Source organism: Dermacentor albipictus, chromosome 6 (genome assembly GCF_038994185.2).
Source record: "Dermacentor albipictus isolate Rhodes 1998 colony chromosome 6, USDA_Dalb.pri_finalv2, whole genome shotgun sequence".
NCBI lineage: Eukaryota > Metazoa > Arthropoda > Arachnida > Ixodida > Ixodidae > Dermacentor > Dermacentor albipictus.
The window spans coordinates 82,749,664-82,893,842 of record NC_091826.1 but is presented as its reverse complement, the minus strand read 5'-3'; the positions used below and the strand labels follow the sequence as shown (position 1 = coordinate 82,893,842).

At 46.9% G+C, this 144,179-nt stretch overlaps 1 protein-coding gene across 4 annotated transcripts; it reads left to right on the top strand.

Moving 5' to 3' along the window:
* The first annotated feature begins 56,802 nt into the window (after positions 1-56,802).
* Positions 56,803-120,823, top strand: LOC139061253 (uncharacterized). 4 transcript variants are annotated; one of them, XR_011515276.1, is made up of 7 exons: positions 86,918-87,092; positions 91,696-91,913; positions 93,059-93,161; positions 96,551-96,671; positions 98,601-98,811; positions 110,294-110,357; positions 116,924-120,823. XR_011515276.1 is itself a non-coding variant. In XM_070540962.1 (2 exons), exons 1-2 carry the CDS (start codon positions 57,232-57,234, stop codon positions 63,888-63,890), a joined length of 2,556 nt encoding a protein of 851 aa, XP_070397063.1. In that variant the 5' UTR covers positions 56,803-57,231; the 3' UTR covers positions 63,891-65,426. The 4 variants fall into 4 exon arrangements, 1 of the variants encoding a protein (XP_070397063.1); XR_011515277.1 differs by lacking the exons at positions 86,918-87,092; positions 93,059-93,161 and adding an exon at positions 57,573-57,708 and having other exon boundaries at positions 116,924-119,967; XR_011515275.1 differs by lacking the exon at positions 93,059-93,161 and having other exon boundaries at positions 116,924-119,965.
* Positions 120,824-144,179: the final 23,356 nt, after the last annotated feature.

Genomic DNA, 144,179 nt, shown 5'->3' with positions numbered 1-144,179 from the left:
GAAGAAGTCACCTTAGCCTCATCTTCTGGATATTAATGGAGCTTTGCCTCGACAAACGTACTAAATACTGTGCAGTACTCGAAATAGTTTAACAGAATTTACGAGGATGAGATATACTAATTTACGGGGCTGCAGTAGCCTCTTTAGGGCACGTTAGTTATTGTTCAATCAAAACGCATGTCCATTTGGCTCTTGCCACACTTAGTGACTGAAAAAAAACTTTTATTCATGCTTCTAAGAATAAGTGTTTGGTTCGCATCCGCTTATAGGTTCAGGCCAGCACCCTGTCGCAGTGCCAATGTACCACGGAAGTACGGAAGCGCGAAGTTTCCACATATTTGGTCTAGTATGCAACGATTTGTATCGCTAGTTGTGATCCCAATAATCATGAACTCAGTCATGTGGGAGCTAGTGTATTATCATTATTATGACAAAGTAATGACTGCTGCACCCTTTCACTACTTAGTGGGAGTATGTGCTCGTCCTTATAGCATTTCACAAGCGAGGCGTCTTAGCGAATAGAGAATTTCGGAAGAAACCTTGAGAATAAACCTCGCCGTAGCGCGTACCAAATACACGCTGAAAGAAAAGAGAACTTAGTAACACAATTCACGTTCTTTTCTATGACTGCATAGGGTTACGCACTCTTTCTGTCGCTCTCCTATCGGCTAACGCCACCGTCACACTCGTTACGTTCCTCCCACAAATCTGTGAAGAACATCCGCGATAAATTCAGCCTTATACGTGTCTCACGAAGGATATGGTTAGACGGCCCGTGGCACGCCTTTCCACACAGGCACTATGAGCAACAACCTGTATTCGCCTCTAAACTGCAGGCAACTACGTAAAACTCGCGAGAGATGTTAGCGGCCCCGCCCTCTATATAACGCAAACAGCAAACAACGGCCACCTTCAGCAGTACTGTTCACCACTCGACTGTATCAACATAGAGGCTGAAGCCACCGTAAAACTGCACGTATGATCCGGAACAAAACATTGCGCAGCACCAAGAACTGCGCAGCTTTTCAGAGAACTCGCTGAAGCGATTGTCATTCTCCACAACGCTGAAGTCCTGCTGTTCCGGATGGAGATTTCCGCCTGCATAAATGCAGAAGAACCGAGAGCTGGGAGGGTCGGTACTCGTTCAAGGTAAAAGTGTGGCATGCAGAAAGAACGAAGCACATACTTGTTTGCAGACTACCTATGTCCTCCGTTTTTTATGCTAGTTACATTGCCATGGTTTATCCATTCAGAAGTTCCCAGCGAACGTCAAGTTCACGGTGTTCAAGATCATGCCCATCATATAGCACGAAATCGCTCGAATAAGCAGGACGATCGCGCTGCCCAGAGAAGCTTTCAAAAGGTCTCGACTCCTTTTCCGAAGCGAGCTTCCAATTTGCAGCAACATTCTTGCAGTGTATTGTGGAGAAGCGGCTGGAAATCCTTAACACGCGAAGTTTGAGAGCGGGCATCTCGAATGGGCAAGCTTTAAATATGATGTTTTTTTTGTTTTTATTTCCGATACTGTGAGCCCTGTCGGGCTGTTACAGGGTGGGAATACAGAGCACAAAGTTCACTAAAGAACGCAGTCAAGTTTTCTTCAAAAGAGTCAACCCTGTTATTGCTCGGAAACACACAAGAATTCAAGTTATTCCACTCAACAATTGTCTTGACAATGAAAGAGTGCTTAAAGCCATCAACTCTTGGCACATAAGGCATTATAGCGTAATTGTGGTTAGTTCGTGGTGAAACCCTTCCAGGAGGCTTCAAAAACAAACTGGAATTCAGGTTCAGCTTATTGTGATAAAGTTTATGTAAAAACTTAAGGCTCGCGATTTTCCTGCGCACAGCCAGCGTAGTGAGACCAGCCCTGGCGAGCATGGAGGTTACCGAGTGCGTTTTGTTGTAATCAGAAAAAATAAACCTAACCGCCATTCGCTGAATGCGCTCTAACTTAGCTGTTATGTATTGTTGATGAGGGTCCCAAATTATACAAGCATACTCTAAATTTGGTCTAACAATGGTAGTGTATGCCTTAAGTTTAATATCTGGTGCAGCATCTCTCAATTTACGCCGTAACAAACCAAGCTTGCGCTGTGCTGATCCACATATGTTTTCGATGTGTTCATTCCAGTTGAGGTTACTAGTGATTGTTACGCCAAGATATTTCAGCTTTGTGGAACGCTTAATTACATTATTATTTACAGCGTACGAAAACATCAACAGAGTTATCTTAGTCGTAACTGTCATAAAAACAGATTTATCAAAATTGATTTGCATGTGCCATTTTTCACACCAGTTATAAATTCGACATAAAGCATCGTTTAGTCATTCTTGATCAGAAACAGTTTTAACGCGGCAAAACAAGAGGCAGTCATCAGCAATTACTCATCGGCATCGGCATTAGCTGATACAAAAAAATGTTGACAGCCACTTAAGTATACTTACGTGATTTGAATGCGAAAGCATTACGATTTCTCTAAGTTATCACCTTAAATTGAAACTCTACCTTAATCCCCTTTAATTGAAAGTTGCTCTAATCTTCACCAACCTTAATCCACCTTATAGTCACCGTTTATCAACCTTAATCAACCCTGATCCTCCTTAATTCCCTTTTTGCAATGGACCAAGTTAATTATGGGAGTGGGCGGGGTTGGTTCTGAATGTGGGTCAACTCAATTTCCCAATTGGGTGAAATCAACTTTGTGAATGGGACACCCAAATTTTTGGGGTGGGCCAAGTCAGTTTTGGGAGTGGACCACGGCTTCCAATCGGACGCCGTGGCTGCTCACTGCGGTATTTCTCAAGGCGAGCCGCAGCAGGCCCAGCGCCGGGAACGTGGCGTCATTACTTGGTGACGTAGGTTTTGGTACCATCGGATGTTAACGTCGAACGGACGCCGGAATTCACGCTTCATGGGCCATATATGGTTTTCGCCTTGAAATACGAAGCAACGTTATCTTGACAAGAGCGCCTCAATTTATCGATGTTCTTAGGTTTTGTTGTCTTGGCGAAGGCTAGCTGTCATTACAAAAATACTATAGGCTTTCATGAAATAGGTACTGGACTAATGTTAATAGCACATTTCAATTTTATTTCCCGAAGCAACCAGAAATATGCTATTAAATATAATTTCAATGGCATCTGTAAAAGCTAGAAATTAAAACAATATTTTATCGCACAGTAATGACGTGTTATGTCAGATATTAGAGAAAGAAGATTAACGTTATTTGTCAAAGCATCACTACTTTAATTTCTGTATGTTGATAGACGCATGCCGCGAAACATTTATTGGGACGAGAAATGCCATGGAGTGATAGAAAATTGAATATTCATGCACAAGGAAAGGGCCTTCTGTTTTATTAATTGCTGTACGGCTCATTTCCAGCATCTTGTGGGACATGCAAGAGACGACGTTAAGAAATTTTATTGTTAAGACTGTGTACGACATTTTTCCAAATTCCTCTAGTGTTCAGAGCCGAATCGCTGACATTATGCTGGCGTTGCATATATGCATGTACTTTCATTTCCATAGCAGTAATACAAACTGTGACGGAGCCATTGCCACGGCATCACGTGTTCAGTGGGAACTTTCCCGTGTAAGGTCCCCATTGTGAGACGCCACAATTTTCCTTTATTTATTTGCTGTTAGTTCTGACCAACCATTAATACTCTTTTGAAAGCGTTCGCTGAGTTCAGTGCACTATCCATGGCTCTAAGCACTGGCGGTTCCACATTTCTCAGTGGGGCTTGAGTAATACGAGTTTATGTAAAACATCTTCAAAACAGCGCAACCTGTTATGGGCACGTTACAACAGCCGTTTCGGTTTCTCTCTGCTGTCTGTCACAGCTATTGCCGCGAATGAGAAAACCAAGCCCAGTTTCCGCCGGGATCGAGCCCGGGCACACTGCGCGGGAGTCAGCTATTCTAGTGCTGAGCCACGACAGCACATGCTAGCATGCAGTGAGAAAATGCCCTATTGACGCCTCCTATTGGCCTTGAGCTCCACCACTGGAAAAGCTGGAGCCACCGTCGGCGTGACGCGCTATTAGGGATCACGTGGCCGTAGCGGCCACGTCGGCTGCTTCGCGAGCGTCAAAGCGAGCTGAAAACGAGAATTTGAATTCCTTCGTACGCTGTGGTCCTCATTTAGTGGCGAGATTTTCCCGCTTCGAGTGTCGCCTTTACAACGCTTGAAAGCACTACAACAGGTAGTGGCTGCCTTTGAAGGTGCGCAACATGGTAGGCTACTGCTCGGTGCCGCAGTGCCGGACGCACGCAACGGAGCCCGGTGTCAGCCTTATTCATACGTAGCCGCAGGACAAGGAGCTGCGTGAAAAGATTTCTGCTACGGCGCAGGGTCTGTGATGTTCGGAAAACGCGCACTGAGATGCTCGCCCGAGTCCGCTGCCCGACTAATGTCATGACGGTTTGGTCTATGAACTTGTCGATGCTGTAGATACTGGCAAGTTCACTGGAGTGGAAGGCGAGCGGTAAGAAGCACATTTAAAAAAAAGCATGTCATATGGTCATGTTTGTGTTATGAATTAATGCACTGGATTACACTTGAGATTAATTAATTAATTATAGTACTGGATTACACCCCTGAGAACACCGATAAACATACAGTGCGACGCAACTCGAGAAATAATATTGAAACGTCCAAGAATTTAGAAGAAGAAAAAAAGATTGAATCGTCGTGACGGCACATCACAGTTGCCGTAGGCGTCGAAGTCTCTAAAATGAAATTGTTTTTGAACAGCTCTGATAGCGCCCACGCAACAATGGTTGCTTGTATACTGTCAAATGCTCATATTCTGTTGCCTAAAGCTCATGGCAGGGTGCGAAAACGCGCACGCGGCGAAAGCGAAACAGTGCGTGGACAAGCATGCAGACGCGCAGTCGGTCGCTGCGAATCTGTGCGATCGCTGCATTGAGGCTTCATTCTATTACGCTCCATTTAGTTATACAAACACTATAAGAACTTATTTCACATAGTTTGCTCTCAGCGTTCACCTACCTTTCATGCAAGCCGGTTCGCATCGCCGCGACCGCGCACAGTGGCGTTCACTGTACGTATACTCGGTAAAGAGATAGCGTCTGTAAATGATTATATGGTTTCAGTTTGCCCAAGATTATTATTTAGACAGCGAAAAACTTCTCTCGTTTTGAAAGTTTTTACAGAAATATGCGGGAGAGCTCACGCGTGGTGTTTTCAGTGAGCGCTGACAGCAAAACCTATGGTGAGCGCGCCGCGTGATCCCTCATACTACGCCAGCGAGGCGCTTCCGATAGATGGCTACTCCGTAACTCCTCGCCGCCAATAGCGCGCGAGGAGACTCGATGCGAAATGCGCGCCGCGTAGCGCCGACACGTGCATGTCTTGCATTGCCGTTGCACATTATTACACAAGGTGGAGCGCCATGTGGCAGATGCACAGGTACCGGTACAAGGCAGTTCGAGAGGGTTTGAGGAAGAAATAAAGTTTAAGGCGATGTATACAAAAATACTAGAACTAAAGCATGTACAGTATACTTGATTAAATCAAGCTGGCTAGGTGACGATTTGTCACCGCACCATTTGAAAGGAGATGCCAACAAAGCATCATCATCATTAGTATCGTATCGCGCCACTTGTCACGCGTTGTGAAATGCGCGCCGCGTAGCATGGATATGTGCGCACTTTGCATTCCAGTTGCTTGTTATTACACCTGGTGGCCCACCACGCGACGGTTCATTGGTAGCGGTACAAGGTAGACAGAGAAGGTTTCAGAAAGAAAAAGAAAATTAAGGGTATTTATGCAAAACAAAATTGCTATAGTTAGATTCTCAGACCTCGCGGCTATCGTATTACAATACACGCGGCCTTATGGGCACGCCCGTGCAGAGCAGAGAATGTCACAGCATGCCTGCCCACCTGTGATCTTGATATGTGTAAATATCCAGAGTACAGAAGCATTCGCATTGGGCAAAGAAAGAAGGAGGGGATAGCATGCGCTTCCCTATATATTGTTGCATTATACAAATTGTAAGCTTTAGGTGCTTCACACAAGAAGCAGTAGACTCAGGACAGCTGAAACTGACAACATTGTGTTTCGATCACAGTGAGTTTCTTTTTTCTTTCAGCACTTTTGCTACTGATGATATCACCTACTTTAGGATTTTGTCTTTATAAACTTGCTGGAAACAAGTACCTTTTTCTGGTATTTAACATCTTGTGCATCAGTATGTTCTTTTTTTTATTCTTGCGCCTCCTCATCTTCTAACATCCTTAAAACATATTTACGGGCAGAATACCATTTTAAACATGATATTACATATATAATATATTCGAATGAGTCCATATTTGTATGCGTTAAAAGACATTCGGTGGAGTAGCTAAGGAATAAACTAACGGTATTCCTGCACTTAGTACACGTCATTATCTCTCCCTGTTTATAGACTGTCGGCTAAGATCATAAATAACTGTGTATTTTAAGCACTTCGATATTTTGACTTTACTAGTTGGAGTGTTGCAGCACCTCCGCGTTTTGCAAGCTTCAATACTGCTGCTGCGAAGCCCTTTTCTTGAGATTCTTTAGCGCGCATGAAAGCGACACCGAACTGCATTCTCAAATGTTTGTGAATCCAAGAGCCTCTTTCTCAGCTCGCGCACCTCGGCAACTTTGCTCACAGCCCAAAAAAAGTGCGTTGCAATGTCGGCACCTGAAAAGTTCAGGCTGAACCTAGCTAAGGAGGCAGGAAACAGCAACAAAAAAAGTTTACGTTTCACGTGTGGGCGTTTCGAGATAGTGACGAAGTTATTTTGCCCAGTTCATTGGAGCCACGAAGCCACGCCGTATCCGGTAATCCTAGAGCGCAGCTCCTTGCCGCCCGTTCCCGCGTTTCCCGTCGCCGTCGGCCTCGCCGCAACCAAAGTCATCATCCGCGCGCTCCTGCTGCCATCTCTCGCGCGCGGCGCAAATCTTGCTCTCCACTTGCCCTCCAAAGCAGGACCACGTGTTCTCGCCTATTCTCTCGCCCCTTTCCACCGGGCAGCGCCATTGCGGTGACTCTCGCTGCTACCATCCACTCCGCCCTCGCCGTCCCTGCTCCCGCTGTCGCGGCACTGCCGCGGTGCCAGCGGCGAGCGTTTCTTGCCGCCTCGCGCGTGATACACGGCTCTCCGCTGCTCCATATCCGCGTCGCGTGGCTGTACGGATCTCAGCCGCGTCTCTCACTTCCCCGTTTGCGGGGCACGTTCATCAGTGACATTCGTTGCCTCTCGCAGTGCTTGCTCCTGGCTGTCCTTCTCCCGCCTCCACTTTTGCCCTATATGTACCCTTACTTGGCGCAGTGCCGTTGCGGTGACTCGAAAGACAGTTATAGCGCTTCGTGCCCTTGCTTCTACTTCCCATCCCAAACGTTTGTGTAGTGCATTTTGCATTGACGCCTGTCTGTGAGTGAATGAGTGTGTAACCTCTACTCAATACCTCTGTTCTCCATCCATTTCTTCATCCCACCTCAAAAGAGACATTAAATAAAAATTGGCAGTGTCTTAGCTCGGCTATGCCAGGATATACGTAGCGACAGCTAAGGTTAGCATTGGTTAATCTTGATTGCAAGTCCCGGCTAGTCTGGTTGTCTAGCTATGTTGCGGTGTTTAGCCAGTCGTTCGGCGCGCTATTCGTCTGTTTCCTCGGCGATTCATTTCCTCTTCATCTCGTTCCGATGTCGATTCCAGGCCTCCTCCTGCTTACCAGAATTGTCGCTGCCCATACTGCTGCCTCAACTGTTGTTGCGGCGCACGCGAGCTCTCCTTTTCAATCCTCCGTCATGTTATCAGGCATGCCACGCAGCTGGCGAAGCGAGCGGAGGCGAGCGCAATGATGAGGAGCGCAGTGTGACGTCATACCAAACGGTGGCAGCGGTGAGAAAAGGAATTCATGTAGAAACAAATTCATGTAGAAAATGAATTTGTTTTTCTCAGTATCCACTGCACCAAATTTGATGAGGTTTGTTGCACTAAAAAAGAAAAGGTTGAATTCTACTCATTTGTAGTTTCGAAGTTTTCATTTAGGTTTCTATTCTTTATTAAATGTTGGCAAAAATCGCAAATTTCCAGGAAACGAAACTATCACGTTTAATACTCTGTAACTCAACAATTAAAAATATTATTACAAGTCTGTGAATCGCATCTAATAGTACATCTACAGCGGACAAAGCTGATATGTCACACATGAATCTAAAGAAATTTAGTATTATGGAAATACTGCTTTTGCAGAACCCTTGTACACCACGTAACCAAGTTACGTAAGATACAAATTGACATACCAAATTTGCCCGGTTTGACTCTTATAATAGATGCCGTTTACAGAACCGCGATATCTGTTCGTGATGCAGAGTTATTAGATTGTAAACATCGTGCTTCTATTTATTTCGCGCTTTCACATTTTTCAAAATATTTAAAACAAAATTCAGGCCCTAAATCCAAATCCCGCTTCCAACAGATACTATAATTTAACTTTCGCTCTGAAATGCAACAAATTTCATTAAAAGTGATCTAGGGGTTATCTCAAAAAAGCATTTCTGCGTTTTACCTGTATTTGAATAGACCACGTCGGAGTTGGGCCCGAACCAGAGCTTCTTAAACAATTTGTCGAGGGGTCAAAATACATGAATAATAACTGCATTGCCATAGCCAAAGATGCTGCAAACGAATTCTTGAACGGCACGTACTGTCAAAACAAGTAAAATATCTATTTTTTCATTAGAAGATATGCTCGTATGTGCCAAAAATTGTGCCCAAAATAACTATCAATGCTTCCGTGTTTTTGTCTATCTAATAAGTAAAGAAAATATCACACGAACTTTAGAACTATATCAGTTCGCAACCAGCAAAGCAGTTCATGCCACTGATATGAAAAATGTAAAGGCCATGAAGTGAACATGTTGAGGACAAATATGTTAATGAAACTTTGTAATTCAAGAACCTTGTTTACATTTTTGTACAGATGCAACAGCGAATGAAAAACCTCAATGACGCTGTAATTTATTCCAATCTATTATGCAGGAGCAGCTGTCACTGGTCGTGTATCGTGAGTAATTGCCCCAACATTATTGTCCCAACAGAGAGCACGTATACAAGGCTGTTCTACAAAATATACGAAGGCGGGTGAAACTATAGTGAGCCAATGCGCATATATGACAAACGGGGTACTTTAGTTAAAAGTAGTCTCCATGAGCATTTAGACATTTTTCCCATTGACTAACGAGTCACGTGATTCCTCTCTCATAAAACCCCTTGAGTTGCTGCTTCAAAAAGCCTGCAACTGACTCTTTCACGTAATCGTCTGACACGAATCTGTTTCCCTTGAGCTCTTTTTTCATTTGTCCCAAAATGTGGATCTCAAGGCGACAGGTCTCAGCTGTATAGCGGATGTTGCAGCGTTTCCCATTTGAACTTTGTCAGTTTTGTATTAACCACATCAGCGACGTGGGGACGGGCACTGTCGTCGAACAATTAAAAAATAAATTATGGGGTTTTACGTGCCAAAACCACTTTCTGATTATCAGGCATGCCGTAGTGGAGGACTCCGGATATTTCTACCAACTGTGGTTCTTTAACGTGCACCTAAATCTAAGTACACGGTTGTTTCCGCATATTGCCCCCATCGAAATGCGGCCGCCGTGGCCGGGATTCAATCCCACGACCTCGTGCTCAGCAGCCCAACACCATAGCCAGGTCGTGGAACAAGATGACCCAATTCATCAATTTTCCACGTAGTTTTTTCTTGATTGCGACACGCAGCCGATGCAGCGTTTCACAATATCGGAAACGATTGATAGTCTCTCTGGGCACACATCTGAATTCACTCACCATCGCTTGCATTCCCTCGATCCCTATATGCAAGTGCGGCTGTTACCAGGTCTTCCGCGAAATGAGGAAACAGTGCTGTGCCGCTTACGTTTGGGAGTCGCATTCACAAATGCTTATGCATTTCTGATTGGAATGGCTGATAGCGCCGAGTGCAATGCCTGTGGTGTCGAGGAAACCATAGAACACCTACTGCGCTACTGCCCATCTTGTGAAAATGAAAGGCAAGACCTCTGCACAGCTCTCAATCAGCTAGATGGAAAGCCGTTCACCTTGAAGAAGATCTTGGGATCATGGCCTCGCATATCGCAGCTACAAAAGGCCACAAAAGCGCTGCTGCAATATTTGAAAGCGACCGGATTGAGTCAGCGCCTGTGATACGGACTGAGTGACCGACTGATATCTCCAGTGGACTTTCTCTTCTTTTCATCTTTCCGTCCCCCTTTCCCTTTCCCCAGTGCAGGGTAGCCAACGGGGCTCACTCCTGGTTAACCTCCCTACCTTTCATTTATCATTTTCTCTCTCTCTCTCTCTCTCTCTCTGGGTTTAGCAATTCTATCAGTAATGGCCACTGACCATCGAGAAAAAGAAGCCAAAAACACAAACACAAACAAAAGAAGCAAAAACACACCCGCAAAGAAAGCAAAGACCGCCGTTTCCGACGGTCTTTGCTTTCTTTGCGGGTGGTGAACTCGAATGTTTCCATTGTAAGCTTTGCCATCGCGTTTCAGGGTCGTAGTAGTGGCACCATGGTTTTTCCCTGATCACAGTTGCAGACAAGAAGTCGTCGCCTTCATTGATACCGGATGAGATGAGTTAAGGCAGCGCAGAACCGCTCCGTCTTCTGGCGGTGGTTAAAAATCTTATCCATCCATTGCGCACACAAAAGGCGATAACCGAGATGTTCATGAATTATGGCGTGAACCGAACCGTGACTGATATTCATATGCTCGATGCTTATCCTGCGTTCTTGTCTAATCATCATCAACCTTTGCATTTGTGTGGGGATGATTGCACGGTGGCGCACGTTGGCCCGATCTTGGACCGTCTTTGCAACTTTCACGTACTTCTTTGGACAGTTTGCTCCAATGCTTCACAGTGGCCAATAAAATGCAATGTTCAACGTACACGGCAGCCATACGGTGACTAATTTCTTTTTGGGAGACACCTTCAGCTGTCAAAAACCTAACGACACCACGCTGTTCCCTTTGGAGCGTCCAACATGACACGCAACCGTGTTCAGCCCAGTGTATGAGAAAATTAAAGAACATTTACCCTCACACCTGCATGCCACTTTTGTAAATGCGAGATGCCTGTGTGCTACGCGCATGCCTCGCATATAATGAACCGAACCATTATTGCGCGATATGGGTAGGCTCACATTCACTTGACCCGCCCTCGTTCATTAGAAATGCGAAGACACAATGGAATATACAAATGTTTGATAAAGGGCAAAAAAAGTGTCACTGGAAAGAAAGTTCACTGCACGTATACAGAAAACTTCGCAACAAGATATTTAAGTATACATGTAAGTCTCCAATAAATCTGCGTACCTAAGAATAAGTCACTGCATATAATGCGTCAGACAAGGCAAATAAACATGTTGCGCAACCACAGATTCACAGAATCCTAGATCCCGCCCCCTTCCATCGATTCCCCCAGACGTATCGCGCGCGACGGAAGGCAGCGCGCTTGCTCCCTACTTTTCCCTTTGCGCACACAAGACTGAGCCACCATCGTGGGCTCGCCCATTCCCCCCTCCCCTATGCTTTCATTCGCACATACAGCATGCGGCGCGCGGTCACGAAGTTATCGCCCTTGGACTTCATACGAAACGTGAGAGTGACGGCGACAGCGGAACAAACGTGAGTTAATGACATCTTAGTTGAAATCAAGAAAAAGAAATGGGCATGGGCAGGACATGTAATGAGGAGGGAAGATAACCGATGGTCATTAAGGGTTACGGAGTGGATTCCAAGGGAAGGGAAGCGTAGCAGGGGTGGCAGAAAGTTAGGTGGGTGGATGAGATTAAGAAGTTTGCAGGGGCGGCATGGCCACAATTAGTACATGACCGGGGTTGTTGGAGAAATATGGGAGAGGCCTTTGCCCTGCAGTGGGCGTAACCAGGCTCATGATGATGATGATGATGATGATGACGGTGACAGCAGGAATGCACCTGAAGTATCCATATAATTACTATCACAATACTATAATAAGAGTATCCGGCAAATGAAGTGTCCCGAGGCCGATTACTTTCCGCAAAAGAAGTAACAAAATCGAACTTTCACCATGCGACAATTCGCTGCTCCACAACAATGTTTTTTTTTTCCTTTTGTGGGACGGGGGCAACGAAATGAAAAAAAAATGCGAAGGAGGGTAAGCTGGCCAATATCCAATGCCTACTTTGTGCATCTAATGTGGCTACCGACTGAATATAGAAAAAAACGTGAGACGCTTGGTCCACCGAGAACCATACGCGTAGTGCTCGGTATCCTACACCGGCGAGACAAAACTTTCCGGAGAGGTTGCGCTCAAGCAAAGGCGGTGCAATCAATCGAGTCCTCACAGAGATGGCGCTGAGCGACCATTGCTTCTTTTTCTCGTCTGCTAGCCAGAAGGTGTCCAAAACTCTGCCAGGCGAAAATCCACTCAGCCAGAGAAAACCAAACGCGCACCAAAGTGCCCCATGCAGTGGTCGGGACAACACGAGAAAAACGTATGCACTCTGGTGGCTCTGGCAGCCCGCGGGTATAGGGTAGCGAGAATGAAAAAATTGAAGAGGCTTAATGTGTCCTCGCGAATAAAAGTCAAAGTAGAAAAAAATCCACAAGACCATAGTTACCCTGGCTGGCTTCAGTGTCTTGACATGGATGCTTTGGCATAGGCGGAAAAAACATTTTGATATTTTTTATGCAACATGATGGCACAAATGAACCACCACAACGCTTCGTCTCAACGGACCTCGTTGCGTGCTTTGTCAACTTGTCTGAGAGTGTGCTGATTTGGCTTCTCTCGTTGCATGTTCTGTTTAAAGACTTTAGAAAAGTCAATGCGCAGTTGGTGTCAAATGTTTATAACATCCCACCCACACACCTCCGCAATTGAATATCTAAAGCACAACTTTGGAAATGTCAATGCACCTTTCACTTAAAAGTTTACGAGAAATATATGCCCATAATTTTTCGCAATTGACATCCACGCGCTCCGTAGTTTCCGCGGCCTCCGCGCGATTCTGCGGCGAGCCGGTTCGCCATCAAAACGCCCTTGAAACTTTTTGCTCGGATGGGGCTGCTTGCGTTATGTGAATCCCGGTGCATGGGCGTTGCCGCGAAATCAAGCCCGAGTTCACAATGCTCGCGGTGAAATGTCTTTTCGAGCATGAAAAAAAAACATTCTAGACAAAATTCAGAATGATGTCTGGCGCCAGGGGTTGCTTTGGTCGACGGTCCATGGACAGCACGAAAAAATTTCCGAGGGGGCTGAAGCCCCATGAACCCACTCCCCCCTGGCTACGCCCCTGCAGTCACCGTAGAAATAGGCGCAGCGAAACAGCAGCTCACGGGCTTAAAATTAGCGAAATTACGAGTATTTATACAGGAAGTATAATTTTTATTGTTCTGAGAAGCTGGTATTATTGCTTCTTCTTTTTCTTACAGATTATCCACAGTAGTTCCTTACAGCAAAAATTTTATCCTCCCTGCCTGTCCCTCTTCTTCTTCTTTTTTATTTTTCTCTGTCTAGTAGAGACAGCAAGCACGCATAACATATAACTGTATCTACAAAAGACATTTCAGCACTTCACGTATGCTGGAAGGGGCTTCTCGCGTTACTTTTCATTGACTGCGCTATTGAACATGGCCCTTTAGGCGCAAAGCTGCCGAGAAAACTGACCGATCCTGTGTTTGAGTCACGCGTCCTTCTCGAATAACTGCACAAAAAAAAAAGGGATCAAGTTTCTACAGGCTTATGATCAAGCGACAAATGCGTATGCCTCCTTTTAGAACGGAGCCGCGGTTCCCCTTCAGCTATCTACGTACGTGAGACTGACACTCATTCGTAGAGAGTTTGCGTGCGTTCTTTGAAAAATTGCAGCACGACAGGAAAGAGAACGGAAAACATAACAAAACGCGTAAGCGTAAGCTAGAGAATTATCGAGCTGTTCGTTCGGCCCACGCGTTAGCAGGACTTCCACTTCCAAAGCTTTGAAGCGTGGAGGAGTCAGCTTCCAACTTTCTCGCCTCCTTGAAGCGGCCCGACAACTCTTAATTGGCTCCCGCGGCGCCGTCTCTCTAGTCCGTGTGGTTTCCGCTGCGTTTCGTGTATGTCCGTAACATTCAGCGTGAAATCCTTTCTACTTCTTTTCATTTTTGACTACTGCCCATATTTATGTATTTTTTTCTCTTTCTTTTGTCGTCACGTTCTTTTTTTTTCTCGGCGTGAGCATTACGAGCGGCCTACGCTGCAGCATTCACTTCTACAGTTTCTGCAGAGGCAAAAACGAAACCGCGTTTATCGCAGACTTTACAAGATGTTCAGCTCGCGTCGCTCGTTCTAGGTAAAGAAAACACCGCAGGTCTTACCAGCTGGAATCCAAACGCAGCGAAGCTTTCTGTGAGCACGTAAGAGTCGAAACCCGAGTACGCGCGCGCGACCAAATTATACCGAGCACTTTGTTAAACGGAGTTGCTTGTTACTGTCGAGTACGACAGGCGCCTCGAATACATCATGGTTTTTCAGCGAGCATGCGCATACGTAGGTATTATTATTAGTAGTATTATGAGCATTATTGCTAATATTATTATTATTAGAGATTTTAGACATTTAGACATTATTTATTCATCATAAGTTTGTACATTAACATAAGCAAACAAATGTTGGGCCCATAGCCAAGGCTAGTGTGGGCCCATGTGGTATACATGCGTTTGTGCTGCGGCGATCAGGACAGTGATGAACAAATGTGTTGAACAAATGTATGTATGTATGTATGTATGTATGTATGTATGTATGTATGTATGTACGTATGTATGTATGTATGTATGTATGTATGTATGTATGTATGTATGTATGGATTCCAAGGGAAGGAAAGCGTAGCAGAGGGCGGCAGAAAGTTAGGTGGGCGGATGAAATTAAGAAGTTTGCAGGGACAACATGGCCACAATTAGCACATGACCGGGGTAGTTGGAGAAATATGGGAGAGGCCTTTGCCCTGCAGTTGGCATAACCAGGCTGATGATGATGATGATGATGATGATGATGATGATGATGATGATGATGATGATGATGATGATGAACAAATATGTATTGATTATACATAATTGTACAGGATGAGAAACAAGAGGAAAAAAGAAAACATACATCAGTGCAACAATAGAATAGTAGTACTGAAAAAATATCACCACAAAGACAAAGCAACATTCTTAACTAATGTTTGAGAGATATAATCTTTTTATGGAAAATAAAAACTTACTGGCACTCTTCACTTCTATTGGTAAGGCGTTCCATATCTTTGTAGCATGATACTGAATTAGTCTCCACTATATCCAGAATTAGACTCCACTATATCCAAAAGAAGTGCTTACTTTCTCATTGCCGTGCAGCCACGGATGCGAAAAGGCGAGCTTTCGGGTTCTTTTTTTTTCTTTCCCCCGCACGGCCGGTGGATGGATGCTGTGAGCGTCCCTTTTAAAACGGGGTGGTGGGTTGCATCACCAAGGTTGAACGGATGGATGGATGGATGGATGGATGGATGGATGGATGGATGGATGGATGGATGGATGGATGGATGGATGGATGGATGGATGGATGGATGGATGGATGGATGGATGGATGGATGGATGGATGGATGGATGGACGGACGGACGGACGGAAGGACGTACGTACGTCCATCCATCCGTACATACGTACATACATACATAGATACGTACGTACGTATCTATGTATGTATGTACGCATGTATGTATGTATGTATGTATGTATGTATGTATGTATGTATGTATGTATGTATGTATGTATGTATGTGTGTGTGTGTGTATGTGTGTATGTATGTATGTATGTATGTATGTATGTTATGAGTGTCTCCTTTGGAATAGGGCGGTGGGTAGCGCCACCAAGCTCTTGCTATTATACTGCACAATGTCCTGCCTAGGTGGAAACAACAAAAGAAGTAAAAAAGCACGATGAACTCCCACAACCAAATTTTCTGATCCCCTATTGCGAACTGTGCTTTTGTACGTCCGTTTTTTTGTCGTTTTCCTACTTTTCTTCCACCAATCCGCCAATCGCCTCTTACTATTCGTATTCTTACGTATTCGCTTATTACTCATGTGTGCTCACATGTCACACTCACTCATTTGCTACATGTTCTCGCGCATATGTTCTGTTCATGTGGCTCATGTTCATAGGGCCAGACAATGAAATCTTCCTTACCTCAGTAAGGAAGCCTTCATTGCAGTGAGGCTACCTTATGTCACTCTGGAAGCTTCCCTACTGAGGCGCCCTCGGTGAAGGCTTCCTTGGTACTTCCTCAGCATAAGGAGCCAAACAATGAAATCTTCCTTACCTCACTAAGGAAGCCTTCATTGCGGTTAGGCTACCTTACGTCACTCTGAAAGCTTCCTTACTGAGGGGCCCTCGGTGAAGGCTTCCTTGGTGCTTCCTCAGCATAAGGTAGCTTCAAAGCTACCTTCATGCGTCCTTACGCCGCTCCTGGCACTGAACGAGCGCTTCGCCTCACTGCTTAACCACGTGATGTTTGCTTGCGCATGCGCGCTGTCGCCCACCTTCGGAGAAGCGCGAGCACGGTACGCTTCGCCTGGCACGTTCTTTTCAGTCGCGCGTGCGGCGTGGAAGCGTTGCTAGGCGTTGCTAGGCGTTGCACGACGCCGGCGTGCCAGCTTTGATGGAGCACATCAAGTTTCGCACTGTAATGCGCTACTTCTTTAGGTTTAGTAAACAAAACTAGAAAAAAGCGTCCACGCTTCTCTATATTAGCTCATCAACCTAAAGATTGTGCGACGATACAACCTTTTTTATTGAATAGTGGTGTTCTGGTGTTCGCCTCAAGCTTTTAAGAGATAATCTCGAACCCAGGCATGGCGGCAACCGCTCCTTACGTGAGGACGGGTGAAGGGAGCTTTCAGAGTATGCTTGCATCCTCCATCGGTCCTTCGCTGCAAGGAGGCCTCACGTAAGGTTAGGAAGCGCTCGAAGGAAAGGAGCGTTTTATTGTTTGGGCCATAGTCTCTTCCATTCACGCTTACGGGCACCCACAATCCTCGTACTCGTTCTCTTTTAGAATTGACCCAGTCGGCCGTTCTGTAGAAGATTTCTAAAAGATGCGCATCCATTCATTCATTCACAAAACTTTATTAGAGTCCTGAAGCCCGGTCTTTTCAGACCGAGGCGGGCCGCGTCCACGTCGGCACCGTCAGGCCGAGCCTTATGGCGCCATTGCAAGTTTGAAATAAGTGGCCGTTTCCTGACTTGATAACAGTACAAACAGCACAAATTCGTACGCGAATATAACGTTTTCCGCAATAATATTTATGTGCACCAGAGTAACATGAAAGGTGGCCATTAACCCACGAGTTCGTTGTTCTGGTTAAAGTAATATGTATTAAAGACATACCTTCACAATTATGTACGCTCAACATAACGCAACAAATGGCAGCAGTCTATACAAATCATCGTCTCTACTGAGCAGTGTTGATGCTATGACTGATCCTTGTTGATCACTTCTACCTCCGCGCCCCCCGCCACCTTCTTTCTGTAAACGCCTATAAGTTGCTCAGAAGTCAGTTTCTTTTTAACGCAACAATAACAGTGCTTGTGGTGTGGCAATAAAAAAAAACTGCGTAAGAAAGGCGAGACGCGGTGCTAACCATTCCTTCATTTTTGGTGAAGAACGAAAATGAATAAATACGTATACAGATTGCGAAATACACAAAACATAACGGACAGATGACAGTAAGTGAGTAGCTCTTCCTATCTCTGTCATCTTCTCTTCCCCACACTGCTGACCAACGTTCAGGTGTCAGAAACGCACTAGTCAGTTACGGCCTGGTCAGAAGGCTTCCCCCCTCGTCAACCTATTTGTATTTCATCTACTAAAACTCCATTTCTTCGCCGCAAAGCAAAACTTGTCGTGCGCTCACTCATTCATCTCACAACTGCGTTATCTGGTAGGCGTCAGTCATTTCTCTAGTTTACGGATCACTATTTCTTGCCACAAGAGCATTTTGTCAGATTCCGGGCGGCCGCCGCACTGCTTGCAATTTTGAAAATAACAGCGCGACAGCAACGCGCCAATCAGGCCTAGGTTTCCACAAACCAAAAAAACCCTGTAGAAGACACAGACAAGGGAAAGTGAAGCTTGCTGGACTAACAATTGACTATTTCTCGGAAACGAAGAGTCCCAAGAGAGAAAGAAGCATGCGTGGCAGCACTGCAGATAACTTCAAGGAAATCACGCATCCTACTACGCACGACAATCTTTGTCTAGAAAGTAGTGTTCTTTCCTTACTTACTCATATAAAAATTTTCAACTGCAGCAAGCCTGATTACCTTGAATTGATTCGTAGTGGTGCCATGCATGCTTCTTTTTTGTTTTGGGCAGAGTAGTTTCCACAAAATAAAGCCAGTTGTTAACGCAGCACTCTTCTTGCTCCTTTTTCAGTGCCTTCGTCGTGGATTTTCTTCGTTTCCTACCCGTTGGCTCGCACTTCGCTACGTAATACCATGTGCCAACTCGCCCAAAGAAGCCACTCTTAAAGAAAAGACATATGCGTGCATGTGTGACGGGAGAGGGAGAGCTGCGGTGTACGTTTTAAGACCTCGTTTTTACAAATCAAGCCTGCTCAAGAACGAGATACAGTCATCTGATTTGTCTTTCCAGGCGTGTAATTTACATTCTGTTAGATCAGGTTTCCTGTATGATGGCTCTTCTCCTTTCTATTAGATCTTGTGGCTATTCAAAAGAAGTCAGACTCAGAAATTATATCTGCCTCAACAGTTCATTTTACCATCATATAGAAAAGAAGACAATAAGATATTTATGTGTGCTATATAACTTAATTTGCAATACCTGTGCTCCTGTGTATTCCAAGGTCGTCTTGAGATCGAACAACAGTAATTTTAGTAAGTATAGTAAAGCTGAACGGTGCTTTATAATTTTGCCTCTTTCTTCCTCTCCTGCACAAGGTCATGGTAACTACGCGTAGTGCGTAGTGCTGTATAATTTGAATCTTGGGCTATTTTAATGGCGGCAGGCATTCTTCCAACTTTTGCATTTTTCTGAGTAATAGTTCATGTACATAAATATCGTGCGTAGCATTATTTCAAGGTGACTGCTCATTTGCACGCGCACCTGAGCGCATGTAATTATGTTTTATTCGGTGTTTTACTCCCTCCCCTTCCTTTGGACACAACTGCTTGCAAGCGGTGCATTCCGCCCCTCGCTCTATCTTCGTATTCGGTCGACTGTACTGCGTTTTAAAGACGCTCGTCCTTCTCCATGATACTTCCTCGTCTCTGATGGTCACGACTTGGCTGGCCTAGGTCCACAGCTAGAGCTAGGACACTCTTTTGATTTTCATTCCTCGTTTCTCTCTTCTAAGAAAACACAATATATGGATTTTTCAATCGAAACAGTGGACGCTCCACTGTTACAATACCGTCTTTAATTAAATAAGAGTGGTGACACAGGCTTGTTAGCAGGTGATCTCGTAATTACCATATCGCACGCGTAGTAGCTAGGAAACAGACACAATGAGCTTCAAAATTAAGGGATTAACATTACAAAAAACCCTTCAATTTTGGAGCAGTTTGTTGGTGTAGCCGGTGAAACCGGAAACCTGGATACCACGCTGCGCATGTGCTGCTAAAGTATGTATATGATCATCAGGGTCTCGGCGTTAGCTACTTAGTACAATATTAGTAGTACTAGTAGTACTAGTACAAGCTACTAGTACAATACCTTCATGGCGAAACAGCGCTAGAAACACACGGACGACAGATGGATACAAGGAGGAAGAACACAAGGAATACGCTCGTTCTTGTGTTTCGATGATTCCGCGATCAGTAAATTTTTTTTCTCAGACTGTAACAAAATATGTTTGTGTACTTTCGCTGTCCGTGTCACCATCTCCGTGCAGCAGCTAATTTCAATCAACAAAGCGGTGTCGTTTGATCAACATTGTTGTTGTTGTTGTTGTTGTTGTTGTTGTTGTTGTTGTTGTTGTTGTTGTTGTTGTTGTTGTTGTTGTTGTTGTTGTTGTTGTTGTTGTTGTTGTTTACATTTTCACGTTTGTGATGGCTAAGGGAGCCCAACGAGCTTTTCCGCGTACATCTAATTCCATTCTGAAAGAGCGCTGAGCTTGTTACTTTCTGGACGACCAGTGCTTACACGAAGCACAACGACAAACAGGACATACATAGTGCACTGCTATTTTTGTTTTGTCTAAGCGCTAGTCTTTCACTGTCTCAGCTACTATGCGGCACCAATCCGGCCAATGCTTATGCTTTACGGGACTTGTTTTCTTCGCGCCTCCACTCACTATAGAAGTTGGCGCACAACTGACAGTTTCTTCTTGCTGCCGCCAAAGCCTTCCCTCACGTTCACTGACCGGACGAACGGAGAAAAAAAAGAAACATTGCTAAACTATCATTGTGTGCAATCGTGTTTGGACAGCCGTTTATATGGGGGCCAATTGAAGGCGCCTCGGCTACGCGACATGTCTTCACGCTGTACACTACGTACAGCGGACGTTGACGGATCGAATACCGACAGAGACTGAGCAGCTTGTCACAAGGGTGCAATGCCACGGGTGCCGAAACATTCTCGACTGGGCAAACAACAATTACGAAGCTCCTCGTTCCTCCAATTTAACGCCAAGCTTTTGCTGAAGTCCTGACGCTTGAAGTGTCCTTAGTATGCTCAAGGAATAGCTGCGACTTCGTCGCACAATGTAAGCTTTAGTATCTGCTCAGCTCTTCGTAGTACCTACAAGCGACGTCTCCAGAAGACGAGAACATTATGTAAGTTCGTCAACAAGCTTCGCCATCAAATTCGGCATTGGTGGGCGAGCTAAAGCTAGAATGGCAACTTTCACATAGCTGCATCCATTTTTTAACGAGACAGTGATATCTTACTTTACACTATTAACTAAGGACTGTGATTTCCGGGATAATATGCACGGGGGACGACCCTCAATTTCTTATCACTCTTGCAAAACAACTTCAAATTACTTCAGGTGTTATGTTATATTTCTATAGGACTACACATATACAGTTTGCGAAAATGCTAACAGATGATGATGAATCCAAGTCTTCAATTGCATTCGATCTAGTGGCGTGGTCTGGACCACTCCCGCGGCGACAATTTTCTGTGCAGCATGCTAAACCACCAATTACGTCGGATTTGGGGCGTATGCATACTCCTCCATAAGTAAAAAAAATCCTGCGTTAATTTACCTTTCCACCAATCAATTGGATTTATTTCATGCTTCTATTGTTGTTTGTGGTATTTGCTACAATCTTTCGTATTCAAAAACTCGTGCTGGCACAGTGTTGTTGCCAAATGTACCCCGCGAGGGCAACAGTGACAGCTGCGTATGACTGATAACCCTGACACACGGGCACTGCAAAGGCCGTCAGACCAGGAGGCATCTAGGAGGCAGGTGTTCATGCTGCTTGACACACGAAAAAGGGGTGCCTCCTCCTTAGTGAGGTTCCCTTGCGGAAAGGGAGACATCCTATCTTTTTTATCCTATCAACCTCAGCCACCATGTACGCAATACATGTATAAGCAGCAGGTGCTGTGAGACCATAGGTTCTGTTCTTGCGCCTGCCTAGCCCCATCGCTTTTGAGAGTAATAGGTAGGCCTGCGTTTGCAAAAAGAAATAGCATCGCATTTCCAATGAAGAAGTGTCACATCGAACGCCGCGTTCCAGCTTGAAACACAGCACCATCGACCAAGTGCTTCTTTCTACTCGTCGCCGTTTCTTCTCGGCTAACGGTGCATTTTGTTTGCGCTCGAGTATGAGAAACGTCGTTCAGTGCACGGCAAGGCAGCCACTTGTATCCTGCTTGCCTGCCTGCCTGCCTGTCTTTTGCAGTAAAAGAAAAGCACTGTAAAAGAGATTCCCTGACAGAGGACTGCTGTCTTCTGGCGAGCTTCGGAAGGAGCGTGTGCCTCTTCGGGCTCTCGAGGCACACTTCTAACCGCAGGCGCTCCCAATATACTTCCGGTGCATCGCACTCCCAAGAGGCGCTCGCGGAGACGTGCATTTGCGCTAGCGTTGTACTGCACAAGCGATTACAGCTCCGTGATCAAGAAGGCTTCCGCTTCGTGACAGGGGCACCAAAGTGCCTTGCAGCCCGTTTAGTGGGAGCGTACCCAACCCGCCTTCGACGTTGGTGCATCTACGACGAGCGAGACACTTCGTGACCTGCAGTTCTTCATCTTGGTCAATACAGCTATCGGCATGGGAACACTCTGCGCCCCATACGTGACGCGCAAATCAATGGAGTAAGTTACGCAAGCACGGATGCATTCTTGGTATCAGCCGCAGGCCAGCTGTTTATTGAAAAGCGAAGTAGAAATAAGCTGCACGGAAAAATGAGCCAAGCTAAGCTCTCCAGCATACCATTATAGCTTGTATCTCCTACACTGAAAAGCAGAAACAAATATTACAACAGCACAAAGACGCTTTCTTGGTCGTTTTTCATCCTGTATTTGTAGTCACATATCGCTGGTGCATTAAAAAAGAAGGAAGTCAGCTTCAAACGAGGGCGCTGGTATAGTTCTGAAAATTTTCATGAAACGTCCGCATCACATCTTCCAAGGTGTATCACATTTGCAACGATCACAGTGAACGAAGTTTGCAAAAAATTCAATTGATACTTCACAAGTGTAAAAGCGCATTACGTGCGAATGACTGGCAACGAGTCCTGTTACTGTATTATTGTATTAGCCGTGAGCTTATCAGTGCAGATGAGATATGTGATGTTATTAAAGGCTAAAAAACTCTAGAAAACTTGCTATGGTTATCGCTACCTTTGTCTGATATGGAGCCAACAGTATTCTTCCTTGCTTTTTGCTTTTGGCCGTGAGACACGTGAAGAAATGATACGCAAAAAGTAAACGCACACATTAAACACGCATACATAAGTGTGTAGAAGTGCTGGATATCTTCTTTTTTCTTCTCACTGTCTACATAGGCTGATTTTCCCAGTATATTTGCTCTCCAGAACAAATTACATGGTTTGCCGGTTTTATCAGGGATGAGTTGCTTCATCAAATTATTTACTTAAGTTTGATGAAGGAAATCTTGAAAAGAATGTTATTGTCGCCTGCGTAAAATCATTTCAAAAACTTTTCTTATGGGCCCCAGTTTCTTCGCCAGTTTCGCTGCTTAATTCGTCCAGTGCCGTAAGTTCAAAAAGTGTGTCACTAGTCGATAGATTGCCCTAGAAGAGACAGATGGTGCACTACGCAAAAAAAGTTTCAGAAGCTAGTTCCACCGTTGAGCCTGTAGGCACAGTTTTCCTTAATCTCGCAAGGTGCTCTGTCAAAGTGGCAGGACTTGAGAAATGCTCCTCCACTCAGCGAGCGTACCGCGAACAAACGGCGTCGCAGTTGCCTCGATTGAACACATGGTTGCTGCGAAGGAAAAGAATATTTTTTCTTTGTTTCGACATTCGCCGAAGAATTCTATTAGACGTCACGCCCCATGGCAATAAATTTCCGCGCATTTCCAACCGTAGCGAAGTAAGCCATTGACAAACGGAGTTGCTGACACCTTCAGCCTGACAGATTGGATACTGCGCGTTGCAGATTACTTGAGCAGGAAATGCAATCAACAAAATTGATTCCCCTATGTTGTTTACGATACGCCAGACTTAACTACCTTCAAACGCGAACAGCACACGGAAGGCAAATGTAATTGACACATTACCACAAAAGGGGTAACCCTGCAGAAGACTTAGAATCTCAGAATCAGAATTTATTGTTAGTTAGAAGAAAATATAAATTATCCTAAGTTAATAGCCGTACTAAAGAGATCTAAGATGTTAAAAACATTGGAATGTAGAATAATACTCTCAACGAAGAGGAATGGTATACACAAAATCTAAATATTCACTGTCGCGTATTGTGGTCGCCTAATATTCATGCAAAAAAAAGGAATACCAAAACCAAATTCAAGTCCTATCTTTGAAGGGAAGTACGGACGTACGGGCTACAGATTTGTTATTGCTTTTGTTCTTGTAAATAACTCAAAAGGAATCAAGAGGTGATAGTATGAGTATGAGTACACTTAAAAGTATATATTTCATTAACTGCAACGCGTTCGTGTAGATTTGCTTCTTGAAAAAAATAAAGCAGCTTTTACCCGTAAAGTGAATACGTGTTACAATACGTCTCACGATATGGCTGCGCTGTCGTATTTGTAATTTTATGAAACACACATACATTATCAAAACTTTTGGGGGTTTTTTTGCCGACAGTATGTGGACGTATAACAGCACAAGTTCTGGAATCGAATACTTCTCTTGGGAAACTGTCAGGGCAGTCCAGTTAAACAGTTATTACTAGACTTGAAGAGTTATTGTTGCACTCATTCACATCACAAGTTTTTAAGCTTGAGCAGTGCTTTAGCTTCCAGCTACACCATTATTACCGGAATCGACACTAGCCCATATTGTGTTTACCGAGAAATACAGATGGCGAAAACACGAGATGGCAATAAAGAGAGGCGGTTCAATGTTGGCACTCCGTGTTGTAGAGGCGCTAATTCTTGACTGAGAGCATGCACAGATATAATGTATAACCATTAACAAGATATCCGTATTTTGTGTGAGTCACTAACACAAGAAATACAGCCGTATATTCTGCCTATTACCTTATATGAATTGTCGAGCAGACATTTGAGGCTATTATTCGTGCATGTCCCTGCAAACTCAAAACAAACGTTCTTGTTGCTCTTCATTTCTTGTGTATCACGGCATTTGGCTGGTTTTCATCATATCTAAAAGTGAAACGCCTTGTCAGAGCATTTGCATCAGTTTGAGCAGAAAATTTCGACATTTATTTCACTCATACACAGTTCACGTGCCCGAAAATGTGTTTCTCAAACATGAGAAAACAGTCTCTAGTGGTAGCTATACCGTGCACCTTAAGGAGTCGCGTCTGCTGACTTGCAATCCTTGTTGAAGGTACTTCAAGACACATGCACTGTCTTGCGACCCTTTCAAACCGTCTTACCGTGAAGCTGAATTTGTCCCGTGAAGCCTAATCGGGAATGCCCCTTACATATTGTTTCCATATTTCTCGGTCAACATCACTGCTTTGGGTCCTTCATTAGGCAAGCTACTTTGTCACAGACTGTGATTTTGCATTGCGGTTTGTGCAGTTGTGTTCCTCAGCCCGGTTTGGGGGCCGAACGCATTATTGCCCGAAAGCCTTAATACAAGCTCGGATATTCTTCGCAGCATATTCGATAAGAGTTAAAAATGTTCTACTATAACCTCATCGTCTGGAAAATCATTTCGAATACTTTGACGTGAGTCTTGGCATTCGGCCTAGACAGCAGAAACCCGAGGATCAAGGGTTCCTCGGGTTTCGATGCGTGAGCGTGTATAGGCGCTGCGTTGGGAGTATTATTCTGCATTCCAATGTTTTTCACATCTTAGATCTCTTTAGGATGCGTGAGCGTGTGCCCATGCAGATATGCATGGGCACACGCTCATGCATATCTGTTTCGGCCCGGCCGTGTGCGTGTCCTTTTGTGTCTCACAATTTTTACGCCATCTCTCTTTGCATTGCTTTATTAATTAGCCCCTCTTTCAACACTGACAACATTGGTTATTCTATGCCTTAATAAAAAAATATTTTTGGCATTCACAAAAGTAATAATGATGACTCTATCTCATGCTCTAGCTTTTCATGAAACTTCATCAAATCAGGCACCATGTTGAAAAAACAGAAACGAGGCTTGTGCAACCTTGCAGAATCACTCCAATATTTCTACCAGAGTTGTTTGCGTAGAGAGTTTGCAATAAGAATTTCACTAGCTTTTAATTAAATGGCATACCTTGGAACGCTGCCCGTACGTCACTGGCCCTATGAAAAAGTGCTCGCACATAACGCTTGCTAGCAGTTCTTGAAAAGTTTTCGCAATGGCAATACTTCATCTACACAAATTCTACTCCGCCATAATATTGGCCATAGTTCAGACCCCTCCCCTCTCAACACACACACACACGCCCACACACGCACATTTTTGCTAAATGGTATCTTCGTTCCGGTCATGGGTCCCCCACGACCAGAGGACACGTTAAGCATTGTTCCTAAAATCCACTTATAATACTCCGGATCACTTGCAAGCGTGGGCAAGGCAGCAGCAATACAGACCAGATGTTCAAACGCTGTCTCTTCTTCATGCAGCTTTTCACCGGCTTGGCTGCTTTCCCGGAGTGTACTACGAAGGCCTTCCTGGATGCATCACCGCTCGCATGTCATCACGCCCTGATGTTCCCGCATGCGCGCGATGACTGCCCTATCTCCGCCCTGGAAGATAGTCATGGTCTGTTCACCGCTGGATTCGACAAGATACTTACCTCTGCCATCGGATACAGGCCAGATGTTCAAACGCTGTCTCTTCTTTATGCAGGTATGTTACCTTAAGGACGCTTATTGTATTCGATCTGACAACCGCTTCTTATTGCTGATGCCTTGCCCACACGAACGTCTTTCTGCATATATTTCTGTATGTGCTGATCTTGTTTACTGTATGAGCAGCCTCCTACTGAGTGGCGATATTGAAACAAACCCGGGCCCTACAAAACGCTCCGCCACTCAAACAGATGAGTCTGGCTCTATGATATCCGAAATGTTCGCTCAGCTTCTTGCAGGGCAAAATAAGATAACAAAAGATATAGCCGACATGCGAAAATCTATCGACGCTCGATTTGAGGCAATTGAAAAACGCATAGTTGATCTTGAGCAGCAGGCGCCCACGGTTAGCACAGCCCACTACGATAACCTACAGAGCCAAATTCAGAAAATGTCATCCACTATTAACACACTTTCTTCCCAAAACGATGATTTGGAAAATCGCTCGCGTCGCAACAACCTTATTCTTTATGGTCTGACAGAATCTGAGCATGACACTAATGAATCGCTGCAATCGCAAGTTAAGAACTTTTTTACGGACGTACTAAAGCTTTATTTTCCTCAAATTGAGCGATTGCATAGGCTTGGTAGACCTAGAGGTGGGAGACCTCGCCCCATCATTATGAAGCTCCTAGATTTTCGCGAAAAGATTAGTGCTCTAAAGAACGGCTATAAGCTAAAAGGGTCTCAGTGGCGATTATCTGAAGATTTTTCTTCAAACGTACGATCCATCCGTAAAAAACTATGGGACGCTACAGCAGAATTCCGTAAGAATGGTTCAGTGGTACACCTCAGGTACGACCATGCGTTTGTTGATAATCAGCTCTACAATTGGGATGTTGTTTCCAACTCTCTTGTAAAAGCTCCTGACCGCACCACTCACCATCATTTACCACTCTCCCAGGGGAACAATCCTTGACTTAACAATGACAAGTACGATAAACTTTGTATATTAAATCTTAATGCAAGAAGCCTATCTAACAAATATTCAAGCTTTTCCTCTTTGGTGGCATCACATTCCCCACATGTTATCGGTGTTACTGAGGACCTGGTTGCATAGCGACATCCTTGACTGCGAGGTAACTCCCCCAGGATATAACGTCATAAGAGTAGACAGGAATGCGGGCAGAGGCGGAGGTGTTGCCTTGTTTTTGCGCTCTGAACTACAGTTTTCTGTACTACAATCCCGACTTGAAATCGAGACGGTCTGGTGTAAGGTGCACATTGGTAAAACAAATGTAATCATTGGTGTGTTTTATCGACCTCCCAGACATACCTCAAATGAAATAATGATCCTTAACGCGTTCATCCAAGAGCACGGTTTTGGCTCCTCAAATTTAATCTGCATGGGGGACTTCAATGTACCTAACGTTTCGTGGGCTTCATTATCGATAACTGGTGATAACGTCCCTCTTTCTAGAGAGTTGCTTGAATTTACACTATCCCTTGGATTGAAACAAATTGTATCTAACCCTACTGGAGAGTCCTCCATACTAGATTTGATTTTCCTAAGTGCACCGCTCTTTACGAGTGGCTTTGAGTGTGAGATTACGGACGGTATTTCCGATCACAATGCTGTTATTACTACTATTAATCTTTCAGTTTCAAGGCGCCACTATGAATATACCAGTTTTTACGATTATAATCATGCAGATGATACGTCCATACTTGATAAATTAAGCATTTCATTCGACAGATTCTCCCAGTTATGCACTACCAGTGATATCAATGCTATAGTATCCCATTTTGAAAACATTGTCCATACTTGCATAGAGTGCTATGTGCCATTGAAAACAAAAAAGAAAAATCTAGACCTTCCTTGGATGACAAGGGAAATACTGCATTTGAAGCGTCGAGTAGCCAGAGCACGTCGGAAGCGCCACATGAATGCCGAAACAAATGTCCAGTTCCGCTTTATGAAGGAAGAACTCCGTCAAAAAATGGACGCAGCTAAGAACTTTTTTTATCAGTTCACTCTACCTAACTTAGTTAAAAGTAACCCACGAAAATTTTGGAGCTCAATTTCGCCAATAAAGAACACCACCCAGACATTTCTATTAGATGATTCCGAAGTAAGCGATCCTGGACCTATTGCTAAAGCATTCAATGAATATTTTCAGTCTGTATTCACACAGGACAATGGCGTAATTCCTCCCTACTCCACGACAACTAACATGTCCCGTGCAATTAACAATGTTACAATATGTAAGCAAGGAGTCCTGAACCTTATTTTAAATCTTGACACCAAAAAAGGCTGCAGTCCAGACAATGTCAACAATGTGTTCCTTCATCGTTATGCGCTCTGGACGTGTCAATACCTCACATTGATTTTTGAGAAATCTGTATCCACTTGTATAGTTCCTTGTTCATGGAAACGGGCTAGAGTCATTCCATTGTTCAAATCTGGGCAGAAACAATCTCTACTAAATTATAGACCCATTTCTTTAACTTCTCATGCATGCAAACTCCTTGAACACATAATTTATAAACACATTATCACTTTTCTCGAGTCTAATAATATTTTATGCAGCGCTCAGCATGGATTTCGTAGTGGTTTTAGCACAGTGACTCAATTAACTGAATTTACACATGACATCGCTTCTGCTCTTGATTTAGGTCATCAATTAGATGCACTCTTCATTGATTTCTCCAAAGCATTTGATACTGTACCACATCCTAAACTATTACATAAACTAAGCTCTATCCTTAATAACCCTCTTCTCGTTGACTGGATCCGTAGTTTTCTTTATGATCGTTCACAGTATGTTTCTTTTAATTCATTCAACTCTCCTGACGCATCAGTATCTTCCGGTGTGCCCCAAGGTTCTATTTTAGGGCCATTGCTTTTTTTGCTTTACATTAACGACATTTCAAGCTCTGTTTCAGTAAAAATTCGGCTTTACGCTGACGACTGCGTTCTCTACAATGTCATTTCTTCACCTAACGATCATAACACTCTGAATCAATATTTTATAAGTTTTTGTGAATGGTGCGAACTCTGGCAAATGAACGTTAACTTCAAGAAAACAGTCGCCATGTCCTTTCACAAGCATGCTAATTGCTCATATTTCAACTACTCCTATAAATCTACTTTTCTGCAGCGCGCATATGAATATAAGTATTTAGGCCTCCTTTTCACTCCAAGATTATCCTGGTCAGAACATATTCTAACAACTTGCAACAAAGGACTAAAAAAACTTGGTTATCTAACCCGAACTCTACGTGCTGCCCCCAAAGAAACTAAACTCATTACATACAAAACACTTGTAAGACCTATTCTTGAATATGCGTCTACCATATGGAACCCTTACAAAATTTCGGACGTCCACAAAATTGAATCTGTTCAGAAAAAGGCGGTTCGTTTCGTATACCGCCGTTATGATAGAATGTTTTCACCGTCATCTCATCTGAATATGCTTGGTTTAACCCCTCTTTCCCACCGTCGTCACATTAATTCTCTGAAACTTTTACACTCTCTATTTTACTCTCCGCATTATGCTTCCCCTAACACATATCTGGCCCGTGCAAAGCCCCTAATCACGAGAAACAGCAATGACTTAAACTTATCCGTCTTTTTTGCTCACACCAACACTTTTAAATATAGTTTTTTTCCTCGGACAATTGAACTCTGGAATGACCTGCCTGGTTCCATCCGTTCTTTACCACATAGAGAATTTGGGGATGCCATTGAATGCTCCCCTTAGTCATGTTACTCACGTATGCTTCTTTTGTATAGTGATTTTCTTTCTCGCATTTGTATTCACCCACTCCTGCAATAGCCCTTCTGGGCTGCAGTATTTGTAAATAAATAAATAAATAAAAATAAATAAATTACGGCGAAAGCTGCAATTTCTCTCCGCAATTCGAACTTCGTCCCCACATTACTATAAAGTCCCTGTGATTTCGCAGAAATATCAACAAAGGACCTTTTCTTTCGTTTCTGTTTTTTTTTTATTTTACTGAGACTCCGCGCCTTGTATAACGCATAAAAAATGGGTTTAATGATTACTTGCAGCGCATTTAATTACGCCAGCAACACACAAGTTTCGTAGCAGATTTCCCTCTACATTACCCGCATTTCCACCGAACATAAACATGGCGTAACGCTGCGATATCATCTCGGGACACTGGGAAGGCACAAATGATGACAGTTTCCGGCAGTTGTTGAAACAATGTATTGAAAAGCCTGTATTTATTGCGGATGCACATTTTTTTTTACTGGCGCCAGTATGCCCTACGGCATAAATTAAGTAAATATCTACAACTCTGTTTCCTGGACGGAGTCCAGCAGCGGCCGGTGCCGAGGTCCGTGCGTCCATCGCTTCAAGTCGGGTGGTCGACTTGGTTGGTATAGCGAAGGCCGCACAGGTGGCGGGTACGGGTGCCTTGCGAAGGCCCCATTAGGTCCTCAGGAGGTGATCCAGCGTTTCCTTTGTGCCTGGGTCAGTGCACAAGGGGTAGACAAGTGGTGGAGTCTGTGCACCGGACGTCCAAGTGGCCCGGATGGCCGGAGTCAAGGCAGCACCCACGCGGATGCTCCTGAGCGCAACCTCCTCTCTGCGAGTAGAGCCGCAGGGAAGGTCCGATCCACGCAGAGGGATGGGTGCACCCGTAAAGCGCCGGAGCGATTCTTTGTGCAGGAGCAAGTTGTCCTTTGGGGTCAGACGAAGTAGAGGCGGCGGGTTGTGGACACTTACACTGGATGGCAGACGGCATCCGCCTCCAGTTGAGCAGATGCGGACTCACTTGACAGCTTTGCCGCCGTCTTCCCCACGTATTCGCGAAATATGATCGATATCGATGGCATTCGTGCTTTGGCCGGAGTTGCTGACAGCAGCTGAGTTGGCCGGAGCTCAAGAAGCAGTTCGCTGCATACTGCAACACAGTCTCGAGAAGTGCACAGTGTTCTGTGACTCAAAGCCAGCACTGCAACTCATCAGCAATTATATTAATGACAGAACCACATATAGTCCTCTGGTTTATGACATCATGTCACTGCTTGCTGAGGCGTCTCATTCCGGGCATACCATCGTGCTGCAGTGGATTCCTGGCCATTGTAGAATAGCTGGAAACGAACAGGCTGACGCGGAAGCAAGAAAGGCGCACACTGACGGAACCATTATAAAAATTCATTTTTCCCAGTATCACATTAACGCCTTGCTCCATACCTTCATTAAAACTCTTACGGCACGACATTGGGACAACCCCGAACATCGACAAGAGCGCCTCCATAGACTTGACGCTGGATTACAATTCCGGCTTCCACTTCGGTTGCGGAGAAGCCAGGAAACACTCATTCATCGAGTACATTCACAAGATTGGACAAGCACGGCACCCTGAATGTAGCGTCTGTCATACTCTGGAGACAATAGCTCACGTACTTTGCGTGTGCCCTCAATATGCGGCCGAACGAAGAACACTCAAATCTACTGTTGACAGCTTGGACTCCCGCCCCTTTTCAGAAGAAAAGCTTTTGGGCGCGTGGAGGAGTGTCGACAATGCCCAACGTGCCATAAAATCACTTTTGAACTTTCTAAGTGAGACCGGTTTAGACGATCGCCTCTAGAACCTGCTAGAGTTACTGTATATGCTACCACAGGTAGCAGAGTTGCGCGTAGGTCCGCCATCTTGCCTGAGAAGCAACCAATCTATGCGGCGAAGCCGCACTCCGTTTTTGCAGGCGGCATGCCTACCGTATCGTCGATCGACCGTTGATGGTTTTGCATCGCTTTTGGACTGCTTGTCCGCCTAATCGCAAACAAAGCGCATCGAAACAGCTGACTGCATAAGATCGTTAAGAAAAAGGCGCCGAGATCGGTGCCCACCGAAGCTTCGGCCTAGCGTATCCGCCGAGTCCGTCTGCACGCTCTCGGCGCGCCTAGGCTCAGGAATCAAGAAGTCTAACACGGATAAATCACTCTATATTTCAGCTTTCGCATCGGTGTTCGTAAATAAACCATTTCTTCATGTTCTTCAAGTAGCGATGAGCGGCGATGTGACGCGTCATAAACACAGGTATATATGTGCTGTCGCGGAAGGCTCCTGGCACTAGCCTGCGCTTCTCTGACGAAGATATGTGACTAGACAGACGTGTCGACTGAAAGGCATCACTGAACTAAGAAAACGTTGCATATCCTTCGCGTGAAGAACAAGAAACAGCTATCCAAATCAGTAGTAACAGCCCATACAGCGTCCCGGGTAGGCGGTTCATTTAGGACTTTTTTCAATGTTAAAATGCCAGTCACAAGTGAACATCGATGTTGTGGCACTTTCGAGCATGCTACTGAATACGGACAGCAAAATTTTCTTTGTGGTACAGGCGTGAGTTTTATATGCAGGGCGATAGCGCATCTACCATGACTGAGCGAGACTTCTCTTAAACTGCTTCTCGATCCTTCACATGGCATATTATCCACTTATGTGCCCTCTCTGGCGTGGCGCAATGGTAAAGTACCGGGCTTGGGATCTGTCGGTCGGACGATCGAATCCTGGTCGGAGCTTTTTTTTTATTGCACCAAAATCGCTCTCTGTTGCTTTTTGCATTCCAATAAAATATGCACCGCGTATTTAACGCGCTGGATTTTTTTTTCGTACCAGTACCCAGTGCCTCTGAGTACGCCGCGCCTGCCCAGCATCCAGCGCGCGGCACTGGGCCCATAATCTGGCGCTGCACTGAACACTGGATAATGGGTACTCGGTTTTGCATTAGAGATACCTGCTTATGTGCCAAAGCTCTCAACGTGTAGGCAGTCTAAAACATTACTGGTGAATCAATGACCAACCATTAGTATTTCGACACTGGTACCCCATTAGACTTGCTGTAGAAACGTACCCACCTACTAGCAGGCACTGGATATCAGCTACACCTGCAAGTACCACTTCATTATGTGCCTTTTCACTGCAGGGATTCCAAAAGTAACCTTCTGTGGGAGTGTAGTGAAGGTTTTTCTCTCACAGTATTGACATAGCTACATTGACATAGCCCGCACGCGAACAGCGAACGCCAAGGTCGGCCGGATTCGCTTTGAATTTGACTGGCGATAACTTGTGCCAATCCAGTTCGCTGCAGCGGCGGCGTCGGGAAATACAAAAATTGGCCCGAGCATCTGCTTCTCCGCAGTGCACGGTTGCTTGACTACCACGTGATGACGCTCTGCCAACAGAGGCGCTAGCGGTGTGATAAAACAGACGCGCAACTCTGCTACCTGTGGTAGCATATACAGTAACTCTAGAACCTGCGAGACGTGCAGTCAGTGCCAAATGTGTTTGCGCAATCACTTTTTGTGACAAGATTACTTTTTGCGTGTATTGCCTCTACAGTGCGCATCCGCATATTGCACAACGTGTATATAGTATCTCATTGTACCATAGCATAATCACCCGCCATCTACCTTTCCCTGTATTTCCCACTTCCCCTTTCCCCAGTGACGAGTAGCAAGCTAGAGACACGCTCTACAGGCCGACCTCTTCTCCTTTCTCTTCATTAAAATCTACTCCTCCTCCTCCTCCTCGTGTACAAAATAAAAACGTGACGCAGAAACTGCTCTGGTGTTTGTCTAAGTATGCGTAAGTAATTGTGCCACTTCTCATCCCCATGCAACGCGGTGTCATTATCAAGGTTATGAAACTTGATCCGACCCGTATTCAACCCTTGTCAACCCTTATCGGTCGTTATAAACCTTATCGGACTAGTTCCGACCCATATAAACCTTAACCGGTTATCGACCTTATCGAGCTCGATTCTATCCTTATCACCCTTTATCTGTCCTTATCAAACTAGGGAGACTTGATCCCACGCTTATCAATATTTATCGGTCCACATCAACCTTATCGCACTTGATCCGACCCTTATCAACCCCCTTTCGGTGCTTATTAACCTTATTAGAATTGCTCCGACCAGTATAAGCCCTTATCTCCCCGCAGGGGCGTCTGCGTCAGCAGGCGTTTGGTGTGTTGCGCCACCACGTACCCGAGCACACGAGGGTTGGACCCTCCCGCGTGTAGCCGTGCGCGGCTTAGCCGTGTCTGGGGAAAAGGGGATCCTGGGGGTTGAGCCGATGCTGGATGTTTGGACCTTTAAGGCCCCCCGGCGGAGGCAACACACCCCTTTGGCCTCTGCTTCACATAGACGGCACCCCCGGACTGACCCACCCGGGGGAAATCGGCAGTCGCCTTTTCCTGCCCTCCTCTCCAATCTTCGTCTTTCTCTCTCGTCTTTTTCATCTTTCCTGTCTTCTCATCACTTCTCCTCACTTCCTAGTTTCCCGGCGGCAAGGGTTAACCTTGTGTAGCTAGCCAGCCTTGGTTATGCTGTATTTGGTTATAGCAGCGATGTACGGCTGGCGTTGGCAGGGTTTTTCTAGCAGGAACTCCTGTCACGTCCCCCTGTTGGGCTCCATGGTGGGTGGTCGGCATCGCGGCCGAAAACCCTACTGTACTCATGGAAAACGCTTTTCCTAAACTCATTGATCGCCCTCACAAACGAGGGCGCACCGAAGATCTCTTTCAGTTTTTCGGACGACAAGTCCAGAACTTTCCTAGATATCATGTGATCCACTCAGAAAACCCAGACAAACTAGTGCGTAACATCTCACCGTTCCTTGTTTCGAAGTCTTTAACTGAAGTTTTTGGAACAGGATATAAGGCGTCGAGAATGACAAGTGGTGATCTTCTCTTGGAGCTCCACGATAAGAAGCAATACGAGAAACTGCCGAAACTCGTCTCATTTGGCGAAACTCAAATAACAGTAACTCCGCACCGTACCATGGACACCACCCGCGGCGTTGTCTCGGACGATGACATGCTAGAGCTCACTGAAGCTGAACTCTTGGAGGGCTTCAGTGAACAGAATGTAATAAATGTTAAGCGAATTAAGATCAGGCGAGACGGTAAAGAGATCAACACGAAACACCTGATACTCACGTTCGGTTCAAGTGTCCTCCCCGAGTCCATCGAGGCCGGTTATATCAACCTTCGTGTTAGGCCATACGTGCCAAATCCTCTCAGATGCTTTAAGTGCCAAAGGTTCGGCCACAGTTCACAGAACTGTCGAGGCCGCCTGACATGTGCCAAGTGTAGTGACACTGAACATTCCTCCGAAACATGCCAGAGGACTCCACATTGTGTCAACTGTGATGGCGAGCACGCCGCATACTCGCGCGCCTGCCCGTCCTGGAAAAGAGAAAAAGAGATTGTGACAATCAAAGTCAAAGAAAATATATCTTTCAAGGAGGCACGTAGGCGGGTGTCATACCTGTCTAAGAGCAGCTTTGCCGATGTGGCGCGTAAGGGGGCAGCGTCGCAACGGCCTCCGGCGGCTGTCAGACCCACAGGCAGTGAGTCGGCAGTTACGCCATCTGCCCCCGCGACGGTTGCAGCTAGCGCTGCTCCGTCAACCGAGGAGAAGGGACCATCCACCCCAATGGTGGGTGCAGCCGAGGCTGCCCCAACCTCCGAGGCCCCTTCCAGCGCTGGCAACGTCCAGCGCAGCCAAATCCCTCAGGGAACCCCATCGACCTCCGGGCTGGTGGGCGCAGGGGTCTTGCCCTCCAAGGCGGGACTCCCTCTGAAAACCTCTCGCTCGCAAGAGCGCTTGTCCGGCGCCTCACACGAGGCAATGGACACTACACCTGACCCCAAGGCGCACCAAACGCCTAAGGAGCGTCGAGAATCGCTCGAACGCTTCAGAAAGAACAAAACACCTATTACAGGGCCTCGAAAGAGCTCTGTAATATAAGGCATCCACTCCGTCTCCGTAAACACAGCACCAATTCACCTTAAACATGGATACACAAATCATCCAATGGAACATCAGAGGTCTCCTTAGAAACCTTGATGATTTGCAAGAACTCATTCACAAACATAATCCAAAAGTGCTGTGTTTACAGGAAACTCACTTAAAATCTAAACACACAAACTTTCTCCGTACGTATCTTACGTTTCGCAAAGATCGCGAGGATGCCATCGCATCATCGGGTGGTGTTGCGATTCTTACTCATAGAAGTATTGCATGTCAACCTTTACAGCTACAAACGCCCCTTGAAGCAGTGGCGGTTCGAGTTGTCCTACTAAACAAACTCATCACCATTTGCTCCCTTTACATACCCCCGCATTACCAACTGAACAAACATGAATTTCACTCCTTGATCGATCAATTGCCAGAACCTTATGCTGTTCTTGGCGATTTCAATGCGCACAGCTCCCTGTGGGGCGACTCTCGTATAGATGCGCGAGGTCGCCTTGTTGAACAGTTCCTTTTCTCTTCTGGAGCGTGCCTTCTCAATAAAAAAAGAGCCCACATATTACTCTCTTGCAAACCGATCCTTTTCGTCAATAGATCTCAGTATAGTCTACCCGTCTGTACTGCCTGAACTTGAATGGGAAGTTACCGACAACCCTTACGGTAGCGACCACTTCCCTATACTGCTAAGATCATATAAAGAAAACGAATATCCACCATACGCTCCTAGGTGGAAGATTGAGACAGCTGATTGGGAGAAATTTCGATCTCTAACTAGTATCTCATGGTCTGAGCAGTCTTCGTTAGGAATTGACGCTGCAGTCGAGCTTTTTACAGCATTCGTAATAGATGTCGCATATAAATGCATATCAGAAGTAAAAGGCTTTGCCTGCAAACGGCGTGTCCCATGGTGGAACGACGATTGTAGGATCGCTCGTAAAAAACAGAACAGGGCGTGGGGGTTGCTACGCGCTTCTCCCACTGCAGAAAATCTAGTCAACTTTAAAAAAGTAAAATCCGAAGGCAGGCGAACCCGCCGACAGGCCAGACGAGAAAGTTGGCAGAAGTATCTATCAAGTATTAACTCGTTCAGAGATGAGGCGAAAGCCTGGAACAGGGTCAATAGGATAAGAGGGCGACAAGCACATGCACTCCCTTTGGTAAACACAGAAGGCGATACCCTACAAGATCAGGCGGACTCACTTGGGGAGCACTTTGAGAGCGTGTCAAGTGCCAACCATTACTCGCAATCCTTTCTAAAATATAAACAAATAGAAGAATGTAAGCCACTCGTGAGAAAATGTCAACAGAATGAACCATACAATTGTCCTTTTAGCATTGCCGAGTTGAGAGCTGCCTTGAGCGCATGCAAGAGCTCTGCCCCGGGCTCTGACAGAATCATCTATGAAATGATCAAAAACTTACATAAAGACACCCAACTTACACTACTCACACTTTTCAACACCATCTGGGATGCAGGGTACCTTCCAACCGCGTGGAAGGAAGCCATTGTAGTCCCTGTTTTGAAACAAGGCAAAGACCCTTCCTCAGTGACAAGTTACCGCCCGATAGCCCTCACAAGTTGCCTTTGTAAGGTGTTCGAAAAAATGATAAATCGGCGACTCATCTTTTTCCTTGAACAGAGCAAAATTCTTGATCCTTATCAGTGCGGCTTCCGAGAAGGACGCTCCACAACTGACCACCTTGTACGTGTAGAAGCAAATATCCGGGACGCATTTGTACACAAACAATTCTTCTTATCCATATTCCTCGATATGGAGAAGGCGTACGATACGACGTGGCGTTACGGAATCTTAAGAGACTTGTCAGAAATGGGCATCCACGGTAATATGTTTAATATAATAAAAAGCTATCTGTCAAATCGTACCTTCCGGGTAAAAGTCGGCAATGCACTCTCACGTCCTATTACGCAAGAAACGGGTGTACCCCAAGGAGGCGTGCTCAGCTGCACGCTATTTATCGTGAAAATGAATACGCTTCGTGCTTCACTACCACCCGCCATCTTTTACTCTGTCTACGTGGACGACATTCAAATAGCTTTCAAATCTTGTAACCTCGCAGTCTGCGAGAGACAGGTACAGCATGGCCTGAACAAAGTGTCAATGTGGGCAGACAAGAATGGGTTTAAGATCAATCCTAACAAAAGCTCTTGTGTTCTTTTTACAAGAAAGAGAGGACTTATCCCAGATCCTTGCATAGAACTGCGTGGACAACAGATACCTGTAAACAAAGAACACAAATTTCTAGGTGTCATACTTGACTACAGACTCACCTTCGTCCCCCACATTAAACATCTCAAAGAAAATTGTCTAAAAACAATGAACATAATCAAACTTCTATCCCAGACTACGTGGGGTAGTGACAGGAAGTGCTTAATGAATATCTATAAAAGCCTCATTCGATCACGACTAGACTATGGTGCCGTGATCTATCATTCTGCAGCCCCGAGCGCGCTAAAGATGCTAGATCCGGTGCACCATCTAGGAATCCGACTGGCCACAGGCGCTTTCAGAACGAGTCCCATACAAAGTTTATATGTAGAATCAAATGAGTGGTCACTAAATCTGCAGAGAACATACATTAGCCATACATATTTTCTGAAAGTCCACTCAAACCCCCAACATCCCTGTTATAATACCATCAATGACATGACATATGCTACACTCTTTCGCAATCGTCCGTCTGTAAGACAGCCTTTCTCGCTGCGTGTGAGGGAGCTTAGCGAAGAAATGCACGTTCCACTCCTCGAGCTTCGCCTAATGCATCCAGCCAAGCTGCTACCTCCTTGGGAGTGGCAGCTCATACAATGTGATATATCTTTCGTGGAAGTCACAAAGCATGCTCCAGAGATTGAAATCAAGATGCATTTCCGGGAACTCCAACACAAATACTCCTGCACGGAGTTCTACACAGACGCATCGAAGTCACGCGACGGGGTGTCCTATGCAGCTGTCGGTCCATCCTTCTCGGAATCCGACGTACTGCACCCGGAAACTAGTATCTTTACGGCTGAGGCCTACGCACTGCTGTCGGCCGTAAAGCATATAAATAAATCAAAACTCCAGAACCCAGTTATATATACGGACTCCCTCAGTGTTGTGAAGGCCTTGATGTCTTTCTGCAATCACAAAAATCCAGTATTTAATGAACTCTGCTCCGCACTGTGCAAATCATATATGTCTAACCAACATGCGATCATATGCTGGGTGCCTGGACATAGGGGCATCGAGGGAAACGTTCTAGCCGACCAGATGGCCACATCAATCTCATTGCATGCAGCTAATCCTACTTCTTTGGTCCCTGTCACAGACCTGAAGCCTTTTCTAAGAAGGAAACTACGAAGCCACTGGCAACGCATGTGGGACGAAGAAATAAATAATAAACTGCATGTAATAAAGCCACAATTAGGTTTCTGGCCTCCTGTAACAAAATCCCGCCGGACAGATGTCCTATTCTGTCGTCTAAGAATAGGACACACTTTTGGCACACATAACTTTTTACTCACGGGAAACGAGCCTCCAACCTGCGGTAGATGCGGGGAGAGGCTGACCGTCCTCCACGTCCTGCTGGAGTGTCGGGAAGCCGAATATGAAAGAAAGAAACATTTTCCCTTAGCATACCGACAGCACATCCCCCTTCATCCTGTTATGTTACTTGGTCCAGAACCACTCTTTGACACCAATGCCGTCCTAGGCTTTTTGAAAGATGTTGTATTGCATGTTATTAACCCCACACATTCGTAGCGCTTCCTCTCTTCAGAGGATGCCGCTGTGATCATTATTTTGAATAGCACATGCCTCTAGGCCCTTGTGGTTCAAGGGCTCAGGTGAGGCAGCAGTGCTCCAAGTAATTTTACCATCTTATATATTTTAGATTTTGCATCATTATTCTACGATGGATTTTAGTGTTTAGAGTATTCGTCATTAGTCATCGCCATAATTTTATAGCACGTAGATTTTACGCCCTTTACAGCGACAATTTTTTAGGCCACTTTACAGCCAAGTCACATCTCCATAATACATCGTCAACATCACCACTTGTCATGGCGCTCTTTGGCCAAACCTGGCCCTTGCGCCATTAAACACCACATATCATCATCATAAGCCCTTATCTCTCTTTAGCATCTTATCCATCCACGTCGAACCAACGGTGATGAGACCCATATAACACCTCATCGATCCTTATCATCATTATCAATTCACTGGTTCACTGGCTGCTTATCAGAGTGGGCTGCGCGACGTGAAGCCCATGAGCACTCAAAGATCGATGGCATTTCGGTCGGTGAAGGAACGCCCCAACGGAAGGCGCGTGCTACAACACCGACACACATCGGGGACGCGCCGTGTTTGGCATGAAATTTTCGCAAAATCGGAATTTTCCTGATGTGTGGAATGCTCCAAGTCAGCTCTAAGTGGAGTTCTAGAGGTGGCTTTTATTCCACCGTCACCAAATGTTTCAGCACAGCCTTCATAGGAACTGTTCTCCTTTGATATTGGCTTTGAGCCGCCGGTACAACCCAATCCTATGGTTCAGATACATTCATCTTCAGCAAGAGTTAGTGTTTAGCCCTGTGGGTAAGACACTCGGCTTCTGAGCGTTTTGTCACAGGTTGGCAACTCACCACCGCGAACGTTTTCTCTCAAATTTATTTTGTTTTATCACTATAATTTCAAGCGATCCGTCTTACGTGATGTATGGGCTTCTTCGTTGTGTAGGCATAGGATTGCTCACATATTTAAAAGCATTAATGTCTGATTGAACCGTGCTGAATGGCCCGACGAGTTGTTAACTCCTTGAGGGCAAGCGAGAGAAATGAAACGCTTGGCGCGTTTTGATTTGACCTTACCGAGGCGCAATCGCTAAGGAGGCGAGAGCTTACGAGGACAAAAAATGAGAGGAAATAAACATTTCACCAAAGCGACTTAAGCTTCCGCATTTCCTCGCGTAAGCCCTCCTAAATCTCTCAGCTGAATTTTCTCTACGGTTCAAATTGTTGAGAACGTTTCGCGTAATACGGATGTTCATTAGGCTTAAACAATGCTTTTATATAATCTCTTTTATAAAAGCAAAAAAAAGTTACGGGCTTCTTTAGCAATGTAGTCTGACTGTTTCAAAGGAAAACATGTTTTCAGATACTAGGCTGGTATAGTTTTAAAAATGTTATAGGTCAACCTAGGCCTGCAGCGGTTGCTGATGGAAGAGTCGTCCATTTAAATCGGTGAATTACTGGCTCAACCATATGGCTCAACTGTCACGTTGAAACAGATCACTTCCAGATGGTGCGATTGTTGTGCGATTTAATCGTTTAGGGATATATACGGCGAAATCTTCAAAATCCGCAGGATTATTGCATGCCCACTATATATTATAGAAAGAAGCTGGTTTGCACAGGACGTATTTAGCGTCAATGTATCGCGTGGTTGTCGCGTTTTACAGCTTGCCTACAGTGTTGCTATACTGTTATAGTACTTTGCTCGTTGTTCTATTCCCTCATAGCAGTCTGCTCAAATGTGGACAAACCAAACAGCTGTCGCGGGGAGGATAAATAATTGGCAGCTTCACTGACGTCGACACAAAGGTTCAGTGCCTTGTTACCGGCCGGTGTTCTAACTATATGCGGGTCCAACTAACGTGGATGCGCCATATGCAGGTTTGCCGAAATTTCTAGCGCGTTTAACAGCTTTAACAAGGCGTGGAGACACAAGCCCCACTACGTTGTACGTAGAGAGCCGCGCCAGTAAAACTATAGCACTCTCAGATTCAAGCACTGTAATTTCTTTGTAATTTAATCATTTAATAGTTTGAGTAGACTTAAGACAAAAGGCATGTGCTGTGCATGGTACGTTTCGTGACATTTTCTTGCGGGCTGCTATTCTCGAAATTTTGAGGAATAATCTCGCCAACAACCTTAATGCCTCGCATGAGCACTTTGGGGTAAGAATAGTGAGACAAAATTGGCACAGACACCTAATACTGCTTACATATGGGAATGCGGAAGAATTATAGTCCCTTTGGGGAAGTGTTTCTTTCCGCGTCTTCCTTGTCCGCGCAAGTTCTCGCCTGCGTTCTCATTGCGTCTCGGTAAGGTAGGATCAAGACGCGCCAAGCGTGTCGATGCGCTCCCATGCCCGCGAGGAGCTCACAACTCGAAGGACCGCTCAGAGACGTTTAGTTGGAAATTATGGTTTTATTGCGGTAATAGACACTTGGACAGTCCAAGCGCATCTCTGCCGTCGGCATGGCCACGAGGTTACGCATAACGTCTAAGGTCGATAAAATCGTCGCCGCGCGCCGTATGCTGCATGTGCAAGTGAAGGCGTGTGAGGGCGAGCCAGCGATCGCGGCTCAGTCTCACGCACGCAATTATTATTATTATTTGGTTTGCACACATATACACATATACACAGGTAACAGGAAAGGGAAAGCGAGGAGCAGGCTGGCAACTGCCACCGGAAGGGGCACAACGCCTGCCTACTCTTCTGAAGGGAGGCGACAGCAACACAGAAATGGAAGATAGGAAGGAGGGGAGGAAAAAGAAAAAAGGAAAGGAGAGCAACAGGACAAATCGAAAGACTAAAGTAGAACTCTGCAGCCGAAATTAAAGTGACGCCGCGTCGAACAGCCTCCACAATTATCAACCACGTCCATGGCTAGTTCGCTATGCGGCTGATTGTGTTCTCCACGATGAGACGCCAAGTGAAGCTGCACGTAATCACCGTTTCACGTAATCACCTGCACGTGAGGAAAGCGGGGAGGAAGCGCGCCGTCTTCCGTCCCGCGCAAGGCTCCGGGGGGAGGCGAAGGAGGGGGTGCGCGTTCTATTCCGGGCGACCTGGGCGGCCGCGCGGTGCGACGGGGACAGAGCCCGCCGTGCGCTCTCTTTCACGGCTTAGTTGGTGCTGATGCGAGACGCAGCGCGAAGGTCAAAATAGCTTGCTGCTGCTTCCGCGCTTCCTCACTCCAGCATTCTGATACGAGTTTGCGCGGTCATTAAGTGATATGTGTTCATGTTTCCTTATGTCCGCGTGACACTGTGCATGCTTGTCAATTTAGTTAGCATGCCTACGTTTACAACTTTATACAGCCGATAAAACTACTATTCTTAGTTCGCATGGCAGTCCACTAATTTGCTATCGCAACCGGTGCGTCCCCTTTCGGGAGAAACTGCTCATTTTTTTTATTTTACACACTAAATTTATGCGTTTATCACGTGGCGCCATCGTCACGTGCACACTGACGCAGGGACTAGGCCACACCTTTAACCAGTGGCATGCGACATGACGTGTGCATTGACGCACGCAATAGGCACACCATTAGTCAACCAGAACCGTGGAGCCGCCGTGGCGTTGGGCAAGTGTATCCGATTCGCAACCTGGAGGCCCCGGCTTGACTCCCACTGAGACCAAAACTTACGAAATTTTTCAAAGCCTATAATTTCCTTTGTTTACGGGAACCTCCCTGAGATATTTGACGTCAATCCTAGAATTTTATCGTGTTTTTAATCTTTGCGCAGTCGGCCATTTTTGTTAGCACTAGTTGCGGTCAACGCCGGCTTTTCTGTCTCATGGGACAATGATGCTTTGGCAATAATATAACCGCAAACGCGGCAAAGATAACGCCTATAGCATACATATGCCTAAATAATATGCAGAGCCCCACGGTGGCATTGATGACGGCGGCGAAAATTTGCTTGGAGTGTCCATAACATTGTTATCGCAGTAAAGTATCTTTAAAAATATTTAGAACACAGGTTCCGCCTACGCAAAGCCAATAATCTATCCTACCCTGAGGAGCACTCAGTGCTTCCGGACCTAGCGGTGGTGCATCGGCATACCGGGGACGTTCTCCAGCCAGCGAACCAGCCCTCCTTGTGTTGCACTTTGTGCAGAACAATAGACTTACCCGTGAGATGGTCTCGCGCAAATCTCACCATCAACACCGCAGACCGATGAAGGACCGCGGCCCATCTATGAAGGCATCAGCGCAATAAAACTCACCTGCAAGGCTGCAGCCCTGTTTAAGGTCCACTTGCAGACACACCACTTAATAGAGCCACTGCAAATGTTGAAGATACTCGGGAAGGAGACTACAGAAATGAACTTGCAGATATCCTGGAAATATATTTGTTTTCGTTGGTCGGCCGTTCGTTCTCCTCCATGAGCCCCTCATACCCACTATAGGCGATTGGCCAAGAATGGTGTAAGTTGGGTAAATAATTCGTCGAGCCTAAAAAAAGACATGCCAATGAGAAATTTTTAATAGATCAAAAGAGGGGAAAATTATGCAGATTCCACGCACTGTGGGAATCGATCTAAGTGAAGCTGTCTGTGCTGTTTGCTTTGGCTGACCTTAATTAGCGGTGATGGTGTCGACGAATGTTTCTTCAACGTTTTGTCCAACACGAGAGTGCTGAGTTGATGTTGAACGCTATCTTGCGTTCGCCACTGCTGTTTGTCTGCGTAGTACGCAAAGCACAAAGGACACAAAGGGAAAGGTGTTTGCTTGAGGTGCTGTTGTGCGCCATATTTCATAACCTCTGAGAGGGTTGAGCACTGTCCTTTCCTCACATGGCACATAGCATCGTGGCAGAAGCATTAAACTTTAATTGGATTATGGGGCTGTACATGCCAAAACCACGATCGGATTATGAAGCAGGCACCGCGGCGTTCTTTAACATGTCTCAATGAAAGTGCGTGGGCATTTTTTTATTACGCCCCCGTAGAAATGCGGCTGTCTTGGCGAAATCCGCGACCTCGAGCAATGCCGTAGCCGCAGAGCTATCGCGGCGGGCACAGAAGTGTTGTTTTGACGTGCGACCGCTTCCGTCGTGTCACCTAGACCCTGCGGCGCGCTTTAATTAATGCGGCTCTGCTTCTGCACGCCCTGCGTAAGCCGCCCGCTTGACATATTTCCATGGTTTTATTTTTCAGAAATAACAGAAACGCACCGTACTGTAGCTTTAACGTAAGTTTATACATCGTTTTCCTTGCCTTCTCACGTCACATTTTTTCTACCCCCCTCCCTGGTATTTGTATGGGAACTGCGAGCGAAGAGTGGCAAGGCTGTTATTCACTTAGTAAAGCGATGAACGGGCCTAGTTGGTGATTATATTGGTATTGTATTGGTATTGGTATTGGTATATTGGTATTGCTGATATTGGTTGGTGATTATATTGCGCTTAGTAACATAAGGGACAAGACGCGCACGCACGTAGCGCAAACTACCAACTGTTGAATACTGTTAAAGAACACGCTTATATACAAGGAGACGTGGCGCGAAATGGGGGGGGGGGGGATATGAAAAGCTATGACAAGGCGACGAGATGTGATGATGCTTTGGCCCGCAAATATATCATTCATTTACACCCGTTCACCCTGGCAACTTCGACCTCAGCTTCGATAAGCACGATGGACGGAGTGCTTACGCACATCTCTTTTTCTTTTGCTATCGCAAGTGCGTCCCATATTTCTCGCTCCGTTTTTGTTTGTTATGCGCCAATGACTGTGGTCCTTTCTAGTAGCGGAGAGCATTTGCATTGTTTGCTGTGCATAGCCAAGTTGCTAGTCTTTTCGGTGCAACAAACGTCATCAGATTTGGTGCAGTGATTGCCGCGCAACACGATTCCTCCTTTCCCATGCATTTAGATGGGAGCCCCGGAGCTTCCCTTTAACAACGTTGATTTTCGAACAACACACGGAAGGCAAATGCAATGGGCCCATTGCTACAAAGAAACAGCCATTCAGAAGCCATTCAAAAATCATTGTTCCAAGATAATCTGAATAGTGGAGAGATCTAAGAGTGTAAAAAACCATTAGAATGCAAGAATAATAAGGTCGACGAGAAGAAACGGTATTTAGAAAATCCAACTATTCACCGTCACGTGTGGTGGGTGCTCCATACTGATGTAAAAAAAAAGAAATATCAAAAACAAAAATCAAGTCACATCTCTCAAGAAAAATATAGGCTACAAATTTGTTACTGTCCTTCTTTATTGTATTTGAGTATAAAAGAATAGAAGTTTCAGCAAGATTGCGAATACAGATGAAAATTGATATTTTCACAATTTTAACGAGCTTCTAAACATTGGTTTCCCAAAAAAGATCACGCACTTTTGTTCTCCTTAAATGAACACCTGTGACAATACGTCTCACGATATCTATACACTGTCGCCTTGTTAACTTTGCGGAAGGTGCACACTTTACCATAGCTTTTATTTTCGTTTTCCAGAAAACAGTAGTTCAAGAAACACGCGCTGTCGTGCGGCGTTTTCCTTCAAAGCCTTTCACCAGGAAGTTGAATTTGTCCCGCGAAGCGAAATAAGCAGTCCCCCTCATCTATAGCTTCCACAGTTCTAACTAAACATGATTGCTTTCGGTCCTTTATTAGGCAAGATGATTAATGGAAGACTGTGTTTTTTACATTGCCGTTTGTGCACTTGTGTTCCTAAGCGCGGTTCTTAGGCGGAACGTACAACTGCTCGAAAGCCTAAATACAAGCTCGAGTATTATTCGCAACACATTCTATAACAGTTTAGAACGTTCTACTGCAGCCTGATCGTTTTGAAAAGTCAAACGAGTACTTCGGCATGAGTCTTGCCAGTCCTGCGCAGCCGAAACACAAGGCACAAGGAAAATGCACATGCGTCTCCTTTTGTGTCTCACAGCTTTTACGCCACGTCTCTTTGGATTGCTTTATTAATTAGCCCCTCTTTCAACGCTAAGAACATTCGTTATTCTGTGCCCTAATTTAAGAATTTACTTTTTTTTGCATCCACAAAAGTAATAATGATAACGTTGTCTCATACTCGAGGTTTTGATAAAACCTCATCAAATCAGGTACCGTGCTGAAAAAGGGAAACCAGGCTTGTGCGACCTTGCAGAATAACTGCAATATTTCTATCGCAGCTGTTTGTTTCGAGAACTTGTAATGAGAAATTCTCTTGCATGTATTTGAATGACATAATTTAACACGCTGCTCGTACATCACTGGCCCGCTTGAAACGTTGCTCGCGTGTAACATTGTCTAGCATATTCCTAGGGGTGGGGAATATGCGAATATAATATAGGCTCCAAAGCGCAGTATTACCGGTGGAGAAATTTTCCTGAGGAAGCGGGCTGTAGTGCGCGCCCGAAAAATCCGAGGTCATCCGGATACACGCGACAGGCTACAAATACAGTGTCTGTAATTTCACAGGAATGTAAGCGTAGCGCTTCTTACAGCGAAGCTGTATACCTCTACCATCCAGGAAAATTTTCGTGTCGTTGGCGTGGTAAGCAAAAAAAAAAAACTTTTACGTGGGCCGATCACGGAGATAGTGCAATGCCGGGCCGACCAGCGGTGGAGGTGCAGTTCGTCATTAAGGGGCACACATACACAGCTTCGCTGCTCATCCTTCCTCACGGAGTGGAAGGGCACCGAGCTTTTCTTTTTCTTATTTCACTGAGACCCGCAACATTGTATAACGCATAGAAAAATTGGTTTAGTGGTTACTCGCAGCGCTTTTAGTCAGGCCAGGAACGCTCAACTTTCGTCAGACATTTCACTTCACATTACCCGCATTTCCACCGAACATAAACCCGATGTAACGTTCAGTCATCATCTCTGAACACTAGGAAGGCACAGCTGATGACGGCCATATGACCCTTCCAAGCACTTGTTGAAACAATGTATTCAAAAGTCTGTTTTAATTGCGGACGCACTAAACAGATTTGTCTTAGCCTTCCCCCATTTTCGCGAAAGATGATATCGATGGCATTCGTACTTTCGTCGGGGAAACGGCCATACTCTGTGACCTCGTAAAGCACTCCTAACGAGTCCAGAACGCTTGCATACCTAGTTGTTTGCAAAGGCCCCAATTACCCAACCAAACTTCACCTTTGCCCATATATCACCCATCACGTGGTTACTGCTCTCGCGAAACATATGCCAGGTGCCTCGTTTCGTCCACCGTGGACACCGGATGAACCTCGCATAGCAAATGAAAGTACAACGAAAAAAAATACGAGACACAATAATTCTTTGCAGCGCACCTAAGTAAAACAGACACGTTAAAATTTTGCCGCACATAGCATTTGAGATGCCACCTCGCCCCATTTCTCTTGAATATAGTATGGCTTTATTAATGTGCAGTTCTACCGGGATGGTAGAAAACATAGCTGATCGTGCCAGCGTGGAAATTTGAAACACTTGCTTCAACGATGTTCTGAAAAGCTGTGCTTATCCGACACGCGTTGAACTTCGCAGACAAATTTATGATAGCACTCGCCCCATGTTGGTTACACTTCATTTTGGTGGCCCTAACATTTATGCGAGGGGACCGGGCTAACTTTTGTGCCGATTGTAAAACAGACCAACAAGAATCTGTTGTTAATAAGCAAAGCATTGTGAATTTCGACCACCCATAAACAATAACGTGTCCACTATTTTCCCCAAATATATGCTTTATGTCGCGTAGAGTTCCTTTAAAACACTGGAAAAAATAGCGTGAAATGTCCATATTACATTCTCAAGTACTTTATAAAATATAATGTCTGCAAAGATTTGATTTTATGCAGATGCATTTACCTTCGCGCACAAGTTTGCATTAGCGTTCCCCCATCATCATCATCATCATCATCATCATCATCATCATCATCATCATCAGCCTGGTTACGCCCAATGCAGGGCAAAGGCCTCTCCCATATTTCTCCAACAACCCCGGTCATGTACTAATCGTGGCCATGCCGTCCCTGCAAATTTCTTAATCTCATCCGCCCACCTAAATTTCTGCCGTCCCCTGCTACGCTTCCCTTCCCTTCCCTTCCCCCGTTTTTCACTAAATTTGATCTAAGTGACACTAACAGTTTTGCTAAGCCAGCCAGCTAAATTTTCACGGCTTGCAAAACGCACTTTTAACACTACACAGCACTTGCCTACGTAAACTGCTGGAAAGGCAGCAATTAACCTTCACAGTTTGAGCTTTACATTACCCGTCATTATACAATACATAAACAGTATTCCCTAATAATATGTCACTGCAAACTATAATCACATTATTAATGAATCATCCTTTCTATAATTAATCCAGTTTTTCTAGAGCAATGCAATTCATATGAATCAAATACATTACATCATCTTATAATACTGGTAACGCACCTTTCGCAAGAGTTCTTTTGTGCGCGGATTTGGATGTCGAGTGTTGTCACTGTACACAAAGCTGCAGCGCAACACCCCCTTCACGCCGCTATTCAAAGCGCGGTTACGTGCCCTCGTCGTATGCTCCGTTTTAGCAAAACGTTTCGTCAACAACTGTCAAAACACGCAGTCAAGTAGAGCTGTAACATAGCATTTCGCCCAGACTCCACGGCTGTTAAACATGCCACTTACAACCTACAAGCAGTAGAACAATAAATTGGTATTTCACATAAAGAAGCTGCAGTTTCGCCCGAAAGTTCACGCATCGTTGGCGATAGCAAAGTGCTTGACCAATACACGAAACAAAGTTCCTACTTTTATCGGGCGTATAGATTGCAGCAATTATTAGCGTGCTAGTTAACAAGCATGGTGTCAAGCGTTGCACGGCCAAGCATGACCGCATCTCTCTCGTTGACGGTGGACACTCGCAGCCACTACGCCGGTGTGACAAAGAGCAGCATGAGTGGCGGCTGAATAGCCCTTCGTACTGCGTCTGGCTTTGACGCTAACTAGATCCGCGAAAACACAGCACACACGAAGTCATCATGCCTCCGCGCAACAAGCCCAAGGTGGATCTATGCAGGCGCGAAACTTGGAACGACAAAGCCTGCCAGAAACCTATTGCTAAAGACATAATCTAGAGCAGCACGACTGAAGAACGACCAGGTGCAATACTGACACAAAAAAAATTGGAGGACGCTTAAGCTTCGCCTTCAAGAGTGGAACGCGACAGCGTTCCCGTCGACCCGCCAAGGGGTGTAAGACGATGGGCTACGGCGCAGCGACTACGCGCCCCGCATCCGACGCGGTGAGCGTCGAGCAACGCCGCGTTCGGCGCAGCAGCGAAATGTGTGCCTGAGCAAGCGACGCACGCCTGAGCCTTAGAAACAGCTCGTTTGTAAGGCAACACTGCATTCACTAAAGGCGCTTTTGTACCGCTTTGAAGCGTCGAAAGATTTTAGTACCATGTTCACCAAAGTGTGGCTCACACGTTTTATCCTTTGTAAACCATGCTTTAGAACGTCGAAGTCGGCAATAAAGAAAAAAAAATCGTGGCTGAGTGGTAGAGTCTCCGTCTCACACTCCGGAGACCCTGGTTCGATTCCCACGCAGCCCATCTTGCAAGTTGTTTTTTATTCATGAAGTGCCTGCTGGGATTTATCAATCACGGCCAACGCCGCCGACGCCGACACCGACGCAGACGACACCGGCTTTTCTGCGACACGAGCTCCTTAACGCTGTCGCGTTAATACATGTATACGAAAATAAAAATCAGGCAGAGGCACTCAAGGCTGCTTACGTGTGGGAATTCGAAAGGATTATAGTCCCTTTTGTGAAATGCATTTCTCCGCACGTTCTTTGACCGCGCAAGCTCTCGCCTGCGTTCTAACTGTGCCTCGGTAACGCCAAGTCAAAACGCACCGAGCGTCGCTACACGCAGGCTTGCCGGCATGAGATGTGGCTTGTGCAATGGCGCAAGTACTAGCCACTATACTCCGTTTCATACATCAGGTGCAACGCTGTGGAAGCTAGAGATACTTTCTGCAGTGGCAGCGTTCGCACTTAGAAATGGCTCAGTGTCTCTTGACCCGATTTTTGTGAAAGCTTTCTTTATATAAGCTGTTCTGAATGAAAGAACGAAAGAATTTACCCTTAGAAACAAACAAGCAATGTATTCATACGGCTGATAACACGTTGTTTTAAATCAATTTGTGTTTCGTTGTTTCTTTTCGTTAGCCGTCGCGGCAGCCTCACGTGCATGCTCGCGCGAGCAAACGCCTCCTGGCGCACAGCGAAGCATAGACGGGAACGCGCGTAGTGATAAATTTTGGGGACCGAACTTCTTGCGTAGCTTCGACAGCGTTGGACCTGGTGTATGAAACTGGGGTTTTTTTTCTTTTTTTTTATAGTCGACTTGAACCATGGAGCCTGCTGGGCGTCGGGGAAGCACACTCGTCTCATGCCCCGGAGGACCGGGTTCGATTTCTACCCATATCAAAATTACCAAATTTTGTTTTCAAGACAATTAGTTTACTTTATTCACAGGAACCTTCGAGGAAAGTCTCACGTGAATTCGAGCCTTTCTTGGCGTGTTCTCACTCTTTGCGACGTCGGCCATCTTTCGTAGCAGCTGTCCAGCTCACAGGAAGAGGTCCAAAGGGCCATCATCCGACAAGCAAGACGGCGCGCTGAAGCCAGTGGGGCCCTTGTCTAGGGGCTCCACCCATTGAGCGTTTTATTCTACAATAAAGTTGTTCTTCTTCTTCTTCGGTCACGCCGACGGATTTTCGCGTAATGGGGCATATAATGCTTTCGCATAAATATGTTCGCGAATATTAAAGCAAAATACGTTCAAATAAAGTACTCATTCACTTTCAGGCAACCTGGGCGTCCAAAAAAAGCAACTGTAGATTGTTTCCATTTCAAAATATAAAAGCTGGTCTTTTTATGACCGCTACAGACAACTGCTTCCGGCACAAAATTTACCCGCTCTGTACAAGTCTCTAAACAGCGTTTGTGTCCTGCGTAAAGGTGCTGGTAAATTGAGCGTGCCGGTTTGGTCCGAGTTTCTTTGTTTTGTTTTGTTTTGTTTTGTTTTGTTTGTTTTTTTTTTTATTTCTTAGCTTGTTTGTGCGAGCCGTGGTGTGCCTTTTACGTCAAATTTAGCCGGAACTAGAACACGCCATTTATTCGCGTAGCAAGATGTGACTGCAGACTATGCGTTATCGTGCGTGTCGACGCTGCTTCATCCGACGCGCAGTGTACCACCGTGACGATGACAGCGGAGCGCTACGGGAGGAAACACAGGGAAGTTTTTTTTTATCACTCTTCGTAACACAAGTCCTTAGCGCACTACAGGCAACAATATTGATAGGTTGAAATGCTTCTTCAATGCTTTTTAAATGATAACGTGGTGCAACGCTTTCTGGCCTGGTAACTCTTTTGCATGAATACATCTTTTGCAAAGGTTATTGCGAGCTTCGAAGTTTCTCTTGATACGTTTCGCGTATATGCAATACTTTGGCTGTGCGTTGGCCATGCTAATTTCATCAATTTAATCATATTTTCTCATTCGCTCATGTGTATTGGCTCTATAATTCTATGGTAATAAATGTGAAGTGGCTTTTAAAACCTCTTTCGCACTGTCATCCATTCCCATCGTACTCCCTCACAGTTCTTGCCAGCCTAATTGCGTTCACCTTGAGACGTATGCCACTCTTATAAAGACACCCTGGCGCAAAACTGAGGCGAGCTGCAAGCTGAGAAAAAAATGCTGTTAGAGTAGCGTCGGAATGCTGAGCCTTAAAAGAATTTAACCATTCGTGCTAAGAAACATAAATTACGTCATTTGCACTTCCTGGTGTGACGTCATTGCTTTTTTTTCTTAAAGAAGTTGTCTCTCATACTATTCGCAAGTGACACGAACCACCGAGAAACGGCACACATACGGAAACTGAGAACTTCAGTCTGATACTCAAATGTTGTGTGATACTAGCCCAATTCGGAGTCACGAGGTTCATTGAAGAACGTCCCGTGCTCAGTGGCACATTCCCAGTGCAACATAACCAGGGACGAAAGGCACACCAACGCCTTGGGCACACACAACCGCTGCCGCATACCCATTGGTCCCATTGGCACATACCCACACTCCGGAGTAGAGCATGCCCAGTGTCAGGGGCCCATATCCGGCGGCCTCAGGAGCACATATCGTGTGGCACATAAAAAAATTATGGGGTTTTACGTGCCAAAACCACTTTCTGATTATGAGGCACGCCGTAGTGGGGGACTCCGGAAGTTTCGACCACCTGGGGTTCTTTAACGTGCACCTAAATCTAAGTACACGGGTGTTTTCGCATTTTGCCCCCATCGAAATGCGGCCGCCGTGGCCGGGATTCGATCCCGCGACCTCGTGCTCAGCAGCCTAACACCATAGCCACTGAGCAACCACGGCGGGTATCGTGCGGCACATAACCATTGGTCCCAGTGGCACATACCATAGCTGGCGTGAGGCTTATTGAAAAGTGGTACATACCCAATGGCGTATTCTCAGTAAGTCAAGGACGGCTCAGCGGCATTAAATTGGTCGATCCTCTGTTAAACTCTTGGCATAGAAATGCACTAGTCCGTCCAAAACTAGATTATGCAAGTGCAATACATGACCCTTTCCAAGTAAAGCTTATTAAAACACTGGAAGCAGTCCAGAATCAAGCTGTTAGACTCACCTTGAGTGAGTATTCTTACAACTCTAGCATCACAGCCCTGAAACCACAAGTCGATCTAACCGACCTGGCGCAACGCAGCAGAAATCCTTCACTAAATCTTAATCACAATTTCTTTCACTGTTTGCTGCCTAAAAATAAGCTCATCGTTCCCGTCCATCGCATGTCACGCAACAACCATTCAAACGCCGTCGTCGCTCCATGTGCCCACACCATAATATGTCAGCAATCATTCTTTATTCGTACTGCGCGTCACTGGAATCGCCTTCCTGGCCACACCTTTGCGATCAGCGACGCTGCAGAATTCAAATCTGACGTAGAAGAAATCACGCACGTCGACGTTAAACCATAGGGTTATCGTGTATATCTATACGCATCGTTATTATTTTATCACACCTTATATTCAGTGACTGACTTGTATTCATTTGACTTGTATTAACCAACTTTTACTGCAATTATGCTACATCCCCTGTACCCACCCCTCATGTAGTGTCCCCAGAGGAATACTTAATTAATTAATGCTTTCGCTTTCACACATGATAAGAAGTACTTAGGTGTCCTCAGGTTTTCTTCTTGATTGCATTACGCTTGTAACATTACGCCGCTTTATCTTTAGACACCTTTCAAAACTTTTTTTCTCAAGCAGAGTCTACTTTTCGTAAAAGTCAACGCAGTTTGCGCAAGATCGCAGAACAGGCCCGAATTCGTGAACATTACAAAAAATTCACGAGAGTTGGCAGCTATGATAATATGCAATCAAACACAGCGTGATACAACAATAGAGACCTGTACCGCATCCTTCGCGAATTACTTTTCTTCTAAAGCATTTTTGTGCACGTTAATCTTGTTTCTCTGCTGAACGATTTGGAATGTCGAATGATGTCATTGCACAGAAGGTATCAAACCAACATCACCTGTACGTCACTATTTAAGCCCAGCTTAGAAGTCTTGATCACTTTTCCGTCTTACCGAAACATTTGGTCAAGAGCTCGTAAAACACCTCATTAAATTAGAGCTGTAAAGAAGATTTCGTCCAGAGCATGGTGCTGTTAAACTCGCACCTACGACTCGCAAGAGATAAGCCAACAATTTATTATTTTAACACAAATCTTTCCGCATTCATTCGTGTAAAGAGGGCTCATGATTATGATGACGGAAATCTGATTAAAGGGGCTCTAACCACATTTAGAACATAGTAAAGTAACGTTGCCAATCGAGGCTCCTCTGAGCGTATGAGCCAGTTATTTTTGCACTGCATTTAGCAGGGAATTTACAATATCGTCTCAAAAGCAGTCCCCAGTCACGTGCTCTTGCATTCAAAATGTCGGCATCGAAGGCAGCTGGCCTACCAACGTTACAGGCTGATTTCTCGATCACGAAAGCATTCTCAGTGGTACACTGCTAATTTTGAGTTAAACAAATGCATACGTCTGCGATCTCAAAAACGCAGGAGTGTCATTCCATATTTCCACTGCGGGGGGCCTCCGAGATAGCAGCGACGTGCTGCGTTGCTGCCATCTCGGAGCAGCAACGCACTTAGGAGCATCCCGGAGCAGTGACGTTGTAATCCTTCGCGGTGCCGGTGGAACGCTGCAATCTTTGGGTTTCAACTCCGCGCTCGCGTGCCGCGCCGCGCAACGCGGTCAAGCCGAGGCCGCTTTCAAGACGAGAGCCGATGGCACGTGTGTTACTTATGAAGGATTTATTTGCGTATTAACGCGACAGCGTTGAGGAGCTCGTGTCGCAGAGAAGCCGGTGTCGTCGGCGCGGGTGTCGGTGTCGGCGGCGTTGGCCGTGAGCGGTAAATCCCAGCAGGCACTTCATGAATAAAAAATGGCTGTGGTTTAGCTAAGGTTAAGCCCAGGATGCGAAGCATACTAGCCTTTATTTTAGTTGTTGAGCCATTGGTTCGGCTAGACGAAGAAACAACTCATGCGTTACTCTGCTTCGCCTTCAAGAGTGGAACGCGACAGCGTTCCCATCGACCCGCCAAGGTGTGTAAGGCAATGGGCTACGGCGCAGCGAAATCCGGTGCTGTCGTCGGCGGGGTGACCGAAAAATGGTACCAAAAGTGGCAGACGGCGCGTAGAGTAAACACACGTCAATAATGCTCGGATTGACGTCACATTCGTCGGGCAGGTTTCTGTATACGAGGTCAAATAATGTAATTGAAAGGAACATTGAGTCCATTTCGGGCTGGGTGGTGAATCGAGCCAGGGCCTGCGGAGTTCGAATCTAGTGCGCTTCCGCGACGCCGCGGTGGCTCCACGGCTGTGATTCACTAAAGCTGTGCCTATAGTGCGCGCGCCATTGCACGCGTCACGTAACTGCTTCCGTCACTGCCTTCCACGTGTCACTGGCTGCTGGAATTTCATCGGTGTTGTGTCTACTGTCTAATGCGATGCACTCTCGACGCCAAATCATTAGTGTATAAAACGAGGTGTGCCTAGTGCATGCGTCATTGCATACGTCACGTCGCTGCCTTCTGATTGAATCGGTACTGTGTCTACTGGGATGCTCTCCGAAGCGTCTAACTCAGCGGAGGCTGTGAAACGTGGTCGCCCACGGAAGCGCGCCTCAGAAAACGAAGCAAGGGAACACACACACACACACACACACACACACAACAAAAAAAAATCCATCGTTCTGCAGCAAACTGAACGGTTCGAATGTTTGCGGTTTGTGGATAACGTTATACGTAGACACACACGCACCAGTTCACCAGAAAGAACTTTTATGCATGTAGCAAACATAAATCGAAAGCATTTCACCCCAAGCGATTACAATGTTTCCGCATTCCAACACGTAAGCGGCCATAAGTGTAACAAATACAAATACAATAACAAATACAATAAGGAAACGAAGACAACGACATTGTCCTCGCTTTTGTTGCTCAGTATTCGTTTTCTCGCGCTTTTTGTTTCCCACAAAATAAATTCGCGCCTACTTTACCGTGACAGCGCCAGCGGGACGGTGAGACAGAGAAAATGAACGCAGGACAGATGACACAAGGAAACGCGAGTTGGGGCCCAGCTTTTCCTCCGGCTGTCGTGACGTCACGTCACGTGGTTAAATGGTGGCTGCCCGGCCGCGCCCAAGGGCTGAACTGAGTGATTGCAATATGCAACGCATAAAAGGACAGAGAACGTGTCCTGTGCCCTGTTATGGTCTGTGTCTCCGTCCCGTTTGTGCTGCGGTCGTAATGAACTTCATTCACTTCGCCCGGGTCTAAACCTTACCACTCCTGGTTTCGCAGGTTGAAGTCGTACCACTGTTACATTTCTCACTTTCTTTCGCATTCTGGAACGCATCTGGCAATTCCTGCGATAACCTTCGATTTATTATGTGTCTACCACCCGCTTCAGGGGCAGTCCTATGCAGTGGGCATGTGTCATATCTTGTTTTTAGGGACGCAGCGACGAAGAAGTTGTGACCTCGAGCTCGCAGTACGTTTCACGACAGCGCAGTCCCCTGCAGGAAAACTTCGCTGTTCGCAGGGACGCGTTGGCCAGTCGTCATCGTTCCGAACGCTCGAGACACCGCATTCACATGCGATCACCGGAACAAGAGGTCCACAAAGGGAGCCGCGAAGGACACCGAAAGTCGCCAAGGGGCAGCCACCGAGGCTCACCCGCGTACCGAGGTTCGCCGGCCATTCATGGCAGCTTGTTGCCGGATTCCGCGAAAACACCTCAGGCACTCTCGAAGTCGTCGAAGGATGCTGCCGAGGCGACGCCAAAACGAGAAGAGACGAAGAAGCGCGCGAAATCGCCAGAGAGGAAAAGCTTGGCGAAGCCGGCTGCGTCGCCGGTGTCGGGCAGCCCGCCGTCGACCAAGGTACTGTCGAAGTCGAGAAGAACTTCCGAGAATTCGCCGAACACGTCTCCACCTGCCACTTCGCCGCACGAGCTGCTACGACTTGACAGACCGTCGACGCTGGCAACGCCAGCGACGTCTACTCATGGCCAAACAACGCGACCTACCATTGACTTTGCGTCGGAAAACTACACTAGAAGAAAAAGAACGGTAAATGTTTTTTTTTCTTTAACGGCGTGAGCAAGCGTCTTTAAAAGCGCTATATCTTTCACGGGGCCTTGTAGCTATAGTTTATCAAAGAAGGTCATGGATGTAGAAACATAGTGCAACAACGATAGCGCTTCTTCGACAAGCTACCACACGACACTCTAATAATGCCATGCGCTTTCCTCGCTACATATTCTATGAAACGTATGAGCAATTTATGCATGCACGATTATCGTCACAGCGGCTCAGAAAACGCGCAGTGTAAAGAACCTCGTTTATTACTCTTGAAGATTCCTAACAACGCGCACACATTGCTTGTAAGTGATGGCTATGTGTATACGGATGACGAAGATCGCATTCAAATGTTGATCCCGCACTAATTTCCTTCTCCGTGCACTGAAGGATTGCGAGACGATTGGATTTGAGTGCAGAGCAGTGACGGGATGCATGTAGAGGACCCGCTGCTGTTTTCCACGCATGCGCGTTATATTGAAGTGCCATTCGTGCAAGCCAAATACCCGGAATCCAGGGCACCTCGGTTAGATTTTCATCGACGAAAGCCACCAAAAACATTCCATAGTCGGTAACGAGCCTGCAGCAACGCCACTGCATCTTCATGCGGAAGTTTTACACCGCCGAAACGCTAGCAAGACATTACCGTAGCAGAATTGAAGGTTCGGTGAGCTGGTAGTGTTTAATAGTTTCATGTCAGACCGCCCATTCGAATCAAAGCATCACATACACAGTTTTACGGAATATTTAAAAATAGATTGGTGGTAGATAGCGTAATTCTTGTCGCTGAGCTTGGTTATTCGAGGAGGCGGACATTCCAAGCACGAGAAATAGAAACTCTCATTCAACTATTTAACACAACGTCACTAATTAACTTCGTAATTACTTACTTTGCGGCACATATTGCAACTTAAGAATTGTAGACGGTGAGCTTGCAGGACGCACCCACTTGAAATTAATCTCCAGGATGTCACCAGGTTAGAGATATTTCCCAAGGTGCGGAACGAAATACATGGGCGTTCCGGTTACTTTTGTGTTTAAATGCATAAAAGCGCTCTGTTAAAAATGTGTAACAGAAGTGCCTTTTCACGACAAGTTTGATGCTGCATATCCCCAAACTGGCGTAATTCTGGAAATTCATTCCAGGTGGATATACACACCTCGCAAACTCACCACCTACAATTCGTAAATTGCAATATTACAAAGTCAATAATTCCAAAGATAATTCGTAGATTCTTGTAGATTTGTAGATTAGTCGAATATGTGTTTAGATTTCTCGCATAAATAATGTCCGCCTCTCTGAATAACCGGGCTCAAGGACTAGAAATGTGCCATCTGCAACAGGCTATCTTTAACAATTCCATAGAACGTAAAAATTATGATCCTCTATGTGCGTTAGTCAGCAATCTGTAGAAAAAAGTCGCTTTCCTAAAGGCCAGGCGACCCATCTATACATTCGCTATTTGTTGCCGTGTTTAACTTTGACTCAACGTTTAAGCATCGTTCTGGGCATGCTCATATTAGTCCGCTGGTATGCCCTCTATTCCAAAATATGAACCGAATTGCGAGTTCAGCGCTTGTTTTTTTAACTTTGCCTCGGCCTTTCGTCTGCTGTGGGTGCCGCAGTCGAACATTGAATCAGTAGTGCAAACTGATAGCGTATCAACTGATAGCGTAACGTTTCTACAATGGTTAGAGAACGCAACTAAGAACGGCTTTGTCGATGAACTTTAATCTCAGTGTTAAAGGTAGCAGGTACTGTCGGATCGGAACAGCGCAGTGCCGGATCAGACGTGAATGCGTGCTTGAGAGCTTGAGGAGCTGTTTCGCCATCCTCTAAGCAAACAAAGGGAATCGGGCAGTTGCAAGAAGTATATGGAAAGCAGAGTCTTCAATTGAGCCAGCCGCTCAAACATTACGAGACCAGTTATCGGGGCTGCGAACGGGAGGACACAAGTACGGCACGGCCAATTGAATGAGAGATCTGCGACTACCAGTTGGCGCTCATCTCAATTCGTGTCTCATCCCCGCGGTTAAGTGCGCGGGAACGCACATTTTATGTGGGCACAAGCTCCGCAAAGTTAATAGTGCATGAATGGTCGGACGTAGGAGGCGACACCGTGGAATCTGCGGCTCAGATTTGCTTGACCCGGCAGGCAAGGGGTAGTTGAAGACAGCTAATCTTTTTTTCTTTTACTTTGGATCATGAATTTCATTGAATTCTGGTGTCTTACTTGCGAAAATCACGGTTTTATTATGATGCACGCCTTAGTGGGGGACTCCGGATTAATTTTGACCGCTAGTGAATCTCTAACGTGCCCGCAATACACGTAACGTGGGCGTTATCGCATTTCACCCTCATGGAAATGGGGCCGCCGCAGACGGGATTTGATGGCGCGACCTCGTTCTTAGCAGCGCAAAACGATATATTTTAGCCACCGCAGCGGGTTTTTCTTTGGTTAAATGGAATCGCTTTTCTTTGGCAGGGGGGAAGGGCGATGCGGGGAGAGGGGGGGGGGGCGGTGACTAGGTATCCAAGTTGATGACCTTCCACGTGAAGCAGTATGTTTTCACGTTGAGCTGCAGTTAGGCCTGCCTATCAAGGAAAAGCCGCCATTGTCAAGGTGTTAAATATTCGGTATATACTAAGCGAACGTGGAAGAAGTGTGCCGTAATAATAGCAGGGGCCCATAATCTATTTCCAGGCACGGTGAACATTGTCTTTTATGTTCTGATGAGGAAAACTGGCGCCAAAAAAAAACGCAGACAGAAAGGGAGAACCTGTGGGCGTTGTCCTTTTGTTGTGCTACTTTTACTCATCAGCAATGCAACACCAACTAGCTCAGCAATTATTTCTTCCTTCATGCACTTATAGAAGGTAAGAGTCATCACCTTGACGTCCAACAGCACGTTTTGGATGGCACTAACAGTTTTCCTTGGTTTAGTCGTTAATCGCTGTTTGCCAGAATCCGAATTCCACATAAAGAGAAGTTCGAAATTTTCTGCAATTTGTAAGGAGCTGTAACGCGTGGCGAATGCGTGAGTCGTTATTGAGTGGGATCTCAATTCAATTTCTGTAGTGCCCCTGAAAACATATATATAGCTGATGAAGGCTTCACCAGTCTGCTCGGAGCGGGTTCGCAATTAGCGCGACGAGATGATTGTAAAAGATGACAAGCGGTTGAAAATAGAAGAAAAACAAAAAAACAGAGAGGAAAGGAGAAACTTTTTTTTCTTTTTTTTTCAGATTTGACATGTACTGTTGGTTCGTCACAGTTGCAAGCTCCTTACAGCCATAGTGTGTCTTGGCAGTGGATAAGTGCATATCTGTGGGAGGGGGGCGGGGGGGGGGGCGGGGGGCTATGCCATGTACGTATTTCAACCAAAATGAAAAAAAACTGTGAATTCGAACTTGCGCGCACGTACAGTTGTGCTATAACGGGACTACAAGGTTGCGCGTGCAAACAGTGGAATTATGGGGAAAAAAAGGAAAGCAAACCAGGTAGGCAGTTTGTGAGTAACCCACACGTCAACAGGTGCACATTCAGTCGTGTGCACAAGGGAGGAAGGACGAAAGACGTAGCCACTGGAATTTAGGGAAGAGGGATGGCATGTCAACAAAGAACATACGAGGGGTCGCAGCTGCCAGGAGAGTCATTCTGTTCCTTGTTTGAGGTCGCTGCAGCTCTTGTGCGACGCGTGTGTATATATACAGGGTGCTTCAACGAACACTTTCAAAATTTTTTATTGCTTGCCTGTGGCAGACAGCTTAATTGTAGTTTATGAGCCGGTCTACACGAAGCCGCGGACACTACTTGCACAAGAAATTGAAATGCAAAATTGACTAATTAGCAACTAACGCACTGCGTTTGCAATCCAGAAAACTCACTGGAGGTTCCTAGCCCAAACTCGAACAGGTCGCTTTCATTTCCAAAGGACGTGGCTGCAGATGTCCTGGCGGCAACGTTAACAATGAAAGTTCCATTCTTGCTTCAACATTAGCTGCTGCATTACTTTAGTAAATCTTGACAGCAAACGTGTACGCAGATTACTTTATCGTTGCCGGCCTGTGATATTCTTCTTGGAAAACGCAGAGAAGAAGCTCGTCGTGCTCGCAAGCGCAAGAGACGACGGAGCTGCTCACGCAGAGCCGCCAGCGACTCACATCTATCATCCTGGGCCTGGGTGCAGCCGTGGCTGTTGGTGTGCTGGTCGTTCTGGCCTGGCGATTAGCATCCAGAGCGTGGGCCGCCCGGTCTTCCAAAACTGTCGCATCACCAGGCAGTAACCGCAGCGAAGTCTCCGAGGGCCATCCCAGTGCCTTCGCTAACTGCCTCGACGCAGGAGCCTGCGAAAGCGCCTACGCCTCCCTCCTTCGCGAGTCCATCGACACTGGCGCCAACCCGTGCCACAACTTCTACGACTACGCGTGCGGAGGATGGCGGCGTAACCACGACACGTCTACGGCCACGAGAGCGTGGCACCAGTACGCGAAGGACGTGATGGAGCGGCTTCGTGTGGGACAAGTGTCCAGCCGCATGCGCAATGAGCCCGTTGGACAAGCGGTTCACTTCCTGGAGACTTGCCTCAAGGGCGGTCGTAAGGCGGACATGGGTACAGAAACGGACGTCAAGGTCGTTCTCGCCGAAGCTGGACTGACGTGGCCCGAGCGGAGTGAGCGTTCGGACTTTCTCAACTCTCTCTTCTTCATGGCCAGGCGCGTTGGCTTGCCCGTGTTTTTCGACGTCGACTCCGGCTACACGAAGACCAAATTCCGCGCCATATTCTTTCGGCTTGACGCTACGTTTCAAAAGATCGCGAACCGTTTCATGGAGATGTTGAAGAAAAAAATCCTAACGGGCTGCGTTCGCGTCATGTACCAGGAATTCGCGGACGGCGTCGCGAACGAGACGCGGATTGACGAGATAGTCCGCGGTCTTCAAACCCTGGCAACAGTCGTGGCCATTTACCTGCAGGCCTCGGTTGATGGAAGCTCGGTTCACGACATCGCGAGTTTACGAACCTACGCGCCTTCGGTGAGTCCGGAGATGTGGACGTCTACGTTCAGGAAGTTCTTCGGTTTCGACTTCGCGGAGCTGAACGCCACCGTTATTTACGACGTACGATCTTTCTCCGCCGTATTCCAATACGTTTTGGACTACGGCGAAGTAAAAATGAAGGACGCCTTCGGATTCCTCAGCGTCATAGCCGCAGTGTCACACACAAGCTCCGAAATCCGCGACGCGTTCTTTGGTTCGGCAAGCGACGCTTCTTTCCGCCAGGAACAGTACTGTTTCCTAACTTCCTACGTGTTTTACGGTGACGCCCTGAATAACTTTTTGTTCGAGAAGGCACGCGCTGAGCTGAAAACGTTCGGGGATCTCCAGGAGTTCGTGTGGGAACAGTTCCCGCGCATAGTGGGTCCGAACAGCACGCTTCTTGGCGAGCGGCAGCCGCTCCCGCGAGACAACCACCTACACGTTGTGTCCGAGTTCCTACGCACGTCAGAGCCAAGGTTTTTTCTGCCTCGCTACAAAACGTATCCCAACCTTACCGACAGTGCCTTGCGCAATTGGATGGCTCTGACTGGCCACAAAAGGCAACTCGGCTTCGCTTACACCGACTCGGGCAAGGACTCTGACTGCGCCAGCCAGTGCGACGCGACGATCTACAAATGGCGCCTCACCCCGTACCACCTTGCCTTCCCCTGGTACTCTCCCGGGATTCACCGCGGCATCCTTTTCGCCGGCTTAGGTACGCGACTAGCGGCGGCAACATTTCTCGACTACATCGATCGAAGGCCGTCTCGGCGGGCACGTGTGTACGACGATAACCACCGGTGCCTGCGTGCGGTGAACCCGGAGCTCAAAGAGGGTCCGGACATTGGACTGCAAGCCGGCGTAGCGGCCGTGCTGGCGTCTTCGGCGTTGCTGGGCGGATACGCGCGAGACTTTTCCCTGGTGGATTCGGGCGCCGGTTCCCTCCGGGACGTCGGACATCTGAAAGGAATTCAGGTGTTCTTTGCTTTCGGATGTCACCTGCTTTGCGGTGACGCCAACGCCGAGCGGCTCTGCAATGTACCCCTACGGCACAGCGTTGACTTCGCGCGCGCGTTCAACTGCGAGGCTGACGCGTTGATGAACCCGTCGCGCAAGTGCCGTATGCGTGTCTAGACTCCGTGTTGCCGGGCGCGTCTTTTTATCACTATGCCTTCGCTCGCAGTGTTTTACTTCGTGCTTCTGCGTAACAGAATGTTTGCTGTAGTAAATGTGCGTGCCATTTATGCGCGGTAACTTTGGACAGAATCGCAACGCTTGTTTCTCGCCTGAAGAATGGAAAAATAGCACTGGCGCTGTCACTTCATGCTCGGAGCGCTCACGTTCGGTGTTAGTGCAATTATTTCAGCAGGTGGTCAACACGCTTCTCTCATATTGTGTGCTAATTGTACTTGTTGTATATTCACGTTCCATTTATAATTTGTTGGTGAGAATAATGACAGTACATACGATGCACAACTTGTGTATTTGTGTGCTATTTAATTTCTGTTCGTGATGTTAGCAGCGATATAGGAAGGCAACCGCTACTTACCTGTTTTCGATTAGTCATTCCTCGATGTAACCACGAGCAAAAATTGTGCGCCCTCAGCGGTACACCAGTGCCAATGGCATTTCGCTGCAGAGATCCAGGTCGCGCGCGTTCGACGCTGCATACCGATGCGGGCGGAATGCAGAAAGACTGGTGCACTCGTATACCGTGCTAGGTGCGCAGGGTTAGGAAAGCTCATGCATGCAGTCAAATTTAATGCGGACTCATCCACTACGTCCTCCCTCATAATCTATATACTGTGCCGTTTGGGACGTTAAACCGAAAATTTAACTAAAGAGTACATGCAAACTGTGGCTAGAAGCTTTTACAGCGAAGCGGTTAGCCCCTTCGCTGGTCGGGATTTTTTCGTGCCCGCGTGCGCGGTTTTGCTCACACAAAACAAACGGAAGCTGGAAGGATTTGCGTTTGAGTTTCCCCGTAACAAAATTATGTTTTTCGTAAATTCGTATTGCAATCCTATGCTATCTGTCTGTAGGTTGTGCGTAACTCGTATTTTGCAAGATTTCTGGCGTATTTTACTTTATGGAATTTAATTACTTCAATAATGCACTTGCGCTAGACGGAGGGCCTACAAGAAATAGTATGCTGGGCTAACGGCTTTCCCTTCTATACGTACGTCGCTTGTGGTGGTGATGTGTAACTTCGCCAACAGCTTTGCTGTGCATCGACTTTCACAGGGTTTCATAACGGTGTCTTAACAGGGGAGGTGTTCTAAGTCGAGCCTAACCCCCGTATGCGAAATGCAAGTTAAGTCGAAGCCCATGCTTGACTTGATTTAGATGACGCCTGGCGTTAACGGGCCCAAAGACGCTCACTGTGTTTCCTTCGGCGCGTTCCCGATAGGCATCACTCAGATCAAGTCAAGCATGGGCTTCAACTTAAGTTGCATTACTGAATACGGAAGTTAGTTTCCCAAGCTAGGGGCAGGTTCCGGAGCTCACCGCCAGAGGACACGCCGAAGGTGGAAGCGGTAAGAGGCGATTGGACGATTGGTAGAAGAAAAATAGGGAAACGACAAAAAAACGGAGACAAAAACAAAGTTCACATTAGGGGGTAATAAAATTTGGTTATGGGAATTCATCGTTGTTTTTTTCTTCTTCTTTAACCTAGGTAGGACATTAGGCAGTATAATAGCAAGAGATTGGTGGCGCAACCCACCGCCCCGTTCCAAAGGGGACGCTCATAACATCCATCCATCCATCCGGTAAGCCCCCCGAATAAAACCAAAGGTAGCGACATAGATAGATAGAATAAACTTTAATGGCCAACAGAAAAGGCGATCTACCCACCCCCCGACACGCAGGTCAGGGGGCGAGTGCCGCCGCCTCAGATGCAGGATGGGAGGTCTTGGGTCCCAGCAGCCTTTTCGGCCAGTTGGACGAGCCGGAGCTGGAGCTCAGAGTCCGAGCTGCGCAGCAAGGTCGACTACAAACTTATACATATCCGCACCCGGTTATGGCGAACCACATTTTCCCCGAGGCCAGGAGCGATAAATGTAATCTTTGTGGGGCGAGAGGGACCCTCGACCACATAATATGGGAATGTCCGTACTCTCCCGGGGGAACGCACAAAATAGATAGTAGGGACACCTGGGAGGTAGCGACATACTTTTGTCTTGCCGCCTCCGCTGCTGCGAGGAGCATGCGAGGAGGCAGGAGAGGTGTGCGTCTTCCAATTGGTTGAGCGCCGTCACGTGGTATGTTTCGCGCCCTTTTTTCTATGTTTTCATCTTTTCCGCGTCTCGGTGCGCTTGTCACCATGACAGTTGGCCGTCGAGTTGCCGCAGCGAGGCATTCGCATGGGATTGCGCATATTTTGGCTAAGTTTCGTGGCTAACCGTGTCATTGAAGAACTCAGTTCTTGTTTTATGTTAGGCATAGATTTTAAGAGTACTGGAGGTGCAAACGTGTACGAACGGAGCTTTTTTTCTTTGTTGGCGGAGCACGGAGAGAGAGAGAGAGAAGTTTAATGATACGAAATGCTGAAAGGTCGGCCTGAGGTATATTCCTCTAGCCAGCTACTCGGCATTGGGGGAAGGGGAAGAGGGAAAGAAAGAGGGAAGAAAGAGGTGCATGATGGGTGACGATGACGATAGAAGGAAGATGTAGAAGATATGGCAAGCAATTCGGCATGCTCAGTCTGCAATCCAGGCCAGCAATTTTTTAAATGTTCAGTAATGCCTGGATGGCCTTGAAACTCGATTGAGCATCTGGCCAAGGGCCTAAAATAACATCCTCCAACAACGGGGCGCTGTCAAGACGCTTAAGGTCGTTGTTCAACCTTTCACGCTCGTCCACGTACTTAGGGCAGTCACAAAGCACATGACCTATAGTCTCAGTCACATTGCACACCTCACAGTGTGGAGACTCGGTGCGTCGCACGAGGTGCACATATCCGCGCGTAAACGCCACCCCCAGCCTTAGTCTGTGCAGAAGACTGGCACAGCTTCGTTGAATTTTCGGTGGTAGCCTAAAATTCATGGTAAGGTCCAATCTTTGGAGTCGTCTGTGGCGATTATCCGGATTATCCCAGTGCTTTGCTGTCTATTTTCGGAGCATGGAGCACGGAGCTCAGGCATGGGTAAGCTGATGCACGGGTGCTATACTCGGTGATCGTTCAGAACCTTTCCCTGATTGCGTTATCATCTACAGGTGTACGGGGCTATGGAGTGCGTAGGCTGTGCGCTGTCATATATTATGCTAAAAACGTAACACACGTTATTGTTGTACTACTGAGAGTGTGTAGTCCATGAGTGCTTTTGTTACGCGCTGCAAGTATATTTTCCGAGGACAAGCTGTTCCCTACCAAGTGCAAATGATTCTGACTATTGTGAGTTGGGCTTTCTCACCTTCGCCGTGTCGGCAAAATAAAGTGGTGCACGGGCTTGTTGGCTCATACTGACTTGGGACTGCGCAATTTATGGAAGCCATTTCTATGTGTAACTTCGGTCCTTGCATACGCTTTGTTTTCAAATGAAGTACAGGTTCCACTGTGACGTTCGCGCTTGAGAGCCAGCGGCACGCGTTTGTCATAAAAGCGTAGAACCAGTTTCACTGCATAAAGAGACGCCAGCGTCATGACGAAACGACGAGAATAGCCAAGATGCTTACGCGTTGATCGCGCACGTTTCTGGATGACGCTCGCGTTATTCAGGCGAATATGTCACGCGGCTTGCGTTTGGTTATCGTGGCACTAGGATAGACAGACAGACAGACAAGAAACTTTAATTGGTCCTAAGGGACTACGTTGTCGTAGTCGCGGGCCGCACGTGCGCCGGGGGCGGAAGGCCGTGATCTTCAGCCCTGTCGCAGGCCCTTTGGACAGCCCGAAGCTGCACTTGAAGGTCGTTGCTCTTGACGGCTTCATCCCAGTCTTCTTGCCGGTTTAAAGGCGAGTGGCGCAACGCAGAACATTGCCACAGCATGTCGTTCAAGGTCGACCGTTCCTCGCCGCAGTCTGGGCAGCGGGGATCCACACCTGGAGTGTAGTGGCTCAGCCTCGAGCGAGACGGAAAGGAGCCCGTCTGCAGCATTCTCAGCACCGAGGCCTGGGGTCTGCCCAGCTTCGGGTGAGGAGCCGGATACTGTCTGCGTCCCAGCTGGTAATGAGTAGTGATCTCGTGGAAAGTAAGCAGCGGGTCCGTGGTTCGGTCGATCCCCTGCGAAGCCGGGCCCCTCGGACTGGCGCGGTTGATGAGACCTCGCGCCTGGTCGTGGGCCAGCTCATTAGGGTTGATCGAGCCGGGGGAGACGTTCCGGCCCATGTGAGCCGGGAACCAAGTGATGACATGACGGGCCGTGCCTGTCTTGCGGGTCCTCAGCACCGCCGCAGCCTCGGCCGAGGCAGAGCCGGCGAGAAAGGCCATCGCCGCCGACCTGGAGTCCGTGAAGATAAGCGTGCGCCCGGGTTCGCACAGAGCCAGCGCCACTGCGACTTGCTCTAAGCGGACGCCGTCGAACGTTGTATAGACGCCGCATTCCGGATCTTGCCCTGGGGGTTAACCACCGTGGCCACGTACGAGTTTGATCCGGGATACCGCGCCGCGTCGACAAAGGACGCGAGCTCTGGGGTTTGCAGGGCAGTCTTGATGAGTGCTCGGGCTCTGGCTGCGCGCCGGGCCTCGATGTGTTGTGGATGAACATTCCTCGGGAAGGGAGAGACTCGAAAGGTTTCCCTTTCACCCTGGCAAAGCGGGACGGCGCACGACTCCTCGGCCATGGCTGCCAGACCCGCCATCTCGAGTATTCGGCGGCCGGCCTTGGTGGTAGAGAGGCGAACGATCTGTGCCGTTTTCTGCGCTTCGACGACTTCGCTCAGCGTGTTGTGGACCCCGAGTTGCATCAACTTCTCCGTACTGGTCGTCATGGGGATGCCGAGGACTCGTTTGATACTCTTCCTCATGAATGCGTCAATCTTGTTCTCCTCCGAACGTGACCAGTTTAGCGCAGAAGCCACGTAGTTGATATGGCTCATAAGGAAGGCGTGGTAGATCCTTATGAGGTTGGCTTCGCTGATGCCCCCCCTCCTGCTCGTCACTCACGAAACAAGTCTGAGCATGTTCTCCGTCTTCGCACTCAGGCGCGCGATCGTTTGCGCGTTGTTGCCCTTTGCATTGAGGACCAGTCCGAGCACTCTGAGAGAATCCACCCTCTGGATGCACTGACCCGTCTTCGTTCTGAGTTCGATCGGTACTTGGTCCAGCGTCGTGTCGAACTTGCGGCCTTTTCTGTCGGGTCGATACAGCAAGAGTTCCGACTTAGTCGGCGAGAGGACCAGTCCCGTGCCCTCGAGGAATTCTTCCGTGACTTGCAAGGCATCTTGCAGGGCCCGCTCCACCGCTGCGTCCGACCCACCACCGCACCAGATGGTGATGTCGTCCGCGTAGATAGCGTGATTGAGATTGACGGCCCCGATTCGGTCGAGTCGGACTGACAGGTCGCTCATGGAGATGTTGAAAAGCAGTCGAGATAACACCGCACCCTGCGGCGTACCGCAGGCTCCCATCGCGTATCCGTCCGACTTTACCTGGCCCAATTTGATCGTGGCCTTGCGATCCCTTAGGAAAGAGCTCACGAACGCGTGAAAGCGTTCGCCGAGGTTCAGTCTCGTCACAGAGTCGAGGACGTGCTTGTGCTTGACCGTGTCGAAGGCCTTGGCGATGTACAGCGCCAAGATGCCTCGGACGTCTCTCGTGACCACGTCGACTATCTGCCTCTTGATCAGCAGCATGACCTCTTGAGTGGACAGCGAGGGTCTGAAGCCGACCATATTCGGCGGGAGTAGGTGTCGTTCCTCGGCATGCCTCGATATTCTGTTGTGGATGACATGCTCCGCCACCTTGCCCACGCAAGACGTGAGCGAAATGGGTCGCAGGCTGTCTATGGCTGGTGTCTTGCCCGGCTTCGGAATGAGGATCACCGAGGCTTCCTTCCAGGCATCCGGTACGATGCCGGCCTCCCAGACATTGTTTATTTCTTTGGTGAGCAGTTCGATCGAGCCTTCGTCTAAATTTCGAAGGAGTCTGTTCGAGATTCCATCCGGCCCGGGCTCCGATCTTCCATTGAGGCCTTGAAGGGCCGCTCTGACTTCCGAGACGGAGAAGGGGGCGTCGAGCTCCTCGTCTGCCTTGCCGCCATAGGCCGGGTAATCTTCTGGCCCGGACTGCCCGATGGGGAGGTAGCGACGCGCGACGTCGTCCATCACTTCGTTCATAGATGCGCCTTCGCTATTAGGCTTGTGGACCAGCCTATCGATAGGCAGAGTGTGGTTTCTCTTAGACTGGGTGTCGTCCAATAACTGCTTGAGGAGGTTTCACTTGCCTCCCGCACGCATCTGGCCGTCGACGGACGCGCATACTTCGTTCCATTGCTGCTGGCCGAGCTCCTTGCAGTGCGATTCGATCTCGCGGTTGAGGGCCGCAATCCTCCTCCGGAGATGGCGATTCAGCTTCTGCGTCTTCCATCTGGCCGTGAGGGAATTCTTGGCTTCGAGCAGGTGCGCCAATCGAGCGTCCATGCGATCGAGCTTGAGGTCCGTTTCGACGGTCCTGGTGACCGCAGCTACATCCTTCTTGAGCTGCGCCACGAGGACCGCAAACGACTCGTATTTCTCGTGGTCGTCCTTCCTTTTCTTTCGGAAGGCGTCCCAGTCGACTATTTCGAAGGACATCTGCGGGGCCGCGCTGACCGGTAGGGAGATTTCCACGATGTAGTGGTCACTTCCCAGGTTCTCTTGTAAGTTGTGCCGCTCTGCTCCCGGCGCGTTCTTGACGAAGGCCAGATCTGGGGTGGTGTCTCTCGAGACCGAATTTCCCATGCGTGTGGGGTAATGGGGGTCGGTTATCAGTTCTAGGGAGCTGTCAGTCGCTGCCTGCACACACGTACGCACTTTGAGAAGCGCAAGAACATACAAGTTGTTGAATCGGCAGCTGCATAGTGCCGCACACACGCAAGCGCATCGCCTTTCGCGTGCACAGACGAATGACTTCATTGCAGCCCTATCACGCGGGGAAAGTGCCTTGAGAAAGCCAAATAAAGAGCCTTATCGATGCAACTCGCGAAGCTGCTTGATCTGTGCAAGCCGCGGCAGTGTTTTCCGCCTGCAGGTGCACTGGTCATAGATGACGTAACACTCAAATGAATATCTGGCTGCTATATATGTGAACATCGTGCATATTACGTATAGCATATTGTGGAGACAAACATCTCTGATTTTTGTGCTAGAACTCGACGCTACAAGGAATTTATCCACGAATCAAGCCTCAAAAGGCTTCTAACTGCAAGCAGGCAGCCAAGCCGAAGCGGCATAACAACTGCGCCGCTGCTGTGCCTGAAAAGCACGCTCGGTGCTCTTAGTCAGGGTCGTTCATATCGGTCATGAAACTTCGAACGAAAAGCGTGCTAAAAGATATTGCCAGGGGCATTACGCAGTGCAGCACGATTGAAGTGCGAGTGGTTTGAGCCCAAACGAAGGCGAAACAAGAATAAGCAATCTTTGTGATTACAGTGTTCCAAAACGTTTAATCCGGATATACTTAAATAATTTACACCCTAAAGGTGAATAAGGGACGAAATAGGTCCATACTTTACACCCAAAAAGAGTGTAAGGTGTGATTTAGAGATTTACTTACAGCCTTATTTGTTGAACACGATGGTATAGGCAGAGTTCCTTTTTTTACCATGTCTTTGTGTATTAAAGGCGTGGCCGTGTGCTTCTCTTCAAAGTTCGTCTTACCTAGCACGTGACTTTAGTTGGCAAATGGTTCGAGTGCAGACTGCTCGTGATCGTGCATGATCACGCTGCTGCATCCGACGTTGTGTCCCACCTTTACCATGGATGCGGAACGCTACGCGAAAAAACATCGCTCTGTATTTGTTCACTCATGGTAAGACAACGTCTGAGCGCACTAAAATGAGCAAAATGTGTATGTTGAAATGCTTTTTAAATTATATGTTATAAAAAAATTAAATTATGGGGTTTTACGTGCCAAAACCACTTTCTGATTATAAGGCACGCCGTAGTGGTGGACTCCGGAAATTTAGACCACCTGTGGTTCTTTACCGTGCACCTAAGTGTAAGTAAACGGGTGTTTTCGTATTCCGCCCCCATCGAAATGCGGCCGTCACGGCCGGGAGTCGACCCCGCGACCTCGTGGTCAGCAGCCGAACACCATAGCCACTGAGCAACCACGGCGGGTAAGCATTTCAATTAAAAGCTATGGAAAGAGACACATGATGCGTACATGTTCTTTTATTTCCAAGAATATGCACAAGGAACTATTTACACTCTTCGCCCATCGCATAAGTTTTTGGTCGTTCGGCTTCGCGGTAACGCGCAGTGGAGCAGGAAGAGGCGCCAAGTCACTAGCGGTGTGCGAGCCGGCGCGTGGGAGGATGTGAGCACGCGCGTGAAGCAAGGAGGGGCCGCACCAATGGCGGAGGGCGAGCGGGGGCATGGGGGGCGCGCGCATCGGCGACAAACTCTGACCTTGGACGGCCTCGCGATTGACCTTGGCTCCGACAAGGGAAAGAAATGCTTCGCATTTATATCTGCTTTCTAGCTAAACAAGCATGGTGTCACGCGCGCACAGATCAAACATCAACAGATCTCATTCGATGACCGCGTGCCGTCGCAACGCTGGCGTAGTGAGGAGCGCCGGCAGCGAGGGACGCTCTTTCTTGTCCCAAAGCGAACGCGTCATGTTGCCGCTCACTTCACCGCATCTCTGAAACTTTGATTACGCGAGCTCCAACACTAGGTGCTCGGAACCCAGCGTCCATGAAGCCACCAGCCGTCTCGGCCGGCCTTTACCCATGACACACGGCGCACATTACTTGCAACAATTATTGTATGAAACTCTATGCTTCGAACATAAAGCGCGCTGGCCGCGCATGCGCTCAACCACGAGGACAGGCATGTGCAGCCACGGCCGTGCTAGAGACGCGCGCTCTCCTTACCTAGCGCGCTAACGATCACGTGACCTCCAACATTTGGCGCGCGGGAAGACGACCATCCTTCTTGGCTCACGCTCGCAAGCTCACGCGCGCAGCATACGGCGCGCAGACGTTTCATTTAAATCGCACTCGTTGTTTATTACAAATATTACGGTGATGGAGACGGCGAAAATTAATATTTGGGGTTTTACGGGCCAAAACCACTTTCTGATTATGAGGCACGCCGTAGTGGAGGACTCCGGAAATTTTGACCACCTGGGGTTCTTTAACGTGCACCTAAATCTAAACACACGGGTGTTTTCGCATTTCGCCCCCATCGAAATGCGGCCGCCGTGGCCGGGATTCTATCCCGGGACCTCGTGCTCAGCAGCCCAACACCATAGCCACTGAGCAACCACAGCGGGTGATGGAGACGGCGAAAATTCAACTGGAGTGCCCGTTTAAAGGGACACTAAAGGTTACTATTAAGTCAACGTAGACTGTTGAAATACCATGCCAGAAACCTAGAAACGCTTGTTTCATGCGAAGAAGAGACTTATTTTAAAGGGAAGCTGAAACACTTCTCGAAAAAAATAAGTTCTCTGCGGCATTCTACAGTTTTGAATTCACTGAACACGAATATCTCGTTTAAAAAGGGCCCAATAAGAGCCCAACACTATTTGAATGATGCCGTAAGCCTGACGAAATCGTTGTACGATTATGTGTCCGACTTAAGTGAGAGGTTCGATGAAATCGAAAAGCTTGCGAAGGAAGTGTTGGACAATGCTTCGTACAAGGCAAGCACCCAGAGAAAGCGAAAACAATCGACACAATACGATATCACTGAAGGCGCGAGCACGCCAGAGCTACAAGATCCTTCAGCTATATATGTTGCGCTGTGGAACCTTCTTCGTCATTATTGACAATCTCCCTGCATGCTCTCACAGCTCGCTTGAGCGCTTACACCAAAGTGTGCTCGCAGTTTGATGTTACTACAGATTGCAACTGCTTTTCCCCAGCCCAGAGGCGCCTGCAGGCAATGGACTTCGTGAAAAAGGATCCTGATCTGGCTGGCACATTTTCCGATGAGCTTGAACAGTTTGCTTCATTTGCGACGAACAAAGGCTGTTCTTCTGTGGCAAACATGCTGAAACTTCTAATTCGTGAAAAGCTTGAAGGTTCGTTCCCAGATGTTCATGTTGCTGTTAGAATTTTTTTGTTCTTGGTGGTCACAAATTGCACTGGCGAACGATCATTCAGCAAGCTGAAATGACTCATAACCGGCTTCGAATAACGATGACTGACAGCGGCCTCAGCGATTTGTCGATGCTGAGCGTGGAGACGGGAGGTTCTTAGAAGGGACAATGTTGAAGATCTCATCAACAAGCTGTCCCGGCAAAACACACAAAAACGCTTCTAGAAACGTACATACCTTTCTTTCTTTTCTTAAGAGATGACTTAAGAGCGAAAACATGTTAATACGTGTACACGCCCTATTTCAAGGTTGAATTTCTGCGAAGCGCATAAGCCATTTTCTACACTGTGTTGAAGTAGAAAATCTTCGTAAAAATGTAAATTTATTCCGCAATTTAATGTCAGAGAAGGCGTGTGCAATATGAATGTGTTTCCTTCTCTTATTAAAGTGGATATTTCCTGCAAAAATATAGTATATTACCTATTTAAAAGTTAACGATCTGCGCATAAATTGAATTATATATGATAGTTTATTCGAGAGTGTTATTAAAAATATTTTCCCTCCTTTAAGTATCGGCCAACTAGTCCGACAAATCTTAATGCTGTCTATGTCTTTTCGTCTCCTGGTATAGTTCAATTCCGACGTCAATCTCTCCCCGTGCTCTGCGAGAAAATGGACGCCCAGGCGATGTCAATAAACACTCCGGAGATTCTTCGGGTAAATATGGCATGTCAAGTCTCAGGAATGACGAGAAGGCAAGGCAGGATGGGGTGAAAGAGCCTCGCTTTTTTTTTTTTTTACCGAGCCCTCAGCACTATTAATCCGGCCCTGCTGGTGATGACATATGAGGAGAAACTTGGAGACTGCCAAAGAAGCTTTTAAGGACCGCGCGAAGAATGAAGAAACGAAGAATGTTAGGTGCAACGTTAAGAGACAGAAAGAGAGCGGTGTGGATCAGAGAGCAAATGGGGATAGCCGATATTCTAATTGACATTAAGGGAAGAAATGGAGCTGGGCAGGTCATTTAATGCGTAGGTTAGATAACCGTTGGACCACAAGGGTTATAGAATGGGTGCCAAGACAAGGGAAGCTTAGTCGAGGACGGCAGAAGACTAGGTGGGGTGATGAAATTAAGAAATTCATAGGCGCAAGTTGAAATCAGTTGGCGCAGGACAGCGGTAATTGAAGATCGTAGGGAGAGGCCAAATGGAGTTACATTACGGTACATTACGGTCCGGCAGAAGACATAAAATAGGATCATGGGGATGACGATCTTTAGAGAGCCTATGTTGAAGATAGAACGGCAGCGGAAACTGCCTGATCCAAAATACTTTCAAAAACTCCTCCTTACAGAGGTTCTCTTTTACATATTTCTTTAGCTTTGACTTAGGAGAAATTTGGGGGGGATATCTGGTGCTTTTCGCACTCGTAAGTTCCATGTCTGCATCCTGGAACTCTTCATAATCTTCTGTTAGTGGTTCTGGTTCCGTATGCTCTACATGAGTAGAAGGTCCTGCACAAGCATGGTCAGCTAACGGATCGTGTGACGATGTTTGCTTTTGAGCTAGATTGATAACGTCAGAAACTTGGCATGCATGACCCTGGGTAGAGGCACCACTAATGAACTGTGCCAGTTGACTATACAGCATTTGTTCCAAGGACTCAAAAATAGTTGTCGCAAGACGTTTCATAGGCTTTTCCGTAGCTTTCTCTACAGCGTCTGCTATGGCAATGTTGTCCACAATTTTTCCTTACTGTGACGCCCGTTATCTCTGCATAAGCTATGATGGGCAGCCAATATGTATAACCCCTCACTTAAGGAGGAATATGAATTTATTTGACCATAGCACTAATGTTCATTTTTCAGTAACGCAACATTGGCAGCGGCCACCATTGGCATATGTGATGGCAGGCGTTGGCACATGGCAATTGTAAGGCCACGTGCTTGTTTCGTATACTTTCACAGCGCCGCAAGTTGCCCACATCTTATGAGTCACGTATCATATGTCAAATTTTATTTGACATATGATAGAGTGCTCAGAAAAGTGGTCGAGTGACAAGTCACAGTGCGCTCTGCAGAGGTCTGGTACAGATACGAAGAACACATTCGGAGAACCTGGTCTTATAAACATCAAGTTCAGGCTCCGCTGATGGCCATTGTCACCGCGAGCATACCTCGAGCGAGACTGGCGTACGCAGGGTTGAGGAGCCTTCTCCCGAACTCTTGCTGGCTAGGGACACTGCAAAGGTTTGAAATGGCCTGGCAATAAATTGTGCGTGCCTAACTATGTGGAAATGGGAAACGTAATTGTAGAAAGAAAGAAAATAGGTTTGCTTTCCAACGGCTTTACTTTTCAGAGTAGGCCCATCCCTATGGTTTGTTGCCAAAGTAACTTTTGACTCTCAGTGGCAATCACATATAAGGAACACGTCAAGGGCACTACTGCCTTTTCTCTCTGTCTGTTTGACCTACATTAATCCAGACAATATCCTGTCCCTCAGACTATGCTCAAATCACGACTACTCTAAATCAGTGAGGCTCCCTACAATGGTCGTTAAAAGTAGTCTGGGCTGTAATAAGATTTGCTGATCAGTCAGCAAGGAACCGTACGGTAGTCTGGGGTGTGCCAGTCATCGAGACAGCCTAAGAGTGACATTGCATGCTCCATTGCTTAAGTCCTTTGCCCGTAATGTATTTACATGTAAACGTTTAGCTATAAACATTCGTCGACATCGTTTTCTGCCTGCATTTCATCATTGCTACCAATCATCACATGAGACTTCACGCTCCAATAAAGAATGGAGAAGGAAGAACAAGAACCAACATAAAACATTATTGTGCTTATAGCTGTATGCACATAGAAACACAAATGATATCAGCCTACAGTTAAGGATTCTGTACCTCTGGTCCCAGAGTGGCACGATTGGCCAAGAATAGGCACACAACTTGAGGTACATTCCGAACGGCTAAATCCAAAAAATCAAGTAAATCAATCAATCGATTCACTGAATACTGTGTGTCATCCCTGATCACCACGCGCTCTGCTGGCTATCCTCACTCAAGGATCCCACGGGATGACTCGCTCGCAGGACATTACGCCTGCAAGAATATAGCTTCTCCGTGGTATATAAGACGGGACGCTTGCACCAAGATGCCGATTGTTTGTCCCGCTACCCCGTTGACGAACCGGCTGATGCGGACGCCATCGCTTGCGTTTTCTCTGTCTCCCAGTTGCTTGAAATCGGCAACGAGCTACGCCGCGATCCTTCATTACGAGCCCCCATCGACCATCTGGAGTCAACGCCTGGCGACGCCTCTCCCCGGATGTTTCTCCTTAAGGAGGGGACATTATACCGCCGCAATCTCGATCCACACGGCCTTGACCTTCTTCTCGTAATTCCATCACACATGCGTTCGACTGTCCTCCAACAACTTCACGACGCACCCTTGGCTGGACACTTGGACGTCTCGCGCACATACGACCGTGTACGCCGTCGATTCTTTTGGCCGGGTCTCGCCCGCTCCGTGCGGCGCTACGTTGCCGCTTGTGAGCCCTGTCAGCGCCGGAAGAAGCCCTCCACACCTCCAGCTGGATGTCTCCAGCCGATCGACATCCCACCGGAACCATTTTTCCGTGTTGGTCTAGACCTTCTTGGACCGTTTCCTCTCTCGGGCTCCGGAAATAAATGGGTCGCCGTCGCTACTGATTATGCGACGCGGTACGTAATCACCAGAGCCCTTCCGACAAGTTGTGCTACTGACGTTGCTGACTTTCTGCTCTATGACATCATTTTAGTGCATGGCGCTCCGCGCCAATTACTCACTGACCCTGGCCGCAGCTTTCTGTCGGCAGTCGTCGAGGACATCCTCCGCTCCTGCTCGACAAAGCACAAGTTCAGCACGTCCTACCACCCGCAGACCAACGGCCTCACGGAGCGCCTCAACCGGACCATCACCGACATGCTTTCAAAGTACGTTGCGACCGACCACCACGACTGGGATCTTCACTTACTATATGTGACGTTCGCGTATAATTCATCGCGTCACGACACCGCCGGCTATTCACCATTCTATCTCCTATATGGCCGAGAACCCGCGTTGCCCTTGGACACTTTGTTGCCCTCGGCCACACGTTCAACCACTGAATACGCCCGCGACGCGATCGCACACGCCGACCACGCGAGCCAGCTCGCCCGCACCCGTCAGGCCTCACAGGAGCATCATAGACGCCTCTATGATTGCCACCATCGCGACGTGCACTTTACTCCGGGTTCTCTGGTGCTTCTCTGGCCACCCATTCGACGTGTGGGCCTTCCAGAAAAGCTGCTGTCGCGCTACACTGGCCCATACCGTGAGGTGCGACAAGTGACCGATGTCACGTATGAAGTCATCCCCGCCGACCTGTCAGCGTCATCGTCGGCTGCAAGTGACATCGTTCACGTGGCGAGACTAAAGCGATACCAGACACCTTTCACCGCGGATGTGTAGATTAAGCACCGGGACGGTGCTTCTACCGCCGGGGGTGATGCTACGGAACAGCCGCCACAGTGAGGCTGCACTGAGGAAGAAGACGACGTGGGCTCGCTTGATATAGCGTCGCCATTTCGGCCTTCCGTTACCCTCCCTTCCCTGTAAATAAGTTGTACACAGTATTGGGCTCCAGCTACACGTAACAATATTTGATTAAGGGGTCAGTGTGCTTTATAAGTACTTATGAGCTGATAGTATATGCCGAGGTTTACGCAGAAATTTATTTTTTTCTCTACGGAGAACAGAGGTACACTTACTCGCAAGGGTATGTGGATAGTATTATTTGAGACCAAATCAAATCTTACTAGATGCAAATCGGATACTTTTTGAATAGTTTTCAAATAATGAAGAGCTGTTGTTGCTATGACTATAAAACGAGAAGTCATATTGTAAGAAGCCAACAAACACTGACACCAAGGACAACATAGGGGAAATTACTTAACAAATGAAATAAAGAAACAATAAATTAATGGAAATTAAAGTGGATGAAGAAACAACTTGGCGCAGGTGGGAACCGAACCCACAACCTTTGCATTTCGCGTGCGCTCTACCAATTGAGCTACCACGGCGCCATTTCCCCATCCACTTTCTTGGGTCTTTATGTGTCCTAGTAGAACCCTGGGAGTGTTAGCCAGCGCCACCACTCACAGACCTTGGCGGCGGACATGGAACGTCCTTTTTTGCTGCAGGCGTCACAAGAGCGTGATCTTTTTGGGTGAAGGCACCAATGTTGCCAGATTCGAGACCCTCATTATGTAATGAACGAGAAGAAAGTGGCAAGTTCTTTTTTCATCCGCTTTAATTTCCATTAATTTATCGTTTCTTTATTTCATTTATTAAGCACAGGCAATTTCCCCTATGTTGTTCTTGGTGTCAGTGTTTGTTGGCTTTTATGATATGACTAATATCAGGCCCCTCCCCCTTTCTTTCGTAGTGTAATCGGCGCACCATCAGGCTGCTGCACTTGGGGACCTGTGTTCAAAGCCCACCATCGAATGCATAATTGTTTAGCGACACCTTTAGTGACAGTGAGCAAGACAGCCAACAACAGCATGCAGAACCCCGGGGACAGAGGAAAAGAAAGCTTCACTTCAAAAATGGAATGCTTTACCAGATGTAGGAAACTGCTTTCAAAGAAACCTGGAGGAGATGGTTTTCTTGTCTGAGTGTTGAATATTAGAGCCTATACTAAACGCAAGTACAGCTGCCAGCAAACGGTTCTTAGGACAACACCCTGGGTGAAGAGCTTCCTTCACAAATGTCAAAGGAGCACCGATCTTAGATGGGAAGGCCCTGTTTGTGTTCAAAAAATATGACAAGGTGAAGCAGTGTGGCTGAAGAACATGCAGTCAGTTATTGCACGCATCCTGCAGTCATATGACGTGCAGGCTGCACACATGTCCTCCTGGAAACTTAGACACGAGCTCATGCATGTGAAAGACCCTTTGAAAAGGACCAATTCCCAGGCGTAGTGTATGACATTCCGAGTGCGGACTGTCGGTATGTCTACGTCGGTGAAACTGGCAACTTCAAAACAAGACTTAAGCAGCACAGGAATGACGTCCAGAAACGACACGTTGCATCACATGCCTTGGCCGAACACTGCGCGACCACATCACGTACGATTAACTGGGAGAAATCTTGCGTGATTGCCAAGGAAAAAAATTATTCTTCGAGTCTTTATCTTGAGTCCCTAATCATCTAAACCACGGTGCACACTCTTAATCGCAACGAAGGCAATCTGCCGCCCATGTATGCCAGATGCCCGAGTAATGTTTTGAGCCACACATAAAAAGGGGCGCCAGCTCTTCCGCTTGTTTCATTCTGAACAAGGCTCCCGTGGAGGAGCCGAAACGTAAATAACTATTTTAAACCATTTTGGTCGGTATCCAGACCTATTCCTTTTATGTAGTCAGTTATTTCATAATGATATCCATCACCCTGTCCAATTGCAAAACACCTAAGAACACGTCCTATCTTGTACACAGAAGAACATCCTATACATCCTTGTACACAGAACACATCCTATCTTGTACACAGAAGGCATTGTTTGCATGAAAACTTGGCTCAACAATGCAACGACTTCAGAAAACGTGGAACACTCCACATTGCTACCACCAGATCAGCATTGCACGAGCCCTAGTAAGCAATGTATGAGTTTATCAAGGCCTTCTTCAAGGTAGCTTTAGAGTTACTCTCACCGAGCTGCAAGAAGGGTTCTGGTTATTAGCCCCCGCCAGTGTTGCAAGAAAATGCTTAGTAAATGTGGTGTGTGTACATGGTTCGAAGTTAAGGGTGCTTAAGCTCCAATAGCACCTCTTTCTAGAGATAGTGTCCAGGTCCATTATGGTGCAAGTCGCCACCACCGACTTTGCTGGCGCTGTGTTTGTGAAAGGAGACTGTCGTGAAAGCCTATATTGTATTATCATGCGTTGTCATGAGAGCATAGGGTTATGCAGTGACATGACTGTTCATTCCTTTTCGTACAGGTTGCGAACACAAGTCCATGTACCAGCTTCTATAAGGCACAGAAACTCGGAACTCTCACACGACCAGCCATATAACATGAATATTCATTGGCAAGCATGCTTCGTTGTGGGGAGGCTTTTGAGAAAAGTTGATACATGGTGTTAAGAGCCACCTTAAAAGGACGTTAAGAAAATATTGTTTTAACTTTGAGGAAGTTCGCAAGTTACTAGGAGAGGTGGAAGCAGTAGTAAACTCGGAACGATTAGCGTATGTTTCTGCCGACTTTGCCAAAATTAAAGTACTTATCCCTTCTCATTATTTGGCATTTAGCTGCCTCACAGCCTTTCCTCATTATGAAGTTCCGGGAATGCCAAGAGACTCGCACAGGTACGCTGCACCTTTTCAGGGACCTGCAACACAAGCCAACTAAGCTAACAAGTAATCAAAGATTACTTGTTAGCTATCAGAAGTGCACTCTTCAGGAAGGAGACACCAAACAGTAATAAATTAAGGGGTGATGGCATTGTAATCGTACACAATGACAAGGTGCCTGCAACATTCTAGAAAATGGAAAAGATTTCTAAGTAGCACGTAGTAACGGACATGTTACAGGATGCAGAGCCCGATTAGCAAAGAAAACTGAGGTCATGAGACTGGGACAACTTCCTCTGCTAGAACTGTGCGAGTGAAACTGTCGGGGCGGCAGATGTTGGAAATTGGCACGCGTCAGATGGAGGACAATGACGGAGGTGTAAGTACGCGCATTCAGCTAGCAAGTCTTAGACTGTGGTGCTTGCCATGCTTTAAGTTTCACACTTGTTGCCAATAAAGCCTGCAGAAGGAATTTCACCCCACCACGGTCTACAGCCTCTGATTAGTCGTTGCCAAGAACCCTAGGTGCCAGGCTCATGCCTGTAACCATCAAAACTACTTGCTACTGCACAGGCAGTGGAAATGCTCACTCGTGTGGCCCTGCAACTCTGTCTGCAACAAGTGCCAGCTGTTCAGATTGGTTTCATCTGAACAATGTGCCACCAACAGTAATACTACTCTCTCCGCACAGAACTCGATGAGCCCCTCCCATTGAGTCTAAACTCAACACAACAATGGCATTAAGGTTGCACGCGGATAGAACACTACCCAAACCATTGCCATTTTATCTGGACAGAAGAACCAAAGCTCTTACTAGCAGCCTGAAGAGTGCAAACACGTGCACATGCGATGTGTAGCACACAAAGAAAGGAGACAGAAAAATTGAGTGCTCCGTTTGTCTCTCTTTTGTAAGCTATAGGGGCATTTGGGGCTGGTCAAGCTGCCATGAGCAGCATCTACCCCCTACAATAGCTTTGCTTTCTGGAAATAAAGCATACATACATATACGTTATATGTCATTTCACCCTTCAGGCTGTCATTAAGATGTATCAACTTGCCCAAGACTATAGCAGTTTTGTTCTGTCAAATGAAATGCTAGAAAGATATTACCTACTAGCAATTTTTTGGCACCACCATCTTGCACTTACATGGCTAATGCTGCAAATGTTTCTCTTTAGTCATGCACTTTGGCAAGTGCATGTGCTGGAATATCTACATCAAGCCCTACAACCTACCACAGCTGCTGCGATTACTGCTAATGGCCGCGCACAAAGAAATGAATATTTTTTTTAAGAAGCTTTGTGGCCTAAGATATTTATTTTATTATTATGAATCTTCTTACATACTGAAGCAATATGCTCTAAACTATTAGAGCCTAAAAGTCCCACATGGCTTAGAATGATGCTGTCCTTCATTTGCAACATGTGTTTTGGCAAAAACAATGTTTCAGGTTTTTGCTGCTCACAACTCACTTGAAGAGGGTGTTGTAGAATGTGCACTCTAGAGCACGATATGCTTTCAGCGCCTGTTCACCACACTCGTTTTGGCAGAGAAAGAGGCGGATAGTGTCGAGTGCTTTCAGAGCATCGCGCGCTGTGACAACCCTTTGTGTTTCGCCTTCGTCGCCAACCAGTGGTTCATCCAAGGCAGAGGTCTCGTCCACAGCTTCGACAGGCTCGATTTTCACTTCCACACCACCGTACATAAGCTCTTCATCTGCCTGGACATACGCAGCATCACACGGCTCGCTTTTGACTTCTACCTCATCGAACACAAGTTCTTCATCTGCTTGGACATAGTTATCTGAGAGCCCGTTGTCAGCGTCCATTGCACTGCCCAACGCCTCATCCCTTTCCAGTTCACCGGTGGCCAAGTGTGACAGAATGCATCCTCGGAACCCGCAAGCCTTGAAGGCAGCTCGAACGACATCTTGCTCGAGCGAGTCCCAGGACGTTGCGACAAGCGACATGGCGACAAGGAGCGTGGGCCTCGCTTCCTCTGGCTGATCGGCCAGTATGGTCAGCCTCTTGAGCAGGAACGTTCGGTAAAGCTCCTTGAATCGCCTCAGTATTCCCACGTGCAGCGGATTCTGTTCGCTGGTAGCCAAGTCTCCGCGGGCGAGGGAGTACAAGCGAATGTTCGTGAAGTCGCACCTGACGGCGGCCGCTTCAGCCAGGTCCCGGGCCAGGAAGACGGCGACGATGCGTTTCTCGGACCGCATGCGGCTGTCCACGCTGACTAGATACTGCTCCAACGCGTCGATGGGGAACCGCGACAGATCCTCCGCACTGGCAAGGTAATTGCAGGGCGGGTTGCAAACGCCTCGCAGGTTCCTGGGATTCAAGCGGCGGCCGACGACCCACGGTGCTAGTTTGTCTGTGCAGTCTTCGTTCACGCCCAGAATGACGTCAACTCGGTTCTCACGGCGTGGAACTGTCGCGTTGTTCGTGTCAAGGCCCAGCAGCGCGCCGCCCGCCTCCGGCTGCGCCAAGTCTGAAGGCAGGAGTGCGTAGTAGAGTTGCGACCAGCCGACGACGTAGACGTTGCGCGGGTGGTACTGCTCTCTGACATGGAGAAACGCGACGAGGTCGTCTGGTTCGCCCCTCTGCCTAGAGGAAGAGGCACGACGCTGGGCTGACGGCTTCTTTTTGCAGCGTGCAAAGCCGTGGCGCTTTTTGAAGCGGCACAGCCAGCCAGTACTGGCCGTGAAGTCGTCGATGCCCATGCTGCTTGCCACCCCTTCGGCCATCTCTCGCATTTCTTCGAGGCTCGGTCTCGCTCCTGCGTCGGACACCTCACTCATCCAGGAGAACATGAAGTCGTCGAGCTTCTTGTGACGTCCCGACCTTGTCGCACGGCACGAAGGGTCAAAGCGCTGGACATTGGCCTCGATGCTCTCCCGCCTTTCGACGAGGGTGCATAGCGTCGACATGGGGATGTCGAGTTCCCGGGCGAGTACTCTGCGCTTGGCTGTCGGGTTCTCGTCGACGAACTTCAGTATCTTGATCTTTTCGTCGAGGGTCAGGGAACGTCGCTTGCGCGACATTGTGGATCCTTTGTGGCGAACGATGCAAGTTGCGATAGCGAACTTCCCAAATCGCGCGCAACAACGTTTTTACAGCCCCCAGCTGGCTTCTTCTAATGGATTGCCTTGGATTGGTTTGAACTTTACCTTTGTCACTGGACTATAGAGGCTAGAAGGTTTTCCTAGTGTCACGACCGAGCCGGCGCAGCTGAAATAACTTGCTATGCGCAAGGCAGATGGCGCTACCGCCCGCTGGCGCGCGGGCAGGCGCAAGAAGCCCTCATGGGGGTAGTGCTCTCTGGTTCAGTCGGTTGATCGTGTGTGTGCTGCTGTCACTGCTTTGACAAGGCGTTAAAGTGCTAAAGACAGTGCAAACTCTGGCATAGGTTCTCTTGTCATTTAGATTCGACACGGACTAGCTGTAACGCCGAGAGCGTGCCGCGGCAGGAGCAAATGCAAGCGTCACATCGGGCCCGACCTACTGCGCCGTAAAGAAGTGTAAGAACACATCTTGTACATGATACCGAAACGAGGAAATGAAGCGGGACAAATTGCAGGGCGGAATGTCTTTATCACACAAGGTTCCATGGCAACAATATACTGATGCCTTTCCTTGTGGGAAGTGCCCTGTGCAAGGCTACAGACAGCGCGCAGCTTTTTCTTTTATCGCTGCGCTCTTTGTTTACTGACTTTACAAGAAAATGCATCCTAGTCAAGGAGTAAAACTTCATCACTTCTGTCGTAATTCGACGGCCATGCTCCTCGCAGCTCACACCTTGAAGCTCACGTCCCTGAAGAAAATGCAGAAAGCTGACCATGCTATCTGCGTGTAGCTTATTGCGACTGAAAAACACCGTAAATGCGTCCTCAAGCTTTGCTATGAGCTGTTCAACTGGCCTTGATGGATAAACTAAGCCTCCATGGTCAAAATTTCGAGTAAGCGAGGCATTGTTGTTTGACTCGGTTTGCAAAGACAAAGTGCTGAAACAAGTTGCACATTGAGGGCAAGGAAATCTTTTAAGGATTTTTCTTACAACATACCCAGCTACATAAAAAGATTAGTCTGCTGTCACTTTTTTTTTTTTTTTGTCTACACAGCCCTGAGGATCGCTCAGGCTGCTGTGCTCCTCGAGCAGCTCTGCATGCAGCAGAAGCCTAGTTTCCGCCATCCAGTAAATTATCAACAAGTTCAGTTATTCGCGCATTTTTTTCTTTGGGGACATGAGATGGTTGCAAGAGGGCAGTCACTACTTCTGCGGGTACTTTTGCTCCTTTTGGAGGTTTTGCGAGGCTGTAGAAAGCCAGGTTGTTGATAATTATCAAAAACTGCCCCACTATTGGATGATCATTGCAACCGAAGCACTGGCACGCAATACCAAATACATTCTCCATCCTGTCTTGGCTTAGGTTTGCGGTCAACAAGTACTAGTATTGCGGGGACGTGGTTTGGTATTTTACAAGCGGCAGTGTGCTTTGCAACGTTACACGCAGTCCAAGGGCAGTTCCTGCACTTAAAAAGCCGCCACCATGCTGTGCAGCATATTCTTCCCATTCATTGAGAAAAACAATAAACTCATTCAAAAACTGTGCACTTCTTGAATCAGCACGAAGGCCTTTTGATGGGATTTTAGACGACATTATAAAAATTAGTCTTTCCATTAGTTTTACAAACCGTTCTGTCGTGTCGATGTTTCAGACGTTGTCCCTTTGCAAATGCGGATCAGGAGCTGTGGGCTCCTCATCCGCATGAGGATACATTCCAACACCCACAGCTGATCGAACCGCATGCCCCGCGTTGACTTTCTGAAAGCTGCCTCGAAATATGAATTGACACCAAGGCGCTGCTTTGGAGGAAGGCCTCCGATTTTCTCCTCCAGCACAATAGTTGGGATGGACTGCGCGAGTACCCGGAGGTCTTTGACGGTCTTGCTGAAAGATTTTTTTTTTTTAAGGGGGGGGGGGGGCGGAATAAGTCAAGGGATTTTCGCTTCCTTGCATTTATTTGTTTCAATGTCGTTAGTCGTTTCTTATGCTGCCAGCTGAACTGGTTCAAGATAAGCTTTCTTGAGTATTTGCATCGTAGGCAAGTATTGCATATAGGACGTCGTCACAGTGCAGGGTTTCGAGAAGTACGCTTTTTCATACTGTGTATGTTGGCCAGGTGAGAGAGGCTCAATCTAACAGCTGGGACAAAGTAGCAATTTATCTCGTGCTTTGAACGTAGCATTCGTTGAAATGCCTTGAGCACACGACACAGGTTTCGTCGAGAGCCTTGTCATCTCGCGTTATGTTTCGAGCCCATTCTTGCGACCGATGAGGGTCGGACGGGGCGCGGAACGACACCTTTTCTTTCGACGACTTGTAGCCACCTTTGCAGAGCGGCACGAAACACGTGCGACCTTTTTTGTCGGCATTATTACACGTGCATCTAGAGGCACAAACAAATCAAACACAAATCCCAGCCCGCGCGCACTTGCCAACTGGCTGGACGAAAGGCGCGCCTAGAACAGCGCGGCCAAAACTCGCCTGGTAGCTGCAGCGCCACCTACGCAGTGCATCCAAACTGGTTTCACAGGGACCCCTTGAAATGGCGGCCGTTCACGACACTAGGAAAACCTTCTAGCCTCTGTAACTGGACGCACTGGATTGCAGTGTCTGTTTTCAGCCAAGTCGTTCGCCGGTTCAGTTCATGGATTCAAGTTTCGGCGGTTCGCTGCTCATTCTACTCTCGTGGAAAATTCCAGGGTAATGATTTCTCTTTAAAAACCTGCGATTGCTTCAGCGCACATATACAGTGACGGAGAGTGGATGTGTTATTAGAATCCGTGATCTGTGCGACCAATCGTGCGGCTAGTTATTGCACGCGAGGATAGTCACTGAAGATGTTTGTGACTATCCTTGCGCGCTTCAGTAATTCGCAAGCGAAGTCTGTCGGGTCGGCTACCGCTCACATTCTCGTCTCAGCGCTTGTTGATTATCTTGTTCCGACACTAGTTGCTGTGCGACACAGGTGTCGGAGACATCGTTGTGTTTAGGGCGCTGTTTCGACGCATTGGGGAAGAGTAAACGTGCAACAAAGACTAAAAATAAATTACCAGACGCCAGTGCACTGAAAGTGCACCGAGCAAATCTGGGCCGAAAGAACGAAATCGTATAATTGTTGTTGCCTTTTGCATTCAGGGACGCACATTTTTCTCTTACAAACGTGCAAAAATGATTTTGCGCTTACCGCTGCTCTTATTGAAATTTTGCAGAGAAATTGCATTTTTCGGTTCGGATTGTTCAATATAGTGCCACAGTTACATGTCTGGTTTTTCAGAAGAATAAATTTCAAAGTTCCGTCTACAGGGAAGCTTGCGGCTGCGAAGCCAGCGCAAGCGTTACTTGAGCACACTTCAGCCAACTTGAAAACTGGATATATGGATATATGCTCTGAGCGTCCCCTTTGAAAAGGATAGGTTTTTTTTTCTTTCTCTTTATTTGATTCATTGCGCACACGCAATACACAATACTGTTTGCACCCATAGCCTTGGTGGCTAGTTTGGGGTCCAATAACAAAATAGACATAAGAACAACAGTGCACTTGTTGTACGCGACAACTTAAACACGCTATTAAAGCATTTTTTACAGGGAAAGTATAGGATAAACAAAAGGCGTTGCTATGACAACAGGGGATACAAATGGAAAGACCCTGTCAGCATTCGTGAAAGAAGTTTTTTCAGTATTGTGCAAAGTTCTGGCTAGTTTTTAGACTGTGTGGGAGTGCGTTCCCTAACATAGCACCGTTGAACTCCACGAGACTCTGTCTACATATATTGTGACACGGTTGGTTAGTTACGCGACCAAGCACTCATTGTTATTTTGCTAAATGTCTTGCCTATCCTATTATTTATTTATTTTTTCACTGTCAGGGAATGCCCAGCATAAGTTTTTCTGAACCACTGTTGCGAACTTTATTTGCAGTGTCCCTACTTTTCTGCCTCCAATCATCACTCACTAATCTGTTACAGACATGTAATCCCTGCCATCCCTGAACCCATAGAGTTTCATACAATAATTACTAGAGGGAACTCAGGCACTGGTCTTTACTGGAGCAAGGGAATGATAGGTAGTACATGGATTTACCTAAACTTCGTCCCTCTGGCTTCAAACAAATTTGCGACTGTGTAAACTCATTATTTTCAACAAAGTACTGCGTAATAAACAATTAAATATCTTTATTAAAATTGTCCACTGACAGGATTCGAATGCAGGACCTCCAGCACAGAAGCCCAATATTGAAACCATTACGGCATGGACGCATACATCGACAAGCAGCATAAAACGCCCTTATGAATTTCTTGCGGGCAAGCCAGTGCCGTGAGGTGTTTGTCGTGTTTTGACTTGGCCACCCCGACAAGCTGAACTATTGCAATTAGTAGGGATTGTGCATGTTTGCAGTCTTCTGCAAACATGCACATATAAATTGCTCAGAAATTTACAACAATAAAGGCAGATATAGCAAAATAAACCAAGCCACAAGAATGTCTGAATCCACAAGCGCGAATATCAGACAAATCCATCATTCCTCTTGTGGCTGAACGATTGCAGTGCCAAAGTTCCGTCTAGTAACTATTGCAGGAAACTATATATGCCTGAACCAAAGGGCTTCAAGGAGGCCAGCGGAGCCTAAACTGACAGCTGGGTAAATATCTTCACGTTCCAGTAAAGCATGTTCCATAATTTCCCTAGCTTTACCGCAGCAAGCACATGCTTCTTCTTTCTTTGTGTATGTCACTTTATAACTATGCATTTTAAGGCAATCTGATCTCGCTTCGAAAAGTAAAGAGCTTCCCTAAGAGTTATCATAAATTATTTCTTTCCCGATTTCATTTTTACCTCACTCATAGCTGCCATTTGATTGCCATCAAGTCCTGATTGTGCCTCTGACTTCAAGCAAGCATCCACATTTCCATATGTAAATCCTGGAACCATTACACCTTTCCCCATACCCTGGAGCACCTTGTACCTATTGTATACCCATAGTGCTCTGTGTTTCATTATGGCTGCATATCTCTTCCCCTTTGCCATAATTGTTTTTCCCTGTGGTTCTATGTATCCATTTTCCTTGTTTGTCCATTCACCAAGGCATTTCCTTGCCTTGTATTTACACTGTCTGCTCGCTGTTTTCATTGAATACCATAGGACCTGGCTTTCTAAAGCTAAATTTCAGTCCTAAATTCTCACGTTCCTGTCCAGAAGTATTATCTAGATGTTGCATATTGCTTCGGCCTGGGAGCCGCTGCTCAACTATCATGCTCGCCTGTTTGTGCGAGAGATTAAACCTGATACGGATTCCTTCTAGTGCCCTTTCCATCTTTACCATGTACATCACAAACAACGGAGATAGACAGTACCCCTGTCTCAGTCCCTTCATGATATCAACTTTCTCCTTGCTCCTCATCCCTTCCCATTCAATGCAGACGGTATTTTCTAGGTGAATCTTTCTCAAAAGCTCTTTACCGTCATTGCCTAAGCCTTCCCCTTCCAGAATATCCCACAGAAATGTTGCAGTTCACTTTGTGATACACTACAGTAATGTCTAAAATCTACATATGATAGTCTCCTTTCTTCATCGTCATTATCATTTATTGACTCTTAAAGGGACACTAAATGTTAATACTAAGTTGACATGGACTGTTTAACTACCATTCCAGAAACCTTGAAATGCTGGTTTCGTGCCAAAAAAAGACTTCGTTTACGAGAAAATTGCATCTGAAGGGTCCAAATGCCTTTTTCGCAATTCAAATGTCCCACCACCCAACCGGGGAGGTGGAGATGTTGCATATGTCATCACCACCCTTTGCTGCCGTCGGTGAGGAAAACCACGCCCAACAGACGGCGCTACCAAGCCAAGACAGAGCAGTGGATTCGCTGCTGCAGCTGCTCTTTTGTAAAGTGGCATAGACCGTTCGGGCATCCCATGACATCACATGGAAGTTGAATTCTCTGCTACTGGCAGTTTGTGCAAGTTTTGCGAGCCAACAAAACCAGCGCAGCACTGTGCGATAATGAAACTAGTGAAACGCGAAAACGTGGGCAGCACAAAGTCGAGCGAAAATGAAAGCTTTCGACCGCCCAGGTCATCTTGAAGGGTAATTTCAGTTAGTTATTTTTTCTAAAGAATGATATAGAACTGGACAAGTAGCAGTTTATTTCGTCTTATAATACAATACAAGAAATTTTTTTTTTCAATCAATGGTTGAGTACTAGCGACAAAATTTAACTGAAGAGTGCTTTTGTCATCAGGCAAAAGCTGGAATGTCCCAGGGGAGTCTCTAACCCTGTCCTGCATTTACCTCAATTTCTCGATTTGTAAGGGTCTATTTGTGATGATATTGATGCCTTAGAGATTCTCACGCACTAATCTATCAATTTAGCTTGACTTCATACTTGCCTTTAGTGTCCCTTTAAAGGGGCCTCGAAGCACTTTTGCCCTGAAAGCAAAAGGCATTTGAAGTGAAAATAGGCTATTTCAGAAATACTTTGCCGCAAGAAGTACTTCAATGCATTCAGCAGAAGTGGAGTTATTGGCAATCAAACACAACTTCCGCTGAGCTCCCATTCTTTCTTCAATGCCTTGCACTACAAAGGCTACGGCACAGGGGGGTGTGCCCCCAACCTTCACAATTATGACGTCAGAAAGGAAAATGTGAAATCCAGTGCTTTGGCTGAGCATGCCGCTTCAAGCGGCCACGCACTCTACTGGAGGAAGGCACGTGTCCTTGCCAGGAGAAAGGGCTATCTCAACGCCTTTATCTTGAGTCACTCATAATTCAGACTACGCCACACACTCTGAACAGGAGCGTGGCAATCTGCCGTCAGTGTATGCACGCTGCCTACGTCACGTGTTCAAGACTATTTAAGCGAGCTGCTCGAGCACATTTGTGTATTTTACTTGTGAACAAGGCTCCCGTGTGGGAGCCAAAACGTCTTCTTTTAAATTTTACTTCGGTTGGCGTAGTGCTCGGGGTTTTTGTTTACCTTTTAACCATGTTTCATCCCGACCAGACAGGCTTCCGTCTAACGCTGAACTTCAGTGTGATTGGTTCTAAATTGCACAAATCGTGAAATTTCTTACACGAAATTTTCCGCTGCCATCACCAATGCTTTTACAGCTGCTACATCAGTGGCACCTTCCAAAAACAAGTATTTCACCCCTATTAGCCCTCGGTTGACTTCGAATCTTCTGAAATGTGTTCAGAAGACAGCGTTCAGTGTTATAACAGAGCAGCAGTAAGCGCAAATTAATTTGTTCGTACTTGTAGGAGAAAAACACCCAATCGCCACTTCCTATTATGTGTTCTAGGTTCCCCCCTCCCCGAAAAAAAGCTCCTGGCTGCCAACTGCAAAAATCAAGTTCTCATGCCATGGATCCGAGGCATCACAAACCACCTGTACTAAGTGGCTGCTATAGGAAAAGGTGATGAAGAGCTTGTCGTCAGCGGTGGAGGGGTCCCTTCAACCAAGTGTGTGACAAACACGACAGCCATGATGGTCTTGAGGATAGGGAACGGATGAGATCAAGTAAGCATTACTGTAAATTTTATACGTCCACTCCGCAGTCTTTCTTAGAAGGTCACATCTTTAGATAAAATAGCTGAACAAAAATGATAAATGTCAAATATATCTGTTCCAGCATCACCTGCATTTGTTCAGCTAAAGACCATTATAAACAGTCCAAAGTTCCAAGGCAAAGGTGACTCCAGTGCACATCAATATAGGAGTGTTGTCCTTGCCTTGTTCTCCGTTCAGTACACGCAGTTTTTTTTCCATAATGATGCACCGACAAGCCCAGTTTGACAGTGATTTTGGCAATTTGGAACAGATACTGAATCAGCGTAGCTTCCATGTGCAGTGACCTTGTATTTGGCCAAACATAAGGGAGAAAGGCAGGAAAAATGAACAACCTTTAACACTTAGTTGTGTATTTGTACATAGTGTTATATGAAGTGTACAGTTAATTATAGTACTATGAACAATGCATAGTGTTTAAAATGCGATAATTGGTCCACATGGCAGCCAGTGCAATTGCACCACTGGTGGGCACTGGAGACACCGAGATGATGTGGCGTACTATACTATGAAAGTGAGGGCCTTTGTGATGCATTATGACTGTGCTTAGCCCCCCAGTGATCCCCCCACATTCACTGATGGGGCACAAAACGCCAACCGCCATGTGGGCTGATTGTCACGTTTGTATCTCTGAGAACTGTACGTGTGTAAATACATTCTTCTGTTATTGCTTTTTTCACCCAAATTTGTCTTGCTCATTGCTTAGTGAAGAATTAGACCCCCGCAGTCTTTATGCCTTCATGTGGCGTGTGAGGGCTTCGGCCAAGGTGGCTGCTCCTAACGGCGCATTCTTGCACTTCACTTGTCATGTGTTCTTTGTCTTCCACTAACTTCGTGCGCTGGAGCGCACGAAGCGCTGCTTACTTTCCTAAAGTAACATCTTACGGGAGCGCCTGGACTTGTCAGAGTGCAGAAAGTCCCACCGGTGGCAACCTTTTTTCATCTACTTTCGTTTCTCTTTACCTTTTCATTTCCACATTTCAATTAAAACAACTAATTTCCCCTATGCTTTCCTTGGTTTCATTGTCTGTCGGCTTCATATGATTGTGACTAACAGAAATTAAGCCCCTTGTCTTCCCTTCTTATTGATTACACAGCAACGACTCCGGCAGCATTGATGCATCCAGCTGGTGTACGGGTGTTTACTGGCCAGCTGCCTTCTCCCAAGTCTGTGCTGTATCGCAGGATTGCACTATAAAGGTTGCTCAGCATACCTCTTTTTCGGCGTGATTGGTGGCACTGGCTAACACTCCCAGTGCTATATCTAGTACACATGTAACAAAGAATGTAGACAAAGGAAGGAGGGGGCAGTTGCCTCTGCAGGTCAATTGGTGGATGAGTAACGTATTGCCAATTAGAGTGAAAAGTACTTCTGGCAATTGGTGCGGCATCGCACCCATTTTGCAGAATGTGTAGATTCAGCTCCCATCAGCAGCAAGTTGCTTTTTCTTCGTTTCATTTTCCTTGATCATTTCTGTGCTTCAATTTTAGGGCAGGAAATGTCCCAAAAAAAGGTCTTGAAGTATCACACGAAAGCAAAGCATTTTTTGATGCATTAAGTACAAACCCCATGCAAGCGATCTTGCACGCGACAGCGACAAGCGACGCGATGGAGATAGCTGTCGTGTTCGCTCGTCGCCTACAAGTCGTACCCCATGCAAGCGACAACTTCGACCGACGTCTCCCCAGTGTTTCCAGTATGAAGGCAGCAATATAGGCACCGAAACTAGCATGACGCATGCTTTATTAACTTAAGTTGATGTGTTTTACTGTACAAAGTAGCATAAAATATTTCTGAAGGTCTTCTAGTAGGTTCTTATCTTTGCATGTATAAAGATTCAATCGTTTGCTTGTTCCGTGCGACATTCGCAAGTTCTTGAGTTATGTACATCCAGTTCTGGCTTCGCGCTATTGGCTAGTCGCTCATAGCACTTCTGGGCGATGAGCGACAAATTCTAGATTTGCAGAACCGAGCAATCGCACGACAAGACCGAGCGATCTGTTCACGCCACGGCCTGATCCGTTGCTTGAAGCCGTTGCTTGTCGCTGTCGCACGCAAAATCGCGCTTATGGGGTTTAGCCTCTAGAGAGTCAAAGTGCAGAAAAAGTGTATGTGCGTTTGTATATATGTATGTATATATATCATAAGAAGCCAACAAACATTCACACCAAGGACAGCATAGGGGAAATTACTTGTATTTGCAAAATGAAATTAAGAAATTATAAATTAATGGAAATGAAAGTAGGTGAAAAAATTTCATTTCACTTTCAGTTTCACTTTCATTTCCATTAATTTATAATTTATTTAATTTATTTATTAAGCACAAGTAAATTCCCCTATGTTGTCCTTGGTATCAATGGCTGTTGGCTTCTTATGATATGACAATAAAAATCGGGCCCCTCGGTTAACCCCCTTACCTCTCGTTTATATACATAGTGCAATCGATGGTGGTCTGTCCTAGACTACCATCAGTTGCACTTTGCACCTTAAAGAGGCAGGACGTGTGTCAAGTGAGCTTCTGAACAACACTTTGCAACGTGGTAAAAGCAGTTTAGATCGTGAACCTGGGACCTCAAAGAAGTGCAATGTAAGCGCTAACAAATTTCTGTTACATTTACTGCTAAATCACCACTAGGTATTTCTCTTTAGTGAGCACTGCAGCTTTGTCACTCCAGGCACGGTGCGCCTCCGCAGTCTTGTCAGCGTTTTCACTCTGCCTCAGCCTCGCGTTCCTGCACTGCCGCATCTCGACACCTCCAGTGCTGAGCTGCTGCATTCATTGCACACAGGGCTGCTAGCATTACGTCACTTTGACTCGCCTGCAAGTCATTGCATTGGGCTCACGTGCAAGGAGGCTGTAACTTGAGAAAGAGTACGGGCGGTGGGAAATAGAGTTCACTGCATGGTGCAAACATTATCACTCTTATTCTTTTTCGCTCACCACCTGAAGCCGGGACTTGACGCCAACGCCACGAATGCGACTGCAGTATGTGTATGATTGCCACCACCAGAAAAGTTAAACACTTTCGTTCACTCGATTTGCCTCGCTCATAGCAGCAGATAGGCCCTTTAGGGAACATTAAATAGTCCAAAAACAAGTTCTGCTAATTAGTTTACATTTTGCAAAGTAATTTTGAAGGGCCGCAATGGCTTGCAATAAAATTCAACTACAGTCGAACCCACTTATAATGATACCGGTTTTAACAATATGTCGGTTATAACAATGAGAAGCTGCTGCACCGTCAACTTTTGTATGTTTTCCATGGTGAAATAACCCGGTTACTACAATGCCCCGATGCCACATTATCGGTTATAACGATGAAATCGGGCTGCTGGGTGTCCGAGCCGAAAGGCAGTGAAATGCGAAATCCTTGAAAAGAAAAAAAGGAAAACGAGAAATTCGAGCCGCTCCACGATGGGCCGCTGCTACAACAGCCGCCGCGCGCTCATTTTCCAGCCATCTCCACGCGGCTCTCTCCCGTCACCCTTCAACCCCTCCGAACACAAAGGGGCTGCACCCATTGCTCTACGCCGCCCCACCATACAAAACGCAAACAAACCACGCCAACTTCGCCACAAGCAGATTGCTCACATGTTGCTCGCTGGCTCCTCATTCAGTGCAGTTCTGCGAACAGCTTAATCGCTCGCGTTCATTTTTGTCGGTTGTGTCGAAGTCATTCCTGGCCACGCGGATTCCCAACTTCGCTTGACTCGCTGCCGAAACGAAAGATGGCTGATTCGCCTGCTGATAATCGGCAATGCACGACGTTGCCGGTGAAAAGAAAGCGCATGGCTTTAGATCTGGAAACTAGGTGCTTCTAACCGATGAGGCAATCGTCGTGAACGTGCTTGCATCAGATAGCGACGGCGACGACGGCAGCAACAATGCGATAGGGCAGGCTGCCTCAATGTTGGCCTCACAGGAGGCCCGGCAGGTGATTCAGTCCCTCCGGAGCTTTGTTTTCGTGAGGAACCTTCCACTGCACTACCTGGAGCACCTGGATGCCTTGTAGAAGGATGTTGGTAAGCTTCGCGTAAAGCATGCAATGCTGATGGAGATAGGGTTTTCTCGTGCAAGCCAGTGAGATGTACGTGGTGAGATGCTTGTGGCGATATCACCTCAGCGTTTCTTCTGGATTTCTCATTCTGACAGGCTACCACGGCAGCCTTCTCGCAATTTTAAAGGGCCCCTTTTGGGGCCATCAATGCGATGCCTCAACGGTGCTCGCATATCGCTTGCCACCCGTGACACCTCTTTGCAGTTGTTATAGCAGTGCCATTCTTTAACGCCGACAGCCGCGGCTTGTTGCACACGATCGGAGTGCCCAGGAAACAGCTAAACGAGTGAACACATTGAGCAGTCGGGCGGAGGAAGGTGGTGGGGAGGGTCGCTGGCATCTCTGCCTATATAGTTTGCTCACATCGGCTCTGCCGTCCCCTTATTTAATTTTTTTCATGCAACCCGGCTATAACAATTATCGGTTATAACACTGGAATTTTCGTGGCACTTGAATATTGTTATAAGTGGGTTCGGCTGTATATATCTGTGCTAAGTTTAATGTAGCAATCCTTGCTCTTTTGTTTACAGGTTGTGATAACAGGTGTCTCTGCTGCTGCAAACACCATTGGCACAGCAATGTTGCAGCTTGAGGGAGAGCTGGGCAGCAGTGGCTCTGGCAAGCGAGCCAGGGCTTGGACAGATCCATAAGGTACACTTTCAAAATTATTGTTCTTTTTCCATAAGGCGTATTAGCGTTCATTGCATCACCTTCTCAATTCCTTTTGCGTCCCCCGTATCTGTTCCGGCACTTCAAATTTTCACCATAGATCTGTGTCCCTCGTGCCTTTGCAATGTTTGTTCCTCACCAAACCGTTATTTTTTGTATCATTGCTGCTTTAGTCTCTTTGTCGACTTTGTGATGTGTTCAAATTGCCATTTTTACCCTATCCTAATGCACCCCTAAATCTAAGACGCCCCAGTTTTCGCAGGTGTAAAATAAAAAAAAAAGGAGTGCACGTTAACGTGACATTGCCCCAATTTGTAAAAGAAAAATCAAACATTTAGATCGCTACATTCATGATGAGAAAAAAAAAATGAGACATGCAGAACTTCATTCACAGAAAGGAATACTTTATTTTAAATGACATTTCATAATGAAAATGGTGCATTGTCGTCACCAATATTGCTTTACTGGCCACAGATACCATGCACACTAGAGCAATATTCTCTAGCGGTCACTTTTGTGAGATTTTACGTGACTGCATCAAACTCATCAAAGTATGCAGCTGACTGCGTTCTTGGAACTGTGCACAGATAGCGAGCTCGGTACAGAATCAGAATCGCTGGCAGCTGTATTCGCCAATGCATTCGGTGCCAAATTGCGCAGAACCTCGTAGTTACCACCAGATCGTAGTAAGCACAATATAAACCCACAGAAACCTTCGCTGAAGACCTTCTTTTTCATATTTGGCCGAGCGTTATGCGCATGTAGGAGTTTATGAGAGGCATCTGGGGTCTTTCGCTTTTCTGAATCTGCCCTTCCCTAGGTGCTACAGTACCACGGAGGAGACTGCACCTTTGCTCCATTTGTCCCTATACGGGAAAAAAGAAAAACTGTCATGAACTTTCACTAGCTTCATGAAAATATGGTGGCTAGATGGGGAGGTGTGCTCCGGAGAGGAAGCAGCACTTCAGGAAACCGCCGGCGGTGCTTCTGTCGGCACCGAGATGCGAAAGGGGCGCGCACGGTCGCCTCTGCTGTGAGAATCTCAAGACGGATATGGAGAATTACTGTAGAGTAATTCTCAAGAATGATCGTGTGTAAGCCGCAGAGTTTACCTGCTACTACATACACTTTCACTAGCTAAGATGTTCATGCGCATATAATACTATCTCGACATTGAGATTATATGATGGGTATAATTCACATATTCCGGTATTTGCTAGTATTATGGTTATTGCAGCCCCTTTCTCTCTCCGTCTGTTAGATATGTTGACTTTATGCACCAAGGCTGTGGCCTCACGGTAGTATTTTAAGGGGGCAAGAACGCACATTAACTATTTAAAGCTGACTATGTGCAAGTTATCAGAAAATTGAGTTTTAGACTGGCTGCCTTAGCATTCTGTCTGAAAAACACAGCGAGCAGCATATCCACGCACAAGAACTCAGGGCAGTGCCATGCTCAGAATGAATATTTATTCAAGAAAGTTGATGAATATTTTTACAAAGTACAAATATGTGCAAGAAAAAATTATGTACAAGTATAAAAAACATGTTAATCAATGCAGCTAGACAATTAACTGTAGCAAAACATCATAACTGTACATTTGAACCAGGTGAGAGAATTGAAATGCGTAGTATGGAATAGCGAGTGTCCCTGAGCTACAAAAAGTTTAGGTGATTAGCTCTTCCAGCTGATTTGAGATAAGACAAAAAACTTATGCAGCTTCCATTAGTAGTTCAAGGCTGCAGTTAACAGCAGAACTGTGATAACCTAGCTTTTACGTGGCTTGCCTAAGCTGCTTGTAGGTTTTGCGAGGTTATGCTAAGTTTTGCTAAGTTGTTGGTAGGCTTGGCTAAGTCATTTGTAGGTTTTACGGGGTTATGCTAGGTTTGACTGATTTGTTGTCTCTGCAGGCTTGATGCTGGATGTTTTCGAGCAGTCGCAGACCGGGATCGCTTTCTTGGCGACGTCGAGTGTTCAAAAGCCTACTCTCCCGTTCTCTGGACTGAAACTTGGGATCCTCGACTCCCATCGCCTCTTCGCAGCCGCAGCTTCGGCGCGGTGTTCCAGATCAGCTCGGCGGCGACGCATCACTTCTCGCTTGGCAGTAGGGCGCTCTTCCTGGTAAGCCACTTCTTCTTCAGGCATCTGGACTTTCTTCGGTCTTCCCATGGCAGCAGCACGTACGCACAAAGTAGAGGAGGCGAGAGGTGTGTCGCCGCGCCGGCTGTTCTGAGCTTTTACTTGCCCGTGACGTCACGACTCGTCTTATGCGCGTGGGGTGCGAGGAGGTTACATGGCTCGGTGCTCTCACAGGTGATTGCTAGGCAACGTGAGGCGACGCACAGCTGGGCTGAGTTTTCTGGTAATGCTCCACGGCAGCACTGAAGCTTAAACGGCTCCACTGTTAAAAGTTTCACAAGATGAAAGTTCACAAGATAATTCTATCTCCTATCTATTCTATCTTGATAAACAGTTAACCCCTTGCAATCAGCGTCACAGCCTTGCATACTGTAATGTGACTTTGTGACATCCACAACACATTCAAGTTTCCCTCAGCGACATGGAAGCAAACATCAACTCCTACCAAATCACGGTAGTCTGGTAGGGCGTCGCATGTGCTTATCATCTAATTTATCTCATTGAGATGTCCGACATCTAACATGTCATCGAGCTTATTTTGCACAAACTCTAGGTCACAACTGTTGTGGGGATCAAGAAGGCTGTTTAAGGGGGGACACAAGTCTTAGAGGCCAAAAAATTGCGGAAAATCAGCTTTTTCGAAAACATTATTTTTGGATCCTACAGTATCTTATGCATCATCTCAAAAATTTTCACACATCGTGGACCAATATTTTGGTCACAATGACGTTTTATATCACTTTAACGAGTTGTATTTTTACTGACGAACGCACAAAGAGGGCCTTTTTCTGTGACGTGCAGTTTCCCTTCTAAGTTTCCGATCGCAACCATCTTGGTCTTGTTTGAAAGAGCCACCATTCTCGTTTAGTTTTTGCACCACCATTACTCTGTGTCATGAATGGCCATGAGGAACCTCTTAAGCACTGCCACATGAAGGTGAACGTGCCAAGCTTTGAAAACTGAGGCAGTTAGTGTAGATTAGGAATCGTGTTGGTGTTGGATGGTCATTACATCCTTGCATGTGTCTCAATATGCCGAACAAGTTTTCAATCGGGTCTTGGCTTAATCATGCTGTCAACAGGTACATGAAGCCTAAAACTGCTGTCACATACTCAAGGAGTGACAGCATGCTTGCAAGAGTTGCACACAAACTTGCAGCTTTAGATGTACTCAAGAATCGCAGTTTCACTCCGGAGGATTCCCAACTATCTAGAAATTCTCTAAACTTAATTATGCATTTCACCTGCTCATCACCTGACCTCAGACCCTCTCGGCACTGCTTTTATGTCACTGCAGCAATCAGGTCTCTCATCATTGTAACAAACAGAGAAGTGGCTACCGTGCTCCCAGAGCCAAACTTCCACTCTAATTCCTCTTTATAGATAAATCCCTCACAAGACTTCATCACTAAAGAACCTGAAGGCTAGGTTCAAGCGCTGCTTTTCAGATCCATTTGGGCTACATACTGCCATGGATACGTGAGGCATCACTCTCAATGTGACAGTGCTTTGGCTGCCTCAGTGTTATGCCTCTCTCACATACTCACTACCAATCCTCCTCTCTGGTGTTACGAGTCCTGTAGATGTGACAGCATTTTGAAGAAATTTTGCAAGATGAGGAAAGTCAGAAACAAAATGGAGATAATGGCTTGAGTCCACTGGGTGTTTCATTTTAATCACGGGCTTTGCCAATTTGCCAGTGATGCTAAAGATTCGCCACATACTCCTGTTCCAGGAGGCACCATCAGATGTGACAAAGTCCATGAAAAGTCAGCATTTTTCTGCACAAATCACAGCATCCAGGATAATTTCTGACAGCACTTCAGCTTTTGCATTGCTGCAGGAACCAGAAACTCCAAGAATCTGTTGCCATTTGCCAGTTAGTGGCTGAAAAAGGAGGCCAAGGCCATGATCACACACAACACATCCTTGCTCTAGAGAGGTGTAGGCTCCGAGGTCAACAAAGTCATCAATTAGACCCTTCTTGTTGACAGCCAAGCTTTCCGAAAGTTTCATTTCATCAACAAGTATGCCACCACTTCGATGGCAAGGTTCAATGTCTTTGGCCTTCTCGCAAGTGCAGCAAGTAAATTTTCAAAAATCAAAAGCCACCTTTGTACTTCGTGACATATGTCTGCAGACACGATGGGCTTGGCACTACCATGAGTTTGTGTGCATGAATATGCTGGTACAGCTGCAGACTCTTCATGTCCGTGATAATACATTCAAGAATCCACCATTTGTCAAACTTCATTCCGTTTGTCGCTTTCCTCTTGGAGGCTTCAAAACATGCCCACACTTGCATTTGCTGCTTAGTCGTGAGAATTTTCAGTTTGTCCTCAAAGTGTACAGCACTCATGACTTCGTTGTTGCCTTTAATCTTCTCTATATTTTCTTCAAGTTTGATAATGCTGCGCCTGTGCCGTCGAAGTTGTGCTTGCCTTAAGAGGCAGCATAGTAAAGTTGCATCTCGGCGGCAGAAGTTCGATGATATCTGCAGCTTCAGTGTACGATCCAACCAGTGGAGACGGCAGTTGGAGAAAATCGGTGTGTTCCACAAAGTTTCAGTCTTGGTTTGAGCAAGTAAACGAAGACTCCTTGCAGCATCTGTCCTTGATAAGGGTATAGGAAGTGTCAGGGTTTCTTTATGGGCTCACCGGGCGGCATCATCAGCAAGGTCATTTCCGACGATGCCACAGTGCCCCGGAAGCCATTGGAAGATGATGTCACGTCTGTTTATGAGGGCTTGATGGAGAACCTCTCCCGTCTCAAACACTGGTTGGTCAGGGGTCTAGCGTCGTAAGGCTGACTGCAGACTCTGAAGGGCAGTTTTGGAGTTACAAAAAACGACCCACCTTCGAGGTTTGACTTGTGCGATGTAATTAAACAGCGGCACGTAGAGCAGCAAATTCTGTTGCTGTAGAAGTCGTTATATGGGACACTTTGAAAGTAATTGTAATTTGTAAGGCCGGGATGATAACATCGCCTGCGGAGCAGGTGACTGAGACAGATCCATTGGTGTAAATGTGTTTTCTTTGTTCATGTGCCTCGTTCAGTAATGACAGTGTGAACTGACGTAGAGCCACTGCTGAATGACGGGTCTTCTTCATTATTCTCAGAATCATGAGGTATACTTGTGATTGTCAATAGAGGCCAAGATAGAGGATAGAGGCCAAGGATGACATTGCAAATGGTTGTACCCTGCGTGAGTCCAAGGTAATTTTGAACACCATCCATATTTTTATGCAGATTTTTGAGTAGCCTGAACAAGTTGCCACATGGGCTTGGCACGCCGGTCGCCGCAGTTATGTGCCAGTCAATGAAAGCGATGCTAAAGTTGCGCGCTGGTAGAAAAAACAGAGATGACAACGACATCACATTGAGGGCTCTGATAAAGTACTTTTATACGTCCTCTACACTGGCTTTCTCGTATCCTACTAGGCCGTGACATTGGTGGAGGTTGCTGAGTAGGATTGACTCATGCTTGGCACCCCTTCACGGAGCCATACATAGAATGTGGAATCACCTTCGTTCGTCGAAACTCCTGTTCACCAGTACAGTCACTGCCTGCTAGGCCTGACGCCCAAGTTCAACCCTTTGCAGGGCCCTGCAGGAATGTGTCTAGCTACTTTCGCCATGGCCACTGCAATTACATCGCAGGTGGTGCTGCAAAATCCCAAGATCCTAGAAAGTTTCCATGGTGACGCTTTTGAAGATGTCCAAGATTGGCGGGACCAATTTGAGCGTGTCGCCAGTTATAATGACTGGGGCTTCCAGCAAAAGCTGGCTAATGTCTATTTTGCTCTTCAAGACTGTGCGCAGACGTGGTTTGTGAACCGGGAGAAGAGTTCTACCACATGGGACGCCATTTGCACCCAGCTGCTAAACACATTCACTAGTAGCGACAGAAGAGACAACGTGCAGCGCCTTCTCGAATCTCGTACTCAAAAACCAAATGAGAGCTTTGCCATGTTTGCAGAAGATATGGCCCACCTCTTCCGCAGAGCAGACCCTGAGATGACCGAAGAAAAGAAGTTGCACTATCACTTGCACGGAGTGAAGGAAGAACTGTTTGCCGGACTCGTGAGGAATCCACCGACGACAGTGGCCGAATTCGCCAAGGAGGCTACCGGTATCGAACGGGCGCTACAGCAGCGGTACCGCCAGTGTGATCGCAAGAACTCATCGGTGAATGCTTCAATTCTGCCTGACAGCTGCGGCACATCTCTGCGTGAAGTCATCCGAGAAACTGTGCGAGAGGAGATCCGGCAGCTCGGGATTTCTCCCATGGCACCAGTGGTGGCTTCTGTTGCTGATATTGTTTAAGAGGAAGTTCAACAGGCCTTTTCGTCAGCCGACTAGCAGGCGGTGCTGCGATGATTAACCTATGCAGAAGCTGTTTGTCGTCCACCTCTCACCACTTCGATGCTGCTGACACCGTCAACCACTACGATCCAGCCATCACCACCACCCTCGACGCCTTATGTTCGACAGTCACCACCGCTGCCAGCTACGCCGTATCACCGACAGCCGATCGCTGTGCCTTGGTCTTACGGCGAATCCCCTATCGGTTACTCGCTTCGAAAGACCGCTGACCGCCAGCCGCTATGCTTTCATTGCGGCGAAGCAGGACGTTTACTCTGTGTGCCACTACCACGCAGCTGGGTATCCAAGATTTCCTAATGGCAATTACCCTCTGTTTGATGCTCCATGTACCTGCGACAGCAATTCTACAAACTTCCCTCCGGAAGATTCAGTGGCGCCTTGATCGCGTTCCCCATCTCCAGCTCATTACACCCCACCAACCCATTGCGATTTTCCTGATGCCTCTCGGGGCAGGTCCCCTAGCCCGCGCCAGGGAAACTAGAGGTAGCGACCCCCAGCGGTGAGGTTGCAAACCGTCTAGCTTACCAAGAGCCTCCATCAATGACGATCGACTCTGAAACTCCAATGACTCCAGCCACAGCCCCTGTAACAGACGCCTTCAGCGCCAATCTTGTCGTTCGCATTGACGGCCACCAAGTGGCCGCTCTCGTTCACATTTTTCGAATTCTAAAGCTGGCCGACAGGCGAAGAAAAATTAAAATGCCATGGAGCGGGCCCAACATCAGAACTGCCGGCAGGCAGTTGACGCCGATTGGAAAATGCACTGCCAGAATAGTAATCACCGGTTCAGCCTTCGTCGCCACCCCCGTCATTCTCTTTGAGTGCTGCAAAGAACTTGTATTGGGGATGGATTTGTTGAGAGAGTGCAGTGCAGTGATTAACGTCCGCGACCTCATTGTTACATTTTCTACAAGCTCAGACGACGTTGACCCTGCGGAACACCAGCGACCCCACCTGTGTATCGCCAACGACGACGTCACGCTTCCGCCGCGAAGCTGTTCCCTCGTGCCCGTAATCAGCGACAACTTGCACACCGGGACTGAGGTCGCTGAACACATTGACGCACTGGTACTGAGTCAAGATGTTTCCATCATCAGGGCTATAATTAATGTACTCGACGGACATGCTGAACTGCTACTGACAAATTTTAGCAGGTAACATCGACACATTGTTAAAGGCATGGCTGTTGCTTACTTCGACGAATTTACCCCAATACAAGACTGCATCTCAGTGCAGCACGCGGCGTCCACCGTGGCTATGCCTGCCCCTGTGGTTGAAGTCAGTCCCACCTTATCGCTCGTCAAACGCAACAGCCTTCTTGAGCTCATTGATGAGTTTCTGATGAGCTGCTTCTCATCTACGTCATGAGTTGGCCAGACGCCGCTCACTAAGCACCGTATTGTCACCAAAGCCGACGCCAGACCAATTCGGCAGAATCCTTATCGTGTAGCACTGAAAGAGCGCGAAGCAATACAAACACAAGGAAGACAATGCTTGAGGACGGGATTATTCGGCCATCTAAGAGTCCTTGGGCATCGCCTGCGTATTGGCGAAAAAGGCCGGTAGCCTGCGCTTCTGCGTCGACTATCGAAAACTCAGCCATATCACAAAGAAAGACGTTTATCCGCTGCCGCGTATCGACGATTCACTGGACAGGCTACGAAACGCACGTTACTTTTCGTCGATGGACTTGAAAAGTGGCTACTGGAAATAGAAGTTGATGAGAGAGACCGTGAGAAAACCACTTTTGTGGTGCCTGACAGACTTTATGAATTTCAGGTGCAACTTCCTTTCCTTTCGGTTTGTGTTCTGCGCCAGCAACTTTTCAACGACTGATGAACATGGTATTCTCAGGCCTCAAATGACAAACCTGCCTTGTCAACCTCGACGACGTGATTGTCTTCTCCACCACGTTCGAGGAACACTTACAGAGACTAAAGGTGGTTTTTGAAGCAATACACTCAGCTGGTGTAACTTTAGAACCTGAAAAGGGCCATTTTCGTTTTGAAGAGCATCAATTCCTCGGTCACATTGTTAGCCATGGAGGTGTCCGACCTGACTCTGATAAAATCTCTGCCATCGCTAATTTTGCAACGCCATCTGATAAAAAGGCCGTGCGACATTTTCTGGGCCTTTGCACCTACTACCGACGGTTTATTGCACATTCACATGGTCACTAAAACGTCGCCCTTCGTGTGGGGCGAAGACCAGCAACGGGCATTTCACAGCTTACGGCAATGGCTGCAGATGCTTCCTGTGCTCGCATGCTTTGATGAAGACACTCCGACGATTCTTCATACCGATGCGAGTAATGTGGGCCTTGGCGCAGTGCTTGTACAGCGGTAGTACGGCATGGAAAGAGTGATTGCTTACACCAGCAGGATGCTATCAAGAACAGAGGCTAACTACTCCACTACATAAAAAGAATGTCTTGTACTGGTATGAGCCATCCTGAAATTTCGGCCATATTTCCTTGGTTGGTGTTTCACCGTTGTCAGTGATCATCATGCACTTTGCTGGCTGGCTAATTTAAAAGATCCAGCTGGTCAGCTTGCGCGCTGGAGTCTTCGGCTCCAAGAGTTCGACTTCACGGTTCTCTACAAATCAGGGAAACGACACACCGACGCCGACTGCCTTTCTCGGTCTCCTTTTGAGACTACAGTGCACGACGATGATGACGTGGCTTCTGTAGGCATACTAGATACTGTCGCTGCTTCACGCCAGCAATTTGAAGATGCAGAACTGGTTCCTCTTATCGATTACTTTGAAGGAAGAACCAGCAGTGTGCCGAGGCTATTCGCCAGAGGGCTGCCTTCATTTTGCTTGCACCATGACGTTCTCTATAAAAAAAAAATTTCTTCACCTAGTGGCAGCAGATACCTACTCGTCATTCCCGCATCTCTTCGCGACGAACTCCTGCATGCCTGTCGCAATGAGCCAACCGCTGGTCACTTGGGCTACACCCACACATTGGCGAGAATTAGGCTAAAGTACTATTGGCTGAGACTTGCGGTGGTCGTGAAACATTACATCCAGACATGCCTGGATTGCCAGTGCCACAAAGCCCTACCCTGCAAGCCAGCTGGAGTGCTGCACCCTGTTCAGATACCGCAAGCGCCGTTTAAACAAACAGGCATGAACCTTTTAGGTCCGTTTCCTCTGTCTACTGCTGGCAATAGATGAATAATTGTCGTCAGAGATTTTTCATCGAGGCCGTCATCCTAAGGAATGGCACTCCTGCAGTGATCATAACAGATAGAGGTACTGCATTCATAGCTGCGCTTCTGGATACCGTTTTGCAACTAAGTGGTACCACTCACCGAAAGACCACGGCTTATCGTCCCCAAACCAATAGGCTGACCGAACATTTTAATAAGACTGGCAGGCATGATGAGTACCTACATCGACGTCAACCGCAAGAACTGGGACAAAATATTACCATATGTTACATTTGCATATAACATGGCTCACCAAGAGACAACACAATGTGACACCTTTCAACCTCATTTACGGCCGGGAAGTGACAACAGTGTTGGACGCAATGCTGCCACACGAGTGCAGTGACGAGACCGGTGCCGAGGAGTTTATGCAACACGCAGAGGAAGCCAGGCAGCTTGCGTATTTGAGAATCCAAGAACAACAGGACTACGATGCCAGACAGTACAATCTTCGGTACAAACCCGTCACGTACAATGTCTGTGACCAGGTGTGGGTCTGGACTCCTGTTTTTCAGCGGGGGCTATGTGAGAAGCTCCTGCGAAGATACTTCGGGCCGTACACAGTTCTGTGCCGCGTCAGCGATTTGAATTGTGAAGTTGTCTCCGATGGTCATAACTGCCCCAAACGCAGGCGGCATCTACCCGAGGTGGTGCGCATGCTTCGTGTGAAGCCATACTTTTCCTGATGACCTCAACTTTGCACCATCTGTGCACTGCTTTCGGACGTTAATGCATCAGGACGATGCCTTTCTTTTTCCAAAGGAGGGGCAAATGCCACATCCTATACGGTTGCTGTGGGTATGTTCCAGGCAATGAAAACTACGCTCAAGTAGCACATGGGTAGAAAAACAGACGACAATGACATCACGTTTAGTGCTTTGATAAAGTGCTTTTATACGTCCTCTACACCGGCTTTCCCGTCTCGTACCAGGCCGTGACAATATGATAACAGAAGGTCAGAGACATCCTTGAAAAAATGGAGCCCATTAATATGCCATTAATATGAAACAAAATGTATTACCCTGCAAGACATGTCAATGCGTATCGCTTTTATGTTAAGGGGGGACACAGGGCAAATAATTGCGATTTTCCGCCAAAAAAGAACTAGTTTCCAAATTATAGCAGTTTCAGGTTCCTTTACTATCTGGATGTGTGCCAAGAAAATTTTATCCTCATCAGTGGATTAGAAATGCTCAAAATAGTGCTTTTTCACAAACCTGCATGCAAACAAGAATGTCCCGACTTCCTGCATCTTCGCTGCGGTTCACTTGTACACATCCGCAGGGAGGTAGGAGGAATACCACACGCTGACTGATGCTCGCAGTGATAACAATCACTCAAATTGTGAAAAGAAGGTAGCAACATTCTTTTTCCTTTATTTTTATAGCTGCCACAAATTTTTCGCACCACTTCGGCCATTTCTTTTAACATGCATTTCACTCGAACCGAAGCTCCATCTTTGGATACCTTGTTTGGCGTTCCTATGCGCTGGTTATCTGATCGCTCCGCAGTTTTTCCAGGCAATGCTTGTCACAGGCAAAAGCGAGAGCACATGACAGCTCGAAAGCGGCTCAGGAAGAAAGAAAGCTTGCAGCTATTGGCACAGAACAAAGCCGAATTAAAAAAGAAGGCGCGACGTATGCTACAGGAGAATTTTAGTTACGATGGAGGCAATTTGAAAAAGATGACACGCTTCAGAACTTTTGCAACCATTTTTCTCATTTTGTGTTTTTTCACAAACGTTCATAATTGCAAAAACTGTCGTTCTTGTATAAGAAAAGGAAGACATATCAGTAGGGTGCTTGTGGGGTAAAATTTGATGCAGAATGCAACTGTGGACTCAAATTTTTAGGTTCCGCATTTCTTTTTGCATGAAAATTGAAATTTGGCTGCATGGTGGAAGTTCCATTACTGGTGAAGCCAATTGTGCAATTCGTTTTTTCAACGAAAACTGCAAAAATTGAACAAGACAGCTGCACAATAGCATAGCTTGCGCCTTTCTAATATATTGTGCACATGAATTTGAAAACTTTTTGTCATTTTAGAACGATAGCTTTTGCAACTATCCATAGTCACTTCAACATTTGAAGATTAGTAACTCTTTTGAATATTCTTCTAGAATAATAAAATTTGCCACCTGGCCTTATAATATTGTCCTGAATACATCCTCCAATTTCTGTTGAAATCAAGTTATCTGTACAAAAGTTCACTTTCGCTGTACCCCCTTAATGATCAAAGTTACATATTAAGATTATTCTGTTAGCTGGAGATAAGATTAGCTGGACACATAGCATACACAACAGTGTAAGATTATGTTGCAGTTTGCTTTACTCGTGTAAAAAATAGTTTTGTAAGAATTGCAGGTTTTTGGAGATGGTGGACTATGTAGAAGGCAACCCGTGCTTTTCTCTCAGCATCTAATGTGGTCATGAACCACCTTACACGTGTGCAGCCAAAGTGAAGCTAACTTCAGCGGCCACAGGCAGGCAGCTGTAGGCTACTGCTTGAAAAATCGGTTCACCGTGATATAAGAGACTATTGATATGTCTGGCATAATGTGAAACTAACGAAAACCCGTGTAAACCTGGTGAAGCATGATTTCACTTCTGAAGTCATTCATCATTATGAACCATTTTTTAAATTATGGTTTTGAAGAAACCTAGAGAGTAACAGAACCTTCGCTTTGCTTATTCACTTTTTCCCAAGTATGAACTAGGGAAAAGCTTCAGATGAGGGTACCATCGAAGGTTTTAGGGATATATTGATTGCATTGATTGAATATATTTTGCAATAACATCACATATTTGTGACTTCTGATCCATGCGGCAAAGATATGTTTGTTGCCACTATTTAGCAAGCAAGAGAATAAAATTTATATAATGTTTTTATTTGTCTAGTGCTATTACATGTGTAGTTGTCTGGAATACTCGTCTTGTATTCATGCTCCTAAAATAAAGGGCTTTAAAAGGGGCACTGCTTTGACTAGTTAAGTGCTGTACCATTCGAGTATTCACACAATGCTTATTTTGAGAATCTCAGGATCATTTTCACAGCGCATAGAGCAGAGAGATTTTTACCAACACCAAAATTGACAAAAGGCCTCTTTTTAAACAGTATATAGAGAGGTTACAGAGCTAACAGGCTGCAAAGCCTGTTTCTTTTGCAAGAAAATTCGATGTAACATTGCAACATTCTTATTACTTCAAAAATACATTTTTAGTTCGTATGGGCAGGCAAGCACAAGTAGTCTACAGTTATAGAGAAAGTGTTCATTTACTGAAATTGGAGGAAATGAATGGATCAGCTCAGCCATTCCGAGTTGTTAAAAGGAGTTGAATTACAGGGAATCTCCCCTCCACAACTCTGGTCACTATGTAAGAAATTTTTGATCTTGGAGTGGTTTAGGGACTTTCTTTAAGTGACATGCAGTTTGTCACAGGGAGCGTTCCTTTGTAACAAGGATATTTATGCATTGGGTTATGATGTGGACTTGGCAAGCTGCCGGGGCTTTTTCACTTGCAGCACAGTGGTCCTTTCTCAAACAGCGTAGAGAACTCGGCCTGAAATAACTTAAATACTGCCTCTGTGAGTGGTGACATTTTTTGAGGAATCGGGAGTTAAGTTCATGTCTAGAGAGCTTAACAATGCACGTCTTAAGCTGTTTGCCATTTGCTGCTATACTTTAAATATTTCAGTTGTTTTTGTACCTGTGTGCACAGTGTTCAATAGACAGGTGACCATGGGAAAAAATGAGCTGTGGAATGGCATCCATAATGGTTGAAACTTTTTAAGAACAGCAGGCTGTGTGTTGGATAACTTGTTTGTGCTGTTTGTGTACACGGGATCCTTTCGTTTGTCCAGGAGGAAACCAGCATCAAGGATAAACTTGCTGACCTACCATCAACGCCTAATCAACAACCACTGGGTAGGTACCCATGAAGATATTAATATCCATTGACCTTTAAGTGAGAATGTTAAATTGCAAAGCTTTGTTACACAGTGTAATTTATGTGTGAGCTAAACTCCAGGTGGAGAGTGCAGCCCTAGGAAAAATTCCAATAGAAATTTCTCTTAGTACTATAGAAGAATTATGTGCACAATAGAAAAATGTACAGGTCCCATCAGTGCAGAATTGCCAGAGATATTCAGCAGTCTTGTAGCTTCTACTAGGCAATAAAATATTCTATGAGACAAATAAAATTCTTTATACCTGCCATGGTTGCTCAGTGACTTTAGTGTTGCGCTGCTAAGCACAATGTTGCACAAATTAAATCCCGATCATGGTGGCCACATTTTGATGGGGGTGAAGTGCAGAAATGCCCATGTGGGTGCACATTAAAGAAACTCGGGTGGTCAAAATTAATCCAGAGTCTTCCACTATGGCAGGCCTCATAACCAGATTGTCATTTTGGCACGTAGAACCGCAGAATTTAAAAAAATGCCCTATGGGTCCCATTTGAAGAAATAAAAGTAGTACTCATAATATAAACTTGTATTTGACAAAGAAATTGCTTTATAGGTCTCAATAGATGCAACAGAAGTAGTGATCATGATATAAAGTTGTATGGGTAGTATTGCTCAGAAAGAAGCCAAGAGAGCGGACGCACCAGACATTGAGAATAAAGGCACCGAAGGCTTTGTCTTAATAAAGGAATTGTGCATTCTAAGCTGTATATGTGTTGCACTGAGAATATTTAAGTACCATTTGTTGTTTCACTGTGTAATCTCGTAGAGAACAGAGCTGGCCACTCGCACATCTGTAGGGGTAGTACAGATGGGGGGCTTTATATAGGCCATGATAATATGAATGCCATCCTGCATTTGAGCTATTTGGCGAGTCAGCGGCAGGAATCATGATCAGGAAATTGCGAGACAGTTCAGATAGAAAGCTTTGCGTTGAAATTGACAATTAGTGTACCTTCATAGAACAAATCGCTTTGGTATACTGCTTCTATCTACACCAGTACATTTCTAAGCTAATAGACCAGTACAGGCTATCAGTGTATCAGGTCTGTTGTTTCATAGACCAATACCCACTTTCCGTTTTATTGGTGTATCAGGTCTATTTCATAACGTAAGAAACTAATACAGGCTATTAGTTTTACCATTGTATTAGGTCTACTGTTTCGTAATCTAATAAGATTACAAAAAAGAAAATTTCTTTGTTGGAAATTTTTTTCTAGGGAGCAGAGGCTTAAGCCTGTAGGTACGTTGAGTGCTGGGAAAATAAAAACAACTGTCATACTATCACTTGTACCTTACCACGTTGTGAGTCAATCCCTGTAAAGCGGCGGCAGCTCGGGAATATTTATGGACAGCATTCTAGCTTCACATAGCAATTCTGCAATGTATGTAAACCTTACACATTAAGGAAATATGTAGGTGTCCCCAATCTGCATTTCCCTGTCTGTGCCAACTGTAACCAAGGCTTCCTCTTAGTGCTTACAAACTTGAAAATCATAGTGGCTGCAATTGATTCATGTGAAAAGGGAATATGAAGCCTGTGTATACGATTATTACAGCTTCAGAAAAAAAACTGCAAAATTTCTTGTGAAACAGATATTACTGGAGGTATATGCCCCAGTTTTGTAGCAACATTAATGTTTTTTGTACTCTATGTGATCCCAACCTGAGGTCATTGCAGCTGCTTGTGCCATAGTGCATGGAGGACACTTAGTTCGTTAGCTGAAATGCTATTTTACTGCAACAACAGTCAAGCGTTAGAAACTAGATTTGCCTTGTCTGTCTGTCCATGATGAAAATTAGAGAAGGCCTACCAAGGGAGTAAGAAACATTTAGTGAAATATTAAAAGACATTTCAGCTCCCACCTAGGAGCCTTGTTCACGAAACGCCTTCTCATTTTTCACTTGTACGTACATGTTTTCTATTTCTTTGTCGGCGTTCTCTTTCTCCTTAATGCCTCTTCCCAACCAGAAGGGATTCTGTCCCATCCTGCATTTCATCTGTTAGTCTGTTCGTCCATTCTGTTACACTTATGAGGACCGGTCTCATCATCAACATTAATTTTTTCACATCAGGCCATTTTGTCATTCCCAACTTCACCATTTCCATAGCGCAAACAAAAGGAAAGCTTTGTCAGTAACAGCTGCCACTGGGATTAGAACCCATGTCACTGCAGGAATGTGCATTTCAATGTCGAACACTTTACCCACTACGCTGTTGAGCACCAACAGTGCTGGTCAGTTACTGTAAAGTATTACACTCCACACAGACTCTGTGTGGGGTCTGTGTGGTGCATGGGTTTCAGAGGCCGGAACAAGCAGCATTGTAGTGGAAAAGATGACATTATGTGCATTGCATAAAAATTGGCCTTGACAGCATGGTGATGTGTTGCCATGTGATTCTCCATTGCCATGCTTGTGAAAACAGCGTTGGCAGCACAAAGTACGCATACATGATGATGACGATCAGCCTCAAACATGGTACATATACACGGTAGAGGATACACAGTCAATCTCGGAGGGTTGGTGAAAAACGTTGAAAGCATTGATGGTGTCAGTGTCAACAATGACATCGCAGCAGTAATGCTTCATAGTTTTCTTCATACTAGCTCATGGAATTCGCTGTCCCGAAGTGCCCAATATAGCAACACCAAGTTTTAGCCTCAGAGTTGATTCATCTCTAAATGAGACCTTCAAAATGACTCATGGAGCCTGAAAACCAAAGAAGCCTTAAACACAGCAACTGCTTCGTGATCAGAGCAATTAAGAGTGATTTACACAAAAACTGAATTTCAGAAATAGTGTAAACTTTACATATAAATTTAACCTCAAATGCCGCGCTGCCAACACATCGGGATATTAAGCCACTTTGACATTCTCCTACTGAATAATGTAAACAGAAAATGACTTTTTTATGCAAGTTTTCAGAACCAGTTACACTGACCACAAGGTAACGTTGCCATAAATAACACACAAAGGAGACTAAAATAATCATGATGCACAAATCAAATATTTTGTTGTCTTGTCATGATGGCAAGCAATCGAACTGCCGTACACGCTTGTTTAGGATTTAACTCTTTATTGAACAAACTTGTGTCTAGCAAAAAAGCACAACAGTAATGGCAACCATCGAAATCTCATTCAGAGGTCAAATGCGTCATTTATTTATACATGACTCATCATACATTCCAGTGTAATCGCTGGTGCTTGTATAAGTTCGACAATGTACACCCTCATACGCTGCGCCCACACGATTTGATTCAACAGATTCTTTCTCTGTAGAATTGACGACAACATTGTAGAAAGATCCGGTGCATGAAGCTGTGTCTTGCATTGAGCAATAACTTTGTTACAGCAGTTAGCCGGTGAGAAGCTATCACTGGAAAAACAAACAATGTAAACGTGTCAGTATTCAAATAGTTGAATGCCGAACCACCTAAGAAAATTTAGCGTAAGCCTTTGGCAAACAGCTACGATCGTATGGTTCCCTAAAGCTATACATTTTAATTAAACAAATATAGCCTGCTTAGATATGGGGAGTATGAAACTGCTAAGGTCTGTCCATGTACAGTGTCGTCCACTGTTAAAGGGAACATCTTGAGCGTAGAGCACTTCCTTTTTCCTTCTAACAAGTTTGCAGCTCCTTGGTTTTGCAGCAGCATATGACTTGCATATAGAGGCACTGGTACTTTTCTATACACAAATTCAATGCACTGGCGTTCTTCAGCAGACACTTGCAGCTACAGCAGCAGCAAGTGAGAGCTGTACATTAGACCGTTCCCTTTAACAGTGGCCCGCACTGTATTTCAATTTCCACCTTGCCATACAGAAAGGAAGTTTCATACCTCATAAAGAAAATAAAGTCCCAGCTTATTTACCTAAACAAAACATTTTGTTCTCGGTTGTAACAAAATCTATTATTATTGTTTGAAGACTATATCAAACGTGTCATTTTTTTTTAATTCTCTCTTGAACACAATATTTTACGACCACACCCAGTCCAACTACCCCACTATCTTCTTGTCTATGCCTCCCTAATGTGTGAGTGCAAATATAAGAGGAAAAAGCAGGCAAGGGCGAAAATAAGGTAGTGGTTGTCACTGTTGGAGAATGCTGCTGTCACAATAAATAAGTTTGCAGCCAAACGAATCTCTGAAGTCTGCTTTCCTTTTTCTGGAGGGCAGCTGTGTGGGTTTTAAAATGTCCATAGAGGTTTTCAAAGGAATATAATTGTGTGCTATCCTCATTCTATTACTGTCGACTTCCGTTAATTTGACTCTGACGAGATTGAAGGAACTGATCTGGCAGGTCAAATTGAACAGGATCCAGAGGAACGCCAGAACAGACCATTGATTCATTTAGCAGTATTTGCCAGATTTAAGCACCCCCCCCCCCCTCCCCCCAAATCAAACGTGCGCCCGTTGTCAATATGTCCGAAGTGGAAAACTAATGTAGAAGTGACACTAAAGGTCCTAAACAAAGTAGAAATCTAACGCGCACCCCATTTTTTGGCGAGAAAAATGCGCAAGGGTCTAATGCGTGTTGCTGCCAGTTTCTTAAAGTCAGCTTCGCCACAGCGTATCTTAAGGTCACCTTTGCCGCAATACATTTGCGTTGTGCGGTAAAGCATACACACGTCGGGAAGCTGGTTTTCAATTTGGGTATGTTTGTACGGCACAGACAATTTTCGACTGAATTTTCTTCAAAGAAAAAGGAAGCTGCATATCGGAATCACGTAAACACCACAATCAGACATTGTGACCTACAGTTATTGCTTCAAAGTATTCCTATGGGAGGTCTAAAATAAGTGTTTCCAGTGGGAGGTGTTCAATACGTTTACCAAGAAGTCAAGTGCGTACTGACTCGTAAAGTTCAAGTTATCAGTGAAAGTCAATTCTAGTGTTGAAATAACAAAAGTTTGAGCTCATAAGAATGCATGGGCACTGGCCAGCATCCAGGATCGACATACCCGAAAAATTTAATTAACTGGAGTCGAATTAACAGAATTCTACTGTATTGAAGGAAGCATCTTAATGAAAGAGTGCTGCGTAGCATCTGAGCAGCATATTCCTTGTACAGATCCAGTTGATTTCGCAGATGCAATGTGCATGTTATTTTTGGCCTATTATGTAGTTAACTTTTCTGTTAATCTGCCCATAGAAATCTATCAATTTGGTATACAGTTTTTCTATGCATTGTTAGAAGTTACCATTAAAATTTTCCTACTAGCAACATCATGTCCCATCTGAAAGAACGACTGAACATTACCTGTTTGTGTTAGAAGTTACCATTAAAATTTTCCTACTAGCAACATCATGTCCCATCTGAAAGAACGACTGAACATTACCTGTTTGTCAAATTTGACACTTTTTGGCAGATTGGTGAGCCTGGAAAAAGAAACTTCGACTGGAGGTATCGTCAAAAATAGCTTCCAGTGCTCCTCGCACTTCTTCACTAAAAAGACGCAAAGTTTGCACTTTGATAGACTCAGCAACACAGTTTTAAATGACAGCAGCAGTGAAGACTTAAAAGCTTCTTTCACGTTGTCAGTTTTCCAGTTTGCATATAGGCTTTTTTTACGGTGTTTCAAACAACAGTAGATGCTTGCGAGTGTGTTATTTCGATAATTGTGTTCAACTAATGTAAAGTGCAACTTTATTTTGCCCACCATGGGTTTGCGTTTATCCATCAGCACTTCGACAGTGTATGCACAAATTACTATGAGCAAACCTTTCCATCATATAAGGTTTTCACTCGCACAATAGCATGGAGTCTATTTCAGACCACCCTTTGACCGTAGCTTGGCTAGCTGTCTCTCTTACATTTTGAACACTGCCTGCATAAGCGCCCTTATTCATTACTGTACAGTATTGTGCAGCACTCCACGTTACTGTACAGCACAGTACAGGAACTGAACAAAGCATGTGAACGCTCTAGTGCCAGTTGAATGCACGCTACACAATCTTGCTTCCCCAGAAAAAAGCTGATCGAACGCAATGATCTAGTATGGGGAAGCCTCTGCATGCTCCCTGGCCTGAAAACCATTACCTTGTGAGCCTAAAGAATGCAGTAAAAAGCAAACCAAGCGCCTGCTGCACTGAGTAAAAACAAATGCTTCCTGTTCTATAGGAACCTACCCATTTTCACATTTGCGAAGCTACTGCTTTCCTGCATAGTGTGGATGTCACTGTGGCTAGTAGTGACACCGACAAATCTTCATAAAAAGATTTTTTTTTGTGATCTGATTTGCAAAAGTTCGAATCTTGGAACTAGGTACATATTTTGTATACTTCATATTTTTTAAACTCTCAGTACTTATAACAAAAATAACAAATTATTGCTTTCATTCGTGTTCCTTGAGGTACTTTTTTGAAGTTCCACATAATTCTCAATAATTGTCTGAGCAATTATTACTGCTATACATCCTTTCAAAGCACCAGTGATCAGGCTGTTGTTTTCTGTATCGCAGTGCACATTGCAACTACTAGCCTGGGTCACCTGTTAACCCACATTAACCCACATGTGCAGGTTACCCCTGACGGTGCATGCAGGACGCCGAGAGTTGGGGGAAAAACAGTGCATCATCAGCACATCATTCATTGGCACAGTCGGCAGGGCGGCTTCATTGGATTGAGCGAGATGAGCTGAAGAAATCAAGGAATGCACCGCCTCAGGCAAAGACGGAACTTCAAGAAAATTGGTAGCACCTCCAATGACCAAGGCATGGGGGAGGAACCCAAGCTGCAAGGCAACGAGCCCCTTTCAGCAAGGAGCCGACTGTGAGATGAAGACAAGTACTCTGCAAAGAGGTCTTCTGTGGCTGACAGCACCATACTAAGCTCACCTGTCTACAGAGCCGTTAGTTCACTCAACCTCTTCCTTTTTGCCATTGTTGTGTTTGAGAGGCAGCAAAAAAAAAGGGTGCGGGGGGAAAAAAAAAGGCGGCAGGGCGATTGAGAGCTGCGCAAGTGGAGATGGTCGAAGGGACAAGGTAGAATTCCATTTGTCACGGGAACAAATGCAATAAAGCCTGAAGATGGCTGAAGAGCACCGCCGAACTCGGGAACTTGAGCTGTAACTGGCAAGGCTGCCTGACGAGGTTCCACATCAAGGGCAGGCCTTAGGCAGTAATGTCTTGACATCAGAAAGGAATTCTGAATGGTGTGTGTATTCTAAATAATTATCTGGGACATTTACTAAGTTTTCTACTGGTGCAGAAGTACCTATATAGTCTGAATCATTTGAGTGCACCCTAGAGACCTACAATGTGCCACAGCAGTTTTGAGGACTGGTTGCATTCCCTGTGATCTCAGCGGATTCACTAGGCTAACTGTAGTGTAGCATTACAGTTGCCGGAGTGCAAAGGAGGTAGTGCTTGCAGAGTTGAAATTGTCACCCACGGAATATGATGGCAGATTCCTCGGTACACGAAAGCGCACTACGGAAACTTGGAAAAATTTCACTACCTTACTGTGCAGCCACCCCAGTTTTTATGTTAACTCCAGAAAAGGGCATACGTACGAGGAGCTAGTAGAGCTTTTCGTAGCCGATCAGCTGAAAATAGGCCTGTCAGGAGAGGTGTTGAAATATGTCACCCTGTGCGAGGCGGACAACTTGGTTCAGGTCATTAGAATTGGCCAGATTGTTGCAAACATTGGATGACGCTGCGGGTGATGCAGGATCGCCTGATGCACAAAAAGGCGGCACGAGTCGGAAGGTACCACCAAAATGGTTCACTAGGTATGCCCACAGAATGGAGCATTCCGCTGGCACTTTGAGCATCAGATTGACACAGCTGTATCGGCGAGGGACAGAAAGCTGGCCACAAGCACGCTTTGAATGCAGCTTCCAGGGACACATTCGCGTTAACTGCCCTCATTTGTGTGATAAATGGCCCCAAAACATGGCCAATACCAAATGCAATAAAAGACTTACACCCAGGGTAGCTACAGCGCACGGCAACTAGAACAAGGAGAGCCTTTTGAATATCACTTTGCGTTGCATAGGGCAAAGAAATAGCAACAATTGTTGACAATGGGGCCGAAATCATTGTTCAAAAAAACGCCGTTCCAGATGAATTAGCGTGTAGTCACATGGCAAGATTAGGCTAATATCAGTGTTGAGCAACAAAGTAAAATTGATGGTGCTCCCTTTGGCAGTCAGGCAAGGTCACCCATCATTTGCAGGTGTGAGGGAACAGACGCCAGTTTTGTGTGCCCTCATAAATAAATTGCACTCACACACAGACTTTCTTATTTCCACACAGGTTTGGCACATTTTGCAGCAACAAAACAAGTATGTTGAAGGTCGTGGCCTGTGATAGTGCCAAAGCTAGTGACAGCCGTAGACACAGTAAAAAAACAAACACTTGACTCCAATTAGCTTTTCCAATAGAAATCAACTCGAAACAGCAGGAACCAATTGAAAAATTTGTACTTCCAACTGGTTGCAATTGGGTCAGAGATGAAACCAACTGGAGGTGTCAATTGTAATCAACTTGACCCAATTGGAACCAATTGGAGAATCCCTATTCCCAACTGGTTACAAATGAGTCAAAGTGAAACCGAGTCTAATTGGACTTGCCAATTGGGATCAACTGGACCCAATTGGGAAATCGTAACCTCCAATTGGTTGCGATTGAGTCAGGTACGCAACCAACTGAGCCCAGTTGGCCTCGCCAGTTTGAACCAGCTAGGCCCACCTTACATTACCAAGAGAGTCTAATTGGAGTACCAACTACAACATACGGAACTGGGAAATCGTGCTTCCAGTTTATGAACCCATTCAGAGAAACTGCAATGAGGTATAGCTATATATGCATGCAGTACTAAGGCTAACAAACCTGTTTCTGATGGCTGGAATCCTATTTAGGTTTGCTTTTTGGGGTATGTATGTGTGTCCTGAAAGATAACTTATTGTGCTGTGAGGGACCCCATGCATGCACCACGCACGTGGAGTTGGTCAACATGCATACATTGTTCCTAATTTATAAAGTAAATAAAAGAAGCGAAACTCAGATTTATTCATAAAACACAAAATCCAATAAAAACACCAATTTCACAAAGTGAGCATGATGCCTAAAAGCAAACAGTTTCATGATTGTTACGTATAATATGTATACAATCTGCTATATAGACTTTTACAGGAGAATAAAATGTGAAGGCTATACAAGAAAGCTGCAAATGTAAACATTTCCAACTGAAGCTCATGAACACATCACACATCCCTAATGTGCAAAAAGCAAAAGCCAAAATTACCATCACACTGATTTGGTGTCCCTTCTGGACATTGCGTGCAAGTGCACGATGAACTCGGGTTTTACTAAATGTGTTTTATAGCTACCAATGGCTTATTTGTTAGGGACAAATTTCGTAGTACTCGCATCACAAGCTTTTCTTTCATGTTAGGTAGCAGTGAGAGAGAGAGAGAATGAAACCTTTATTTGAAGCAGTGACTTGTCAGTCGAGGTGGGAGGGTCCCTTATTCCAGGAACCCTCTGGCTTGGATCGCCCTCCGAGCCCGGGCGACTAGTTCGCGCTGGTCGACCAGGTCAGGCTTGGAGATCGCAGCCTCCCACGTTTCAGCGAGGAAGTTTTGGTCTGCGTCTGCTGGGGCTGCTAGTGGTGCCGCTGTGATGGTTTCTCGGGTTTTCTTGCATTGCAGTAGGAGGTGCGCCAGGCTGTCTGGCACGTTGCAGTGTGGACAGGTGTAGCTGTATAGCGTCGGGTGGAAATGATGCAGTAAGCTTCCATGGGTAAAGGTATTGCTCTGGAGTCGCCTGTAGTCAGTGCCTTCGTTTCTCGTTAGTTTTGGATGTGGTGGAGGGTATACCCTGCATCCAAGGCGATAGTGCTGCAGTAGTGCTTGATAAGTTAGCGGTATTGTTTCTGTTTCCTCCGCTGATTTGGGTGGGTGGGACATGCCTAGATTCTCGTACGGGGAGGCCCGGTTGACGCTTGCGCGGGCCGCGGCGTGTGCCGCTTCATTCCCCTCGAGTCCCTCATGTCCCGGAACCCACATGATGCAGGTGTAGGGGGGAGGAGTGTCGCCACGTTTTAGTATGTTGATCGCTTTTATAGAGATCCTGCCCTTCATGTACTTACGTGCTGCTGCTTGAGAGTCGGTGAAGACCACTATGGCATGCTCACTTGTATGGGTGGCGAGTGCTATAGCGGCCTCCTCAGCTGTGTCGGCGCGTTTGGCGAGAATGGTCGCCAACGCCAGTGTCGTACCCTTGTGGTCTGTGACGCTGATGGCGAAGGCATTTCGGCCCGGATACTTGGCTGCGTCCACGTAGCGCGCCTGTGGGTCGTTACGGTGCTTGCGTCTGATGGCGTTTACCCTGGCGAGCCGTCTGCCTCGATGGTGTTCTGGATGCATGTTTCGAGGTATTTGAAGAACTTGTAGACATTCCCGGAGCTTCGACGTGATCTTTTCCTTACATTCGTCATCGTGTTCTGGGTTGGTGACGTATCCTGTGCGTCGGAGGACTGCTCGGCCTGTGGTTGTTAGCTTGAGTCTCTCGATCTGGTTGATGAGGTGCACTTCCGCGAGTTCTTCCCCAGGAGTTGTGAACTCCCATGCGAAGCAATCGGTCAGTGGAGGCGGTTGTCGATAGTCCTAGGGCGAGCTTCGTGGCCTTTCGTATGAGAAGGTTTAGCTTTTGTTTCTCGGCTGTCTTCAGGTTGAGGTAAGGAGTTCCGTATGTGATGCGGTTGTAAAGGAGGGCTTGTGCCATTTGCAAGGTGTCGTGCTCTTTGAGGCCATTGCGGGGATTGGCCACCCGTCGTATCAGATGAGTAAGCTGTGCCACGGTGTTGCGTAGCCTAGGGAGTGTGGCGGAGCCAGACCCGTCCTTGTGTATATGGACTCCGAGAATTCTAAGTGAGTCGACCTTCGGTATCGGGACTCCCTGAAGAAGGACTTGTGGGTCCGGTGCGTCGTGGCTTGGGGGCCGGCCCTGGGTGCATGCCTCGAGTACTAGCAGCTCGGATTTATCCGGAGCACAGTGGAGGCTGCAGGTGTTGAGGTGTCGTTCGATGATGTTGACCGCCTCCTGAAGACGGGTCTCCTGTTCCCCTGTGCTCGTGCCTCTCGTCCACAGTGTGATATCATCTGCATATAGAGCATGGAATGTCCCTGGGACGGTATCTAGGATGTGGGGAAGTTTGAGGAGGGCCACGTTGAAGAGGAGTGGCGAGACTACCGAACCTTGTGGCGAGGTATTTCCCCTGTTAGGTAGGTGAAATGCCTTGCTCTGGAGGTTGGCAATCCCCACCGTGGCCATACGGTTGGTGAGGAAAGCACTCATGTAGGCGTATGTTTTAGCTCCACAGCCGATATCTTCTAGGTTACGGAGAATGGCTTCATGGCTCACGTTATCAAAGGCGCCCTTTACGTCTAGAGCTAGAATGGAAGGCTTGCTGTGTTTGCTCAAATGATCAAGAACGTCCTCTTCCTTTAGCTGGAAGAGGACCTTCTGCGTGGAAAGCATCTGGCGGAAGCCGAACATGGTGTGCGGATAGCTATCGTTTTCCTCGATATATGTGGTGAGCCTCTCGTTGACCATGTGTTCAAGCAGTTTCCCGGCGCAGGATGTAAGTGAGATGGGGCGGAGATTTGCGATGGAGATGGGTTTGTTTGGCTTGGGTACCATGGTTACCTCCGAGTGTTTCCAGGCTGTTGGTAGCTTGCCCTTTATCCAGCAGTCGTTATAGTACCGAAGGAGAGCCGTCAGCGCTCGAGGGGATAGCTGTCGAAGGTGCTTGTTGGTGACTCTGTCTTTGCCCGGGCTCGTATTGCGTGTTAGCCTAGAGAGGGCCGCCTGTAACTCTGCCTGTGTGAAAGGCCGATCTAGCTCTTCGTTCGGCGCTCCTTGGTACTCCCTGGGGGTGGAAAGGTTGGTGGCAGTGGTTTGTGGGTTAGCTGAGCAGTATAGCTTCATCTGAAGTTCTTGGAGTAGCCGCCATAGCTGTGCTGTGCCGCCATAGTTGTGGATTAGTCGGTGAATCGTATGTCTTTGTTGGGTTCTGGTGTGGGTGTCGTCGACCAGGGCTTGAAGTATATGCCAATTCTTCTTTGTGCTGAGGGTCCCTTGAAGTTGGTCGCAGAAGGATCGCCAGTTCTGACTCGCTAGCTGTTCAGCGTACTCCTGTGCCTGCATGCTTAATAGGGCAATTCGGCACTGGAACTTGCGGTTGAGCTTTTGGCGTCGCCAACGTTTGAGGAGTGATCGCCGAGCCTCCCATAAGTGCAGCAGGTGATTATCGACCGCCGGATTGTCCTCGTCTAGTTGAATCGTCCTGGTGTGGCCGTCAGCCGCCCCTACGATACCGTTCAGCCAAGCTTCAGTGTTTTTGATGTCCGAATCGTTGTCAAGCTCATTCCTATATGCGTTCCAGTCGGTGAGTCGTGCCTTTCCAGTCTTGGGCGCGCGGTGGGATTGTTCAACCTCGATTTGAATTACGTGGTGATCGCTCCCTAGCGTGTCCGGGAGTCAGGTCCACATGGCCTTTCGCACGTTTCGAGTGAACGTGAGATCAGGATTGGTGTCCCTCGACACGCTGTTGCCCACTCGGGTGGGTTGGAGCAGGTCATTCCATAATGTAAGACCGTGCTGTTGTACGGCATCGTGAACCCGTGCCCCTTTCTTGGTGGTGTTGGGTAGCCCCAAGCCGCGTGTGGGGCGTTAAAGTCCCTTACCACAACAAGCCGGTTGCCATTACCGTTCTTGCGAAGGTCCCGGACGAAGTGGTCGTAGTGGAGTAGCTGCTCCCGCGGCGGGCTGTAAAGATTGACTAGGTATAGGCTCTGTTGATTCTTGCAAGTTAGCAACACCTCCACTGTGGTGTGTTCGATTTCAGTGTCTTCAATTTCGTGAGGCTGTGCGGTTAGTGTCTTCTTGAAAAGAATTGCGGTGCGGGCAGTGTGTGCGTTAGTGTTGTAGGCGGGAAGCTTCATTTTCTTGGTGTTGGTTTCCTGTAGCGCAATTATGTCCGGACTGTTTGCTTTGAGATATTCTTGCAGGTTGGCCGAGCGGGGTCTATAGGATCTGCAATTCCAGTGCTAAATGCAGAGGGTGGGAAGCGGCTCGGTATGTCTACGTTTGGGAGCCGCCATGTTGGTGGTTGTCCTCCACCTGGAGTAGGTGGTTTGGCGTTGTCGAGCTAGAATCCTCCGTGGATTCTACTCGTGCTGTCTTTCGTCCTTTGCGCTTGGTTCCTAACTGCTCTGCCAGATGTTCATGAGTCACGAAATTCTTGTAAGCATATGTCATGAAGTTGTGTTGTTGTGCCATGAAGCCATCCAGTTTGGCGTCGAGTGTGGTGACCGTACGGGTTAGTGGCTCTACCTTTTCCATTATTTTAGTTACCACTGTCCGTATGGTTCTGTCTGCTGATGCGAGAAGTTTTGTAGTGAGGGTTTCCTCGAAGACTTGAAGGCGTCATTCAACAAGGTCAAGAATCTTCACTTCATGTGCTTGCAGCCGTTCATCTACCCGCTTTATTATTCTAGCTTCTACCTGTTTTAGTATGCTTTCTTCTACTCTCATCGCTACTTTTTCCTCGAGTTCTGGCGTGTTGCACTCGGCTACCGGTTGTTGTTGTATCGTCCTCTGTAGATCCTGTACTTTATGTTCAAGAGTCCGTATCGTCGCTGTCTCGCCTGAAGTGCTCGGGTTGCATGAGGAATTCGAGGCGCTGCTTCCGTTCGCCGCGGCGACGTAAGTGATTCGCCTAACGGAGCGAGACCGTGACCGAGACCGAGACCGTGATCGAGAGCGGGATGTAGAGCCCAATCTTAGGATAGAGCGAGAGCGTCTCCGGCCAGGTTTTTGTCGAAGCGAGGGCCCCCGTGAGCTGTCCGACGTGGTAACCAGCGCGGGGAAGTCTTCGGTGCTCGAGCTCCAGTGATTCTCTCAGGCGCGAGCGTTGTCAAGCTGCTGTCTTCTCACTTGGTAGGGAGGCGGGTTGTTACGGAGCTTCTTCTTACATTCCTTGCCTGCCGTTTCGTGGTCTCCGCCGCAAATCTTGCACTTAGGGTGACAATCGTGTTCTTACGTGACTCCATCGCGCCCGCATGTGTAGCAGAAGTTGGCTCTCGGCTGAGGACAGATATCCTGCCGGTGTCCGATGGCGCCGCAGGTTCTGCAGTATTGGACGGATTTTCGGTAGGGCTTGCATCTGTAGTCACTGCTCTGGTACGTTACGTAATAAGGGACGTGCTGTCCGTCGAAGGTGATAACCGCGGCTGTTGAAGATCCTAGCATTTGCCCGCCGAGAACCGTGTAACTTGAGTCCACTCAAAGGCCGGCAGCAATCTCCGCGGGACTTGTACCCGGTTCGAGGCCGTATATACCGTATAAACGCGTGTAAGGGCCGCACTTTTTTTTACAAATTCGAGGGCCTATTTTCGGGGTGCGGCCCATACACGCGACATACGAAAAAAAAATTTTTTTTTTCAAGTAAAAACAGACCAATAAGTGAATGCGCGTTTATTTACGATAATCCTCATCAATCATCACTATTTACAATCAGTCATCATCACTCGCGGAGTCCTCAGACTCCGAGCTGGTGCTGCATTCTTCTGGCTCATCACCCCACAAGTCGTCGTCTTCAGTTCCGTCCAAATCGTTGGAAATCCCGGTCACTTTGAAGCTGCGGGATACAATGTCCGTAGACACCGAATTCCACGCGGTCAAAATCCAGCCCAGCACAGTCGCGAGCGGTGCCCTCTTGAGCCGCCCGGTCGGAGTCTCATCGTGATCGCCGTTTGCAATCCATTCCGAGTATTGCCTCCGGAACTCAACCTTAAAAGGCCGGTTAATGCTCACGTCCAGTGGTTGCAGCACGCCGGTGAGGCCGCCCGGAATAACGGCCATGTCTGTGCGGATACTGCCCAGTTGTTTTTTGACTCTATCCGTCAAATGACCGCGGAAGCTATCCAAGACGAGCAGCGATCGTTTGGCCAACATCGCGCCTGGGCGATTCTGCCAAACGCTCTTGATCCAATCGAGGACGAGCTCATCATCCATCCAGCCCTTTTCTTGGGCTCGAACTACAATTCCCTTGGGGAAAGCCTCATTCGGAATCCTCTTCCTTTTCAAAATCACATACGGGGGCAGCTTCCGCCCGTCTGCAGTGACGCACAGCATAACTGTGCACCGTTGGCGCTCCGCGCCAGTTGTCCGCACAGAAACGCTCTTCTTTCCTTTAAGCTCAACTGTGCAGTTCTCAGGACAGTCGAACCACACGGGGGTCTGGTCGGCGTTTGCTATTTCCGACAACATGTAGTTGTGCTCATGGCGCATCCCGATCACGTACCTTTGAAAGTTCAGCACCTTGTCGGTGTAGTCGGGGGGCAGCCTCTGGCACAGCGTGGTCCTTCGCCGAAAGGATAGGCCCTTCCTCTTTAAAAATCTCCGCAACCAGCCGACGCTACCTTTGAACTCCTCGCGGGGTATGCTTCTCGCACGCGCCAAAGCTTGCGTCTTCACGCGCAGCATGTCCGTCGTCAGCGCATATCCATTGTTCCGCACTTCCATTGCGTAGCGGAACAGCTCTTCTTCGAGCTCAGGATATTTGCATGGCTTGCTTCGAAAAGCACGCCTTTTGGAGCTGGTGGTCTTCAACGCATCCTTCTGGTTGCACCACCTTCGGACGCACTTCTCGTCCACGTCAAATTTTCTACCCGCCGCACGCTTGCCATGGTCGAGGGCAAACTCTACTACCTTCAATTTAAAGCCTGCCGTGTAGCTATTGATATGTTTGCCCATCGTGCTAGAATGGCAACGCTCGATGGCAATTCGTGAAAAATAAAGCAGAGCACACACGAGAGCCGCAACAACAGCGTGCGCCCACGCCAACAACGCTGCTACAACTCGCGTGCCTTCGACAGTCGCAAAACAAAGCCGGGGTGGACAGCATGGTGGCCAGGGCTGATGATACCGATGACGATATGGATTGCGGAAGCTCGCGGCAGAAAGAAAATATGATGATGATGATGACCCGCGACATCGGCGCCATCCGTGGGCGGCATCTGGAAGCTTCCGTGCGCGCGCATTTTGAAGGCTAATCACACGTGGGTCGTGGAAAGTTCGGGGTGCGGCCCTTACACAGATATTTTTTTTTAAATATTTGCTTCGGGAAGTTGGGGGTGCGGCCCATACACGGGTGCGGCCCTTACACGCGTTCATACGGTAACTCCGCAGCACACATCGTCTGGGTGTCGAATGTGGGGATTTACTTGATAGACGGTTCCGCCGTGTTGTATGGTGTTGATGTGCTGCAATTTGGAAGCTCGTTCCGTACTTTCCGTGCTCGCGATGATCACATTCTCCAGTTTCTGCACTTGTACACGGACGTTATCATGAAAGTCTTGCTGGACCAAACCGCTGGATCTTCCGATGGCATGTGCCACTGCGATGAGTGTGTGCTTCAAGAGGTCCAGTCCTGCTTGAGGGCGGAAGACGATTTTGAAGTCATCAGTAGGGAAGGGTCGCATCCTCAGCATGCGTTGACGCTGCGGCAGAGCTTGTGCTTGAGGTTTGGGGTCTGGTTTCAGGACTTCTATGGCTCTTTCCTCGGCAGGTTTATTGTCTTCTTTTGCTGATCTGCCTTTGCAACAAACTTGTAGCCACTCAATGTGGGCTTTACCCGTCGTTTTGCCGCTGTTCGTGTCGTATGTCCACTGTGGTGTGGTGTCGGAGTTAGCCGCGGTCACCTCCATTCGCGCCGTTGTCGGCTCTTGTAAAGCGTTCGCCATCTGTTTCCAGAAAAGCGGGCGCGCTTCGCCTCAGGTGCTGGTTCTGTGTGATTCACTTTTACTGCGAGAGCGCCGTGCTCGTGCACCGCGGGACTGCAGGCGCAAGCCACTGGTCTCCCGCTCGTGCCACGGGTGCCCTGGCGTTAGGGTTATCTTGGAGCGCACGGTCACAGAATGTTCAGGGTTCGATTATTCGAGTAAAGGTCTACTCATTGCGTCGTGGCTGGTGTCAAATGATGCCTTGCAACTTCAGTAGCAGTGAGAGAAAACATATCACAGTATAGTGTGCTTGGGTGCAAATTGTTTGACGCAGCTTCGTAAACAGGTTTTCTTCTGATTCCAAAAATTTTTCATGGTTTATAGTGTAACTAAAATCGTATAAAAATATGATGTCGAGATAACCATAGCAGTTATCTAATGCGATTAAGTTATAAAATTTCAACCACTTAAGTTTTCCATAAAATGTTTAGATTTTGCATTGCAAAACTGTCTAACTGGGTTTCTTAAGGTGAGCACTATTATGGTGAATAAAAATTCCATAGTACTCGCAAGCACTGCCCAGAGAGGTGGAGAAAGGCTAAGCCAGAACTAATCCAACGACATTAATTACAGTGTCCAGTATTAGCCCAACTTTAATGCAGTAACAGGCACTTTTCTGCAACCAGGGGCGCAGTAAAAAAAAAAAAATCAACAGTTGAAACTGAACTGAAAAAGCAATATTCCAAATAAGCGATACAGTGAGGCATGTAACTGCTGCTTTTTATCATATTGGCTACATTGTGAACGAGCTTGGTACTGGTGAGAAGTAGGTACCTCCTTGTGTCTTTAAAACCACACAAACAGTCACGATCTTTGCAGCTGGAATTACACTTTCCATTGATGGTGCTTCTACAGCCTTTAACATGTGTCGCATTGTCACTAGACTGGACTTCAAGGGCTTGTACGTCAAGGGCTTAACAATAACAAAAGCTTCCGATTGGTTGCAAATTCTGTTGACAATAATTGCATATGTATTGTCAATAAGTTGCACTGCAGAACTATTGGTCCTTTTTCCTGCAGCATACTCTCTCCCTACGAAAGCAATACTTAAGCATCCGGGGATTCTGCACACTGTTTGAGAGCTCACTTACACCTTTAGGCAGCCACCTTTATACAGGGAATGGAACGCGCCTTCCAAACAAACAGACATCCCCCATTGCATTGAGAGTTTTCTGGGTTTCTTTGGCGTCCAGTGAGTTGCAGTAAGCAAGAACTCTTGGTTCAACAGCTGGGGCCAATAGAAGCTCAACAGCTTCCTCCATTTGCAGCACATGGCAGATTTGGTGTGGGATCCCATTCGCTGACTTCACTGCCTTTTTTAGGCAACCGTTACACACCTCAAATGGAAACCCAGAGTGTGGCCAGAGAGGACACCACTGGTGCACATTTTTCCAATATGAGGTAGTTAATGCATGTTAAAGCTCGTGCAACTTTTACCATTCAACAGCTATGCTCGAAAACGAAACTCTACTAAGAGTTCTTCACAAACAGTAAGCTGTGATGATGTGATTTCTCTCTGAAGCATTCTATGCAATGCCTCCACCAGGCAGGCACAATCTTGTACACATGAGCAATCAGCTGTGCGCTCTAAAACTGGCAAGCTATAATACAGGAGCCAATTTTCCCATTCCTTCGCTTTCCACAATTTTCGTACCCGTGCTGGCCTTAGCATTCTTTTCACTTTTGCTGATGGAGTGATCGCCATTATTCTCGAGTCAGAGACACCTCACTATGGTCCTATATAAAACTGGCAGTTAGTATCCTCCAACCGCAGTTCCATGAACTGGCTTGCAACCCCAAGCAATATGAAATGCATATAGTCTGGAATGAACCTCAACACTATATTAATGTCCTCCAACCTGACTGGTGGTGACACAGTTCTGACACCATTTACGGACCGGCCTCCAGCAACAGCTTCATGCATATCCTGCATCGTTCATAGCTCAGTTCTATCCTGTACTGGTTGTTGTACTGGGTACTTTGTGGAATGTAAAACTCTTTCGCTCTTTTGAAGGCACCAACTGCACCCATGATAGGCATTAAAATACATAACACCATGCATTCATGCCCTGGCGACTGAATCTACAGCGTAACAAATGCTGAAGGCCTTGAAAATTTCGGTACCGCCATGGTGCTTAAGATTGAATCCTTTCTCAGAAAGGTCATTTTCAGCACCAACAAATGCATCCTGAAAGAGCACTATGTCAGGCTTTTTCTTACCAAACTACAAAGCAGCTAAAGTCACTTTTTGCATTCTTTGTGTGACTGGTAGTTCATTGACAAGCAACTGAATCGGCCAAATTGCAGTACCACTTGATTTAAAGAGGGGTGTGCCATCTGTATTTAACACAAAACTAATTCTATGCCCAGCGTTTGCTGTTGAGGCCACGAATGCACGGTACTGGTCTCCATCACAAATATCTGAAAAACTGTCATTTGGTTCAAGAGGCTCTGTCAGGTTTAAGAAGTCGCATCCCTTCAGAACTTTTCGGAGTTGTGAAGGTATGTGAAAAAGCACAAAGAAAGATACATTGTTGATGAAACGCATGTTGCGGTTGCATTGCGAGCACTGAAAGGGTGAACTTGGATCAACGTTACCTTTGTAAAAGCAACGTTCTAGACAAAAGAAGTGGAAATTCATTGGTGTGCCGAGTCCTTCAAAATTATTTTCTTACGCATGTGCTGAGAATGGGCAAGAACTAGTCTTTCAAAAAACGAATTAATCATTTCCACCAAATCCATGAGTGCTGAAAATGTCAAGCTGTGCTGGGCAGCAAATTTTAACACCACGAGCAGAATATCACCTTTTGAGGCTACAACATTGTCTTGAACAATTTCACCAAACAGTTCACTTAGCACACTGCAGGCAGAATCCCCAAAACAGGGAACTTCTAGCTCTGAGACTTCCTCTTGTGCATATGGCTGGCTCAAGTCCTGGTGGTGGCGGTGAAACATTATTTCCCAAAGTAGAGGTCCTGAAGGACACTCGGCTAGACACCAGGTGTAGAGGGCACCTCCCATGTCGACACAGAGAGCCGGAAGCTCTCCGCCACCACGTGGGCCTCCTGCACAGCCCAAAGTTGGTCGTTTAGTGAAGTACTTTTTATAACTTTGTCCCAATGTTCCTTGTTCTTGGCGTAAGCATCACTCAATGCACAACCACACCGCATATGGTTCAAGTCTACACGTTCATTGCAATGTTCACACATATTTTCCGTCGTAGTCTGGGTCCATGTGCTTCATGCGCCAGGGGTTGGGGCATGAGTTCATTTGGAGCAAGCGTAACTTGACAGCCTGGCTGCGCGTTAATTTCTTATCTTGGAGGGGGAACTCTTGTCAGCCTAGATAAAAGTGCTTAGTGAGCTCGTTGCAAGTGAGTAATTGATCCCTGTACTCGATATGTATGTACTCGCAGTATGTACTGTACTCGATATGTACTCGCAGGGGTAACCGGAGAGACCTGGTCAATGAGTCCTCGCGCCGCCTCATCTGCGATCTCGTTGAGATTCTGCATGCCGTCCCCTAAGCTGCCCATGTGTGCCGGGAACCATGCGATGGAGTGATTGGCGATGTTACTTCTGTCTTAAGATTTGTAGCATCGTCTTGTCTATCACGCCCTTGGCGACAGCTCGAGTGTACCCTAGAGCAGTGCTCTAGAGTCGCTGTATGCAGTTGTGAAGCTCTAGTCGTTGAGAGCTAGTGCTATTGCTGGTTGTTCAGCTAACTCTGGCTTCTTGGTATAAAGCGTGAGTGAGTTGCACGTTTGCCCGTGTCCATCGATTACTGCCACCAAGTAGGCGTGCTTTCCTGGTATGTACATTGCATCCACGAAAGCTGTCTGGTCGGGAAACCTTGCCTCGTCTGCTGCAAGGGCTCTATGCGCACGAGTCTCCTTCCTTGATTGTGGATTGAGTGTACGTTTCTTGGGAAGGGGAGCACTTTAATTGCTTCTTGCATGACTTTCGGTAACTGCAGGATGTTGTCCCTTTCCGCTATGGTGTTCAGGCCGAGCTTGACGAGAATCTCTCTGCCTGCTTTGGTGCTTGATAGGCATGCGATCTGTGTCATGTGCTGAGCTTCGATGATTTCGGCAAGGGGATTGTGCACTCCTAGCTGTAAGGGTAGATTAGAGGAAACATTATCGGTGAGCCCCAACGCTGTCTTGAAAGCTCGGCATATGTGTACTTCGAGCCTTTGCCGATGTTCTTTTTTCCAGTTGAGCATCGTAGCCACGTGTATGATGTCAAAGAGTACAAAAGCATGAACCATTCTAATGGCATTGTACTCGCTCAGTCCTCTGTGCCTATTCATGATGCTCCAAAACATTCTGATCGCGTTCACAATCTTGATTGTGATGCTGTACAGCATCACCCAGTTGGAGTCGTTACTTTGGATGATTAGTCCTAGAATTCGTGTTTTTGTCAACCGCAGGTATGCGATTTCCATCCCTGTCATGTAACTCTATGCATGGAGTGTGGTGTCTACACTAGTCATTGGACGGGCGCCCTGGTCTTGGGGCGTGGTAGATGAGCAGCTCGGATTTTCTGGAAGAGCAGCAAAGTCCCATTGGGCTGAGATGGGCTTTGGTAACCAAGATGGCTTCTTGCATGCGAGCTTCCAATTCCGCTTCGCTGCCACCGGTGCTCCAGATGGTGACATCGTCTGCGTATATGGTGTGCTCCACATCGGTGATTTCACCCAGTGCGCGAGAGAGGTTATCATCGCCAAGTTAAGTAAGAATGGCGAAAGTACTGATCCTTGCGGTGTTCCCTTATCGCCCAGTTCAAAGCTCTCTGAGACGTACTCGCCTATCCGAAGAGTGGCTGTTCGATCCTCCAGAAATGCCTTGACATAGCGGTAGAAACGTGTTACGAGATTGTGGTGAGATATGGCTTTGAGAATGGCTTGATGTTGGATGTTGTCAAAAGCTTGCTCCACGTCGAGTCCTAGTAGAGCCTTGGTGTCTCGTGTGGGGCGATCGAGCAGGCTTTTCTTGATTCGTAGCATAGTGTCTTGCGTTGAGAAACCCGACCTATAGACAATCATATTGTAGGGGAAGTACTCCATTTCTGCTACGTATTCCGTTAGTCGGTTCAGGATGACGTGTTCAGCTAGCTTTCCGAGGCAGGATGTAAGTGATATCGGCCTCAGATTTGGTAGCCCCAGCAGCTTGCCTGGTTTTGGGATGAGGACCGTGTTGGCATGCTTCCACTCTGCAGGTAGGTTGCCGGTTTTCTAGGCTTCGTTGATTTGTTGCGTTAGGAACATGACCGAGTTGTCCTCTAAATTTCGGAGAGCCCGATTTGTGATACCGTCAGGGCCTGCTGCAGAGTTACTGTTGAGTTCGTGAATTGTGAAGCATACTTCGCTTTCTGTGGAGTCTGTATCTAGCTCTGAGTTCGGGGCACCGTCATAGTTCTTCATTTGTGAAGTACTGGGTTGCCCCGATTGAAGTGGTAAGTTTGGCATGGTCTTCTACAAGTGCTTCGGCAGTGCTGCTTTGCTTCTTGCGGTGTACTAATTTGCTTAGCCTGATCCATTGCATAGTATTGGACTTTGTTCCATTTTTGTCGAGGAGGTGTTATGATCCTCCACCCACTACCTCTGCGTATTTGCCCGTTGAGGGAGTTACAAACTTTGTCCCATTGTTATCAGGAGAGAACCATGCAGTATTCTTGAATGGTTTTGTTGAGTTTGGAAAGTTTCCTTCGTAGTCTTCTGTTGAAACATTGACCCTTTCACCTGCCTAGTATAGAATGTTTGGCTTTGAAAAGATTCGCTAGCCTACTGTCCATTCTCTCTACCTTATTGTCCATGGTAACTGTTTGTTCCGAGGCTGCAATATCTGGTTTGAGCTGTTCAGTCCAGCTCGTTATCGTGTGCTTTGTGTTTGCTCCTGATGAGTTGGATGGCTGTGTCTGTATTGCATGAAATTTGTCCCAATCGTTTGTCCCAATCGTTAGTTTGTACTCTTTGCTTCTTTCCCGGGAGCTCTGCATCGATTCGGAGTATATAGTGGTCACTGCCAAGGTCTATGCCCGAGTTGTGCCAGGCACATTTCCCTAGGCCCCGAACAAAAATGAGGTCCGGTGTGGTCTCTCGACATGTGGAAGTGCTACATCTAGTTGGAGTTTCCGGGTCTATGATCAGCGTGAAGTCGAGATCGGAGGCTGTCCTGTGAAGACGATCTCCATTGATAAAGAAACACGCGTAGCCCCAAGCCTGGTGTGGGGTGTTAATATCTCCACCTACAATCAGCCATCTTTGGCAATGTGCACAATCTTGCCCATAATGCCTCTGAATCTTTGCCTTGTATCCTTAGGGCTGCTGTACAGATTTGTGAGGAAGATGCTTCGCTTGTTCCCCTACGTGGTCGTTCGGTCTGTGTCACGGATCTCCTCCGGAGAACCCTCTGACCGAAAGAATGGAGTAGGCGACAGGTGTACCTACACTGATGCACATTTATTACAACCTACGCGACACAAACACTAGCACACAAACCTAATAAAACTAACACAAGATACAAAGGCTATCAGTACACACAACCCGGTAACACTGCTACTAGCGTTCTACTGTTAGTGGTTGGCGTTTGTGCTCACGTTTGGTTTGGTGCGGATGTGGCGTGGTATGGGTCCTGTAGCCAGCATCAAAGTGGCATTCGACGTTCTAGAGCTGGCGGCGTCATTGGCTGCGTCGTACACGCTCTCGGTCCAAACGCCCGTGGAGGTGTTGCCAAGGATGTTGGCGTCGGGGCACCACCCGGATGAGTGGCAACAGCGCTGGAGACACCCCTGGCCGTAGCAAGTGGTAGCATCCTCCGTGGACTCCCCAGAACAGGCTCAGGAACAGCAGGAAATCTGCGGTGCAAATCCGTAGAACACGAGTTCACCGGACCAGTAGCCTGCGTCGCTTTCACCCGGCCGAACCGTCCCTGACCCACCAAGCCTCCGCTGCTTTGTTCTTCCCCCTTTGCCTCACCCTTCCTCGCCCTTTTATAGCCTTGACATTAGTCACGATCGCTTTATTGACCCACAGCTCCTTGAGTATTGTAAGTGGACCTCTTCTCTCATACAACATCTTGAAGGGCGAGAAACCAAGACTCATTAGCGGCACTTCGCGTTAAGCGAACAAAAGAGCTGGGAGATATCTATCCCAATCCTGAGGTCTTTCCTGGCACATGTTCTTGATCATACTTTTGAGGGTACCGTTGAACCGCTCTACAAGCCCATTACACATGGGATGGTAAGGCGTTGTCAGTAACTGCCTCACTGACAAAAGGCGGTTAACCTCCTTCATCAGCTCCGACGTGAAGTTCGAGCCCCGGTCAATCAAAATTTCCCTCGGGAACCCATAACGCGAGAACATCTCCACAAGACCCTCCTCCGCCACTTGGATACTGTCAATAAATAATTTTCAGTGGAATGGCGTCAGGATAACAAGTGGTCATATCAACCAGAGTAAGCACATATCTATTGCCTCTGCCGGATACTGGAGAGATTGGCCCCGCAATGTCAACGGCCACTCTTTGAAATGGCAGTTCGATGGCTGGCATCTTGCCCAGAGGTATGGGATCAACTCTACCCATCAGAACTGTGCGCTGGCGCATGTCACATGAGCGAACAAAGTGTTTCACATCACTCTGGACACCTGGCCAGAACTCCTCGGTGATTCTACGCACCGTCTTTTGGACACCCTGGTGTCCAGCCACAATGTCGTCATGTCCTAAGCGTAACACTGTCTCTCTCATATCTTTCAGTAACACCAGCTGTTGGACCCGCCTTCCTGAGCTAAATATATGCATTCCCTGTGCAGAAGACCGCTTACCAATAGATATTCGAATGACTTACGGCTCCTCTTCTTTTCCACTTTTTCCCCGATTCTTTCGAAGCAGGTTTTCAAGCTCGGGTCTTCTCTTTTCCTAGTTGCAATTTCACCCGGTGTTATGCTCAGAGACATTGTAACAGGAGTAGAGAGCGGACGCTGCGTTGCTCTGGCTGTCGCTTGAGGTCTTGTCTCCACTGCCGATGAGAAACTGACTGCCCCATCACCCGCCTGAGCTGTCGTGGGCCTTTCCTCCTTTGGGTGTTCTTCAACGTCGAGCATCCTCCACTTGGGATCGGGGTCCTCAACACTTCTTGCACCCGTAATGTTTCCCAAGATGAGATCGTAGATGGGTGGCTCTACGCATTTTGCCACTACCTGTCCGGTATAATATGGCGTGGACACTAGAATCCTGGCTTCAGGAAGGTACCTTACTTTGCTATCTACAAGAGTGACGGCCAACGTTTCCCCTGTAAGATCCTCATTCTTCACCAGGCTTCTCCAAACCAAAACTGTGTTGGCTCCGCTGTCTTTAAGCACCAATACAGGACGGTCCCCTATTTGCCCAACCACCACCGGCATTGCTGCTTTTGACTTGGGTGCTTCACTCACCACCTCATTTCCCAGCAGCGTTTGTTCCCCTTTCAGCTGTGGAACTTCAGGTGGCATGTCAAGTTCGGCCCGAGAGTTGACAACGCATGCAGCTGGGTCTTTCGTTCTATACCGGCACTCATCCACAGTGTGTCCTCTCCTCTTACAACCCTGACACACAGCCTGTGTCTCTTAAGCAACGTTACTGGTCCGACAGTCAACTGCATGGTGTCCCACCTTGCCACAAAGAAAACACCTTACTGCCGCCTTAAATGCACTGCCATATGCTTTTGGTCTTGTCGCATCTGTCTCTGGGACCTTCTGTGTCTCCTTCCTCCCCTTCCTTACATTTCTCAGCCCCTGAGCCTCGAGGAATTGGTCTGCAATGTCGACAGACTCTTCTAATGAACACAACTTCCTTTCTTTCAAGCACTAGCTTTGAGCTGAAACATGCTAAAAATTGCTCTGTGACCAGCTTGTCACACACCCCTTCAAAACTCTTTTCTGTGTTGGACATATCGATCCACCTATCGAAATAGTTGGTCAGCCTGCAGGATAATTGCTTAGCGGTTTCAGAATCCTCGGGCTTCACGGTGTGAAATCTCTCCCAAAAACCTTCTGCCGTAAGCCTGAATCTCTGGAGGAGTGCCTTCTTAACTTTCTCGTAGTCCATGGACTCAACAGCCGGCATCCTTCCAAACACATTCAGCGCCTCCCCAACTAAGCACATACTCAATGCCATGGCCCATTCACTATCCTCCCAGCCTTGCCCCAAAGCTATCCGCTCGAATCGTTGCAGATATGCGTCTCAATAATTTCTTTTGTCATCAAAAGGAGCCATCAACTTTTTTGGACAAACTCTGGCCGGTCTAGGAGATTCGGTACCCGCTAAGGAACGCTGATCATTGTCCATGATCCCCTCATAGCCTCCTGCGATATGCGCCTGTTTTCGCAAAAGGAACTCCTGCTCCCATTCTATCCTTCTTTTCTCCTGTTCTTCTGCCTCACGAGCTCTTCTAGCCTCTCTCTTTTCTACTTTGCGAGCATCTGCACGTGCTTGTGCCCTTTCCTCTCTCTGCCTTTTTGCCTCTTCTTTCTCCTCGTCGCAGAGACGCATCGCCTCTTCCTTGCTTAACCCTAGCTTGAGCGCAAGTTCTAGCATTCTTGCCAAATCCATACTTTCTGCCGTTGAGAGATCGGATAGATCCGAGACAACGCAAGAAGAAACAAGGAAATGAATCCTGGCAGGCTCGCCACTTATCTTTGTCACGGATCTCCTCCGGAGAGCCCTCTGACCGAAAGAATGGACTAGGTGACAGGTGTACCCACACAGACGCGCATTTAATACAACCTACGCGACACAAACACCAGCACACAAACCTAACAAAACTAACAAAATACAAAGGCTATCAGTACACACAACCCGGTAACACTGCTACTAGCGTTCTACTATTAGTGGTTGGCGTTCGTGCTCACGTTTGGTTCGTTGCGGATGTGGCGTGCTATGGGTCCCGTAGCAGGCGTCGAAGTGGCATTCGACGTTCTAGAGCTGGCGTCGCTGGTGGCGTCGTTGGCTGCATCTTACACGTTCCCAGTCCAAACGCCCGTGGAGGTGTTGCCAACGATGTTGGCATTGGGGCACCACCCGGATGAGTGGCAACAGCGCTGGAGACACCCCTGGCCGTAGCAGGTATTAGCGTCCTCCGTGGACTCCCTGGAACGGGCTCAGGAACGGCAGGAAGTCTGCAGTGCGAAGCCGTAGAACGCGAGCTCACTGGGGCAGTAGCCGACGTCGCTCTCTTCCGGCCGAACCGTCCCTGACCCGCCGAGCCTCCGCTGCTTTGTTCTTCCCCCCCTTTGCCTCGCCCTTCCTCGCCCTTTTATAGCCCTGACGTTAGTTCACGTCATCCTTCTCTTCGTCTTCTTCTTCTCTTCTCCTCCACTCATCGCTTTCCACCTCACCGGATACTTCTTCTTCTGTTCTCTACCAATCATCTCTTGCCACCTCACTGAGTACTTTTTTTTTATCTTCTTTAGTCTTCTGTTAATCCACGTCATCTTCAACGCCATCCTCGTTGTCTTCTTGAAACCTTTCATCGTTTATAATCTTATTTTAGCCTCCCTCTTATATGTGACACACACACACACAACAGAACAACAAGAACTTCCTGAATGCATGCAATAATACGACAGGAAAACGCTTCTTTCACTTGGAGTACACACACTTCATCTATATTTCTACAGTTCCGCACGTCGCTCTCTTCCGCGCGAGTGTTCACTACATGCCTAGTCCTCCCAGATCTTAACTGCCTCGGAAACACCGCTGCCTTTATCCAAGCATGCCTTCAACTATTCAATTCAATTTCAATTCAATTTATTTCCCAGAAGCATCTGGACGCCCTTCCTGGCTAAAAGCTCAGCTTGACAAAAGGCGCAAGAAGCTGTTACAAGGCATAACGGACAAGACACATAAAAAAAAACAGGTATAATCGCAAGCAATGGAATTGGACACGATTTCAGTTTAAGAAATCAGTTTTACAAGATACGCCAAAGATCAGCAAATTAAGTATTGAAAGAAAGAAACAAAGTTGAGAACAGGTAACGAATAGACACAATGTTGAAGTTCATTCTCAAATAACAATTTCAAGTGCACTGTACGCTATCAGTAGGCATGAAAACACGAGATAAAAAAACAATATGACTTAAGCAATCGCAAACACTCTGTACATAAACAATACACAGTAGGCCAGAAACACGGTATCAAACCGAAAGGTCACTCATAATATGCTGGATCTTTTATTTAGTTACAATTGCAGAACATATGTTCGAAGCTGCCTTCTACTATATCCAGCAGTATTTTGGTGCTTATTAAGTGTTAGGGGAACATTGCGAGCCACTGACTGAAATTTGTAATTAGTACGAAAATGTGCTATCGCCCACATATCAGTGCAGCGCATTTTAACAGTCGACGAGTAACGTTGTAACGATGCTAGAGAGGAAAGGCAATTAACGATTTTAGTTGATGAAAAATTAAACAACTGCAATAACCGAAATTCATACATTGTATCCACGCGAAGTAAATTATGCTCTAGAAATGCTTCTTTCATGGTCTCTGTGCGTTCAAGATTTGAAATTACCCGCCGCGGTTGCTTAGTGGCTATGGTGTTGGGCTGCTGAGCACGAGGTCGCGGGATCGAATCCTGGCCACGGCAGCTACATTTCAGTGGGGGCGAAAGACAAAAACACCCGTGTACTTAGATTTAGGTGCACGTTAAAGAATCCCAGGTGGTCGAAATTTTCGGAGTCCCCCACTAGGCGTGCCTCATAATCAGAAAGTGGTTTTGGCACGTAAAACCCCATAATTTAAGATTTGAAATTTGTCGTATAATCCTTTTCTGTATGGTAACAATCTTATTTATATTAGTTTTAGTTGTGGTAGCCCGAACCAGGTTGCAGTAGTTTATGTGTGAATAAAACAGAGCGTAGTAAATTTGAAGCCTTGCTTGTATTGAAAGAATACTACAACAGCGCAATAGTACTCCTGCAACTGCACATGCCATAAGCATCCTCCACCGTAAACTAAGGTGAAGCACAAGTGGAGCGGGAGCCCCTCACAGCTCATACTTAGCCACCGGGGTTGAATGGGTGCTCCCCGCAGCGCATACGGGTGATCTCGCGGCGCACGGCGCAACAAACAGTCTGTTCGGAAACAATGTTTTCTTCGTGTGATGACCGCTTCGAAAAACTCGTGCTCCCATGTGGGCCAAGTGCACATCGAATCACCACTACGATAGGAACCGCGAGACCAGCCCTGCACGCTCGCCCCTTTGGAGGCATCGAGAATTGAGCTGGGACCTCGGTTGGCAGACGCATGGGGTCCTCGTCTGCTTTTATCAACACTGCAGTTGTTGCCACGGGGACAGTGACGTCGGCACTTAAATTCAGCATGGCTGTTGCTTATGTCTCGCGACTGGGAGCATAACCCTCGCTTGCTTCAGTTATGAATTGAGGATCTTTGAGTGGGGCTTCATTTAGCTCTACTCCCCGAGAGCTCACCATGATCCCATCGCGGTTCTTGCCGCTACGCGCCTCACAACGACGCTCCATAACGCCACCATCAGCGAAAGCCACGTCACCCGCAGTCTTCCATTCTTTTGGGACATCTAGCACTTTCACCAGACTGACGTCGGCCATTGCCAGAACCTGATCGACCACAGATGAGCCCACAGACGCTGAAGCTGCCGGCTGCTGCTTTTCTGCAACTTCAGTGCATGCTTGCATCGCAACCGCAGCGCCGCCGCACTCTGTCAACACAGCCATCAGCCCCACATTCGGAGACACTTGATCCACGTGGGTCTCCCTCCACGATCTCCTGACTGGATTTCTGGTCATCAGGTGGGCCACTTCGTGACACTTCAGGATTAACCCCCTCACCCTCTGTCGCCAACTCATCTGCAACCGACCGTCACTGCTGTGCCTCCGCAAGTGAAGCTGAAATGGTGGTCTGTGCAGCCATGTTGCACTCCCCAGAAAGGCACGCCACTGGTTTCTCACGGAACACATCGGACACACACTTCTCGTTTTCCCTCACAGCTGGTTGTTCCTTAGTCAATTCGCTGTTCCTGCTTTCTATCACCTGGGCGACCATCGCCTCCGCTGCTGCGCCTTCCCTTTCAGCCTCTGGTGTACCGCGTCTGGGTTCTAGGCACCGCACAGCTCCTGTGTCCAATGAAACTCCTTCGGGTTCTGGCTGTGCACAGTCTGCCTCTTGCTCTTTCACTGGTCCATGGAAAACGCCCTCGGTTTTAAGCAATTGCCATGCTTCCTCTGACAGGAGGCAATTGGTCTGTGCTATGAGCTTGTCAGTTAAAGCACACAGCACTGGAACCGACTCCTTGGCGTCTGCGAAAACGCCATAATCGCGGGACATTGTCAGCGGAACCACCGCGAGGTTCACCTTCACCTTTCCTCCGAAGGCAGAGGTTAGGTTGATCGTTCGGTGTGACCTCACTGCCTCTGGTGGGACGACGCTCTCGCACAACACTGTAATCTCCGCTCCCATGTCCAGAACTGCATCAATATGCCTATCTCTACAGTCTAGGAACATGAGAATGAGGTCGCTGTGTGCACCTACTGGCTCTGCTATTGAAACGTGCGCCGACAAGCTGTCGCTCTCCGCACTGGGAACGTTCTATGTTTGCTGCCCCAGGCCCAGGGGGCAATTCCACTTCATATGCCCACTAGAACCGCACGAGAAGCAGCCTCTAAACTTGGGTTTTGTTTCCATGACCTTACCTTTCCCACTGCCGCGACTACTTTGCGGTACGCCTGGCTTAACACTTGGGCTTTGCGACTCTGCCGCCTTTTGTTTAGGATGCCTTCCTGCGCAACTTGCCTTGCGCCTCCTCGAATGTCCTCAGTAGCGCGGCTAGGTCTGGTGCTTTTAGCCGCGTTTTTCCTTCCTACAGCATGACGTACCGGAGGGCGTCGTCTGACAGGTTTTTCTTCAGTTGGTCTGCAACCAATAGTTTAACCAGCTCCTCATACGTTGACACGCCTCTCGAGTCAAGGTAAAAGTGCAGGTAGCTTTGAAGGCGAGTGGCATAAGGTCTGCATCCTTCATTCATACACTTTCCTGACCCCAAGAACCATTTCAGGTATTCTGCTGCGGGAAGTTTGAGCTCCTCAAGTACCATTTCCTTGATTTTCGAATACTCCTTGTGTTCCACCGGGCTAAGTCTTGTGGACAAAAGCGGAACCTTCTCCACCACCAATGGAAAAATAATCTGTCCCCGAAACCCCCTCAGCACTTCATACACCTTCAGGGCGGTCTCAACTGACCCAAACCACACCGGAGCTTCGGCCTCTGACGGAAGTTTGGGAAGCACTCCAGCAAGACACTTAGAATAGCGTTTCAGCTCACTGCAGTGATCCTGCACACTGAATGCGTGGCCACTCTCCTGTGAATTCCCGCTTTCATTTTGCCTAAGTCTCGCAAGCTCCACCTCCAACTCAAGCACTCGGTGCTGATCCGTGAGGCTTCTGAGGTCCATTTCCCTCTGGCTCTCTGATGCGACAGACCCAGCTGAGAGTTGTCCTCGACATTCTCGGCTCCCAATTCACTCATCATGGGCTGAATTCTCCTATCAGGGTTCGAGTGAGCAAACCTCATATTCATACGCTATGGTACGACAAGGCAGCGGTACCCCCGAGGTGTAAGAAATGGAGGACTCACCACTTGCTCAGATGCTGCTGGTCGCCGCTGCCATGCCTTGCCACCCCGCTGGTCGCCGCTGCCACGCCTACCCGTTGCAGACTCGCCACCGTCGGTCGCACCGAAATTTCAACATCGTCACGGGACTTCGCTTGAAGTGTAGACGGCCAGGAACCGTCGATGCCCTTGAATCAATGGCTTGCTCCGCCTCAGCTGCGGGTCCGAGTTGCTGCTTGCAGTCTTCGGCGAACTTCCCCGCTGTCTGTGACGCATCAGTCGGAATGCAGAGCGTTCCTTGTCGTCAACTGTTCCGATGCTGTTCGGAGTGCACCACAAACTTTCCACCTTCCTACACTCGTAGCACAGAGTGCTTCAAGCTGGCGTAATGAGCTTACTTAGTAGAGAAACCTTTCTTTAGCTGCCGTCGTCGTCGCTTCTCCTCTTGCATCAGAGATGGGACACCAATGACGTATCCACTTGGATAATAGACTTTATGTACACAATATTTACATTGACAGCTATTTACAGTGGGTATGACGTATCAACTCGACATAGCCGATAGTGCATAACACCGTTCGTATGTCAAGACCCTTCGGTTACACTGGGACTGGCACCTTAACTCGGCAGAGCCGAAAGTGAAGAGCACCTTTCCTGCGCCCGGAACCCCCGTGAGAGGTCGGGTGCCAGGTTTTAACCCTTCAGTCGCTCCTCCCGAATGTTCTCACGGCAAATCTCAACACCCCAGTGACTTGATTGGATCAACTGGGCTGTCACTCATTGGACGCTGTCTCTCTTTCACCCTCTCCCTGCCCCTTTGTCCCCCAGGCATGCCTATTGATGCCCTAATGACGCTTTGCCCATGGTCCGTCCCACGCAGGGCGCGTCCGTCCGCATTTCGGGCCAAAGAGCCCCCAACGTCACACCCCTTCCCACGTTTCCAGACCGCACGTGCGACAGGCTAAGATGTCCCGAGGTAGCGTCGCAGGCTCTCTACAGGCAATGAGCGCCTCCTGACTCGCTAACCAAGCGCCCAGCTGGTTTTGCTCTCGGCTTAGCCCGAAAACGGCGATCTTCCACCATTCTGGGGTGAAATTAATTCTCGGCCTCCAGGCCGTTTGTCAACATCCTTTACTAAGCAGGTATCTCCTTGTGTCTTTAGAAGCACACAAACAGTCGTGATCTTCGCAGCTGGAATTACAATCTTCATTGATGGTGCTTCTATAGACTATAACATGTGTCGCATTGTCACTAGAGTACTTCAAGGGCTTGCACTTCAAGGCCTTAACAATAACAAAAGCTTCCGATTGGTTCTTGCAAATTATGTTCACAATAATTGCATGTGTATTGTCAACAAGTTGCACTACAGAACTATTAGTCCTTTTTCTTGCAGAATACTCTTTCCCTGTGAAAGCAACATTTCCCTTAAGCATTTGGGGATTCTGCACACTGTTTGGAAGCTGACTTACACCTTTAAGCAGCCACCTTGGTACAGAGAATGGAACGCCCCTTCGAAACAAATGGACATCCCCCATCGCTTTGAGAGTTTTCTGGGTTTCCTTGGCATTAAGTGAGTTGCAGTAAGCAAGAACTCTTGGTTCAGCAGCTGGGGCCAATAGAACCTCAACAGTTTCCTCCATTTGCAGCAGACGGCAGATTTGGTGTGGGATCCCATTTGCTGACTTCACTACCTTTTTAAGGCAGCCATTACCCGCTTCAAATGGAGACATAGAGTGTGCCCAGAGAGGACCCCACTGGTGCACATTGTTCCCAATATGAGTTGGTTCATGTTAAAGCTCATGGAACTTTTACCATACAACAGCTCAGCTCGAACATGGAACTCTAGTAAGAGTTTTTCACAGACAGTAAGCTGTGATGATGTGATTTCTCTCTGAAGCCTCAACCAGGCAGGCCCAATGTTGTACACATGAGCAATCAGCTGTGCCCTCTAAAACTGGCAAGCTATAATACAGGAGCCAATTTTCCCATTCCTTCGCTTTCCAGCATTTTCGTACTCTCGTTGGCCTTGGCATTCTTTTCACTTTTGCTGAGGGAATGATCGCCATTATTCTTTAGTCAGCGACACCTCACTGTGGTCGTATATAAAACTTGCAGTTAGTATCATCCAAGCGCAGTTCCATGAACTGGCTTGCAGCCCCCAAGCAATATGAAATGCATATAGTCGGGAACGAACCTCAGCACTATATTAAAGTCCTCCAACCTGACTGGTGGTGACACAGTTCTGACGCCATTTACGGACCGGCCTCCAGCAACAGCTTCATGCATATCCTGCATCATTTGTAGGTCAGTTCTTTCCGGTACTGTTTGTTGTACTGGGTACTTTGTGGAATGTAAAAC

Coding starts and splice junctions, on each gene's coding strand:
- LOC139061253 (XM_070540962.1), top strand. CDS start 57,232: ATGCGATCACCGGAACAAGAGGTCCACAAAGGGAGCCGCGAAGGACAC. Junction 57,709..61,811: donor ACACTAGAAGAAAAAGAACG/GTAAATGTTTTT, acceptor TGGAAAACGCAG/AGAAGAAGCTCGTCGTGCTC.